The sequence below is a fragment of the Puccinia triticina genome, chromosome 2A (genome assembly GCF_026914185.1).
Source record: "Puccinia triticina chromosome 2A, complete sequence".
NCBI lineage: Eukaryota > Fungi > Basidiomycota > Pucciniomycetes > Pucciniales > Pucciniaceae > Puccinia > Puccinia triticina.
In genome coordinates this window covers 7,683,202-7,807,805 of record NC_070559.1, presented here as the reverse complement: position 1 = coordinate 7,807,805, position 124,604 = coordinate 7,683,202, and the positions used below count along the sequence as shown (strand labels likewise).

The following is a 124,604-nucleotide window of genomic DNA, read 5'->3' as shown; positions in this document are numbered from 1 at the left end:
CCTCCCTTATCCTTTCCTATGCGCGGTTCCTCTCGTAAGACAACGGTGGATTACTGTTCAATTTCTAGCATGTTTTAGGACTTGCAGTTCTCCCTTATTCCGTTACTTGATCAACCAGCGCTTCAAGGTCCCTTGGAACCGTTATCCTCAGCTGGTCCCTATTCCGGTGTCCTAACCGGATCCCTCTTGACAGCGTGTCCGCGCGGTTCTCCGCCGATGTCACCCTCTTTGCGACGAGGTTTATCTGGTTTTCGATCAGCATACCTTGAATTTTCTTCCACTCGTGGTTCACAAAGCGGTCTTTTGATTTCCTTTTGAGGACGACACTCTCTGTTGTCGTGTTATCTGTCCAAACGATGAAAGTTTTCCCTTTCCGCGCGCCTAGCTTCAGTAGCATCAGGAGTCCGAGTCGTACCGCTACTGTCTCCAGTCTTGATATGCGTTTCTCTTCCTCCTCTCCTTCCTCCATATCTCTATCTAATTCCTCCATTGATCTTAGGCGGAATTGCGCCCACCTCCTTCCGATGAGTACTCCGATCCCGTAGCCGGTAGACGCATCTCCTACCCAACCTACTTCCGTTGGGTCTTGCCGCGCAATGAGCCGTGTGGGTTGGAAATTCTTCAATGTCGTGAGCCAAACATGTAAATCTTCCTCTGCGTCTTTGGGGATTGGGCGTTGTTTGTTCCGGTGGACCCAGTCTTTCAACCACCGATATACCCCGCAGAGATAGCATCTTAATTGTGGTAAGATATATGATACATGGTTCAACCTTCCGGCAATGACTTCGACTTCGTTGTATGAAAACTCCGCTCCAATCTCCAGGAAGTATTGCACTTGTCGTATCCGCTTGGCTAGCTTTTCGTCTGGCAATCTTACAGTTTTATTCGTCCCGTTCCAGATGAACCCGATGAACTTCTGTTCTTCAAGGAAGGGGGAATACTTCTCCTTATTGGTTTTCACCCCTAGTTCGTCTGATTGCTTTACCACGTCGGCCATTAGGGTCGGGGAGTCATTCCGCTTGATAAACAGGTTGTCGTCTACCCATCGGAAGATTTTCAACACATCGAATTCGGACATCATTATCTTTTTCCACGCATCAGCCGGACGGCCGAAAGATCCGCAACCTGCGACGCCACCGAAAGTAATGCGCGTATCGAGGAGGATTTTATCGTCAAAGTCCCGTACCATTAGGTATGGCCATTGGTGAGGGGCTGTCGGGATTTGACAATACGCTTTTTCCCAGTCGAACAACGCCAATAGTACCGGTCCTTTCTGTTCCTTAAAAAATTTTGAGACAATGTCGAAGTCATCCCAGGTGGTTTGGAAATCCGCCGCGTCCACGAAGGAATTGACGGATGGTATGTCACTTCTCCCATGTGGGAAAGATAAATCATTTATCGGCCTTAACGAGCCATCTCCGTTGACCACCGCTCCTAGCGGGTTGGTCCGGAAAAATTCGAATTGCTTGGTGACCTGTTCGTAAGTGAAGGGCCCAAACATTCGCCCGGAATCAAGCTCCTTTCTGATGGACTTCTCGATTTTTTCTTTAGCCATCAGAGCCGACGTGTGATTCGGAGGAGTGTAGAAGGGAGAATCGCCTGGTATCCTATGGGGGGGAATCCCTTGGTCAAAACCGCTGCGGAAGCCTTGTATTACATCTTTGTACTCGGTCCGAAGGTCAGCCTTCTGGAGTGCTGCTTCCCACGCTTCGACATTCATCTCGCAGGCTACCGCTGTGGGCCACCGGCAGCTTCCCGCTTCCCTATTACTTTGTTCGTTATCCATCTGCTGATCTGCTACTTCCGCTCTTTGTTTCTGGCTCTCCTCGGCCGCACTATTACCAAAAATTTGTTTGCAAATTACTATGTCAGATGACCTCCTTCCAATTCTCTGGAGTTCCTTTGTTTCTGTCTCACGAATGACACTATTAAGCCTTTGGCTTGATCCTGTGGCATTATGCAAATGGGTTGCCTTGCAAATGACGCACACTAAATAGATGGAAAAAACAATTGAAAAATGAGGCTAACTAGTAGTTCCCGCCTTTACCATGCCCCTCGTTCCTCCCTCTCCCCCCGCTTCCACTTCCTCCGCCTCCCCCGTGTCCGTTTCCTCCTCCTCCACCGCCTGACTCTCCTCGATCACGATACCCTCCGCTCTCCCGTTCGTGATAAGCCGGATTCCACCTGCTTCCCTTGTAGCCTCCACTTTTCCCTTGTTGATCTCTCGAGATGCTAGGGCCTTTGGGCGGATCCGGCCCCGGTTTCGCTCCGGATGTAGATCCCTTAGTAGTAGGTTGATGGGTTAACTGCATGTGCAAGGGTATTTTGCTCGCCTGATCTTCCTTCTTTGCCATTGGTTGACCGGTTGTTGGATCCCACGAGGCGCGACAACATCCGATTGCGTAGGGGTTGTCGGTGTATTCCGTCTCTCCGAATTGGACGGCTTTTGCGTGCATGTTGAGGGCGATCTCTGCCCGGAATATCGATATATTGGCCACCGACATCCTCCCATCTGGCAGTCGCACTCAATGAGTGAGCGCGTTGGTTCTGACGTGTATGTCGTATCTTAATGCCGTCATGAATCCGTGCCGCCCAATTATCCCGTCCGCATTTTTCTTGTGAGCCATGAGCCATACCGCCAATTTTTCGTGGGTCGGGATCTTGCTGATTGCGTTATAGAACCCTTGGTGGTTGACGGACCAATCTTGATAGGTCTGCGTGTATTCGCTCGGGTATGGGTACCCGGTATATCGAAGCTTATCTCCGTTGGACTCTTCTGATTTGCTTCTCTTATCGGCGCAATACAAGATCGCCTTGTCCTGCCATTCTTGGTTGAATATCGTGAGGGGAAGTGGTGCCCTGAACGCCACTAGATTCCGTTCGAAAAAGGGTGTGAACCCGAGGTCGTCGTTCGTTGGGACAGCGGAATCGTTGAATATCACCCCACCGTCCGTTTGTTGGGCATTCGACATCATTTCGTCGTGGTCTCTTATCCTCGCGGGGCTTTGCAGTGGGGGGACGGGGACCTTGAGTCTTGGTATGGAATGGGTTGTTGATGGTGTCGGTTGTTCAACGGGGAGTGTTCCAGCCAGTCTACCTGTGACCACGTTCTTTTGCGAGGCCGCTACTGTGCTGTTTGCTGGGTCGACAACGACTGTCCCTCCTAAGCCAGCGCATATTTGGTAGAACATTAAGGCTTCATCCTTCCTCCCGGCCGCCGCCGCTGTTTTAGCTTGTTTGATGACGTCCAACATTGCCATCCTCAGCACGATCTTTCCCCCGTTTGCCCCCACTTCCACTGCTGCTTCGTCAGCGTCCACCGGGTCATCGACTATACGATCAACAAGAATACATAAAATTTCAGCCCGCTTCCTTGGTTGGCATTCCTTGTTGGCATTCCACGGTTGGCATTCCTGGATGGCATTCCTCGAGGACCTTTCTAGTCGGCCGAGATTGCTTACCTGTTCCTTTTTGATGCCCGGGATGCCCAGTCTCTCCTCCCAATTCCCCTTCCCCTTCTCTCCATCTATCCACTACCCTTTCTACATCATCCTCTGCTTCCGCCGGGCCACGTTGGTCTTCCGGGATCTTGGAGGTAGACCTGGTCGCGACTCTTCTCGCTGGTTCCTTCGGCGCCGTGACTTTCTTCGTCTTTTTCTGTGCCGCGGTTTTCTTGTTCGGTGGGTCGTTCCCCGACTTCTCCGCCGTTAGTGTATCCTCCAACTCTCCGGTTGCGCCTTGCACTTGAGCTGGTTCAGTCTCCCCAGGTGCCGGTGCTTCTGCGTCTTGGTCCGTTCTTCCTCGTGCTGCCATGACCGCTGCTGATGTTTCTGCAATATTAAGTATGGAGTTGAACATCGTGTTAGTGCCCTAGTTCTCTGAGATTGTTAATAAACGGTCTGGGCGAAATTTATCCCTGCGAGAGTCGGCGGATCGAGTGACGGCGTCTAGGCTGAGGGTATCGGTATGGCTTCCGTTTCTAGCCGATACCGGTTGGCCTCTGCCTAACTAGGTTTGCATCTTCCGGCTGCGCACCCGGGCTGCGAGGCGCGCAGGGTTTTGTCCCGGCGCGCCCAAGCGCAGTCCGTCGTCTACTCTACTGCCGTGTCTTGGACTCGGCCCACCTCCTGCTTCACTCCCGGTAAGCTACCAAGAATCGATCTCAGAACTTCAGCGCAATTGTGTCTTCTAAGAACAGTTAGCCTCGGTGTGAGTCCTTTGTATTGGTGTTAGACATTTGGACAGTTGATAGTTTCTCCACCGCCGGGAAAGCCTCGTTTCTGCACTACCAGCGGGTACTGCATGGACAATCTGGCATTCCGCTGCTGCTCTAATGTGTGACTGCTCTGATTTAAGAGTTTACCACCTTTGAGGGCGTTATGCCCTTAGACAGCTGTTACTGCAATGTGAGTTCTTCGACGACTCACTGAGCTCCTCTTTTACCCATTTTGAAAAGGGGCATATAGTTGCAGGTGAACATCAACAACTGCCACAAATACATAATTGGATGAACTCTGGCTCCGTTGTGTGTGGATTCGGGTAACCTCGGTAGAAGCCCTCGACAGGGCTTGTTGCTCGACAGCTGGCGTCTTGACTCTTGAGAGCTTCGTGCTCAGCAATTTGCAGACATTAATTACGGATGATTGCTTGTGCGTGAAACAAAGCGGAAGGAGGGTTGAAATCGTCTTGCGGTGGCTGGGTCTGAAAGGGTCTTTCACGTGCACTCAAATGAGTTTGTTGAAGATCCATGGAGATCCAGCTTATGTAATCGGATCCCTGTATTCCAAATTTCCTTGACCATCGATCTCCACCGACAGCAGTTGCACCACTCTTCAAGCTGTTGACCTTCTCCACCTCCGCCGGAACTGCCCTTCAACGAATTGCCCCAGCCCTCAAGAGGTATCCATCAATAAATCAACCAATTACACCGAAGCCGCTCCGGATAGATGATCGACCATCTGCTCGGTCGACCGTCTCCCTCTTGGAGAAGGACTCAGGTCATTCTGGTCCTGCTCTTCTGGGCATGGAGGCTGCGATCCGGCGATCCTGGAGGTCCGGCTGGAGTAAAAGCGTTGAACAGTAGATTCAGTTAAGCAACCCCTCTTATCTTCCCATTCATTCTCCACCGCTCACTTATTTGTTTGCTTTCCTCCCATCCCTTCACAGAAAGATTCACCCCGTGGCAGATTTCGGTCACCCTGCTTACTTGTCTCTATGGTATACGTCATTGGGACACTCTGGTCGGCCTTGCCGGTGAGCTGAATTGACACGCGGGGCTGAGTGGATCGAATGAACCCATGAATGGATGACTGATGGTGTTGTCAATCTGGTTTTCAGCTCCAGAGCCACTAGCAAGGCTTTATTCTAGAGGTTTTTATCGTGCGACATGGATCAACACGGCACTTGACGCTGGCTTCGCGACCGCTGCGCCGATCCCACTGAAATGGCTTCGAGATCTTCTCAGTGTTCTCTTCAGTGGTTATTATTTGATTTACGCCAACGAAGCTGATGAAAAACTAAGGAGGTACCGTGCCATACCCACTGTAAGTTTTCTTTTATCCCCTATAGATCTTTCATTGAAAAAAAAAGGATTCCATTCACATGGAATTCCTCACTCAAGTGGGACATGATTACATGCAATTTGCCACGACTTCGATCTTAAAACCGCTTCTAGGCCTAGATTGATTGTAATTATTATTTTTATTTCAATTAAGGTCGAAGTTTTGCGCATCACCTGGGAGAAAACTACGAACCCAATCATCGAATTCTTTACTCGCTCACATCGCCCCTCGATACCGATCAAACGCAAATTCATCTTTCCCAGACCCTCAGGTTCCAAGTACTCAAAGCCGATCACTTGCTGGCTGTATTCCTCTCGCTCTGATCTAGAACTTGTCCGAACCAAAAACCTTATTCTAGATGTTCCTGGCGGTGGTTTCATCGCCATGAGGTACGCTACTAATATATACATGAAAAGTCGCCTCGATTTTATGAAAACTTACATTTTCACCCGCTTTCTTCTGTCGATAGCCCTGCGCATCATGAAGAAAGAATCATTCAATGGGCGATCAAGACCGGTGTCCCCATCCTGTCAATTGATTATTGTAAAGCGCCAGAATACCCCTTTCCATACGCAATCCACGAATGTATGGATGTTTACCGCATAATCCAGGAATCAAAGGGAAGGGTCATCGGCATGGGCAGAGATACTGTGGACGTTGTCCTCACAGGAGATTCGGCGTAAGTAACCTTTCAATTAATGTCATGGACTTTTCTTGCCATCGATCGTGTATTCATCATCGAGTATTTGAATCAACACAGGGGCGCCAATTTGTCAGCTGCAATGATCATTTCAATTCTTGAATCAACTCCCGATTCGCCTTTCCACTCACTTCCCCTACCAGTGGGTATTCTTTGGCTGTATGCGGCTTTGGATTTCAACTTCACGTCGTGGATGTCGCCGGAGAACCTGAGAATTCTCAGAAGAGGCAACTCCTCGTCTAACTTACCTGATGGTATTCTAGAAGCAAAGAGCCACCTGAATCACAAAAGTCCACTCAGTGTCGTCGACGACCGAGCTCATCATGACGGGGAACTGACTAGCCGAGGTATGAAAAAGAAGTTTCGCAAAAGTATCGCGAACTTGCCTAGCATGGTGGCTACTTGGAAACGAGCGTTGACGCCTAGGGTCGAGCGAAGCCTTTCGGATGTCGAATTGAAGCTGACCGCAGTCGAGACTTCAAACACATTCGATGAAGATCAGGGTGGGTTGGGCGAGGAATTGACTTGCGTTTCTCCGAGCGGTGACAATGAAAAATCGTTGGGGGAGAGAGTACTTTTTCACGAGGAGGAGTTTTCGAAATTCGGAGCTTCACTGGACACTGAGCAGCATAACCTCGCGCCCCCTGAAAGTGACAACGCAGCCTTACCACTTCCTCAGACTCGGGCTCAGAGAAAGGCATTTGGAACTCATTTGACAATGACCAGTAGAACTGGCTTCTTCAACGATAGAATCATCAGTCCATCAATGGTAATTGCGCTTCAGTTTTGATCGATGAAAGTTCCAAAGTAGGCTTACTGACACTCGCATCTGTCCATTTGGTATATAGATGCGCTGCATGGCAATCTGTTATGTCGGACCTCGTAATGCACCAGATCTTACCAAGGATCACCACATTTCGCCCATCTTCACGCCTTCCTCTATTTTGGCTAGGTTCCCTCCAGTTTATCTTGTGTGCGGTGAAAAAGACCCCTTTGTGGACGACACTGTCATCATAGCTGGGAAAATCAGAGAAGCCAAACAACAGCGCAAAAGAGAGGCTTTAGTGAAGCTCCAGAAGGGGAATGTTGACCCCGACTGCACTCCGCCAAGAAAACTAGATCCGATCTTGGAGGAGGAGGAAGCAGATTGGGTGCAAATGCGGTGCGTACACTATGCGTTTTTAGTCCGCTTGGTTCTCCTCATTCAAGGAATGATTTCTCTGTTGCTAGGATTTTTGAAGGTTGGAGTCATGGATTCGCCCAGATGCTGTCCCTGCTACCTGAAGTCAGCACAGCTTTTGATTTGACTGCAGATTTCATTTTGTCGGCGTTTCAAAAACACGATGCCCGAATGCAAGTGAAGCCCACATCGCTCCAAGTGCCCTCAACAAGCATTGCGGCGCCAATCCCCAAGCCCCATCCGAAGCCCTTATTCGAATCGTACGATGATGAAGCATTGACCTTCACACCACGACTCCGACCACGTGCTGAATCCGGCTCACGGTCGGCCTCTCCCTCGCCGCGTGTGTGGAACACCAAACCAATCAGGTCTTCAAGCGGTCTCGGGAGTGCGCTCTCTACCTCGCCAACCCAGCGGCCAATACTCCCAGCTCTGCGGATCTCACAGGGCCAATCCGGAGCATCCACCGAAATCAATCTGGTGACTCCAACCTCTGGAAAGCCTCCGTCCACACTCGATAGACCCACCCCGAAAGCCTTGGTCGATTTCAACGTCGCTTCGGCAGCCGCTATCGTCACGCCTCCCATTCTGCCCACGGCGCCTGCGGCAATTCTGTTTAGTCGGAAAGAAGGAAACGTACTCGACGATCATCACGATTTGCTCCATCGCAGACGCGAAGAAGCAGGTTTTGGCCTCCCGCCGATGACATCCCCGGAAGACCATTTCAGGCCACTCGAGTTAAGTAGCACTTATGCCCCTGGCGAAGCACGATCCACCGAAGATGAGGCGCAAGGGCAGTATGTTGGAGAGGAAGACTTGCTTGAACGGAGGCGGATGGATGCTGCCTACGGGATCACTCAGAACACCGCTCAATCAAATCCCTCTGGCTCTGTTACAAGCGACAACTAGTTATTCAAGCGATTGATTAGAAGATTCTTATCCATTTTCTAGTCGAAACCACCTCGATCAATTCATCAGCACTTCATTTTTTGTCAATAAGCTTATCTTTTTGACATATGTGTATATGCATATCACTGTACGACTAGTGAAGGTTGGAAATTGCAGTTTTGGGAAATTTATGTACAAATAGTTTCATTCAAGAAGACGTTCCGGTGCGGTAGTTTATTGATGCTTTATTATTTATCTATTGTTTGTGATATGTATGCCTTACTGTACTGGTCAATCAATGTATTTGTATCAGTTTTTTTTTGCCTGCCAAATCATATTGGGCGGCTTCCTGTCGGTTCTGGGGGCCTCCCAGATATTGGAGGACTTCCCGTCAATCTGGGAACTCAGATTTTGCGGGGAAATCTGGGCTCAATTGTCCCAAATCCTAGATCTGCCTAGATTTCCCTGCGAAATCTGGGAAAATCTGGGTTTCCAGATTGGCGGGAAGTCCTCCATTGGAGGACTTCCCGTCGCAATCTGGGAGCAATCTGAGAGCCTCCCAGAGTCTCAAAGCCTAAATTTCCCTGCAAAATTTGGCTCAGATCTGGGTCTGGAAGGGGTTCCCAGATTGACGGGAAGTCCTCCATTATGCATTTAGAATGATCATGTGAGAGCTCTAAGGAATCTGGTGATGGAACTCAAACCTTTGTCATAGATTGCCTTTGGCCAAGCTTCAATGCACAGTCACTGTGCATGATGCACAGCAACTGTGCAAAAAAATGAGGTTGACGTGAGCAGAGCCAGAATGGAAGTTACACAGGAGTATGTTGCACTAGCAAAGGGAATTGGGGAAGTAGAATAAAAATAAGAAAAGAAGCCCACTAAAGACCACAAGTCTGTCTCAAAATCCTGAGGCAAGACTTTAAATCTTGAGGTTGCTGGTTTGATACCAGCTCAGGGGACCAAATATGGACTCCTGTCAGAACTGAGCTGCAACAGTCAGTTGAGGGGATGTTGCTGGTGCTGAGAAAAGAGGCAGATGTGGATCAAAAGATGTGATCCCAGATGGGGGGGGGGGGGGGGGGGGGGGTGATCAAGGGGTTTGGAATACCCTTGGCGGTTTTGGTTAGATAGGAATTCAGAGGGAAGAATTGAAGAGAAATCATCCAAGGAATCACCATATTGGGAGGGAAGTGATCAGAATGGGAGGAACTCAGAAGAATGTGGGGCAGGATCAACACAATCTGGATCAATAAGCTCAAAACGTGATGATATCTTACGACCCTGGAAACCCCCGAAAAATGAGTGGCATGAAAATGTATGATTTTTTGCATTTTTTTGAACAATGGTATGAATTGGCTTTGAAACCCAAAAGGGTACACATGAAACACCACATAAATTTATGAATTTCTAATGAAGTTCAGGTAAGTTGGCTAAAACCTGCAAATTCCCCGCTTAAAATTGCGGTTTTTGGGACCCCTGGGTGGATTAATTAAGCTCAAGAATACACATGAAAATGTATGAATCAGCCAAAAGAACCCATTCCCCAGCCCCCCCCCCCCCCAATGTGTGAATTTAGGCAAAATTCAGGATTTTACATGCCACCCATTTATAGGGGTCTTCCAGGATCCTGATATCTTTATTTTGGATCAGAGATGAATACCATGTGGATCCTTTGTCTAAGTTTTGGCCAAACTTAAAATCAGGGTCTGTGATATGCTGCGCAACAAGCCCTCCTTCCCGCCGCGTGCTTACGACTGAGATGAGAGAGGAGAGACAGAAACAACACTCAAACAACAAACCAACCCACCCCCTGAAAACATGAGAAAAATTGGAAGCAAACAAACAGGACACAACACATGAGGAATGAAGAGAGCAAGAAAATAAATAAAGACAAAATAAAGGGGGTGAATATATAAGATGAAAAATAGGAAAATGACAAGGGATGAAGAAAAAGAAAAAGGAAAGAAAAGAAACTGAGAAATTGGAGAATCTTGAAGATCTTGAGGCTTCCTGAGGTCTTGATGAGCTTGAGTGTGCGCCTGTGTATCTTGATCCTGAGGACACACCAGAACTTCAGAACAGTTATATTTGACTCATTAACACACTGTTGTGGCTGTGCTTCACTCTCTCAATGGACAGTACTGGCAATCAAGAGAGAACATATACTCCCAAGGGCCAGTACTGGCCAAAAATTGATTCAGAACTCTCTCATGGCCATTACTGGCTCATGGGAGAGTGTATGCTTGCTCTCTCCATCACAATGGCCAGTACCAGTGATTGAGATAGGGCATACACACTCTCATTTTGGCCAGTAGCGCCCCTTGGGAGAGTGTATGCACTTTCTCCATTGCTGGTACTGGCCATAAGGCAAGTTAAATCTCCCTAGTCATTGAGAGGGTTTAGGAGTTTTAGCTCTCCAAGTGGCAGCAGGTACACTTCACAATCACCACCGGGACCCGCCTAGACGGGTGAGGGTATGGGCATGGGTGCTGGTTTTGTTGAAAAAGGACCCAGTACCCGTCCGCCGTGGGTGGTCCTGATTGCCACTTGCTCTGGCACGTGGAGAGGTGCTCAGCTAAATTGAACTTGCACAAATATTGAAATGTACGTTTTTAGGTAAAACATACAGTTTCTTCAATTCTGACTTGTTACTGGCAAGGTATTGTTTAAGCTTTACCAGTCAGGGTGAGCAACCCAACTGGTAAAACAGAAGCACCAAGCAGACAGTTCAAAGGTAATACTCTGCATGAAGCATCAGATACTCAGGTTGGTAAAAGTTGACCCAACGCAGTGTACTGATCAATAAAGTTCTGAGTGTTTGTCTCATATCAGCTGACTACCAGAAGCCAGTGGAAAGATAATGTGGTACATATGGGTTCATTACCTTGTCTGAATTCATATGCAAATTGGGCCCCCACAGTTTTTGGCATTTTCTGTATTGGTGTATCATTATGCTACACTTTCTGAAAGTTACTTAACATGCTGGATACCATGAAAACACAAAACCTGGCTTTCAGGGACTTTCAAAAGCTGTAAAATTTTTCCCAGCAAAAAAGGGGTTTATGGCAGTATGCCATGTCATGATATGTTTTTAACTTTGAGAACCCTAACTGTAATGGTGTTACAATACATGTATTTCACCGTTGCCCGGATCAACCAGACAAGAAATCATTTGTGTTGAGTGGGGCTTGGTCATTCATTGGGGGGGGTTCAAAGTTGAATCTCGCGCGTGCAGGAAGCAATTCAGGAGACCAAATTCAGGAAAAAAAAGGGCCTGAATTTTTTCCTGAACTGCGGATTTCCTTCTTGAAGCGGGGCTGCAGGAACCCCTTCCTGAAGCAGGAAACAGTGATTTTCCTGAAACTCCTTCCTCCAACCTCTTCAAGTCACCGATCTTGGACCCAAAACTGAAATAATCTTCCATCCACTCACCTCCACAGATTGGTTATTTTCAACATGCCTCCCAGGAAGAAAAAGAACTCAACCAACCCCTCAGCCAGCCAGACAAAGAAGACCACAGTAACTCCGGCTCCAGCTCCCACTCCGGCTCCACGTTCAGCTCCAACAACCAAGAAAAGGCCTCCCATCAGCTGGGAAAAGGACACCGTGGACGGATTTTCAAGCATTCGAATTCTCCTTGATTGGTTACGTGAAGATGGAAACTATGTTCGTTGGCGAGGCAATAAGAAGAAAGGCTTGAACAAGGAGGCTTTAGCGAGTGAAGTTGTAGCAATCATGAAAGAACGTGGTATCAACGCTGAAACAGAGACAAGACATGTATATGTATCAGACTTGTATTGTCTTGCAATGTCAGCCTATACCATTTATTGGTATTGGCTTGCAGAGACGATACCAGGTATCACATTGATGGCCTTCTGTCCTGCCCAGGCAAGACAAGACCTAATTATTGCCAAAGCTGTATCAGGTATGCCGAGACAATCCGGCATGAATATCAAGATGTCCTAGTGTGTCTCGGGGATCAACTCCGTTAAGTGTCCCTTTGAAGTCGAGTTCATGAGTCAAACAGATCCAACAGGCAGCCACCCAACCAACATCAACCAACTAACTGCTCCCCACCAAAGCCCAACTCACAAAAATCAATTCACTGCAATGGCTCGATCTTCAGGTTCACGTTGTCAAACTCCTACTCAACCACCCTCGCGCCAGTCAACTCGGATCATCACCCCTGTACAAATAAACCCAGATTTTGTTTGAACAAGCCAAGATTCTTGTTGATCAATAGCTCAGACTCAGAGGCGGTCCCATCGGAATACCACTACTATTGACAACCATGATTCAGGTGATGAAGTTGAATCACAGACTCCATCACCTGAATCATGGTTGTCAATAGTAGTGGTATTCCGATGGGATTGGTTGAAAGCAAAATTTAAGTTGAATCACAGACTCAAATTTTGCTTTCAACCAATCCCAGCCTTCAGTTGTCTCAAGCTAGCAAGCGTAAGCAACCTTGCAAACGCCGGTCTCCAACCTCACCACTTCTAAAGAAAAAAAGAAGAATAAAACTGTTGCCCGTGAATCCAAATCTGAACCTGATGCCCTAGATCATAAGCAGGACACTGACGAGGCAAACTCTAAGTTCAAGACAAAGGGTCCGAAGAAACAAAGCTGCTTCAATCACATCACAAAATATTTTGATGAACCGTTCCATGAAGATGAAGAAGACGTTGGAGAAAAACAAATGTTCAAGTGCAAGTGGTGCACAAATGTTTGCAAGAAAAGTGCTGGCACCTTCTGCAATCTCACTAAGCATCGTGATGGGACTCGCGACCGTTCTTCTTGCTCTGGACGATCCAATTCCATCTCTGAAGGCTGCAAGCTTCCACTGACCGCGAGGGATCTCGATAAGCTAGATGTGACTCATCAACAAGGCACTATGACACAATATCTGAAGAATAAGTCTTTTGAGCCAGGTATTTTCAATCAGCTTCTTGTCATGTGGCTTGTCCGGTTCTCATTGCCCTGGAGTCGGATCGAGGACTTTCTGCTATGGGTTGCTTTCAACTATGTTCAACACGGGGTTGACCTCTACTCTCAAACGTGGGCTGCAACCGAAGCTCATTGGCTTTACTTGAATCTACAGAACAAAGTTATGACAACCCTTCAAGTACATATTATCTTTTGTATTTCATGCTTTCTTAATTGCATTGTGACTGATTATGTTGATATTTCCAGAATCTTAGCTCAAAAATAACCTTGATTCACGACATCTGGACCACTAAAGGTAACCGACATGCTTTCATGGGAATCTCCGCCGCTTACATTACAGTTGATTGGACGTTCAAGATCATTCATCTCGGCATGAAATATATTGCATCAAATCATCGGGGGAAGCTTTTGGCACTTCCATTTGCCAACATTTTGTCAAAGTCTAAACTCAAAAATAAGATAAGTTTCACTAACATCTGATTCATTGATCAACAAACAAACTGACATCCTTGATTTCACTTGTGAATACATATTAGCCCAGACAACTGATTCAGGTTCAAATAACTTCACGATGGCAGCCGAAGTTGACCGGCTCATCAACAAGAAGCCTGGGGTCTATCTTAATCTTAAAGAAAACCACATAAGGTGCATCTGTCATAAGATAGCTCTTATTCTCAATGCGGGACTCCAGGCCCTTCGAATCTCAAGCGAAGGATTGCTTGATTCACAAGAAAGCACTCTTGGTTTTGTCCCTGGTCTATCAACAATTGATGAAGAATCCGAAGAGGTCAAACCAAATGATACCTTTGTGACGGAGGATGTAGTGTTGGCAGGGGAAGTTGATGACAATCCCTTGGCAGCCAACTACTCCAACAACAATGAAGAAACCCCTCAACCGCTTGAAAATCCTACCAATATTGATGAAATCTTGACAAAGGTTGATTTTATTGTTCAGCGGATAACTTCATCATCTTCGAAGTGATTTGAGTTCACAACCTGGTGCAAGAAACTTGATTGCAACGGGCCCAGCCTCATTGCTGGATACGGAATCCGCTGGAACATCAAGTTCCAAAGCAGGGATCGTGCATATCAAGCTCGCATAGATAGTCAATAATTTGAATGAGACTTTCAGTGTGAGTCTAAGTGCAAAATTACTTTGGTCGTGTTTGTTGTCCGAGCGCAAGCTGACATTTTGGTATGGTTTGATAGGAGTTTTATTTCCTCACCAAGAAAATGGAAGGTGACTCCTCGTCAGGGTGCTTGATCATCTCTGAATACTATTACATGAAGAATTTCATCAACAAGAAGATTGCAACTGCAAGCAACCCTGAAATCAAGGCAATGCTCAGGAAGATGCTGATAAAAACAGATACCTATCTTGACGAGGCTCTTGAATGTGACGCTATCCTGATTGCAACAGCTCTTAACCCATGCTTCCGACTTTTGATCTTCCAGGCATGGTTTCCCAGCCGCTATGACTACACGAGAGAATTACTCAGAGATCTGTTCAAAAGCAGGAAAGCTGAAATTGACGCAACTGTGACCTCAGAAGAGCTTGCACCACCAAAACAACCCGATAAATCAGACGGAAGTCAACGGGCTATAAATCACGAATTTGACTTCTTTCCAAATGCAGAAGAGGTTCCTTTGTCAGACGAGCTAACTGTATATCTTGGTGGTATGCACCGGCTGCCCCCATCTCAAGCAAACGGGAGTTTGGACTGGTGGAAGGTGAGTAAAAAAACATCACCGGAGCTCATTTAATTCTCTTGCTAATTTTCATCCATCTTGCTTTCCGTTTCAGGAACATTGCCACGAGTTTCCAACCTTGGCGCTCTTAGCTAGGGATTATCTGGCTTGCTGCGCAACCTCTGCAAGTGTTGAGAGGTGCTTCTCGGCAGCAGCAGACACGTGCAGGAGCGACCGAGGAAGTCTCGCAGCAAAGACAATTGAACGCTGTGTCAGCTCTCACCAATGGCTAACTCAAGGAATTAAGCCAGACGGGGCTTTTGAGACTGCTCAGGAGATCATCACTCTGGCCGATCAGCAGAGGGCAAACAAGAAAGCCAAAAAGGCCATGATCAAAACCACGACAAACTGATATCAGTTTTATGGTCTTACATCTCATCTGCCCCTGTCGCTATTTATCTTTTTTTCTCAATTTCCGCGTCAATGTACTGCTTTCATCATATTCACTTCCCTGTTCAGGGAGGTAAGATAAGAAAATGACAGAGGGATCCGAGATTATCGGTTGGCAGATGTTTGGCATTGCAACCAACTATGGCCTCCTCAGGCTTGATCTGGGCAGCCTAAGGCTCCCTACTCACAGCCAACATTTGCCTCCATACAAGGCAGCATCAGTTGAGGTCGCGCTGGGTGCGGGGGCAGGTATGGTGTTTTCTCTTCCCCAGAGGGACCCCATTGACCCCTCTGAGGAAGAAAAGAAGCGTAGCAGTTTGGTGTTGGCATTTAGCATATCAAAGAGGCGGCTGGAGCGGGCGAGCTTCCTGCGCCAGGCCTGCTGTGTATTTGGCTGTTGGATGCTGACGGCGCAGAGCAAGAGGGTGAGGACGGGCAGGGCAAAGAGTGCTGTTGGATTTGTAGAGGTCGTGTTGGGCGTGGTGTTTTCTCTTCCCCAGAGGGACCCCATCACCAGGAAAAAAAAATAGTCACTTGATGACAAGTGACATCATGCCAGCTCCAGCGGGCTACCCACCATCTACCCACCATCTACCCATCATCTACCCACCATCTACCCACCATCTAACCACTTTAAGAATTTCCACAGGAGATCCTCAGTTTTTGCTGGGCACCACTGATCCCCATTTCTGGTCAGCTGATACTCAGCTTTAGCTCCCAGCTTATGCTCAGCTTTGGTGCCCAGCTCATGCTCAGCTTTGTTGCCCAGATCAGAACCAGTCCTGGCCCAGCTTATTTTCAGCTTTATTCCAGTCATTGCTCAGCTTAGACTCAGATTAGAACTATGATTGGCCCAGCCAATGCTCAGCTTTGGACCAGTATTGGCTCAGCTGATTTTCAGCTTTGGATAAATATTGGCCCAGCCAATGCTCAGATTCTGAGTCTGACCACTCCTGTAACAGCTTATGCTCATCTGTGGACCAGCCTTGGCTCAGCTGATGCTCAGCTGTGGACCAACCTTGGCTAAGACAATGCTCGGATGTGGACCAGCCTTGGCTCAGCTGATGCTCAGCTGTGGACCAGCCTTGGCTCAGCAGATGCTCAGCTGTGGACCAGCCTTGGCTCAGCTGATGCTCAGCTGTGGAACAGCCTTTGCTCAGGTGATATTAATCTTTTGAATAGTCTCAAAAAATCTGATACTCAGCTTTGGAACAGCCTTGGCTCAGCCAATGCTCAGCTTTGTACCAGCATTGGCTCAGCCAATGCTCAGCTTTGTACCAGCATTGGCTCAGCCAATGCTCAGCTTTTGAAAATTTTTGGCCCAGCTGGTGTTAATCTTTGGAACAGTATTGTCCTAGCTGATCCTAAGCTCTGCACAAGCCTTTTCCAAGATGATGCTCAGCTTTGGACCATTGTTGGCTAAGCTGATGCTAAGATTTGGAATATTATTGGTCCAGCTGACACTTGGATTTGTTTCAGGCTTGGAATATCCAATGCTCAGCTGTGGCCCAGGCTCAGAAAATGCTCAGCTTTGGCCCAGGCTCAGTCAATGCCTACTGCTCAGCTTATGATGAGCATCAGCTGTTCCTGGGAAAAAATTAGGATCAGCTGACTGTGCCACATTGAGTGCTCTGGTGCAGTCCTGCAAGCTCTACAAGTGCTGGTGGAGCAGACTTGGAGCAGCGCTGGAGTAGCTCTGGAGCAGAAACCAAAGCTGCATCATGTCACTTGCCATCAAGTGACTATTTTTTTTTCCTGGTGCATTGGCCCCTCTGAGGAAGAAAAGAAGTGTAGCGGTTTGGCGTTTGTATCTAGCAGATCGGAGAGGGGGCTGGAACGGGCAAGCTTCATGCGCCAGGTCTGCTGTGCGTTTGGCCGTTGGATGCCAACGGCGCGGAGAAAGAGGGCGAACGGCGCGGAGCAAGAGGGCAAGGACAGGCAGGGAGACAAGTCTGGGTCTCATGTAGATTGGTCAAGAGAGGTACCCGCAGGGATAGGTGGTGCTGGCTGCTGAGGTGTGGTGAGCTGGTGGGGTGACTCGGTGGACAAGTACAGGTCAGTAGGGGGATGGGCGATGGCAATGTTTGGTGGGAGGACTCGGTGGAAGACGGGCCTGACAAAGAGAAGTCTGAGGGGGAGAAGCAGAATTCAGAAGGCGACATTCCAAGGCGTTGTTGACAGGATGAGCATCAACATTACCAGTTTCAAAATGGATGCTACCGCGACTAGAAATTGGATGGACCCCCACCGCGGCCAGATGTGTCCAGTTGGCCGTCAAATCCTGAGCCCGTGGGTTCGCCGCCACCGCCGCCTGAGCCAATCGCTTCACTATTGCCACGTTGCGTCCTTACATCCAGTGTCTCTTGTGAGACAAAAATTCTGTATTGTCTCAGGCATACAAGACAATAAATACGTTTTGGGAGACAGTGTATTGCCCCGGCAAGACAAGACACAAATATACAATGGTATTTTCTTGTCTTGTCTTGTTGCACCGTTGGTGGTATTGATCACCGTAACAACAAAGATATCCAAACAAAGATTCAAGAGCTCCAAGAGAATTACTGTAAGGCTAGCGACTGGCTTAATAACACCGGCTCAGGCGTCTTGGATGAAGACATTGCAAATGGGACCAACAACGTAAGAGGTATGTCCCATTCACATTCCTCACAAGATCTCATGAATGTCAAGATTCAGGCCCGGGCCCGATCAGCTCTGTCACAGGTCCAGCCCAGCCTGACACAGCTGAACCAAACCAAGATCCCGGCGCCTCTATCAGCAGCCACACCAACTCCTCGGAACAAATCATCACACGTAAGTCAGAAGCAACCCCCCTTCCTCAGACTAAACCAGTTTGTGAAACCTCAGAACCGACCCTGATGAACCAGTCCAGGAAAACTAACCCTGAAACCCTCCTTGTTTACCTTGTCATACAGACAACGAGAACATGAGCGAGAAGTTCCAAACCGGTTGAGATCAAACCGCCGCGACCACGTCCCTGTTCACTTGGACTGGGCTGTTGTAACCGCAACTAATCTCTGGTACGTGGAAACAGAGCAAAACCTGTCCTGCTGCATGAAAGCCCTATAAAAGGAGCGCTAACTCTCTCTTTGTTCCGGCTTTCTTTCCTCAGTCGTTCCATTCCATCCATAAGCTCACATTTCCACATATCCCTTTCCCATTGACTCAACCGCTACCCATTGACTCACTCACATCGTCAGCTGCTATAAACCAGCTCTTTTTCACTTGTTATCATTGACAGTTCTGAGACGACCTTGTACCGCAACCTTGTTATTCTCAGACCGCTTTCTCGTGCTTCTTTTCTCTCATCTTGTTCTCATATACTTGTTTCTCCTACCACTGCCCTTAAAGGTACACCTCAACCCTGTTTTTCCTTTCTATCTTTTTCTCCTCTCATGTAGATCGCTATGAGCTGACTCAAAGATGAAATAAACCTTAAAGTCTTGCTATTCTCACAGATTTACAGTCTCGAACTCTCACTTGGACCCACCTCGATTTTCAAGACACAAGGGCAGCGACGATATGGCAACCTCCATCGCATCCAAAGAAGAACTTGCATGCCTTCCCACCCTCGAAGGGGACTCCAAATATCCCCTTTGGGCGCGCCGCATGAAAACCTTCATGAAGAACAAAGAATTATGGAATGCAGTCATCAACGATCCCGGCGCCAATCCCGCCAGAGCGCTCAAGAAGCAATTAAACAATACTGCGAGCGTCATCTCCATGAAAATCTTGGACCGACTCTTTGTCGGCCTAGTCAATGACAACAATGAAGACAGTGGATACTTACTTTGGAAGAAAATCACGGATCGCTTTGCCAGACACACCACCACCTGATTTATCAGATGCACTACTGCATGGCAAAACGTCAAATACGAGGGTAATATGCTCACGTTCCTAGACGACATCGAACGGTGCCTCTTGAACTTCGCTTCAATTGGCCACCCCATGGCTAGTCGCGACATTTGTGGAATTGTAATTGCTAAACTCAGCCTTACCCGTCGCTCCCTTACCGACTCTTTTGTTATGCATCCTGAGCTGAACACTAATCACGAGCTTCTGATGGATCGACTCAAAGACATAGCAGAAGAGGACCAGCCATCTAAACGCAAAGCTCCGGAGGAAAGAACTGCCACAGCCCTCAGCACTTGCACTAGACCCCCGTCAAGATGCAAGCAATCACACAACCCTCTCGCGCATCATCCTGAAGACAAGTGTTGGGCTATTCACCCCGAACTGCGACCCATACGAGACCCTAACGCTAAACCAGCACAACATAACACGGCTGCAACGGCACCACCAGAATCGGGCCAACCATCTTCTAGGTTTGAGCGACCTGCTTTTGCCAATGTCACCACAGCAAGCGTGTTCACCATGATTCCAGCTTTTCTCCCGGCCGTACTTGATTCTGGCGCTTCCCACCACATGTTCAACAGTCTCTCCTTTTTCGGGACTCAACAAGCTGCAACACTCCCATCAGCACTGGAAAGGACTCCATTGACCTTGCAGCTACCGGGACCGGGACCGCTCAAATCTTCGACTCCAACGGTAAAATCCTCCTACTCAAGGACTCCCTTTACGTCCCTGGTTTGACTCGGCCTCTTCTATTGATGGGGTGTTTTCTTCAAGATTCTGCTACCATATCTCGCGAAGAGGACGTATGCACCATCAATCTCAACGGCTCAGGCACGTTCACCTGTCACCTGCGCAACGGTATCCTTGATCAAGTCTTGACTAGCATTGGTCCTATTCCAATCTGCACCACGCTTATCACCTCAACAACGCATTCTGCGCCGACCACCCCCTTCATGACATGGCACTCACGACTGGGTCACGCTGGGATAGCTCGGATAAAAGAGGCCGTCTCGGACTCATCTCTTGTCAACTCGGCTTGCTGCGATCCCTGCATGAAGGGCAAAATCAGTCGAGCTCCTTTCAAAGGACACTTCGACAAAACAACTCACTCCCTCGAAGTCGTTCATGGTGATTTGGTCGGTCCAATCAACCCTTCTACCAATGCTGGTTCCCGGTATTTTCTCACCCTTGTCGACCAACACACCGGTTTCATCTGCGTCACTCTACTCAAAAAGAAATCCGATGCAACCGCCGCCATTCTTGACTTCAAAACATTCTTTGAACATCAGACTGGTAACAACATCAAAAAGTTCATCTCCGACGGAGGTGGCGAATTCTGCAACCGCCTTCTCTCCGATGTCCTCAAACAAAGCGGAATTCAACACAACGTTTTGCCCCCGTACACCCCCCAGCATAACGGCATGGCAGAGCGCGCCAACAAAACCATCATCAACATGGCTCGCTGCATGATGGTGCAGTCTTGTCTTGCAAAGGAATGGTGGGGGGAGGCGGCTCTTACTGCCATGGCAATCACCAACTGCCTCCCTTCCCTTGGGAAGGGGAAAGTCAGCCCAATCAAACTCATGTTTGGCAAACCACCAAACATGTCTGTCTTCCGCCCCTTTGGTTGTAAGACCTGGGTTATCAAGCCCAGCCACTCAAGGACAACAAAATTTGATCCTATCTCGTGGGAAGGAGTTCTGATTGGTTACACAAACGACTACTCTTCTTATCGCTTCGTGCGGCTGGAGGATAAGAAAATCATCGAAACGAGAAACGCATATTTTGATGAATCCGTGTTTCCATCCCTATCGGCTCTCAACCCTAGTCCGCACTTTTCTCCCAACGATCCTCTACCCGACTTCTCCGGCGCCCATCCCCTTCCTTTGTCCTCCATCGACAGTGATGAAGACAATCTAGCTAGTGACTCGACCAACTCGGAGGCCACACCAGACGATGTGTCAGACTCCGACTCAGACCTGCCAAGTCCCATGGAAATTGACGACCCTGTATCTCCTGGTCGGTCCCTAGTCCCTCAACAGCGCCTTGTTCTGCGACTCGGACCTCATCCCACACAGGTCAGCAGCAGCATTGACCCATTCAACATCATCCGACACTCTCGACGAGCAGCCACTTCATACTCCGCTACTACGGTTGAACCTGGCAACCACTTCCAGGCCATGCGTTGCGTTGATCACGAGCAATGGAAATCTGTTGAGGCAAAGGAAATCCGCAACATGCACAAACACCAAGTCTGGACCGAGATCCCGCGACTTCCTTCTCATGCCGCCATACCCTCTACATGGGCATACAAGAAAAAACTCGGCGCCGATAATCAAGTCACCGAATACAAGGCCCGCATATGTGTTCAAGGTTTCCAACAAACCTACGGTCTCAATTTCGAAATGAAGTATGCCCCCACTGGCAAACCGACCTCCCTCCGAGTTCTTCTCTCTCACACCGTCTCCAACAATCTCCTGATCCACCAGCTCGACGTCAAGAGCGCATTCCTTACATGCAACCTTGACGAAACCGTGTACATGCTTCCACCCCCCGGCTACAAATCTGAGGAAAACATTGTACTACTCCTCAAGAAAGCTATCTACGGCCTCAAGCAAGCATCGCTCGCCTGGTACAAGAGATTGAGCACATTCCTCATCAGCATTGGATTTACCATATCCCTTGCAGATCCGTGTGTTTTCTGGAGGATGGATCCCAGTCCGCTCTGGATCTTCTCCCATGTGGACAATCTTATCATCGTTGGTAGCGACCCCAAACACTTCAAAGAACAGATCTCCCAAGAATTTTCCATCAAATACCTGGGAGCAGCCTCCTTTCTCCTCGGAATGAAGCTCGATCGAGTTGAAAACGGCTTTGTTCTCCATCAGGCTCAATACGTCAAACGCAAAATCATTGAGTTTGATGTTGATCGCCTTCCCAACTCCTCATGCCCGCTCAATCCCAAGAGACACCTTTCCAAAGCAACCCCTCAAGACATCGAGCTCCTTGCACCACTCAATGTCAATTACAGAGCCCTGATTGGCTCCCTCAACTATCTCAGTGTTCTCACTCGACCCAATATCGCGTTCGCTGTAAGCAAGCTATCTCAGTTTCTTGAAAATCCGGGACTTTCTCACTACACCGCCGCCATACAGGTGTTCCGGTACCTCAAAGGATCATCAGGACGTGGTCTTGCTTTCCAAATCAAATCGCCAAGCCCCCTCTACGCCTCTGTGGACGCCGACTGGGGTAACTGCCCGGACTCTCGACGTTCCCACACCGGTTTCACTGTATCTTGGAACGGTCACCTTGTCTCCTGGAAATCGACCAAGCAATGTACGGTCTCGCTCTCTTCGACCAAGGCGGAATACAAAGCCTTGACGGACGCCAGCAAGGAGGTTGGTTGGCTTAGCAACCTCATGACAGAGGTACTCCTGATCAGTGATCGTCAAACTTCTATCATTCACGTGGACAATCGGGGCGCTATCGACCTTGCGCTAAGTCAAACCAGCCAGAACAGCTTCCGCACAAAACACATGGATCTCCGACTCCATTTTGTGCGCAAGCTAATCCAAAACCAAACCATCAAACTCAAGTACGTCTCATCCGCCAACAACTCGGCCGACTTCCTGACGAAACCCGTTGGCCGCAGCAAAATCTTTGCTGCTTTGAAGGAACTCATCGGAGTAGCAACGAGCCTCTCTGCTTCCTGCTCTGAAGCACGAAGCACGGCAGCCTGTCAAGATTCAGGCCCGGGCCCGATCAGCTCTGTCACAGGTCCAGTCCAGCCTGACACAGCTGAACCAAACCAAGATCCCGGCGCCTCTATCAGCAGCCACACCAACTCCTCGGAACAAATCATCAACCGTAAGTCAGAAGCAACCCCCCTTCCTCAGACTAAACCAGGTCGTGAAACCTCAGAGCCGACCCTGATGAACCAGTCCAGGAAAACTAACCCTGAAACCCTCCTTGTTTACCTTGTCATACAGACAACGAGAACATGAGCGAGAAGTTCCAAACCGGTCGAGATCAAACCGCCGCGAAGTTCACTTGGACTGGGCTGTTGTAACCGCAACTAAGCTCTGGTACGTGGCAACAGAGCAAAACCTGTCCTGCTGCATGAAAGCCCTATAAAAGGAGCGCTAACTCTCTCTTTGTTCCGGCTTTCTTTCCTCAGTCGTTCCATTCCATCCATAAGCTCACATTTCCACATATCCCTTTCCCATTGACTCAACCGCTACCCATTGACTCACTCACATTGTCAGCTGCTATAAACCAGCTCTTTTTCACTTGTTATCATTGACAGTTCTGCGACGACCTCGTACCGCAACCTTGTTATTCTCAGACCGCTTTCTTGTGCTTCTTTTCTCTCATCTTGTTCTCATATACTTGTTTCTCCTACCACTGCCCTTAAAGGTACACCTCAACCCTGTTTTTCCTTTCTATCTTTTTCTCCTCTCATGTAGATCGCTATGAGCTGACTCAAAGATGAAATAAACCTTAAAGTCTTGCTATTCTCACAATGAAGCATCAGATTGATTATGCTTCATTCAGCTGCAGTACTCAAGATCAGTAAATACTATTAATAATTGGATGAAGTCATGGGAGATCAAACTTGTACTAAGCCCAAGGCATTGGTCAACTCGAAAAAGGGCTTGGTTCCCGACTTGCTTGGATTGGATCAAGACAAAGAGGAGACCAGCCCAATCAAGGTACCGCTTGCCACAAACCAAACGGTTGATGTTGATGAACCATCGTCTCCTGGGCCTGACTCTTCCTTGAAGTGCAAGGCATCATACAAAAACAGGAAAGGTATGCTAGCACATTCTTTGCTGGTTTGGAATTGAACTGATTGAGAACTCTTGGTGACAGCGAGCCTCCCACAAGGACTTGAAAAAGCAATCAGTGAGAGCAATGACTTTCGCGCCAAGTCCCTTCAATTCAAGGAGTGTTGTGAGACAAATCGATTGGCATTGGAATCTTCTCAAGAGAAGAAGTGCATCAAGATCGACAAACACCAATTGCATATTGAAGAATCAGACGCTCAAGTCAGATGAGCCCACGCAGAGGCAGAGCTTGTTTGAGTTCGAATTGCGTGTATGACAGATCTCAAAAAGGCCGGTTTTAGCAACAATCACATCGAGAAGTTCATTGAGAAACAGTTTGGACAAGGATCAAGTAAAAATCCCATCTCAGATGATTCAGACACTAGTGAAAGCAGCAACAACTCAGATTGATCAAAGGGTGTACTAGTGTAGATTTCCCCATTTTAACTACAGCATATCTCTATCACATAAAACGCTTTGAAGGGGAATGAGATGACTAGAGTGTTGCGCGTGAGAACATTGAATGCGCTGCTTTGCCGATGAGGGGGGCGGGCCTTCTGGTTCATCTGATTGATCATTTGAAAAGGTGGTGCAGAGGGTGGGAGGTTAGGATGCGGTCCAGGAGGGATGGGAAGGTTCTCATTGCTTTTGCGCTTGGTGCCAGGCTTGTGAGGGCCTTGGAGGGGAGTCAAGGGGGTAGGAGTTGGTAAGGGGCAAGTGGCAGTTGGGGGACAATGGGTATCTACAGCTGACAAAAGTTGGGAGGCAATTCCAAGGCCTTGCAAAGCAGCTGCCATTTGACTCTGAGTACCTGGGGCACGCTGTGGGGTGAAGGAGATGCGAGAGCCCGGGGTAGAATGTGCGGCGGTCTATGCGACGGTAGATGGCTGATTGGGAGTGGAAGGTGCGGATTTGAAAATGGACGACGAAACCAAACTTGCCTGTCCCAGACGCTTGAAAGCTTCACTTTGTCTAGGAGCAGCAGCTGACAAATGTAGCTGGTTTTTGCCACTAGCAGCTGTTGTCAAGAGTAGAGTGCAGTTTTAGTATTCATTGGACAATGAGCTGGGGCGAAGGTGAATGGACTTGATGACTCACTACGAGAAAATAGTTCTTTCAAGTGGTTATGTGTCATTTTTCCTAAAACGTTTTGCATAAATCTCAGACGTAGAATTAAAAAAGTATGTCAGTTACTGAGTGGTGTGGTCGAGATGAGCGATTTATTGGCGCGCTCTGGAGGGCAGACCGCTGCTGTGCCTTGCCAGCAACCAGAGCAACCATAGAAAGAGATTTAGGGGAAAAAACGTACTTTGTCAAGGGTTGTATTCCAAGGAAAAGGGGCCGGAATAACACCAGCTTGACGGCAAGAACGAATTGATTTTTCAAATTGATGTTGCTAATTTGGCCTGCAGCGTTTTTGGCGGCTTTGCGTGGAGTTGAGATGGTTGTTTGTTCTTTAGACTGGCCGTGTTTTTCATAATCTGCTTGCTTGCTTAGGTTGGTGGTGAGCAGTCGTGGCGCTTGTACTGTTGGATTACACGTAATCCAACAGTACAAGCGCTGCAAGCTTAACAAAGCCTCACTGTGAGAGCCCCGCAGGGTCTCTGTCTCACAGAGAGGCTTACCTGCAAAAACCTGTATCTGGCCTGAGAGCCCCAGGAATATCAGCCTGTATCAGGCTTTTTTTCACTCTTTTCATTTTTAAACATCAACCATTGGCCCGTTGAGGTCGCCCTTCTGGACTTAAGAGGTGCTTGGGAGTGCGCTTCTTCTGATGAAATTTGGGCCTTGTAGCTGCTGATATAATGCCTGATCCTCCCGGTTGAAATTTCCAATCATGGAGGAAAAGTGGCCGTGTAGGGAGTGAGATTTACTGTACAGAACTGTACAACTCTATTAGTCATCTCAAAGGATTCTTGGAAAGTGAGCTCCTTTGAGCCAATCTCCAGCTCATGGGAGGAGGGCAATGGTGGCATGCCTACCACCAATTTGAAGAGGAGATGCAGGTCTTTCACCGATTCAAGAGGCGGGCAACATGCCCTCTGGGAAGTGGGGGATTTGGGGGCACAAAGTTGGCCACCTGCAAAAAACACCAACTGCACGCGGGGCTCTCACGCCAGGAATCGTGGATTGCACGCAAGTCCCTCCCTGACAGGAGGTCGCACTTCGTGCGAGGCGCTTCGCGCCCCTGCCCCCCGGCAGGCGAGGGACTTGTGCTAAGTTTGCAAGCGCTGAGGCGCGCTCGGCCCGCGCGCATGACACCGTTGGTCAGCCAAAATCACATACACGGCACACGCCGGCGGGTACCCAGGGGGAGTGGCAGGTACCCGAGCCTAGCCCCGAGATACACACATCCAAGTAGCAGACTGATGTATCCGTGATAAATTCAAGAACTCTCTTTCTGGCTGTTAGTGCCATTCCCTCCCTTTGTTCTACGGCCGATTGCGCCATTCTCATTTTTTTTCTCTGGGCAATTATGCTCTCTATCTTGGAGCTGGTAGTTGAGCCAGCTGTTTGTAGCAGGATTTATTTCATTCATTAAAATCAAGTACTTGTTTCTTAATTTTTTCACGCTGCTGACGCCCAGCCAGTGTGGATCGCTGTCTTGTGTGCTCACTCTGATCATTGTCGGGGAGAATTTTTCCAGGATTGAGGATGGGATCATTAAAATCGAAGTCATCGCCCTAATTCAGGATGTTATGGAGAACTCCACATGCCTGAACAAGAATCAAAAAAATCAGATATGTGACATACATGAGGTTGCATGTATTATTAAATCATTATTATCACACACCATTATCCATGCATTTGCTCTGACTTGGTCTTTCTTACCACCAATGCGAAGTCGGAGGCCTTTCAAGCTTTGGAATCTTCCTTTGAGAGCCCCTATACACATCTCAATGTGAACCCGGTTCTTTGCAAGCAGATAGTTGAATGAATGTTTGTCTTTGGTGAGCTGCCTGTGTGCTGGTCGTTTGAAAGCTGCAAGAATGGTGGGTGTAGTGACAAACGCTGAGTTGGCGAGGAGATACTCTCCTGGAGAAAAAAATCATCAGGAGTCAAAGTAACACTAGCATTTGCCATAACACGTTGGTTGTGGGAGCAGCCGGGCCATCCAGTGTAGAGGTAGAGGATGTTTTGCCAGTTATCGCAGATGATCAGCGTAGCAATGGCATAGAAACCCTTTCGAGACCAAAAATCTGGGCCGTTGTAGGACTCCAGGGATGGATGGGTAATCAAAGTTCCTTTGAGGGGGAAATAAATTGTATGATAGGTTGAAAGGCTATTACAATCTACAGGTGGTTTGAAAGACCTGCCCCTCTAATAGTACTATGCAAATAACCAAGAGTCTTGTAATCAATATTTAAGAAAATGTGGCAGATTCCAAGATAGCTCTTACTTTTATATGGTAATCTCTATCAGACCTAAATATCTAATTCAATGTGTTTTCAGACTGGTTATAACTAAGGATAACGTGGTTTGTTATGGTAAAGTTCCTCTACTGTTGTTGATGTTATAATTTGTACTACTACTTCTACTTCTACTACTACTACCAATATGCTAATAAGGAGAATAGGTTGTTGGTTGGTTGGTTTGTTGTTGGTTGGTTGGTTGGTTGTTGATTCTACTACTGTACTAACACTCTACTGACTGACTGACTCTACGCTACTCAAGACTACTACTGCCAAACTACCATATGTGACCAGACCTCTATAGGTTGATGATGAAAAAGAGAAATTATGGGGGGGGGGGGAGAAGAGCTCCTTTTATAATGAAGAGTGAGGGATTTTAGCTCCAGGGGAATGTGTTTGAGGGAATTTAGCTGCAGGGGATCTCAGTTGCACAGCATATGTACAACTGTACTGCACAGCCACACAAACAATGAGGGAATTATGCTGCAGTGACACTATTTGTACACCTTATCTGCCTGCGTATATTGCACTGCCTGATGTCATGCGTTGCTATGTACCCAAGCCACCTTCCATATCCTTCAGAATGTGTTGCTATGTAACCAAGCCACCTTCCATGCACTCTGCACCCAACTAGAATACTCATCCTTTCCAGGATTTGAGGGTCAAAGCCTCTTTCTGGTCCTCCTTCCTTCCTCCTCCCTCGTCCTCATATCTATGTCGTGTATTCTTCTGTCCAATCCGCCGTGGCTACCAAAGGGTGTATGTGTGTAAATGTTGTAACTGTTGTGTAAGATTATCTCCTCCTCTTGTAATGGGTTCCACCTGTATGTAACTGTACTATCATGATACCTTTTCATATTTCCTTTTGGCATTGCAACAGGCACAGCACACCACACCGTTCTTGCTGGGACTGTCAAAGATTGGGATCAGGGAGCCATTGATTAAACCAACACAGCCATCAAATCCAACTTCAGCATAGTTCTCTTCAATTGATCTTCGCTCCGCTGCGGTGGGCCATTTGATAATGTCTGATTGCATTCACAAGATTGCCATTATGCATCGATTGGTGTACAATTCAACGGTTCCATTGCCAACTCGGAAAAATTGCGCAAGGAATCCAATTGATGCACCATTCCCCGACAATCCAAACCGCTTCAGTGCAACCATCAGTTGTTCTGAGACTGGCCGTTGGGGATTGTTGGAATTCTTTTGGAAGACAGGACCGGAGGAAATCTGTTCAGTCAGCCTCAAGAAAGCCCCTTGCAACATCCAAAACTCTTGCTTGAATTCCCGATCGCCTAGTCGGTTCATGAGCCAATCGCTGTTGTCCGGAGCAAGAGCAAGTCGTCCACGAGTACCAAAGTACCTCTCAAGATAGACTGCTTGAATATATTGCAACAAGTCATCATTGGCGGCCGCTTGTGTTTCGTCTTTGTCGGAGCTTGACTTTCTGTCCTCCTCATCTGAGCTGCTTTTGTCGTCAAGTCCCAAAGCCCCATCAATTACATCAAGCAAGAGGTTGTTCTCCAAGGCCATTTCAAGGAACTTGATCGTATCTTGCCTTTGCGAAACACGGACCATCTTGATGTAGAGAAATCTGAGAAGTGTATTGTTCAAAGGAAAGATCAGTAAGTAGTAGGGTGGTGGTGAAGAGAATTCAAAAACAGTTCTGGATCATACGTGTGGGTGATCGTGACTTGCTGGGAGAAATCCTGAATTGGTCTCCACCAATTGTCATAAAATTGGGGGTTCAAAGCTGCAGGAAAAATCTCCAACTTTTGGCGGGGGTTAATTTTTCCTGAATTTGGTCTCCTGAATCGCTTCCTGCACGCGCGGGATTCAACTTTGAACCCCCTCAATCTGGTATTCTAAACTTAGTGGTGTGTTTCAGGAATCAAGTCAAGACCCCCTTCACTTGGTGAATGGGGTGTACAGTCATTGAGTGCAGATTCCCTCCACTTGATGACTGTTGGACAACCATTGATTGGAGGGTGTGTCCACTCAATGGATATATCTAAATTACCAGCTACCAAGTGGAGACATCCTGCACTCAATGAATGATTTCTATTTTCCTTGATTGGAGAGATTCTCCACTCAACGACTGGTGTGTGTACTGGCTATTGAGTGGAGGGTTTCCCCACTTGGTGACCGGTTCTATGTACCAGCCATCAAGTGGAGACACCCTCCACTTGATTACAGGTCACTAGGCTGGGCAAATCCTAGCTCAATGACCAGTACGGTGTTTTGTTCATTGAGACTGGCTTTTTCCAGCTTGAAGGACCATACATAATGTACATAGTGCAGGGAAAATCCCAGCTTGATGTATAGCATTTACTGTCCATCCAGCTTCACTTTTCCAAGATGGGTGGGCAGTGTAGACTGCCTACCAAGCTTGGAAAGGCTGAATCAATGACCAGTACGTGTTGGTCATTGTTCCAGGGCTTCTTGCTGGATGACCAGTATGTACTGGTCATTGGATTTGAGCTTGGAGAGGCTGAAGATTGATGACCAGGGCATGCTGGCTGTCAAGCACGGCCTCCCCAACTCAATGGCCAGTTTTTGATGGTCATCTGGTCAGAGAAGCCTGGTACAACAACCAGCACATCCTGGTTATTGATCTGGGCCATTCTGAGCTTGGTGGGCAGTCTATACTGTACACCAAGCTTGGAAATGCCAAGCTCAATGAACAGTATGTAGTTGAATTGTGCCCAGGTTGAAACTCCCTGCACACAAGTCTCTTTTGGTGCTTCTCAGCACATATATGTGCCCCTTGTGCTAGTCCAATCCTAATGATTTTAATTGTTCTGGTTACAGCAGGTCAAAAGTGCATCAGTCTTATCTTACACCTGGTGCTAATAATTACCATGTGATAAGAGCAATCAACCCCATGTTGTTGCACAATGGACATGGACATGACGGGACCTGTGATGAAGGAATGCTACCTAGAGCAAAAAATTGCTGAAAACAGTCAGGGAAGATATGTAAAGATGATCAATCTACAAGACAAAAGGTGTGACCCATGCTGAGATGTGAATGTGCGTGGGCATATCAGAATTGAATTTTTACCTCAGAGCTCTCAGAAAAACTTTTGAATTCTTTCTCCTACCTGTTCCAGGATCAGCCAAATATTGATGCACCTGTTGATATCCGCCAATCTGCCCCCTTGCCCCTGTGAAGCTTAATGATTTTTACCTCTAGCCGCTGCATTTTTCAATCAGGTGGATGTAAAGTGATGGAAAATTGTGCAATGTGTATTCAAATACACAAGATGCATGGTCCCAAATGAACAGCTGATGGCACAGCAAAATTTAGCCTGCATAAGTTGACCATCACTTGGTAAACATGGTGGGTAAAAAGGCATCTTATATTGGTCACATTTCTTATTCCAGGGAGGAAAGACAGGGTACACAGGTTTTCCCAGCTTTGACACTGTTTGATACTCAAAAAATATATACTTGATTTTACATCAATTCCCTCCCAATTTATGATGGGAAGAGGCAAGGCAGAAGTATCCGTTTTGTCTACCAGTTAGCTGAGACTTTGTGGTTGCTATATTCTACAGCCATCTTTGATTATGTTATTTGATGTGGGTTTTAATTGAGACAAATCATCCCTGAAAAGCCTTCCTTGTTGCTTGGTCAAGGATATCTTTGAGAATCAGGATAGTTACATTCTTGGCAAAAAATGTTGTGAATTGAAGTCCACATTCAGAATTTTGTTCAATATGAACCAAACAAAAAATTCCAACAGATTACATGATATTTTCATGTGTTGGAATTGAGTCACAGATCATTCCCCAACCACTTCTCCTACAGTTACCCTTGTGCTGCAAAGAAAGTTAAACAAAGAGTTACAGCTGACATCTCACTCACATCAGACCATTTGTCTGATAAAATTACGGCCTGGCACTCTCCAGAGAGTTCCACACATTCCCCCCTGGTGAAATTGGGTGGATGTGAACAGCAAATCAGCTACAGGGTGAGAAAGGCAAAATAGAGGGTTTTCAGCCCAAATCAAAAAACTTATCACATGGGAATTTTGGCATAAGGCATAGGCCTCCATTGGTGTGGACTGCTCTGCTGCTTGATCCTGCTCCCTGCCTAGGCAGGCCTAGACAAGCGCAAGCTTGTGCCTCTGTTAACTTGGGTTGGGCCAAAATTGCAAATTCCCCCCAAAAGCCAACTCAAACACGGCCTGAACCCAGCTAGAGGGAGGGACTTGCATGGAATACCTGATTACTGGTGTGGGAGCCCCGCGTACAGCTCTTTGTTTTTGCAGGTGGCCAAATTTGTGCCCCCAAAAACCCCATTTCCCAAAATAACTGAGTCCCACCCCAGATACCAAAGAAAGGCCTGCTTCTACTCTTAAATTTGGTGGCAGTCACAAGCTGATAGTACTTGGTTCATGGCTTGGAGAGAAGTTTGAGAAATACCTCTTTCTGAGACACATTCCTGCTGATGTAAGAAAAAACAGCAGTATCCGCCTGAAATTCCAACATCAATTTATGTAATACATGCGCTGGTCTCCTTGTACAGGTAGCCATGTGGATTTAACCAGGGGGGAATTTCACTTCCTGTTGAGTCTGGGAGCCTCCCAGATCTCAAATTACACACCCAAAATCTTTATTTTTTAGTAAAAAGGAGAAATTTTTCCTAAGCCTGGGGTTCATTGCTTTCATGTGTGCTGTTTGTAAAATCTCTGTAGCGCAGCGTAGCTTAGCGACTGTAGTGGCGCGCTAACGCTAACAAAGAATTTGCGCGCTATTGGCGCAGCGTAGCGGCGCTAACACTATTCAAAATTGGCTGGCGCTTTTTGCTGCTACGCTAACACGTAGCACTGAAATAGTGTAGTGTAGTGTAGCGGCCCACCGTTGGTTTAGGTGCCAAACACATAACATATAGGCACCTAAACACATAACCTCCAACACCTTGGACCCGCTGATCCCCACCCATGTGGATGGCCAATTGGAATAGCCTATTCCAATTGTAATCAAAGCTAATTTTGCCCAGGCTAATCTAGCGCCGGATGCAGATGCTCTGAGAACAAACTTAGGGAAGTTTGGGATTCACCAGGTTGTAAATGGGTTGGGCCAAACCGAGACCTGTTGGGTTTTGGGTTGGGTTTGGGCATGCTCTTAAAGAAACTGACATGACCCAAACACAACCCAACTTGTAAGATTGTTGGGTTGGGTTTGGGAAGCCTATTTTCTAATTGAGTCAGCCTGCAACCTGACTACAACACCTCCAACAGTCAAGTTGGCGGTTTTTGGTGCATAATATGTTGGGTCAACCCAAGACCCAAACTGACCCGGCCCAAAATAGTATGACTGTACTTGGTGGTGGTGGTGGGGGGGGGGGCCATCAGAGGGCAGTTGATTGCCAGTAAGGGTGCTAGAGGTTGTGGGTTTGATGCTTGCTCCGTCCAGTCTTGTTTTTTGTGGTCTTGATGGGCAGGAATACATCCTAAGTATGCAGCTGAGGATGGCTTTTTAGCATCCAGCAGTTAAACAGAGCACATTTTTGAAAAGTAGTTTGACTATGCAGATCTTGAGTATGCTTTTTGCCCGGCCACGGGAGGTGCATCCAAATAACATCCCAATATGCATCTAGGGAGCCAACTGATTTTGCTGGTGCAGATACAGGAGCTAGACTAGACTAAAGCCTGTTTAACCCAAGAGATATTCAAAACAATGTGGAGGACCCTGGAAACCCCCAAAGGAGGTGGGTAACCTAACAAAATTTAGGCACCAAATTGGTATGAATGGGCTCTGAAACCCCAAGGGTAGGCTGAGGCACCAAACATGCCATAAATGCATGAATTTCACTGAAATTCAGTTAAATCCACTAAAAGCCCATAGAACCCTGCTTGTCATCAGGGTTTTTTGGTTCCCCAGGGGGATTTTGCCCCAAGCATAGGCACAAAAATGTGTGAATCAGCCAAAAAAATCATTACCCGATGCCCCCTGATGTATGAATTTTGCCAAACTTTTTGAATTTTGGTTACCCACCTCTATAGGGGGTTTCCACAGTCCTGAATCAGAATATGGATTAGCACTAGTCTGGAGTTAGCTGCAGGTTTAACTTAGGCTAATCCCTAGCACCCAATGGGGATGCTCTTAAGCGCCCGCGCTGCCAGCTATTCTACAGAGAGCGTCCTGTGGAGACGCGCGGTCCTTTGGGACCAACCATTGTGGTGAGAAAAAGTGGTCCCTGCATAGAAATGCCGCTCCAAGATGATTCCCGGGTAAATTTGGGTGATCTGGAGAGCTCTTCTCCGCTCCGCAAGTAGGTATGGGGCGCAATAATTGTAAACGCAGGTAAAAGTAACATATAGAATAACCACAAAACACATATAAAGCCACAGTAAAACAGTAAAATAGGCCAAGAAGTACACAAAAGAGAAACTCTGCCCAGGTAAGTAAAATCTCCACAGTAAGGAATCTGTACCAGAGTAATAACAAGAATGAATCAAAAAAAACTGTAAAACATAATAAGATGCTGGGGGGGGGGGGGGGGGGGGGAACTCCCTCCCCCCCTCTGTAGAAAAGGAAAAAAAAAAAAACATCAGAGAAAGAAACCATTCTCCTCCATCCGCCTCTCACACAGGCAATCTGCCAAGCCACACTCCCACAATCACACATGTTTCCTGTCCATTCCGTTCTCACACAGATCTCCTGTCAACTTTGCCGCATTTCATCACCCACTGTTGGAATCCTCTTGCCTTAGCTTCCTCGCCCCTGTCTATTCTACAATACCAGGATCCCACACGCCGCCTCCGCCCCAGCTACACCCGCTGACGTAGCCCGCTTTGGCTGCCATGGCTTCCCCCAGTCACTGCCGCTACTAGCCAGTCCGTGCCGGCCTGCTTAAGTTGAGTCCTGCTCCGCCGCCGCCGCACCATGTACAATAACTCCGCGCTCTGCCTCAAAGACATACTCCTCGCTGTGCCACTCCGCGCCAGCCTTGTGGAATCTGCAGTCCGCAACCTGCGCAAATCCGTGCGGTCAATTTGGGTCCACATCCCGTATTTACCACTACACCGTTCAAGAGGCTTGATCAAGCTAGCTAATCTCCCTGCGGTAGGTGCAATGCAACCCAAACTTAACCAAGTCCTTTGCTGCTGCGGGCGTGTGTCTTGTAAATCAAGCCTCAGACACCCCTTGGCAGGAGGGACTTGCGCCTTATTGCCCCTTTTTGCAGGGGCAAGATTCAAGATTTTAGTGGGAGGAATTTTCAAAAGTGTATAATTCCTTGCTTCCAAAACCTTCTTGAGACTAAATTTTCTGAGGTTGAAGACTGGCTTGTGCCCGCCCAATCTGGATAATTTGAGGCATCTCAAACCATTCCCTCCACTCCAAGAAGACACATCAAAAACACTGAATCTGTGAATTTTACATGGAAAAGGTCTGTGCTCAGCACCTCAGTTCCACAGTTCTGTCCACCATAAAACGTAGAGGGGATCAATGGAGATAGAATAATTCCTACTCTTTTCTCCAGACTCTTCTGCTGACCTTGAGCTAATCACATGGGAGTGGGTGTGATACACTGTCAAAAAAACTCGAGAAAGCGCTGCCAGTTGACATGCAGCATACTCAATTCAATACTCAATTAGAGCCAGGTTCATACAAACTAATCCCAGGCTGGAACACCCTGGAATATTTGGAAGTTGCTCAACTTCTTGTAGGGCACAGTGCACTAGACAAGCTGAGCTTTGAGGCAATTGCTCAGCTGGGATCTGCATGGTGTCTGAGGAAATTGCTCAGCTGGGATCCATTGGGCTTGTCAGGCAGCATCAGCCCCTCCTCCCCGGTCAAGAGGACCAGACAAACAAGCACTTGGAGGACTCCCTCCCGGTTGACATCAGCATACACATGTCAACCGGAAGGAGTCCCTCCCGGTCAAGAATTGCATATGGTGTTGCAAGCCCATCTGGGCACTCACCAAAGTTTGGCCAAAAAAAGGCCAAGCGCGTGTGGCCAACGCTAAAGCCTGCTTGGCCGATCCTCAAGCCCCCCTGGCACACTCCCAACCCCCGCTTGGCATATTGCAAAGTGGGTGGGGTTTGGCACAAAGCCCCGCTGGGCCGATTTCAAGCAAGGGTGCCACGCACGCCAAACGCTGTGCTGGTCATCAAGGAGAGAAGTTTCCCTCCTTGATGGTCGGTCTCCAGACCGGTCATCAAGAAGAGAAGACGCCCTTCTTGATGATCAATAAAAGTATCGCCCACCGTGAAGGGAGTCTTTCCTCCCCGATGACCAGCCTACAGACCAACCATCAAGAAGGCAAAGCTCCCTTGTCAGTGTCCGATGTGCGATGTTGAGAAAGGAGAACGTTTCCCTGTCAGGTTGTGGTTCTGCTACTCTTAGCTTTATCATACCTGCTGGTGTCACTCATTCATGACCTGTCATTTACGGGTCTTCCCCTCAATTAGGGATCTTCATGTGACACCAGTGGATGTTCATTGACCCACCTGCAGCTATTCATATCCAAGTGTCCTTAGTACAGTGGTTAGTACACTTGACATGGATATAAGAGACATGGGTTCAACTCCCATAGGACACATAATATTTTATGGAGTTTCACAGGTTATGAGCCCAGCGCTACCGCGTGATACCTAGGATATTATGGAGTCTTGGTATGATAAACCCCTTTCATAGCACGGGGGGCTGTCAGGTTGTGGTTCTGCTACTCTTAGCTTTATCATACCTGCTGGTGTCACTCATTCATGACCTGTCATTTACGGGTCTTCCCCTCAATTAGGGATCTTCATGTGACACCAGTTGATGTTCATTGACCCACCTGCAGCTATTCATATCCAAGCGTCCTTAGTACAGTGGTTAGTACACTTGACATGGATATAAGAGACATGGGTTCAACTCCCATAGGACACATAATATTTTATGGAGTTTCACATTCCCCTCCTCGAGGGCACGTTGTTCTTTCCTGTTGAGGCAGAGACAAGGGCTGGTGTCTCATGACCGGTGTGTTGCCATCGGCCCAGAGCTTGATCTCGGCCAAGCGGGACTTGGCTGTGTGCCAAGCTCTGGCCCCCGCGCAAGCTGCCTGATCAAGCCCGCTGGGCACATACCCAACCTCCGGAGGCACTCGGCCAAGCGGGAGTTGGGTATGTACCCAGACGCGCTTGCAACACCATACCACAGTTGACCGGGAGCAGTCCCTCCCGGTCAACAGTCACCTCCAACAGGCGACTGGGAGCGGCCCCTCCCGGTCAACATCAACATACACATGTCGACCAGGAGGAGTCCCTCCCGGAAGACATCAACATACACATGTCAACCGGGAGGATTCCCTCGACCGGGAGCGGCCCCTCCCGGTCAACATCAACATACACATGTCGACCGGGAGGATTCCCTCCCGGTCAACATCAGCATACACATCCGGTCGACTGTGGTATGCGATTCTTGACCGGGGGGGACTCCTCCCGGTCGACATGTGTATGGTGATGTCAACCAGGAGGGACTCCTCCCGGTCGACATGTGTATGTTGATGTCAACCGGGAGGGGCCGCTCCCGGTCGCCTGTTGGAGGTGACTGTTGACTGGGAGGGACTGCTCCCAGTTGACTGTGGTATGTGATTCTCGACCGGGAGGGACTCCTCCCGGTCAACATGTGTATGGTGATGTTGACCGGGAGGGGCCGCTCCCACTCGCCTGTTGGAGGTGACTGTTGACCGGGAGGGACTGCTCCCGGTCGACTGTGGTATGTGATTCTCGACCAGGAGGGACTCCTCCCGGTCGACATGTGTATGGTGATGTTGACCGGGAGGGGCCGCTCCCGGTCGCCTGTTGGAGGTGACTGTTGACCGGGAGGGACTGCTCCCGGTTTACTGTGGTATGCAATTCTCGACCGGGAGGGACCGCTCCCGGTCAACTGTTGTGTACAGTGGTCAACAAGGGGGAATAGTTGATCCTTGTCCCAGCTGAGGACTTCTTAGGGGGCGCAGTCATGAGCACTAATGACTGAGCTGCACAGATCTGGTGGGCTTAGCACCAGGCTGTGCTGAGCGAGTCTGGAAGACTCGTGGACTCAACAGGGAAGGAACAGGGAAGAACCCTTGTACAAATCAAAGTAATATCAAAGACATCGCATGTCAACTGACACTGATTTCTTGAGTTTTTTTCACAGTGATAGGTGAGCTATAGAAAAAATCAAGAAAGTACCTCAAAATTCCATTCTTGCTACGCGAGCTTGGGCAGCTAGGGTCTAAGAGCATCTCCAGCAGTCCGGGGGTGGATAGTGCTGACTTAAACAGGCTGTGGCTTGGGATGCACCAATTTTTGCTTACTCAAGCTGGTCCATGTGCTTTTGAAGGTCCAGCCAACCTCATCCTTCACAATACAACCAGCATTCCCTGTTGGGTGGCCTTTGTACAGGTACTTTTTGATGGAAGCATAAAAAATGTATCATTTTTGCCTCCGGCCTGCTACATTCCCATGTCTATAGCAGCCTGTGGAAGCCTGCGGCAGTTGAGAGACTTGGAAATCTCTGAGAGATTTGAAAAAAGTGAATCTCTGCCTGCCAAAAGCAACGTGATCCACCCCCGGACTGCTGGAGATGCTCTAAGTCCCTCCTGACGGAGGCTCCTTCGCGAGTTCAGCCCCGAAGTCTCGAGGGACCTTGTCAAGTTCGAATGCGACCAGTGTTTTTACCAATTGGGTGAGTTAAGGTCTGGGCCCTATGACATGTTTAACTTTAAGCTCATCCTAAATAAAAACTGAAAGAAATTTTACAAAGAAAATTCACGGAATGTAGATAGCCTATAAACTGCCCAAACAGTAATAGTGTAGTTACAGGAAATCATCTATAGCTTTCCATTCAGGCAATTTCTTGGAAAGGATGGCAAGAAAGACATGGAGCCAACCAGTGAACAAGCACGTCCAAAAGATGAGTGGGGTGTTCAAGAATATCTTCTTAGAAGAGTCCTCATGAGATATTCTCTTGAATCGGGAACCGTATGCCAGAGTACATAATGAGCGATCCCGAACAGACCCACGCATAATATGACCTCTCGCAGATAATCTCCTGCCATCATCGAAAGACCATTGACCCGATTCATCGCAACCTCCCCATGGCAAGTGCTGCCCGGCTGTTGTACTAGTTGCGCCAACTGATCTGGTGATTGTCCGGGAGGGGCGACGGCCACGGGCGCCTCATCGTGGGGAATGACGGCTTCGTGCGCGTGGAGGGGTTGGGCATTGGCCGCCGACAGGAGCTCTCCATCTGGAGTTAGTCCACACCCAGTCGGATTGTTCATCACTCCTTCACCAGTGACTTGAGCGATCACCGATTTTCCAGCAGAAACACCACCACTAGGGCCTTCAACGGACATCGAAACGGATACCTTGGGTCCAATACCGACGCAAACCTATATCCCAAAGAGCCGTGTTAGATCTGATGATTGGCTCCAATTATCGAAAAAAAAGACAACCACAACCACACTCAACTATGAAAAGCAGTGGTAACCACAGCATGTTTTTTATATCAACGAGCAGCTGGGGTGATGATTGAGATGATCAGGATGAGGTTTTTGACTATAGAACCATCCAATACAAGGAACCAAAGGAGCTAGTCAACAGACACCAGATTGTCAACAAAAACTGTCGTCTACAACTAAGTTTTTTGGTTAAACGACACACAAGAATCGGAGAAACAGCTCCGGCAAAATGAGTATTACAAGCTGCAGAACTGATCAGGCCCAGAAAGCCCCAGCGTCTTCCCCGTTTCACCCGGGCGTAGTGGGCCAGTCGTACGTGCCCATGGAGCAGCTGGGATGAGGCACACACTCAGTGGTACAACATACAAGTTATTTACTTGACGTAAAAAGTTGCTCATGATGGGCCAGTCGTCTTGGCGCTCGACAGATGCTGTACTTGGGGACGACAGTGCAAGCTCGTCCTGACTGCTTTACAAGGGGGCCTCATTGACAAGCCTCAACGAAGACAAGCTATGAAAGTGCTATGAAAGTAGTACAGTGATCCTGTATAGTATGACACTGACAATTCTTTATCCTATCAGGTGGAGAACGATGTGTCTGGGGATGTGCCTGGGGCCATGCAGGAAAGCCCTGCTCAATTTGCCCACTTCGCCCGAGCTCGGCGACGAGTCGGTTTACATACTACTGCAAATGGTTTCTCCGATGCCTGCCGGTTAGAGTCTGTGGGTCCGACCAGCTCTCGTGCGCCCGGATGAGCCGCTGCGGAAATCGTCGTGGGATGGACTTCCGAGAAGCTCATGATGCCACACATAGTTTCTTGTTAGACTCACTCAAATTCATGTAAAAAATGAACATTCCGTCTCTTTGCTAGCTACGTTTATGTCTCGCTTCTGGCCACAGGGATCAGCTGGCAACGAGCATCATAGCTAGCTACCAGTAAACAAGTAAGATAGACCATCACATAATGATATTTAAAACGCCATATAATGTTATGCCAGAGTAACCAAAAATTGGAAAGAGACGACATTTTTGTGGTTTTGTTTTTTCTGATTTCATCTATCCTGGTATAAAAAAAATCGAGCAGCAAATGATTTCCAGTGAAAAGTATGAAGCTGGGAGTAGTCTTTGCAAGACGAAGAATCACTTCAACCGGGCAGATCTTGCATTTTTAAGACTCCTACAGGGTGTTCAGCATAAGTGGCAACAGACGCGATAACATAAACTGTTGCAGCAAACCAAGCAAGCCAAAAATGAAGGGAGCCGTTCAAGAAAAACTTTTTGGAAGGGTCAAGGAGGTATTCATTTGCTCCACTGCCAAAAAAAGCCAAAGTCAATGTACGACAGGCCTGTAGGGTAAGACAACAAAGTCCGACGTTTTCCAACCACTTGATTGATTTGACCAAATAATCATTCGCATCGGCAATCTCAGTATGTTCCGCCAGGTGATCGATCTGTTGATCAGCTGCGCCGGATTTTTCAGCATTCTCGAGTTCTAAAGCGCGCGCGCTTCTTACAAGCAACGGTGAAACAAATACAATACATGTATCTGTATCTGCCTGTATTTGTATCTGTTTTGCACCCAATACTATTTATTTGTATTGTATTCAAATACCAATACTATACACATGTATTCAAACTTTGGTATCTTGTTGCAAATACAGCCCAATACAAGATACTGTATTTTTACGTTTTTTGATAGTTTTTCTGCATAAAGTCCACATTGGCCAAAAACAAGAAAATCAAGTTTTAATAATTTATTGGTACAATACTATGGTATTGTATCTTCAGGCAGATACAATACATTTGTATTTACAATCTTGTATTTTTCAACAGATACAATGCACAAGTATCTGAAGATACTGTATTGTATAGTATCTGTTTCACCGTTGTTACAAGCCCATCAGGAGTTCCGACAACTTGTGCTTCAACTGGAACAGAATTGGTCGTTGCTCGCCGAGTGCCGGCCACTGGTTCTGCGATGCTGGGGTGTGTGGTCATCGTGGGCTTTGCCGTACTAGCAACGAGTTCTCCATGGGTTGATACACCGTTCTCTTTGGGACTGTCAACCATACCTTTCAATGAAGCTGTGAGCTCCTCGCTGCCGAGTATCGAGTGGATGGGCATAATGACCATGCAAGCCTACCGAAAGAACAAGCCCGAGTTAGATTTGTTGCCCATCTATCTCACCAATTGCAGATGTAAAAATATGCCAAACTCAACTACAAAAAGCAGTGGTAAACACAACATGTTTTTCTATCAAGCCAAGGGGCGATTAATTGGTGATGATTGAGATATGTGAAAGTAGCTGGAAGATTTCTTTTGTACAAGAAAAAAAAAAAAACCGATGATGAATCAAGAGAATCGAGAGGAAGTGATAGGAGCTGGGAATTCACCAAAATCAGGCTGATTACGTTCTGTGTACCAGGCATCCAGTGGAGGTACCCTCAACTCAATTACCAGTGTGTACGCCATGGAGTGGATCAAAGATCAGCCTGATTTGAACATAAGGTCAACATGTTTGAAGCCTGAATCCCACATGCTCAAACAGCTGAAATCAGAAAGTGTTGCCAAAGGAACATACGGTCTGGTACTCTCCAGAGAGTGCCACACTTTCCCCCCTGGTGTTGGCTTCACAGACAATGAAGGCCTGCTTCTTGTTATTGTTTTGGTGTCATGTAGTATTTTTTAAGACTGCTGATGGGAGGCCGCACTTTGTGTGAGGCGCTTTGCGCTGCACCCCCCTGCAGAAGAGGGACTTGTGCTAAGTTTGTGGATTGACAAGTTCTAGCCTGTATACATAATCAAATAAGAATCTGAGTTTGGCTGGGTGGAATATCCAAACCTCTATAATTCCTTGCTTCCTTAACTCTATGTGCAATAAAATTGCTTAGATTGAAGACTAGCTTGTGCCTGGTGAACCTAAGGAATTTGGGTAACTTCTCAACATCCCTTCCAGTCCAAAAAAACCCTTTAAAAACACTCAAAATAAGGATTTTGCACAGAGAGGGTCTGTGCTCCCCAACTCAGCTTCCACAGTTTGCTCTCCACCAGAACATAGAGGGGATCATGGGAGGTAAAAAAAAAATTGTATCCTTTCTGCAGCATGTTCCAATGAGAGAGATAATAAAATTGGAGTGGATGTGGTAGCCGAGCTGTAGAAAAAATAAACAAAATGCCTTGAAAATCCATTCTTGGTGCGCGATTCGCGAGCTCACCCCCGAAGTCTCGAGGGACTTAATTACACACATGACTGCGATCCCTGAAGGTTCCCTGCAGAGCCCGAGTCTCCATAAGATCAGTACACCAGCTGAACACAATATGCCAGGCGGGTGTCTAACTCCGAAAGGGAAAAAAACATATTGGGGCACTCCTTCCCCTCTGCAGGAGAAAGTTGAATGTTTGTTGGCCTGATCACAGGATGAAGAAAGTAGAGAATGATTAAACTATTGAAGCTGTGGCCGTTCCCTCCGCAACATGGAGAGAAAGGATGGGGAAACAGCTGGCAAGATGAAGGAGAAAGTGCGAGATTACTGAACAAAGGGTGGTTGTCTTGAAGAATCAAGTTCCTCCTGTACTGTCGAAGATCACCAATTGCGGGCAATTAGTCCCTTCTGCGGGACTGGGTTTATATTTGCGGATGTGAGGTGAGGCTGGGGGTTGCTCTCCCAGCCACTCCCGCCCACCAACCACACCCGCCCACGACCACGCACGATGGGATGGATGAGCACCCTGGCCAGCGTCGGAATCGGTGAGCACACTCCCCAGCACTCCATACTCCGCCCACCCCTCCTGACCACTTGCCCCTCACTCCAGCATTGGGATCCCCGCTGGTCTATCTCGACCAGTACCGTTGAGTGCCCGCGTCGTTTCTTGTTGGGTGACAGCCAGCTGACCGCCTTGACGGATGATGTTTTCCAGGCGCGATCCAGAAGACGCAGAGCTCCCAAGGCTTCTCGCACCTGATCTGTGTCGTGCTTCTGTTCGTATCCCCAGCTCCAGCCTCCTGCATATCCATAGACGAGCGTGCTGATCTGCCCCTCTCCCACCACACCGGCGCCCAGGATAGCGAACATTACGCGGCTGTTCTACTGGCTCGGCCAGCGCTTCGACACGGCCCTGCTCGTCCAGTCCTTCCTGATGATCGGCGCCCAGTTCGCCCTCCTGCGCCTCTGCCTCAAGCACCCCGCCCGGCCGGCCGACCAGCCCGCCCCGCTCGCCGGGAACCCGTACGACGACCACCCTGCCTTCCAGCCCTCCGCCGGGCCCGAGCCGCTCAGGAGCAGGTCCCCGCCCACGCTGCAAGCCGCTCCCCCACCCTCCGCCGCTGCCCCCTCCCCCGGCGTCAGTCGCTCCGCCGGCCGCTCCTTCGACTATTACGTCGACTTCTTCGCCCTCCTCTTTGCCGTCCAAGCCGCACTCTTCATCCTCTTCCAGCGCTACGACTGGTTCATCCAGGCCATCGGCTTCTTCTCCCTCGGACTCGAAAGCACCGTCTGTATCATGTATCCTCTCTCCCACCTGAAACTCGTCCAGTCCATTGATCCAATCCCATCTCTCTCTCTCTCTCTCTCTCTCCAGCTACCAATCCCTCAACTCATCACCAACTTCCGTCGGAAATCACTGGCCGGGCTCAGCTCGATGGTCCTGTTTGGCTGGCTGTTTGGGGATAGCTTCAAATCGATCTACCTGGTCTTCATCACCCCAGACTCGAACTCGATCCAATTCAAAATATGGTCAGTGGCGATCCCCGGATCCAGGAGCCCATCTTGCGTGTCCTTCTAACACCGATTTCTCTTGGACACAGTGCACTCTTTCAGCTGTCGATCGATATCTTGATCCTCGCACAGGCGCTGATCTATCGGCGCCAGACCAAGCTGGACTCCATCGAGCTCGACGGCTCTCCCGACCATTCGGCTTCGGCGGCGGGCACCCCCGACCCGGCCGGCCATCAGGACGATGATCCCCGCTCTCGGCTGATGATCGTCGAAGACTCGGGCCATGTCGTCTAGGAGCGCTTTCTGTTACACATACTTCTCTTCCCTGTTTCTATAGATAGACAGACCCACCCGGAGGAGATGCGACTTAGAAATTGTATAAATAGCCATCTCTCTCTCTTACATAGCCAGCATCTTGTACTTTCTCTTTGGATTGTTATATCTGTATGAGGATATATGGCATTTGTTTGTTTTTTTCGTGTTCGAATTTATTCGGTGTCCGTTCGTCCGTCGAGGGCCGAGTTTCCGAGCAGCAACCACGACGAGGGAAGATGATGGATGGCGCGAGGCTGTCGGCCCAGTTGGACGAGCTCCTCTCGAGCCAGCCGATGTCAGTCGCCGTTCCCCCTCCGCTGCTGCTCCCACTGACCCTGTCCTCCTCCCCAAGCACCCGGCTCGAGATCTCCCCCTCCGGCCTCCCGCCCGCCGCCGAGAACGCCCACCACCCCTTCCTGCTCTGCGGCGCCGACCAGCTGGCCATCCCCCAGAAACCACTCGCCCTCATCTACGCACACGCCTCCCAGCGCTTCCACCGCCTGTACGATGCCAGCAAGACCGAGGACCCACACACCGCCCGCGACGCCTTCCAGCTCACCCGGCTGCTGCTCATCCAGAACCCAGACCATCTCACCGCGCTCTCCGTCCGCAGGAAGCTGATCATCCCCCAGCATCCCGACCGGCTCCCCAGCGAACTCGAACTCACCAGGCTCCTGCTCTCCATCCCCTCCCACGCCAAGTCCACCGCGCTCTGGTTCCACCGCCGATGGGCCCTCCACCACCTCTTCCCGCCCACGCCCACAACAGGACGACCAGGATCTGAGGCCGCCGACTTGATCTACAGACCTCTGGCTGAGCTGCCGGCCCCGCTCGTCCAAGCCGAGCTCGAATTCAGCCTCACCACCTGCGAGCTCTACCCGCGCAACTACTACGCCTGGTTCCACCGCAAATGGCTCGTCTACCAGCTCGTCCACTCCGCCGATCAATCAGCGACCGCTGCCGACGAGGCACTCGAGGCCGAACGCGCCCGGATCCTGCGCTTCGTCCGCCTCCATCCGCGCGACCACTCCGCCGCCAACTACATCTCCTTCCTGCTCTCCTGCTCGATCGCCCAACCAGGACCCCTGTTCATCCGCTCCTGCCATGCCGCCTTTGCCGCCTATCCCGAGTACGAGTCCTCCTGGGCCCTGCTCAAGGCCCTCGTCCTCTCCAACACCCTCTCCCCCGCCCAGACCCGCGCGCTCATCCAGGCCAGCCCCGCCGCCCAAACCCTCCGCCTCTCTCTCCAAACCCCTGTGCCTGCCTCTCACCACCCAGCAGTAGTCACTCGCGCCCAGTCTGCGGCCACAATCACCCTGGCTGACCTCCATGCCGACGCTCTCCGGCGCTCTCAAGCGCTCTGTCTGCGGACCCTCTACTTCTTGGGCTGCCATGTCGGTCCCCCTTCTTCTTCTCCCTCTGCCACAATCTCGGCTATACCGCTTTACTGATCCGCCGTCACTTGTCTGTTTTCTCAGTTCAAGTGGATCGAGTGGACAGACGAGCTGGCCCAACGCATCCTCAAATCCTCCCTCCATCCTTCTTCTTCCTCCTCGGATTCACTTCTTCCCCATTGTCTTGCTATCTCTTCCTTATCCGCCGCTGATCTCGCCGCGTTGAAGACCCTCATCGACCGCTTCTTTGCTTGACCCCTGTCTCTCTTCTTTGGCCTGCCTCTCCTTGTCATGTTTCTTTTTTCCGGATGTGAGCAGCTTGAGTCAGCAGTGACTGACAGATGTCACAGGCCATGCAGAATCCATATTTTGTCGTGTTTTTGTGTGGCTGGGTGGTGGATTTGTTCAGGGGGGATCGGGGAAATCGAAGTGTACATATTCGGCCCAGTGTTTCAAGTGTGTGTTGTGTGTAGATCCGGGCTAATCAGGGCCGATGCGCATGCTGATGATGTACATAAACAAACTTATCTCAGACTAATTTATTTGGCCGGGAGAGATAGATGGAGGCAGTGAGTGCTGGAGTGTGCTGTTTGAGTGAAGATGGCCATCCAAACAGCAGCCATCCCCGGCCCACGCCCACTGCTGTCCCCACCAGCAACCACCCCGGAGCCAGCTCGCCCAGCCCACCACCAACCACCCCCTAAACCACCACCCCCACCTCAACCACCGACCGGCGTCACCCAGAGCTAACGAGCAACGAGCGCAAGCACGGCGCCGAGATGTCTGCCGACTCCTCCTCGACCCACCGGCCCTCGCCCGCCTCCGCCTCCAGCTCCACTACAATCCTCGGCACGCCGGCGATCACCACTTCAGCGGCCGCGACGGCCAGTCGGGCCAAGCCGGAATCGACAAGCTCACATCTGGTCGAATATTTCATCGCTGGAGGCGCCGCGGGCGCCATGTCAAGGACGGTCGTCTCGCCCCTCGAACGCCTCAAAATCATCTTGTAAGCCCGTCCCTCTGGTCTCTTTTCCTCCACATCCTCGAGTCTCCGCCCGATCGCTTATCCTTTCTCTCTTGCGCGGTGCTTAGTCAGTGTCAAGGGCCCGGATCGGCGAATTACCAGGGAATGTGGCCCTCGCTCGTCAAGATCGGCAAGGAAGAAGGCTGGCGTGGGTATTTCAAAGGCAATGGCATCAACGTCGTTCGGATAGGTCCGTTTTTCGCCTCCTTCCTGTTTCCCCGCCCCGCAGAAACCTGCTGATGCTTGGATCTGTGCCCCCGCTCAATACAGCGCCTTATTCAGCTATCCAATTTTCGTCCTACGAGATTGCCAAGAAACTGTTGTCAAGATTCTCGTCGACGGGCGAGCTGACGACGCCGCTAAGACTGGGAGCGGGCGCGATAGCGGGGATCTGTTCGGTGGTGTCGACGTATCCGTTAGATCTAGTGCGGTCGCGGCTGAGCATCATCTCCGCGAGTATCGGGACGCGGCGGCCGACTCGAGGAGGGGTCGAGGAGCGGGGGATGGGGATGATCGGGATGAGCATGCACGTGTACAAGCACGAGGGCGGGCTGCGGGGCCTGTACCGGGGCCTAGTGCCGACAGTGATCGGCGTGGCGCCCTACGTGGGCTCGAACTTCGCCGCCTACGAGCTCCTCAAAACCTACTTCTGCCCGCCCGTCTCCGGCATCGCCGGCGCCCGCCAACAGCCCAGCGTGCTCCGCAAACTCGCCTGTGGCGCACTCGCCGGCGCCTTCTCCCAGACGATCACCTACCCGCTCGACGTCCTCAGACGCAGGATGCAGGTCACCGGCATGGCGAGCATGGGCTTCCAGTACAACGGCGCCTGGGACGCCACCCTCAAGATCCTCAAGAAAGAGGGCCTCGCCGGCCTCTATAAGGGCCTGTGGCCCAACTTCCTCAAGGTCCGTCTTCCCCTCTTCGTGTGCTCCCTCGATCCTCTCGGCCTCCCAAATCCGCTTATCCTTCCATTCTTCTTTCTTTCGTATACACTGCCCTTTCGCACCCTCGCCGCTCCGCAGGTCGCCCCTAGCATCGGCACTTCGTTTGTCACGTACGAAATCGTCAGAGACTACTTGCTATCTTAGACAAAAATCACATACACACACACACACAACGCACACATATACAGTATACACTTTCTCCTCTTTTTCTTCTCGCTTTTCCAGAACCCTTCTCTGACTCCTTCTCCCTTGGTTGGTTTTGTATAATATCTTCCATATGAAATAACAAGTATAAACAATCGTTCCCGTTTTTTACCATTACCATATTATCATAGAATTCTTTATTTTTATTCTTTTTTGATTCTTATCGTATGTGATCTGAACAAAGGAAAAGCGTCTATCTATCTCACTCTATCTATGTAAAAATCTGTTCGTGTGTGCGAGGTCGCTTCTTCCTCATTGTCCCCTTTTTTGAATATATATTTTGGTCGCTCGATGGCCCCTTAATTGTAGCTAAACTTTCTTTTCCTTTCCGCTTCTTCGATAGAGGGACTTGATCTACATAGTTACTTTTCTTTCTGAAGACAAAAAGTGCGTACACACAGCACCGCCGCCTCCGACTGCACGCTCCGCGCCTAGCATATGCCGCTCCGCCTCCGCCGTTTGAAGGCCCTGCGCCGCCCCAGCTGCCTGCGGAGCCCTCGTGCCCCGCAGCACCGCGCGCCGGAAACTCCGTTGACACTTTGGCACCCCGTGCCCTACGACCTATGTAACCTCCAACCAGCCAGTGTTAGACTGGGCTCGCGCGTGCACGCCAGCCCAGTCGTGGACTGAGAATCCCTGCGAGATGTCGGAAATCCCTCTCGATTGAAACCCGCTTCAATCCCGCGCGAATCTGAGACTCTGAGACCATCCGCACCGGGCGCTAAGTTAGCCCGGATTAGGGCACTTAGTTCGACCCCGCAACCGCATCGGGTTGGATCAACTGGGGATCAACTTGACCCGGAGCTTGGTTTGGAGCTAGTGGGGTATAAATCTAGCCCCCACTAGTCCTCGGACTAACCTCAAAATGAATATTCATCATGCTTTTCAGCATGAACTTTATGTGTTTAGGTGCCAAACACATAACATATAGGCACCTAAACACATAACCTCCGACGGCCTCGGACCCGCTAATCCCCACCCATGCGGATGGCCAATCGGATTATCCTATTCCAATCGTAATCCGAGCTAGTTAGCCCAGGCTAATCTAGCCACGGATGCGGATGCCCTGACTGCCACTCCACACCGCGCTTACACTTCAAAGCTGGCACACTAAGGTTCCAATCCGGACCCCGCAGATCCGGCAAAATCCGGAAACCCCGCAGACCGGATCGGGGTTCGGGATTGAGCTAGAGAAATCCGGCATCCGGCCGGATAGTGAAAAGCACTCCAAAAGCGACATTTATGCGGGTAAACCTCAGAAAACACCCGAAAATAAGGTCTTTTCTCGGGGAATACCCGTGAAACCCGCATGAATCGGGAGCTCTACCGGGGAATCCCCGGCATACCCGATCAAATTGGCACTTTTTTTGGGAAATGCCCCTTGCTTTCAGATCCGGGAAAATCCGGCCGGATTCCGGATAAGACCAGGGTCAGGGTGCGGGATGGCTGATATCCGGCTCCGGGGCACCGGATCGGAACCTTATGGCACACACACTCCAAACCCCATCGCCACCCATTGCCAGCAAGAAAACAACTCATCAAAAACAATCACATAACAACTTGAGGTTAAACTGTCGCGCGCGATTGTTTGAGTTGCTGCTAGCTGGTAAGGTTTTTTTTTGGCGCCCATCGACCAACGTCATCTAGTGCGACTCGTCGCCAATTGATAATCTCTTTGCTCTGACTAGTCTACTCCTTGGGGTCCCATAGATCTTGCTCGGCTACCTCCATCCTCCAAGCCCCTCAGCGCCCTTCTTATTGCAAGTCATTGTGACATGCACTACCTGAATTGACTGCTCGGACCAGTAGTTCTGATGAGTCCTCGGCCTGGTCTGTCCGAACAGTTCTCGGTCATGGCCGTCCAATGAGATGTCAAACAGCCTTGTTCAAGCAGTCACCAGAAGTGCCCATTGGCTCAGACAGGCAAGTCGGACCTCTTGTCGGACGGCCATATCCGAGAACTGCTCGGACCGGCTCGTCCGAGCAGTTGAACTTTGCAATGATGGGTCAAGCTGTAACTCTTCACTCAAAACCACTGCCAGACAGCATTTCGAGGCTGGTGCAACACATCCTGAATGTGTGAAGTATTAGGAGTGGAACAAATGTCTGTTGTAGGCTGAATAGTGCTTTTTTGGTGAATCAACATGTGAAAAACTTATCTTGGTCAGGGTAAGAATCAATGAAGATGTGAATGAGTAGGATAAGTTGATATCATTCCAACTCTTCATTTTACCTGATTTTTTGATACAAAAATTGGAGGGCATCAATTCATACATACTTGAAGAATATCTTGAATTTTGATACTTGGCACATGTATAACTGAGAAGCTGTGGTATTGGCAATGGTGTGGAATGTGTGTGTTGGGAGGACTAGATTCCATTCTAACTCAGGTTGAGGCATTAGTAGGTAAATTATATTTCTGTTCTTCTCTTACCTGATTTTCATCTTAATGTGTGCACTATTTGCAGTGCCCCCATGTTACACAGGAGGGACAGAAGATAGCTGAGTCATTCCCAAATTCATTATTCACTATTTGTATGCCATGAAACTATTTTCAATGCTTTCCAATGAATGAGATATTTTGTGTCACTCTGAGTACCATTGGTTCACAGCCAAATTAAGTGGGTACTCTTTGGAGTGACCCTTTGAAATTGTTACTCAAGAGTTAACCAAAATAGAAATGTCATTCCAAAGAATGATTCAATCTTTCATGACAATAAGAACCATGATTCTGTGTTTTTTCACTATTTGTATGCCATGAAACTATTTTAAATGCTTTCCAATGAATGAGATATTTTGTGTCACTCTGAGTACCATTGGTTCACAGCCAAATTAAGTGGGTACTATTTGGAGTGACCCTTTGAAATTGTTACTCAAGAGTTAACCAAAATAGAAATGTCATTCCAAAGAATGATTCAATCTTTCATGACAATAAGAACCATGATTCTGTGTTTTGAAGGATTTAGCTATGTGATCTGACAATTGATTGGTTCCAGGCCACATGGGATCATATTATTTCAAGTGCTTGCTGCAATGCTGGCCTGCCAACCCACACAGTCAATATCTCACATAATACAAAGGGGGTTACTAAACGTACCCGGTTTTTCCGCGTTTGTACCCGGTTTTTGCGTACCCCCTTTTCCGCGCGCGTACCCGGTTTTTTTCTACTCATTTCTACGCAACGCAAGTAATATCAAAATTTGTCTAAAATGATGAAAAAAATTATCATGCAATCAGAATACCAAAAAAACCAATTTTAATTAATTAATTATTTTTTGCATACCCCCTTTTCTGGGGTATATACTTAGGGAATAACTTTTTCGTTACATGCCCCAGCCGCAAAAAAATTTCAGGGCACTTATCCCACTTTCTTAAATACACAGAATCCTAGAATTATAGATCTAAGTTTTGGGGTGTTTTATTTACATAATTTCAAAAAAAGAGTGCACACAACAATTAAAAACAAGGAAAAGTTGAAATCCCCAAAGACCCAAAGGCCCTATGGATGACCCTCCAGCTGTGCTGCAGCAACAAGCAAAAGTGGGCCGGTTGTTAAAGGTGTCCAGGGAGGGCCTAACCAAGTGGTTAGGGGGCTCCCAGGGAGGGGGTAGGACGAAACCGGATCCCCTGGGGTTCCAACTGATGGAACTGCCCACCTTAAATACGCTGCCCAGAGACCCACCCACCTCACAGCTTGTCCTCAACGACTCGCTGTTACTGCTCGCCAATCAACCGCCACGGTCCACGTTACAGGTTGTTACCACTGCCATGCTTGTCACCGCTTGCCACTTCGACCGCCGCCACATTTCCCACTGCAACAGACCCTGTTCCCCTTCAACTACGATAGGTTTGCCTGCCACTGCGCAGTTGCCACTGACATTTGGATTGATACCACTAACTTTTTTTTTGGCCGTTGGTGACATCCGAATGTACATCATGTCCCTGCGCGGCCTCAGCCCGACCAACATGCAACCTGAACCAACCCTTCGCTACAGGTATGTATTGCCAAGCACAAGCGTGCGAATACCAGCATTTCCCTCTGCTATAGCTACGACTGTCCAATCTGGAAGAACTGTGCCACCCTTCGCTCTGGCTCTATCCCCGCCAATACTACTCCTCCTCCTACTGGCCATGTGAACGGCTCCGGAATCGGCGGGTCCACTGGCTCGATCTCCTCTCAGCTGAGGCCTGACAGTGGGCGACGCACTCTCGCGGAATGTGCACGGTGTAAGCAATTTTTTGCCTCTCTGCCCTGTTAAATTATGTTCCGGGGCTACAAAGTGTGTCTTAACCCATTGTGATCAATGTTTTTTGTGTGTGTTTGTGCGCAGGATTTTTTTCTGCCATCCGAGTTGTATGTGATCCAGTAGTTGCACAACCCGCTGACAATCCATTGTGCCAGGAGCTTCGAGATCATGAACATCAACACCCTCAATACTGCTATTTTCCCCAACTTCAACCAGATCAATCAGCAGGACGCGCTCTAGCGCCGCTGCGACAAGTCGCCGCCCTTGGGCATGTCAAGTTTCTTCTCTACTAGAATGGCCAGTCCCTCTCTTATCCCCTACCCCTCTCAAAAGGTTTGCAATACTGACAGATGTGAGGGAGTGTATAGAGTTTAATTTTTTTATGGACAAGCATGGGGACCCTCTGGTCGACCGATACGAGGCAATGATGGTGTGGGACGGGTGGCCAACAACAATAGCCTACAGCTCTCCTTACATGATTTGTTTCTCACCAACGCTGCTGGAGTCATGTAACAAGCTGAGCTTGCAAAGGGTGCAGATCGTCCGGGGGTAGGCAATCATCTGCACGTACGACAGCGGCGCGCTTGGCATAGACGACTCTTGTGCACCAAATACTATCACTATCAATCGCAGGAGCTCCGGGTCAACCATGGCGCCAAGTGAGAGGCCAACAACGACGATGGTGAACGCAGAGTCCATGTGATGATGAAGGATAGTGACCTCTTCTATTGTGTCTTTGAAATGGACCCGCTCATACTCCACTAAACTCCCCACACTCCCTCTCCCCCGTTCTCCCAATCTCCTTTGTTAACTCCTTTCTCTCCTCAGGGCATCTCACTCTCTCTGTGTCTTTGTTTTTCTTTGGGGGGGGGGGGGGCAAAATATCTTGCTCAATAAAATTTGGCTATCACAATATTAAAATATTTTGCACAGTACACTTTGGCTATCAGAATATTTGGCCAAGCATATGGTGGGATTGGTGGTATTTTCACAAATGTTTTGCATTTTTTAGAAAAAATTCTAGAACCCACTTCAAGTGAGTGGTTTCTGAGATATTTTCAAAATATTTGGCTGGATATCTTGGAAAACATTTCAGAAACCAATTGCAACAATTTCTGATATACTCAAAATATCTGAAACAAAGATGCTGTGACTTTTTCCTGGTGATGTATGTTCTGAATGATATAGAAAACTTGTTGAACCTGCATTCAAACCACCTGCAAGAGAGTTGACCATTGATTTTTATTCCATATGTTTTAAAAAGCAGTGAACATGGCTTTGTCTGATTGTTCTTAGTTTTTACCATCACCAAATCATCACCAAAGTTGTCCCAACCAGTGTTGCAGAAACTGGCACAATTGATGCATGCTCTGTAATACTCAGCCTGGTGTGCAGTGTTGCCTGGTGAATGCTTTAGCAAACATTTTGCAGAGCCAACTGTGGCCAAGACTTTTGGTTTACAAGGTGTAGTGTGAAGTGAGTGGGTGGGGAATAGGGCTAAGCATGAAAATTGGGAGGGGGGGAGCTGATATTTCACCTTCAGGGAATGAGAAGTACTTTTGGGGTAGGGATGGTGGCCAGCAGGCATTGGGTGGGGGGGGGGGGGGGGGGGGGGGGGGGAGGACGAGGAGGAGGTGCTACATGAGTACCAATGGGAAACCTTGGGCTTGCCAAATCATGAGAGATGGGCTGGGATTGGCTGGAGGTTTTCATGATGTAGGCTGCAGAATGATGGGTTGGAAAGGGTGTGAAGGGGACTCAACAAAAGGAGATGGGAATGTGAGGGGGGGGGGTCTTACACCCTGCAGCGGCGTAGCCGCTTTGGCCTCTAGTGATTGTTAATATTCTACATTCCCTGAAATTTTTAGGATTTTCAGGAAGTGCGCGGTGGGCTTAGTAGGAAAATTCCCGCTAACTGAATAACTTGTTTGTTACATTTCCAAACAAGCTAAAAATTTCAGGAGTATTTAAAATCTGTATATTCTCCGTGTCCTGAAATTCTTAGCAATGGGGTGGCATAAAAAATTGAGATATAAGGGGTGTGCGGCAGTCTTAAGGGGAAAAATCCGGCTAATTGAATAGCTTTTTTGTTACATATCACAGCAGTCTAAAAACTTGAGTGAAATTTCAAATATGAATATCCTCTGTGACCTGAAATTTTTAGCAATTTTGTGGCATCATAACATGAGATGTAAGGGATGCGCGGTAGTCATAATACCTATATTGTGCACTCCATATAACTCATGTTCTGATGCCACAACATTGCTAAAAATTCAAGGTCACAGAGAATATGCATATTTGAATATTCACTCAAGTTTTTAGACTGCTGTGATATGTAACAAGAAAACTATTCAATTAGCCGGATTTTTCCCCTTAAGACTGCCGCACACCCCTTATATCTCATATTTTTATGCCACCCCATTGCTAAAAATTTCAGGACACAGAGATTATACAGATGATAAATATTCCTTAAATTTTTAGCTTGTTTGGAAATGTAACAAAAAAGTTATTCAGTTAGCGGGAATTTTCCTACTAAGCCCACTGCGCACTCCCTGAAAATCCTTAAAATTTCAGGGAATGTAGAATATCCATAATTACAAGTGCCCTGAAATTTTCTTGCGGCTGGGGCATGTGACAAAAAAGTTATCCCCATAGTATTTACCCCAGAAAAGCGGGTACGCAAAAAACCGGGTACAAATTAATTAATCATTTGAAAATTGAGTTTTTTTGAAATTCTGATTGCATGATAATTATGTTCATCATTTTAGATGAATTTTGATATTACTTGCGTTGCGTAGAAATGAGTAGAAAAAAACCGGGTACGCGCGCGGAAAAGGGGGTACGCAAAAACCGGGTACAAACGCGGAAATACCCAGGTACGTTTAGTAACCCCCAATACAAATGCAGCAATGGGAAATGATTTATTTATTCGGACTTACTTCGCGCACTGCGAAAAGCTCTTCGCGCACTGTGCAGTGCGCGAAGTTTGCAAACACTTCGCGCACTGCGCATGAAGGGCGCAACTTTTTCAAATTATTTTTTGACCAATCAATAGACAAGCTTATTATTGTCCTCTGTGAATTTATTTGGAGTTTTTTGAAGCTTCCTTGTATGCTTAAAAATACCACCAATAAAAAAAACAAGTACAGCCATTTGGGGACCTGGAATTCATATTCCCACAGGCCAAAAAATCCAATTAATTTATTGAATCATATTAAACATGTATTTAAAAGTTTTAGAACTTTTTGGCCACTTTGTACAAGGACAAGGCTTTCAAAAACCAGTAACTGTTTCTCAAGATATGCCAAAATGCGCCAGTAAGTGGTGAACTTTCCTAATTTTTGAAAGCCTTATTCTTGCACAAAGTGGCCAAAAAATTCTAAAAAGCTTGAATTCATATGTATCATTATTCACTAAATTATTTGGATTTTTTGACTGGTGGGAATATGAATTCCAGGTCCCCAAATGGCTGTACTTGTTTTTTTTATTGGTGGTATTTTTAAGCATACAAGGAAGCTTCAAAAAACTCCAAATAAATTCACAGAGGACAATAATAAGCTTGTCTATTGATTGGTCAAAAAATAATTTGAAAAAGTTGCGCCCTTCACGCGCAGTGCGCGAAGTGTTTGCAAACTTCGCGCACTGCACAGTGCGCGAAGAGCTTTTCGCAGTGCGCGAAGTAAGTCCGTATTTATTTATGAATAAATCTCTTCTTCAATTTCCAATTGTGTTTTAAAACCACCAAATGACACAAGATTTATAATAGAATCTGTTATTCCTGCTTATATGAGACTAACTCACTTTTTTCAACTCATGCCAAGGCCACAATATTCAATTAGGGTGTTCAAAGTTGACTTGCATAAAATCATGAAATTCTGAGGTGAAAAGAAATATGTACACCCAAACACTCAAATTGGAGCAACATTTCTAAAATGGTACATATAAAATCATCATTTAAAAGTTTTATGATTTTATGATTTTACTAGAGGCCAAGGCGGCTGCGCCGCTGTAAAATTGAGTTCCCCAACCATCCCCCAACTCAAAAACTCTCACACCCGGCAAACCACTTGTGACCCCTTTGAAAATCACCCATCCCCACGCGGATGGGCCTTGTTACCACTAAGAAAGTTGTGGTTCTGTTTGAGGGCCAAGGTCCAACCCCCCTTAATATGTACGCCAGAGCATGCGCGTCGCGGAAGACAGGAAAGCTCCGAGCCCCCCTTGATTTCAACATCAAAAGTGCTAAGCCCCCCGCAACCATCAACTTACCAGCCTTAACTTCCCCAGCGTGACATTCGCGTGAGTGCTTTCAACGCAAGCTACCATACAACTGAGTGTGAACTGAGTGTGATTGACTCCAATTATAAAGAATCAAATAGATTTGCAGAATTCAGCTCATGTTAAAACAGAGTTTGAGATTCCTCAAACTAATATCAAAACAATCCATCGCCGCCCGGAGCAAGAGTACTGGTAAGACTCATAAGGAATCCTCTGCTCCAGTCGAGTTTCCACCTACCACAAGACCTGATTTAACCTAAATCGTTGCGTTAGCAGGTATTTCAACTTAAGGCTAAACATTTTCCTCACCTTCACAATCATCTCGCCGGTAACTGGGCTTATTCCGTCCAATTCACCAATAAAAGACGTCCGGCAACCGTTTTGGAAAATATCCCTCGAAGATATGTGACAAACCGATTCGTCGACTAAGTAACGGCCGAGAAAGGTTTTTATTTCGCCGACCTAATTTAACGCGTTAGTCTAACCGTTGATGTTTGTAGCCAGCAGAAACCCTTACTGTATTCTCATGCGCCAATGTGATCTCAGTCGTAACACCACACCCCAAAAACCTTGACCTATACGTCTTGACATCACATATGACCCCAACCGCGTCAATTGTGACAGCCGGATGAATACTATTCATATCTTCCATTTGGTTTGCCGCGAGTTCTGCTCGATTGTAACAAAACACAGGGATCCGGCTATCGTTGTAGGTTACGTATCCCGATGCTCGGTAAGTTGATCCGAAATTAAGGGTGTCACTTGCGGAATCAACCGGGGAGAGATCAACGCTATACGCGTGCGCCAACAGTGTTGATTCGCCTGAGACAATACGAGTACAGCGTGCAATGTTACGTCCGTCCTCCTTCCCAGGGGAGACAGGCTCGTCAAACTAATCATTATTAGACAATTGTTGTATGGTGACAAAGGCTAAACTGAGTTGGACTCACACTTGCAATCGAGAAAAAATCGCCTTCAAACTTGACACGATCAGGAGCCGTGAATTCGTCGTAAGTAACAGCAATGTCAAGTCTTTGAGACATTGAAGATGAGATTAGGTATGCCAAGAAGTAGTTATCAGGCGGCGCGGTGATGATTGTTAAACACGACAAAAATGGCTCAAAGCGAGGAGTTACGTTTGGTTGAACAAACGATGAACTTTCAAAAAATCAAATCTCATGTTAACCCTCTTAATTAATGGGGCATCTGCATTATTTAATTAAACATATATGTATCTGTTCGCATTGCCAAAGACAGGGGGCTCGCCGACCTAGGCACAATTTTCCTCAAACGCTTAAACCCACGAGCGTCACATGCACAGGAAGCTAAGTCGCTTCTCAGGTCAAGCATTGACAACAACAGTGTTCCGAAACACTTGAGCAAACCTATTGTCACAAGTATCATTGATCACAAATGATAAACTCAAGCTTAGCGAGGCCACAGTGAGTTACAAAACTGCTTTTCCGCCGCCGGGGTCACCGTCGACGAGAACCTACGCACTTTCCCGCTATTCCTCAACGCCCACAGATCTGCCCAGCTATAAATGACCAAAAATCACGAGCAATTCATCATCAATAAACTGCCCATTGACCATCGTCCACATTTATTACATATCAGGCCTTTTACTAAGCTTTATTATGATTTATAAAATCGTGTTAATAACAGACGTGGCCCGCATCTTATCATTGCGCGAGCATCACTATTAGTGAATGGTGCTCAGAGCTACGCTATTTGTTGAGTCTGGGAAAGGAGGTATTGTTAATCACACTTAAGATAAAGCAAGTCAATTTTAACTTGTCTTGAGTTAAATGGGAATACAAATTGGTTGGAAGCAAGAATGAAAAAATGGTCGTCATAAATATGACTGCGTAAAAAAGGTAATCCTCAAACACTTGAGTCAACGTTACTGCTCAAAGAGGCAAGACGGACGAGGTCAGCCCCGAAAACTGGACTCCTGAAAGCGAAGATGAGAATATTGTTAGCATAGGCACTAAAGTCATGAAGACAAAGTCGCTCCCACCTTTTACGTTTAGTTGTAAAAATCTTCTTGTGAACAACATTTATCAGACCGAGCCGGCCCTCTGGCTTAACAACAAGCAGATTCTGAACATCAGATACACGTGAAAGTGCCACGTAGAGCTGGCCGTGAGAGAAGATGTCTGATTCGAGATATACCCCGACTCGGTTAAGGGTTTGGCCTTGCGATTTATTGACCGACATTGCATAGGCAGGTGCAACTGGGAATTGGTAACGAAAAAATGATAAACCTGACCGCGTGTTTGCCTTATTTTGAAGTTTGACTCGAGGGAGCGTTATCTCGTTTCCTCGGAGGGGCCCAGACATCAGTTTCCCAACAATGAAGGAAAGGCCGACATCAATAACCCGTATCCGCGACCCATTACACACACCCTTCTCGATGGCCATATTTCTTATGACCACAAGTGGCATCCCGACCTTGACGGTTATCTCGTGTTCTGGAAAACCTGAAAATGAAAGCTTGTTCAAGCATTCCTCCGGTAAACTTGCCACACCATCAGGGTCTGGAGTATCAATCGATTTTAATATAATGCTCTTCCCTGGCAGTTTGTCGAGTATTTCCTGGTTAAGCTTGTTGACATCCTTATTGAGTGGAGCGAGGATACACCTCTCATTTAGGTAGTTGTTTGCGTCGGCATCTGGGCGAACTACATCAAGTCCTTCGTAAACAAAGCTAATGAGAGCCTCTCGCATTTCCGCACGTGAGGCAAGGCCCATCACTTTTATACCGTCAACTTTTACGACAGAGTAGTCTTTCTTTTGACGTTTTCCTTCGCCGAGAGCAAGCAGGAACTTCGCGAAGTTGATATTTTTGATGATATTTGGACCTTCGAGAGCCTTAGCCAGTCGCATGTTTTCATCCAAACAAAAAGGCTTAACTGAATCCCAAATTTGAGACGACTTGATGGTTGAGCTGTAGGCAGGGGGGTATTCGTTGTATCTAACGACAGGCAAAATTTGCCGGAAATCGCCAGAGAAGACGACGACTTTTCCTCCAAAATCATCAGTAGAGTTACACAATCCCTTGAGAGTTCTGTTGACGGCATCAATTGAATTTTTGTGAATCGTCACAATTTCATCCCATATGATCAATCTTGTAGCTCTTAATTGAATGCCTAAAAGGGTATCGTGATCAATTGGACATTCAACATCCTCGCCTGCGTCTATAGGTATTTTGAAGGCCAAGTGCGCTGTTTGCCCGTGGCGTAAGAGGAGGGCTGCAACGCCTGACGACGCAATGACCGTCATCGGAACATTTGTGATACTTGCTAAGTCGATGATGGAATTTAGCAAAAACATCTTCCCAGTCCCGCCGGGACCATCGAGATAAAACAATTTGCCACCAGATTTTCGTAATGCATTCTTCAATTTATTGTAAAACGCCCGTTGGCGAAGGTTAAATATCTTGACATTTGACGACAGCCGTTGATTTGTTGTTGAAGGATCTTCGGATTCTTCATCATCATCTTTCATAAATGCCAACATTTTTGACTGACGCTTCGTCGGAATGAGACCACATGAGTTGAGTGACCCCCCCATCCCTTCTAAAATCCCTTGCAAGCGAAAGAGAGCCATTGCCTTCCGTTCGTCCTCATTTAAACGTTGGCTCCACCGCTTGCGCATGTCAACACGGCTTGCGTCATCCGTAAACGCCATATAATGATTATTGAAGAGGACCAACGGCTCCAAGGGCGGCGAATGGATACAAATCATCGCGAACATCAACGCTAGCTGAAAACCTGGCCGGATAAGCGAAGCCTCCGCCAATGCCTCATTGTATAAAAAGTCATTGACTAAAAGTCCAAGCGCGTTGCAAGCGTCCTGATAATTCGCGTAGACGTCCCCGTCGACAGTCTTCAAGTCACAAAAGGATTGAATGTTCTTCCTATGGAGCAGCAGGACTCGCAGGTAAAACTTTTCCCCGGCTAAGTACGAAACGGAGAAGATACGCCCAACGCATTCGTCCTTTGTCTTGCGAGCAACCCAGACCTTCTTTGCCTTATTCCACCAGAAATAGGTCGGAATTTCTTCATAGTAGAGATCCCTTGCCCGGCGCCCATCGGCTCCCACTGCATCGTCAATGTTAAGCTGCATGAAACCTGTTAGACTCGTCATGCTTGCCTTTCCATTGTTGATTTGCCCTTCCAAATCTTCTTGTGCTTCAAAATACACGACTTGCTCGTCCTTATCATGGACTGCCAATCTTGTAACCGGCGGTGTGGTGAGCCTAATCAAAACCTTATTACATCACTCAGACACTCACCAGGAAGGAATCACCGCCAAACGCCCACAGACACTTCATAATAGCCTAGAACCATCTCTACAAGGCGCCTCAACTTCTCAGTATTCACTTTCATGGATGGCCCTCCACAATGGGTAATAAAATATGTACAAAATCAGGTCAAAGTGGGAGAAAGTCCACCATCAAACAGAGCCAGACTATTAGGAAGGACCCTGAGTGTTCACTAGAATTAACTCCTCTATATTCCAGCAAGGCGTAACTCTTTCTCAGATGCATGGCGGCTGATGCGCCATGGTTATTGTTTTCCTCTTATGTCATCCCAAGCCATGTAGTAGATGCCTTGTTGGTTTGTTGCCTTGTCACCTTGTTGGAGGCTTTTTGTACCCTGTTCCCATCTCTCTCTTCGTCTCAGAACCACCTGTTGTCCCCTCACTATAAATGTAGAGCCTTTTGGCCCATTCTGTTTGTCCCCCATCAGATTGTCACTTTGCATCCCTGGTCACAGAATAAGAATTACATAGCCTATTTTACCACATATTTTACAGTATATTTTCCCCCTTGATTTCGTCTAGAAAGCACTATTCTCAATACTTCATCAGCCACACTTTTCTTTAAGAGTCCATACTCTTATTCTTGTCCCATATTACTCTCCCAACCTGAGAGGCAGCTTTTCACGCACTCATCCCTCTCTAAGCTCTATTCCCCCAAAGAGTAGTTCCACAGCGGCCATCTGTCAGACAACGGAAATTTCAATAGCCTCCAAGTGGCTTTTTCCCAAGATTGGACTTGTCAGTCTCATAAATATTGATTTCAAAATGACAAAAGAAGTACCTTCTACCGGGCTTATGTACCGTCCCTCAACAAAAGTCTTCACTTCGTCGTTCTCATTTGAGTCAACGCCTAAAGAGAGTCTATCGTGACCCTTTGTTATATATTTATATAAATATTTGATAGCTGTTGTGTTAATTGGAACTTCCACGTTTATATGACATTGGAACATCATTGTTAGATAGGGATTATATGGGACCACTGAACCGTTATCAAATGTTGATGTGTGTTTCTTGACTTTCTTCCCATCATCTCGCCTCCTATAAACCGGATAGGCGCCATCAACGTTTATCGTCCGGTCTGAGAAAGGTTTTGGAAAACCTAATTTACAGGTCTTGCCGTTCCAGCATGTGTAAGGGTTTCTCCCTTACTGAAACAGAAGTCAAGCTAGATGCATATATGCATATGCATATACATTGTAGGATTCTCTATATAAGCTTGTAGTACTTGACTGCTCTCATCCTCTCTTCTTCCCCAAGCTGGTCTTCACCTCGAGGTTCCCCTTTCCATCCCTTCTCACAACTGAAATATCATTCTTTTATATAGACTCCTGGCCTTTGGCCCTCCGTCCCACCGACCCTTCCAGTGAGGGTTCACAGAACCCTTACACTTTTTTTTTCTATATAAAGATCATTTTTTCACTTGTTCCAAGCCCGCAACGCCATTGGAAGCTCCGAATTGTCTTTGAAATATCATTGTGGTCTTTGGAAAGTCTTCATTGTCAACCGCCTCATCCTCGTTGGACTCGGAAGCTCTTCATCATCGGGACAACCTCATCCTCGCTGGACTCGGAGGCATTCATTTCGGAATAGCCTCATCCTCGTAGGACTCGGAGGCTCCTCATTTTCGGAACAGCTTCATCCTTGTGGACTCGGAGACGCTTCATCAATTGAACGGACACATCCTTGACCAACAACTTGAACTCAATCTCGCCAGTCATTGATCTCTTGGCCCTTTGCCTGGATTCCTTCCACACCCTCGGCCCCTTGGACTCTTTCTCGATCTCTTGGGCACCCAGCCTCTACACCATCACCTTGCAACCTTGAATTCGCTCTCGCCCCTCGCCCTTGCCCTTGCCCTCGCCCTCAACTCCACCGAGACCTCAGACTTGCCGGACATGCCGCTAAGGACCACAAACGCTTGCCGGCCCCTCCGATCCAAAAGGTCCGACAACCAATCAGTCGCCAGCCTCATCTCCCCTGTCGAACTCGCTGTCTCCTCCACCCCGCGCCCAACCTCGCTCGTCTCCCGCTCCTCATCCCGCACTACTGCAACCACCACCACCTCGCCCTTCCTCATCCGCCACCACCGCTCCAGCTCCGCCCAGCCCAGCCTCGCCCTCACCCTCGAGCTGCTTCTTCCCTCGCCCCTTCGCCGCCGAACTTTTTTCTTGCCTCGCGCCTGCTCCTCTGCCCGTCCGCGCCAGTTCGCCATTGCCAATGGCTCCTCCAAAGACCTCGCCCCTCTCGCCGCAACCCCGGATGAACGACAGCAAGGATCTATTGATCGCCCCGCCAGCCCACCTCCCTGCTCCCTCTTTGCCTGCCCCTGCTCGCTTCTCTCCTCGATCCCAAAGCCCCTCATCGTCGCCTCCAGCCCATCGTCATCGCTTCTATCCTCCCATCGCTGCCGTCTCTAGCCCCTCACATTACTCGACTTCAGCCCCTCATCCTTGCGCGTAGTCTCTCGACGTCATCATACTCGTCCTCAGCCCTCGTCATCGTCTTTGGCCTCCCTTTTAATCGCCTCTAGCCCCTGGTCATCCCTTGCATCCCCTTCGTCGTCGCCTCTTGCCCCTCATCTTCCCTTCTGGTCCCTTGTTATTGCACCTAGCCCTCTCTACCTAAAGATCATTGCCCCTACAGTTTAACAACACTCCATCCTGCCCAGCCTCTATCAATTAAATAACTCTCAAAAGCTTTGGAATCAACATCCTCCACCCACCATCCTGCAAGCGAATCTCAACATGGATGTCCCTTCGACTCGACAAACAATTCTCGGTTCTTCGGTATTGACCCTCGAACAAATCCTTTGCGAACGGACGATCCTTCAGGTTGAGAGCACGATGGACTCGGGGTGGAATTGAGGAAATCAGATCACTCTTAAGAGGAAGTTTTATTGATTTATAGCTGGTGTAACTGGGTTGTTTTTTTTCCTTCTTTTCCTTTTCCCCCTTTTTTTTATAGGAGGGGAGACTGTAAGGGTTTCTCCCTTACTGAAACAGAAGTCAAGCTAGATGCATATATGCATATGCATATACATTGTAGGATTCTCTATATAAGCTTGTAGTACTTGACTGCTCTCATCCTCTCTTCTTCCCCAAGCTGGTCTTCACCTCGAGGTTCCCCTTTCCATCCCTTCTCACGACTCATTAGTGAAATATCATTCTTTTATATAGACTCCTGGCCTTTGGCCCTCCGTCCCACCGACCCTTCCAGTGAGGGTTCACAGAACCCTTACAGCATGGGCGTCTTTCACACGGGCCATGGAGCATGAATTTGCTGACAAGAGCGTGTAGTACAGGCGAAGTTTCCGGGTCAGGCAATTCAGAAGTAATCATTTTGTCAATATCTTCTGGGGTGACAGGCCGATCCTTTTCGTCGACGGTGAGCATCAAGTGAAGGTGTGGTAGGCCACGCTTTTGAAACTCAACTGTGTAAACGTACGCGATAACGCGCCCAAATCGCTCCAATTTTACCAACTGTGAGATCAATTCTTTCATCTTCAAATAGAATACTTGTGCGACTACTGTTGGATGGTCAAATGATTGCTCTCCAACCGGGGTTTCATTTATGATGTCGGTCCAGTTTGGGTTTGCAGTCATAGTGATGAAATAGGAAGGCGGGCCGTAGCGTCTTACGATTGCCATTGCATCGTGGTAAAGCTGTTGCATACACCGCAGACTTCCAATAAACGTAGACGGGAGAATCACGCGACGGCCAGTTGGCGTGCCTTCGTTTTCTAACAACTTTATTAACCGATTGTACTGGTTCACCTTCAGCTTTGCTTGGTTTGCTGTAACAAATTTAAGTCTTTGCCGCTCTACACAAATATACATATCGACAAGGATTTCTTGAAGGAGCGCGCGGCCGGCTAAAATGGGACAGAATTTTTTTCGACGCCGAAATAGCATATAGGCAAACCATTCCAAGGAACCGACCTTCCGGCGCATTACTAAAAGGAATGATGACAAAATGTTAACGCGGGCAGAAATTAAATTTAATATAAGATTCACCTCTTTCTGTGCTGGCCTCAAACAGGTCGTCCCATTGTTGCTCGCCGTATGGGAAGAATAATGGATATCGTAATGCCATATAAGACGAATGCATGTCTGATATAAAATCGAGTCCTTCATCACAGCGATGAAGCATTATCTGTCGCTCGCCAATTATATCACCGCTGCCTTTAATTACCACGGCGACCTCATTGACAGTTGGACAATTGTATCGCTTAGGATCTCCACCAGCTGTCGGCACACCAATGAGTTTGAGTGTTCTTGACGTGGTCCTTTTCAGGACATCAAACGCTGAACGGAAAACCTTAGCGTAGGGGTTAATTGCTGCTAACAAGTTCATAAGCTCGAGGACAATTTCCGATTGAATTAACCCTCCGCGACCTGCCGCCCCACCTTTGCCTCGAGCTTGGTCAACCCTATATTGCGCCTCTCCTAGGCCTTTGTCGCCTACAACATAGATTTGAGAAAAGCCTGGCTTGTCGCCTGTCGGGAGCACGCTTGAGATACAATGAGTGAGGCCCCCAGAGACCTTGAAAACATTGATACCCATCTGTCCTGCAACCGTGTGATCGATCTTTGCTCCCAACGAAGTGAAGGATAGCGCGTTATTGTACATTCGCGTTGATTGTTGGAAATTCAAAGAGCCTACATAACTCATGTCACTTAAGTTTAAAAGCGCTTGAGTTTAGCTTGAGAGAATAACTCACGGTCATCAGTCCCAGTAAACAACTTCCTCAAGACCTTCGGATACCTGGGTGCCGTGGCGGCCATGAACGGCAAAGTTACTTTATTTTTTTGGCAACACATTGTATAGAGCTTTGTCGACTTGTTTCTATCGACAAGGGTCGACTTGTCTTTCCAGTGGAGTGCACCACATCCATTGCATAAGAAATTGCACCGTCCCAAAGAATTCGGCATAACATAATCAATAATCAATGGTAATCTTGCCTCATAATCCGGTTGAGTGCTTGTTGTTACTTTTGCCACCGAAGGAATAAACATTAAGGCGTGCGTCCTAAAGTCTGGTGATTGATACTCCCTCCGGTCCTGCCTAGGTGTAATCTGATTTCCTCATAAGTATTCTACCTGTCATGAACTTGGAACCAAATGTGATCTACATGGAAACTTACCCAGGATGGAGCCTATGAGGATTCACTTGCAGAAAAAGTTTCGAGCGTATTCTTGATGGTTGGCTAAAGTTCTGCTTCAAAAACTACGGCGCTGAAGACTATCGGTTTTTCTAATCTCAAAAGGCAAAGATCCCGTGCACGCAAATCTATATTTTGCAAAACGTGAACACCTTGTCTTATGTAATCAATAAATCAACACATCTTAACAATTTAATGTTAATTGTTACGTCTCTTCATCCCAAAGTGCCTGATTAAGCTCAGGCCATATAGTCAAGTTTTCACGCCTGATGAACAGTCATAACTGGTTTACCTCATGCTTCAAATGAGGTTAACAAAGGGATTGTGGCTAGCATGATTTGTGAAAAATTTCGTTGTCCGCGCATGCCATTTATCTTCCGCTTACATAACGTAATCTGCTAACTAAATTAGTACTTCTACCATAAGTATTGAAAAAGTGCGTGTTAATTTTGAAGTAAAGTTAAGTTTAAGAATAAATTGGCGGTCCCAGATTAGAACTGCTCGGCGAAAGTCATTCTTAAAGCAAGGGAATAATCTCGCGAATTTCATCATTCAAAGAGACTGGGTTGTTGCTATAAGTAGAGCCCAATGTCACCTGTTGAACGTTAAAAGTAAGTCATGATAACGTCAATAGAGTTAAATAAAACCTTTACATTAACCTTAAGCCGCCTGGATGATGAGCCTCATTCTTTGGTGATGCTGTGTGGTGCGGGCTTCTTCAACCCTAATTTTTGTAGTCCATGCCGAGCTAGGAAATGATGTAAGCCCCGGGAAAACTGAGGGCCAGGCAAGGCCAATGGGAACATAACCACGCCGACGTGGTAAAAAAGGCGATGCCTGGCTGTTAACTTGTAACATGATACCGTTTGGTTTTTTTACGTTCGGTGAAGGAAAGAAAACAAACCTCCAGGCAAATAACCGAGGCGCTTGCCGGCACAATAATATGCTCATCAGGCGCGGTTTGAGCAACAAGAATTATCGAGACTGTCGTCAAGTGGCTTGTTTAGTCCCAATGCGAAAAGACTCATTTCAGGCCGGTAAGATGTTGCGGCAGTGACAACAAGTGAGACGTCCTAAGGCTATTTATTATGATATCCCTCTTTGTCCAACTTAAATCTCCAGGAAACTGAAAATCTCATATTTTTCATCACCATTACGCTAAAGCCGGAATATGTCAGCCTTACTCGTCGACCCACAATCAGACTCACTTATAGGAGAGGCTACTATGAAGTTTTTTGGCAAGTTTATACCAGTCCGTAGAGTAAGTCATTTGCTTCTATCAGGTGCTACGTTTGTTGATTTCTCCATTAAAATAGGTAGCTCAGTCTTTGAGACTACCGGACGGGACCCATCCTCAAGCAACAGAGACGTATGCTCAGTCTTCAGGTGTATGGACGCGTGGCCGGAAAATATTTGGTATCAGATTAGTTACCTCAAACAACTCCAATACCCCGCTTGAGCAAGGCAAGCCGTACTTTATTGAGGGTCAAATCACAGGCTCGACATTTTTGAAAGTCCCGAAGTTTACATGGGTAGCAGGCGATGAAAGAGTATCAAACATAGGGCTACACTATTCTGAATGGGAGCGCGTGAGAGTATCCGGGTTGGGTGTAATAGTAAATTTATCTTCCCACGAAATAACATCAACGACTAAGGAAAGTTTTACCAAAATCACCGTTGAACACGTAAGTTTAAAACACCTCATTCAACGCTATTCCTACAACTGACAATAAGCGTTTGAAAAAGGTCATGCCAGGAGGGACGTTCCGGGTTAGATGTCTGTTTGGCCCAAGCTTCTGTGTTATCCCTGACGATATAACCCTATTTATTGGGAGTAGAATTTACTACAAAGTTTTACTTGATGGGACGGGCCGAACCTCAAAAAGAATGATAATTGAGGTTAGTTGTCTCCTCTTGTAAATGTTTTCACCAAAAGGCTAATCATTGTTTCATGTTTGACCAGGTCGCCGAGGCAACTGTCTCTTTTGCCAGCATCTTAGTAACTGATTCAGAATCGTCTTCAAGCGAATTGAACAACGACTTTTAATGCCTTAATACTTCATTGCTTTCTTTCATATGATGATCATTTCCTATTGGCTGTTTTGCGCAATTGAATATTTCACGGATTGTACCATCTGACACAACCAGGATTTTTTTTAAACTCCATTCATGATTCACTTATTTGAATACATGTTGACGATTAGACCCTGTAATCTTAAAATAAGTGTTTGTTCAAATGAATACAATTGGACACAACTCGCATGACCATTTTCAAGCTAACTGAAAGAGTGTTACGTGACGGAACTGTTAACACTACCTTATCTCAACTCATCAACAAGCCTCCGCTTCTCATCCTTAACACCTCATAAACACAAAGCAAGGTGTTCTGGTAAATGTAACGCTTGCGAGAATCAGACAGCAGTGCTTAGGCTTCGTGTGAGTGAATGCAAGAACTAAATTTCAACAAAAAGACAAAAAAAGGGAAAAAAGGGGATAGTAATGATGACTAATTAGTAGAAGTGTGGGTGTAAGAGGTAACAAATTTTTAATTTTTATCTGAATCTTTCCTATGATAGATGCGGTGAGTGCTTGAGAATGACAAAGCGGTTAATTGGAGTTGTAGACAAAGGTAGGTGTTGACAATTTATCATCATGTAGACAATAACAAAAGTTGATGAACTGGTTTGTAATGGCGAAGCACGAACCAAACCTAGAATTTTTTCATCCTCTTCGCAGCTTCTTTGAGGATTTGCTTGCGGGGACGTCCTCGCTTAACCTTGGGGGCTTCTTCGACCACTGGCTCTGGTTCGTCTTCCTCGTCTTGTTCTTCATCTGAGTATTCATCATCTTCGTTATCAGACACTTCGACCTCTTTTGCCTTACCCTTTGAAGAAGACGCGCAAGACAGGATTGTGTTTGAGTCGTTTTTCTTGCTGAAGTTGACCTTAGCCTCTGCTTCGTGTAGGGCTTTCGCCGAGGGTGAGGCGGATGGTGTGTGAGCTGACGCTTTTGGAATGTTAGACTGTTTGTTGGGGCTAGGTGTGAATTTTGTGCTAATTAAATCTGTTAATATAGCGCGCTCGTCGGCGATAGACAGGGCTGAATTGATAAGTTTGCTCACAATTTCACACCAGATGCCGACGAAGGTTTACTTGAGTGATTGGTGTTAACTCGCCCGATCTGATGACCATTCGTGACACTAACTGACGAAACCTGGACATCACGGTGTCAGAACTATTGTATATGCAGCGGGGATTGCAATAATTCTCTTACCAGCACGACCGCCATATGCGTATCCATATCAAAATCAACTAATCGGCCAGTAATACTGACCTCGCGTCCCACTTGATAAAGTGAGTGGGTTTTGATTAAGTTCTTCGTGCCAGGGATTGAAACGTTTGTGTGCTCGCTCCTAATATAAAAAAAAAAGAAATTAGCCTAACGAATTGGGTGAATGGTGCATGCTATAAACACACCTCTCCATCCCAATCGCAATGTGAAACAACCACCTCTAGACGTGAACCAACGTCAGGATTATCAGAGACAACCTCTTGTCTATTGGATACAAGGCCAAGGCCAGTAACGACGGCTTTGTTTGTAAAGTCAGGCGATTCAGTCCCTGCGTCGCCAGTTCGAATTAAAGACTCTTGATTGTACACTATGATCGGAGTGGTCCCATTGTTTGTCGCAATAAGCTTTCCACTTAGGAAATAAACAGAATTCGGCTCGAGGATATTGTTGAGAGCGGTGTTAGTAACCAATTGAACCTCAAAATTTTCCCGCTTTTTGTCAAGACTTCCTCCGCACTTTACATAACTTGCGGTCTTGACATAACCGTACTGGTTGGCGCGGGTTGATTCACAGGTGGACTATAACATAAATGGAGCAAAGACATTAAGATACTCTACAGATATAAGTCTTATTGACTTACCTCGGCAAGTGGCTTGAAGTGTCCAGAGAACGCAGCAGGATGATTTGGGGTTCGAGTGATAGACATTCCGCTGTGTGATGAAAGTTGACGGGAAGTTAAAGTGTGGAACGAAATTGAGTTTAGATTGAGCTAGTCAGAGGTATTGAAAAAAGTAAGGTTTAGTTTGGAGTAGATTGTTGACTTAATGGTAAGATGAAGCTAGCTATTGGTGTAGGTGGACTGACGAGCAAAAGGAAAGACCGCAAAAGGGTATGTTTAAATACCCATGTGTCAAGAGTTATATCGATAGGTAGGTCGTGAATTGGGCTGGAAGAGGCGGAAGACGATACCTGAAATGAGAATAAAATTGAGTTGGTTGTCAGGGTTGTCAACACAAAAAAAAAGACTTTAGCCCATATAAGTAGGGAGCACGCAGCTCTGTCAGGGTTTGAGAATCGGAAGTTGTCAGAGATTGGTAAAGTGCTTACTGTGTAACAATACAAAGCGCGGTAAGCTGGCGGAATGTTTTTTTGAGGTATCAGTGGTTGCAAAACCTGTGAGCGCCTGGCAAGGCTGAATTGAGTAAGAGACCCTGAGGGCGGTGAATACTCAGGCGTATGGAGGCCTGCTTCATTGACGGTTGTAGGCCAGGCGCGTTGGCATAGCTTCTCATTGGGGTCGGGGCGGATATTTGTAAGGGGTTAGTTGACGAATTGAGATAAGTCAGGGGTGAGGGTCTGGTGAGCGGAATTGTATTTTCGGAGTAAGAAACCCTGAAGGCGGTGAATACTCAGGTGTATGGAGGTCTGCTTGATTGACGATTGTAGGCCAGCCGCGTTGGCATAGCTTCTCATCGGGGTCGGAACGGATATTTTGAAGGTGTTAGTTGACAGATTGAGATAAGTCGGGGGTGAGGGTCCAGTGAGCAAGAATGTATTTTTGAATGCGTGTTGCGGGTTAGGGTTGCGGAAAGTGTATGGCAAGGATCGTGCGGACTGGGCAACAATCTGCTGGACGGTCTAATTTGGGCGAGGCCGCAGAAGCTGTATGTAAATATTCCTGTATTGTATTGTGTGAAGGGGCGGAAACAGATTGACAAGTCTGTCACAAGTACACGTGTCAATATCGTTCGTGTTGGAGTGAAGTTACATATATATGAAGGCGCAATAAGGAACAATGTTTCCCCCAGGCAATTTCGAAGCTGCACTTCCAGCCAAGACTTGTCCTCACACCCTCCGCTGTTGCATGTGCACGGTTTGAGTGGTTAAATAATTAGCCCCCCATGGGTCTGATGCCTTCGCATTGGGCTGGGGGCTAATCTTCCCAGCTTTTTTGACCTGCGCGGGGACGCAGGCTGGAAGCTGAGCCCGAGGCGCAGCTTTGCTGTAGTTTGGGGGCTAAAGGGATGGGGGAATGGTGCTGCAAAAACCAATTGTTTTTTTTTTGGCAATTTGAAAAGAGATCAGGGTAAACCCTTGAATTCTTTTTTTGGCAAAATTGTAGATCAATTGTGTTTTTTTGGCAATTTGGAAAGAGATGAGGGTAAACCCTTGAATTTTTTTTGGCAAAACTGTGAATTTAATAAACTTGGATGTAATGAATATTTTATGATTTCAACTTTGAACACCTTGAATGACACATGCCCCATGCCACAAAGCTGCAAAACCCAGAGTTTTCTTATTATTTCACAATTTTTATTTTTCCCAGATGAAACTTAGTTAAGAGGAGAATAGAAATAGAATCTGCTTGTCCTACTAATTCCAAAACCACAGCTCCCAATTTACACATGCACTAAGGATGCAAAATTAAAAGCTTCATCCAAGCATGGATGACTTCATGAAGTCCAATTTTTGAGTCAAAATTTCAATTAAGGAAAGAGTTAAGGAATTTGGTTGTACCACCAACACACACATCCACACAGCAAGCAACTGCTTGAACTCAACTAAGTACCTGTCCTGCCAGCAGTTGGCTGGAATAGACTTACAATGCAAGTACATTATAAAAGGGTGAGCTGTGAGCTCAAAACCAACCATCTTCCTGGTTATGTTTGAGATAGCCTCACACCAAAATCTTCCTTCAGCTGTAAACCTTGTTTGCACCTACACGTCTCATGGTGCTCACAGGCTTTGAAAAGCTTGGCAACTGCTTGGACTGGCCAGAAGACTGCTCATACTGGGGAGTCAACTGTATGGACCAACCAGCAGACTGCTCGGTCATGGCAGGCAGCTGCTCACCCCGGCCAGCAGCTGCAAGGACCAGGCAAGAAACTGCTTGAACCGGCCAGAAACTGAACAGATAGGGCAGGCAACCCCTGGGATCGGCCAGAAGACTGCTCGGACGGGGAAGACAACTGCTCTGCCCGACTTCTGGTACCTGGCAGGCAATTGCTTGGGACACCAGACTTCTCGGAACAGCCAGCAAGGAGTCTGCTCCCAACTTCTCAGTCTCAGACCAGTGATTTAATCACTTGGGATAATGATGGGTCAAGGCTTGGAGGGTGGAGGTAGCCGAGCAAGATCTATGGGACCCCAAGGAGTAGGCTAGTCAGAGCGAAGAGACTTTTAATTGGCAACGAGTCGCATTAGATGACGTTGGTCGATGGGTGCCAAAAAAAAAACCTTACCAGCTAGCAGCAACTCAAACAATCGCGCGCGACAGTTTAACCTCAAGTTGTTATGTGATTGTTTTTGATGAGTTGTTTTCTTGCTGGCGATGGGTGGCGATGGGATTTGGAGTGTGTGTGCCAGCTTTGAAGTGTAGGCGCGGTGTGGAGTGGCAGTCAGAGTCTCAGATTCGCGCGGGATTGAAGCGGGTTTCAATCGAGAGGGATTTCCGACATCTCGCAGGGATTCTCAGTCCACAACTGGGCTTGCGTGCACGCACGAGCCCAGTCTAACACTGGCTGGTTGGAGGTTACATAGGTCTGCCCTACCACCACCCCGGGCAAATCAGGGTCATGAGAGCTGTACAGGTTGCATGGTCCTGTATGCATGTCAGGTCATGCAGGTCCTGTCACATATACATGACAAGCTGCCCGGATCATGACATGCAGCTCACATCTCCAACATGTCACATGCACAGTTACTGTGCAGAGGCTTTCACAGAACTGTCAGCTACAGGTCACATACATGAAAGCCAGTCCTGCAAATGATGCATGACACAGGGTGCGGGAATTTTTTATGTGACATGCAGGACTGTGCAACCTGTATGCTTGTCATGACCCCGGTTTGCCCGGGGTGACAGCGGTGACATGTGGCCGGGTTGAGACACACCAGCCATCCGGAGGAATTAATCCTCTTGATGACTGGTCTCTTCCAGTCATTGAGAGGACATATCCCTCTCAATGACCCCCCCAAACCTGCTTGACTGTTTTTTTGAAAGTTTGTGCTCAAGAAAAGCCGTGAACATCAACTTGCAAAAGTACATCCAGACCATGGCCAGCTTTGAATCCCCCTATTATTTGTGCAATATAACACCTGCAGTTATGATGCATCCAAACGGCACGTGATATTTGTATGCATATAAGCACTCTAGCTTCCAAAACTCCTTGCAGAGCAATAACTCTTTGTGCATTGAATAGCATGAAATTACTATTTTATTGGTTGTGCTTAGGGAGAAGGAAGAATAGAAAGGAGTAATGAACAGCGTTTTAGTTTTCTGAAAATCTTTTAAAGATTTGTTTCACTAGATAAAAGTTTCACATCAAACAAATGGAACTGTGGAAGGGGTGACCGCTGCTGTTTGAGGTAATCAAATTCACACAACAATGTTTCTAGTAGCTTGACTTCATGATCAAATAAGAAGTAGTAGGTGTGTAGGGGGGTTGATTTAAGTGCACCCATAAGTTGAAGGACATTCTCTTGCATTTCCACAATATTTGTGTACAGCAAATGAAAGAGTACAGCTATTGATGCTACTCTAGTTTGAACAGATACATCTCTTGTTGGTTTACTGGGGAAAATTTCTTGGATAGTTGAGTACAGTTGTTTGACAATCAATTCAGATTTGCCTCTGCTTATTGCCAATCGTAGAGGTTTCAACCGCGGTTCATCACATAACTGCTTCTCAAAAACATCCCAGTTGCCTGAACATGTAGATTATAAAACTTGATCAGAATCACAAGAAATTTCACTGCGTTTTCTGAGATGCACACTACTTGGGACGACTTACAAAAATTGGGACCGAGACCAAGCTCAGGGTGAAAGAGCTCTGAAAGTTGAAGTTTGTTGGTGTTGATTTTTTTCAACATCATATTTTAGTAAGAAAATGCCATGATCAAGAAGGAAAACAACCACATTATTAAAAACATACCACGTGTCCATTGGTCAGATGATGAAGTTGGCAGAAGGGACAACTCTGACTTGAGGTTGTTCACCTCCATGATGCACTGACTATAACGCTTGTTGTTGAGAGTGAGACCCTGCAGAAGGAAAGTGTACACAGCATAGAGAATCAAATGTGGAATTGTTTGGCTTCCATAATCCTTCATTTTCTCAGCAAGTAGTTGGAACCATTCCTCTAGATTTTGTAAAGACATGTATTTGCGGCCCAGAAGATAGATTGACAGTTGATACACAAGTTCAGTCTTGGTGAGCACTTGGTCATTGATCACAACGCTAGTCCGGGTGGGTAGATGGTCAAATTTAGTTTTGAAATAGGCAATTGCTCGATTATGCATAACCTTATGAGCTTGGATTTGAGGAATGCAAGTTGCAGAAGGTCAGGACTCAGAGGGCCACAAGAGATAAAGTTGATGGAGAAAGTGGTTGAGAGGAGGATCCAGTCAAGATTCAAACCCCTAATTGAGCGAGGTGAGGACATACCTGTTGGTGGTTTGTAGGGGCCAATAGTTCTGCCAGCTGATGACCTGGCCTGCGCGTCTCAATAGTGCCGGCTCATATCTTCCATGAAGTCACTCTTGGCTGTGTATGGAAGCCAAAATTTTGATGTCTTAACATTGAAGGAAGCGGTGGTGTCAATTATGAGCTGGCTAAATGAGACAAAACCAAGTAAACAGGGAGAAAGCCACATGTTGATGGGTCGAAGGGTTGGCTAACGTTTGGCTCTGAGGAAGGATAGGATGGCCGGGTCTCATGGGATCTATTTATGTTGTACCATGGTGTTCTCAGAAAGTGACTTGGTAGTCGGCCAAAATGCAAAACATGTTGCTTCTTTGCCTGGATCATGTATTATCATGGATGGTGGGCTACACCAAGGCTGCGTTTTCCAAACCATTTGAAACATTTCCAATGCAATTGGAACAAGGGCAAGTCCCGTGGGGAAACCAATCTGGTTTGAGCAAACATCTGCCTCAAAGTTGGGCGGGCTTATCTCGAGTCTGGCCCGACCCGCTGCTTATGTATCAGGTTAGGCATGGCAATCGGGCGGGTTTGGGCAGCCCGCGGGCCGCCCAAGGCGGGCCGCAGGATAATTGGGCGGGTCGGGCCGGGTCAATTTCTCTCAAAATGCCGCCCGCCCCGAACTCGTTTAGATTGCGGGCGGGTCACGGGCAGCCCGCGGGCCTTCAATGCCGGGCAGCCCGCGGGCCTTCAATGCCGGGCAGCCCGCGGGCCTCAGCCAAAGATTGAGTAGATTAGATATGAATTTCTTTTCGAGAAGGCGTCAGGGGGGGGGGGGGTTAACGCGCCAAAATGTGCCTTATACCTTAAATAAAATTTAGAATCAACTTGGAATTAAATAATGGAAAAATTCATAAATCTTGATTGCACGCATCCAGTCTTGAGTGCAAATTAATGCCTCGACTGATTCCTCGCTGAGGCGCATCCGAGAGTCCGAATGTGCCATCTCGTCAAGCCGCTTAACGTTGAGGTCGAGGTCCACGGTGGATCAGGTCGCCGTCGCCAATGGTACAGCTAAGAGACTTGATTCTTGACTCTTAACCCCGGCCAACCCCCTACCCGGGGGTTGCGGGAGCGGGCGGGTCGGGTAGCCCGCTGGGCTACCCGCGCCCGACCCGTTTAGGCCGCGGGTCAGGCGGGTCGGGCCGACATTAGATGTTTCTTGAAAAAGCTGACCCGAACCCGACCCAAACCCGCCCGGGTTCGGGCGGCCCGTCGGCCGACCCGCCCAATTGCCATGCCTATATCAGGTAGCTGAAAGTCGAGTGACCTCATCCAAACATTCGAGCTCGATCACCACCACACAATGGCCGACCTCACCGACTTCGAAAATCCGCTGGTGGTTGATAACGGTAAGCAAGAAGAAAACCATTTGATCGCTTGACTGGATACCATTGATTATTTTATTGGTTTGCTGGGGTCGATTTACCCGCCGCTCCTTCTCTTGCTAATTATCAAAAATAGGGACCGGGTTCGTAAAATGTGGTTTTGCTGGTTCCAGTAAGGAATTTCTTTTTCTCTGGCAATATGGAAGATTGAATTATGTAGACCGACGACCATTCTTGAAAATTTGGTTGATATCCTCTAGATTTTCCGGCGCACACATTTCCATCATTAGTAGGAAGACCGATTCTACGAGCAGAAGAGCGATCGACCGGACTTGGCCAAACGGCGGTGACGCTGAACGAGATTATGATCGGAGACCAAGCCTCAGAACACCGAAACTATCTCCAAATCACTCAGCCTATGGACCATGGAATCGTCAAAAACTGGGACGATATGATCCTTCTATGGGATTACACTTTCAACCAAAAACTTAAAGTCAACACCCAGGGTAGGAAAGTCCTCCTCACCGAACCCCCAATGAATCCAGTCAAAAATCGCCAGAAAATGTGCGAGGTCATGTTTGAAAACTATCAATTCGGTGGAGTTTATGTTGCCATACAGGCCGTCTTGACTTTGTATGCTCAAGGTCAATAATACTTTTCTTTCGCCTATTCTTTCGTGTTTGATTGGTGAAGTTACTCACGAGAATCTTAATCTGCGCTAAATTTTCGCAATCGATCAGGGCTACAATCTGGGGTGGTGGTCGATTCAGGGGACGGGGTAACTCACATTGTTCCGGTCTACGAAGGATTCTCGCTCCCTCACCTGACACGAAGATTGGACGTAGCCGGACGTGATGTCACCAAGTAATGTTTCTTCCTTTTTTGAGCACTTCGAATAGCTTGTAACTAAAAAGAATGGGCTCTTCGACTCGTTATTTTCAATAGGTACTTGATCAAATTACTCCTTATGAGAGGTTATGCCTTCAATCGAACAGCAGACTTTGAAACTGTCAGACAAATCAAAGAAAAACTATGTTATGTTTCGTGGGTTCTGTCACTTTGTTAACCTCTCTCCGCAATCAGCATCTAACATCTACCACTCCTACCTCACCTCCTCAATCAATCAATAATAGTTATGATTTGGACCTCGATAACAAGTTATCAGAGGAAACAACTACGCTCGTCGAGAATTACACAGTCAGTTTTCGAGTACTTTCCGTCAAAAAGCTGAACTTGTGATGGATTGTTGTTGATGTTATTATTTTGATCCCTGCGACACATCTTAGCTCCCGGATGGCAGAGTGATCAAAGTCGGACAAGAACGGTTTGGTGCACCGGAATGCATGTTTCAGCCACATCTGGTTGACGTTGAATCACCTGGAGTAGCTGGTACGTAAGCATCCATGAGTATCTGGGCTTTGATCAAGCGTTGATGATCGCGAAAACCAATGATTCTGTTATACAAAAAGAGCTGTTGTTCAACACGATCCAGACGGCGGCAGTCGATGTCCGAAGCGAATTGTACAAGCATATTGTGCTCTCTGGAGGCTCAAGCATGTACCCGGGTCTTCCCAGTCGACTCGAAAAGGAAATGAAACAGCTGTACTTGACAAGGGTGTTACAAAACGATCCTGAACGACTAAGTGTTCGTTTTCCTTGAATCTTGATCCTTCTAATTTACCACTCAATGTGGATTCTTACTCGTTTAAACGTTTCTAGAAATTCAAGATTCGCATCGAAGATCCCCCTCGACGTAAGCATATGGTCTTCATGGGCGGCGCCGTCTTGGCTGATATAATGAAAAATCGAGATTCCTTCTGGTGAGTGGCATACCAGCAAGAACACACCCCATCCGGGAAAACAACGCAGTGATTCCATGTCTAGACCGAAATCTTATGAACTGACGACACCTCTGCAATTCCAAAATTTGCGTCCTCTTAAGGGTAACTGCGGAGGAGTGGCAAGAACAAGGTACAAGAGCCTTGGACAAACTCTCTCGAAATGAATGAGTCGTTCAGCGTCTCCTTCCAGTTTGATCCTGGTGTTGATCCCAGTCTCTTGGTAAATCTACCCGACACCTGGTTTGGACAGTCAATCTCCCTGTGTACCTGTTTAAAAGCCCAAAATTATTTATGTTGTTTACCATCATATCATGTCTCTTCCTTTTAGTCTCCCTCTCTTTCATAACAAATCTTCACTCGGGTTAAATTCAATTTTTCCGCGTTTGTTTGCTCTCAAGAAGGAAACTCACTACACTCACAAAATTCCAAATAGTATCACAAATAACAAGGACGAGTAAAGCATTATTGATCTGAAAACCACGATAAGTACAGGAAAACACCAGTAGAAATTCAGGGATAAATTTGCCATGCGTAAAATTTAAAACTGGGCGCAAATTATAAATAGTACACGAATGCTTGATCCAAAAGGAGAAAATACGCTCGAAGGGTAGTATTCCTGCTAACCGATGGCGAGCTCAATGCAGCTCGTAGTCTCCTTCGAGGTTGCAAGGAATTACCAAGGGTAACAGTTTATCCAAAAGAACAATAGACAGATAGGAGACGTGATGGCGAATATGCAGTGCGCAACCCCCAGAATACGTTGACCAATAATTCTCCTCTTCAGGGAACCTTGCAAAAAGTCCGAGTTTTTTTTACCACTTTTTTCCTGTTTTGATTGGTAGGCGTGGGAAAGCCATTGTTGGTTCTACCTGGTGGATTTTATTTGCTGCATTGTTGGGAATACGTTACATCTATGACCATCTTACCGCACATGGCACATAATCCCTATGATTAATTTGGCAAGAGAAAACCAAAATAAATCATCAGCATATTGTATTTGGCTTCAAGCTCAAGGTAAGGCTGGGGGGGAGAAAAGAACTGACTTTTTTATCTACCAAGATAATCATTTTTTTTTTGTGGAGTGAAAAGGGGTGAATGAAGATCAGTAAGCAGAAGCGAGTGACAACACAGAACCACCAAACCAGAATAGAGAAATGGAAGGAAAAGTGGATAGGTTTACATGCACAGGGTTGACAATATTTGGCACTTGGTCGAGCGACATTAGCTTTACAGGTTAGACATCGACCGATTAGTGAATGAGGAGGTTGGTTGGGCTTCGAAGAAGAGGAAGATGACGAAGCATAAGGCGTATAACGATTCTTGGAGCTCTAACCAATAAATACATTTATCATTATCATTTTTTTTCCAAAAAAAAGACCGTTAAAATTCGAATTTGAGTTGGTGCGTATTGAAGAGGACAGAGAGACTCAACTAGGAGTTTATTTTCACCAATCTTTCGTTTGGTGATTGGCACGTTGCTGGAGCCAGCGATGCCTCTAACTTCTGGTGTCGCCAAGGAATCTAAACATGATTAACCAAATGGGAAATGATATGTGATCAGTATGGGTCGTCGAAATCGGAGTTCCTAAGACGCCTACTCTTTGCTAACTTCTTTTCGCACTTTCATTGGTTGCACAATTTGTCGGTCGGGCGCAAGTGGGTGGTTGATGTAAAGCATATTGGATCTTGTCAGTGATTGATGACCATCATGAGGTTTGTATAAAAAAGGACCAGGCACTTACTTTTTCACATACCATACCTACCTTACAAGTCCTGGTCCTTGGCGAGAGAAAGCGGGATGTTTCTTGGGTTGGTAGTAGTGCTGAAGTTCCTGTTGAATATGTTGTTCTGGTATGTTGCTGTAAATTTGGGAGATGAAAACATAACATCATATGTGATCACCCCTGGGCCCCGGGCTCGGTCCGGGGTCTGAGAATGCTTAGGACGAGCCCCGGACCCGGGAATGGATGACTTCAGATTTGCGGGCCTCCCAGAAGTGATCTAGAGCCCAAAAAGGGAGATTTCCCTGCAAAAATCTAGACTTTTCATGTCCAAACCAAGATCTGTGGGGGTCCCAGATTGCACAGGAAGTCCCCCGATCATCCCGGAGGAATAAGCATCATATCATCATACATCATCTTACTCTATATAAGGAGGCTTTTGTGAGAGAAAATAAGCCGGCCAAGGCTCTATGAAGATGTGAGCATGCAAGCAGTTTTCATACCAAGAACATGTCAGACTTGATGGAAAAGATGTGATCAGGATGATGAGAGCCTGGATAGTAGACTAGATCCAAGGCCCATTTGTTGGAGTTGTACTTGATTCTGATAAATGTGATGAAGTCAAGTGAAATATGTGTGAAACCTGATGAATTTTTGCTGGAACAATTCTAACATTTCACAAAAAACATAACACTTTATAGCATGCATTGATTATGAGACAACAAACTGTGAGTAGCTGAAATAAAGCATGGAAATATTGGAGGCAATATTGGCATTATGTAGTAAGAAAAAGGGGAAACTTCCAACAAAGGCAGTTTGTCAATCTTCAACTTTATTCCTGGGGATGGGAAATTTGTTATGGTCTGTTCTGGGGAGATGAAGATGGAGTAGAGATGGGCGCACAGAACCCATTGCGGGTATCTGCTATCCGCTGGCGGATACCTGCTGGAGGCCCCCAGGTACCCGCCAGCGGATGTGGATGCAGATGTCTGAGATTCCAGCAGAATCCAGCGGGTATCCGCTTTCCCTAGGGTATGGGAGCTGCGGTGGTCGGCAGCCATAAAGCCTTTCTATGTTGCTGTTGATCGGGGGGAGTCCCTCCCGGTTGACAGCAACATACAATAGCCGACCAGGATGAGTCCTTCCCAGTTGACAGGCATATGTATCAAGCAGTCGACTGGGAGAAATCCGTCCCGGTTGACAACTAGACATACCAGTCAACCGGGAGGGACGACTATACACACCAGTCAACCGGGAGGAATCCCTCCCGGTCAACAACTATACACACCAGTCAACCGCGAGGAATCCCTCCCAGTTGACAACTAGACATACCAGTTGACCGGGAGGAATCCCTCCCGGTCGATGACTATACACACCAGTCAACCGGAGGAATCCCTCCCAGTCAACAGTCATATCAAGCAGTCAAACGGGAGGAGTCCCTCCCCATATTGAGCAGTTGACCGGGAGAGTCCCTCCTGGTCAACAGCCATATCAAGCAGTCGACGGGGAGGTGTCCCTTCTGGACGACAGCATTATGCAGCAGTCAACCAAGAGAAGTCCCTCCCGGTCAACGGCCATATGGAGCAGTCGGCCAGGAGAAGTGCCTCCCGGTTGACTGACATATGCAGCAGTCAACCGGTAAGCACGTTTTGAGGGGCAGGTATCCGCCCAGGCGCGTGGGTACCCGCTGTTGGATGCAGATGCCAGGAAATGGCTAAAATCAGCCACGGGTATCCAAACATGCGCGGTGTGGAACTCCGACCGGTGCTGGGCCGTCGGCAGTTACTGGAAGGGATGTTGCGCCGTGGCGCTGCCTTCACGGTGGTCCGAGTGATGTGAGAGTCTGAGGAATCGGGGATAGTGGAAGTGAAAGGGGATTTTGGTTTGAGACGACGGGGGGGTAGATTCCCGTCGGCGGTGGTTTGTTTTGTTGAAGATCTGAGGGAGGAAGCCGGCGAACTGGGCCGGGGAAAGGGATCTGAATGGAGAAGACTCTGGAGAAGGGATCGGCGTCGGGGCTGAGAGGGTGAACTCAGAAGCTCCCACGAGTATATCGGTGAACAAGGATCAATAAACTTTAGATTCGAGTTGATGAGATGATCTGACAAGGAAAATTTTGGTTCAGACGAAATCCCATGCCCCTCCAAAGCCTGAGTTCGAATTGAACTCAAACCTTGGAGTTGGTGACATGCTACGGACAGGTCATCATACACCACGCGCACACGCGCGCAACAAAACAACAAGAGAAAAGAGAAAAGAAACAGAAAAGACACAACACCAAAGGAAGAGAACCAACCCTCCGCACAACAACACCTCTCCAACGCGCGCCTTTTAGAAACAGAAGAGCATGAGACAGAGAAAAAAGAAAGGAAAACACAAAACAAACACAAAAGAAAACCAAGGCCTAATCCTGAAACGCCTTGAGGGTTCCACCGCGCGCGACGCGCGCTGATTGATCTTGACGCCCATGAATTGATTTCTTGACGGCTGAAAACTTGAGGGATCCGCTAGATATTCCGGGCGCCGGCGGCGCCACGAGTATGGTCACCACATCACACCACCACTTGGAGTCTGTCCCTAGACTCCTTGAAGAAGCTTCCTCGCAGTCGTGGGAGAAGTCTAAAACGCAGTGGGAAGAAAAAGAAAGAAGGGGATCCCGAGGGCTGCTCACAGAGTGGCTGAAGTAGGGCTTATGACAACGGCGGTAGAAAATACCCTGAGGTGCATACACATGGGAGGACTTACTTTTGGTCAGAAGTGCCTCCACGAGAATAAAACCTTTTTACCTGATCCGCGGCGAACCGGCGCTTCAATTCAGTGCCGTCGAGCTCCGCCAGCACGTAAGAACCTCCCTCAACCTGCTTCACGACGCGGTAGGGACCGTTCCACCGATGAGCAGAAAGATTACCCCACTGCGTCTCTAGAGACCGGTTGAACGCAAGGACCTGGTCGCCTGGTTTAAGAGGTTCTCGGATCTTCGACGCGTTCTTCTCCTCCCAGTAGCGCAGGGAATCTCCACGCGCATCCATCATTTTCCGATAAGCAATCCCACGCGCCTCTTCACTACGCTCGAGCTGCCTTGATCGCGCCACTAAGAGACTGGCCGTGTCTGTCACAGCGTCCCAATCGACGCCTAGAAAAGACTCGATCTCCAAATCTAAAGGCAGGACCGCACGCTGACCGAAAACAAGTTCGTACGGAGAATAGCCCGTGGTTCTTTTGGTAGAGATGCGGTCGGCAAAAAGGACGAGGGGAAGGAACTTGCGACAATTCTTGCCGCTCTCTCCCGCCAACTTGACAAGTGCTGACTTGAGGGGTCCGTGTCCACGCTCTACCATACCCTGTCCCTCAGGGTAATAGGGGGTAGAAACCCTGTGTTGACCAGGAAGAGTGCGCAGCATCTCAGCCAACGCGCCACCGAATTCAGAACCACCGTCCGTGGAGTAAGACCGTGCTAGACCATAGCGCATGGTCCAATTTTCTTGAAGGAAGGCAGCTACTGCCTCCGAGGTCAGATTATTGAGAATTTTTGCCTCCACCCACCCTGAAAAGTCGTCGCGAGCTACAATGAGGTACTTCGCGCCGCTAGCCTTCAGGTGTACGGCGTCCATGGAAACACGTCCAAAAACCGTCGATTCTCCGGTTGGGTACCGCAGCTCTTGAGGGCGCCTGAGGTCTTTCTTCTGGCAAGCCTCGCAGCTCCGACACCAGCGCACCACAGCTTGCTTGAGGGCCGGCCACCAGAAGCGCTCAGAAACGCGTCGATAGGTCTCCGCGGTGCCACGATGGCCCAAGTTCTCGTGAAGCTTACATAGGATCGAGTCTTGTTTTGATGGGATGGTTACGACGATGCGCGGCAACGGGCTGCCACGCTTCATGAGCCGGCCCGCTTGCAAAAAGAAGTCCGCAGATCTGCGCTTCAAAGCGCGAAACTCCACCGCATCCGAACCTTCTGGCCGAGACAAAGTCGCAAGAAAAATCTCCATACGACGCCAAAAACCCTCCTGATACCCAGAATAGCCTGTTTCCGGGTAAACAGCGAAGGAGTGAAACGGACGAATCACCGGAGAATCCTCATCGAACTCAGAGGAAGGGGGATCGCTGTCGTCATCGCCTTGAGGGCGCCGTGAGAGACCGTCCGGCATGGTGAAGGATTTTCCAGGGCGGTGTATGATGTCGAAGGAGAAGAGTTGGATGAAAGCCACCCAGCGCGTCATTGGCGCGTTGGGGAGACTTGGCGCGTTAATCATTTGGATAAGAGCCTGCGCATCGACTTGAAGCTCGAAGTGCTGCCCCCATAAGATGGTCTGGAGCTTCTTGAGGATCCGAGCAACGCCGCATAACTCCAATTTGGACTGAGAATACCGCGACTCTACGTCGGAAAACAGCAGAGACTCGTAAAGAGCAGGGCGATCCAGGCCGTTTGCATCTTCTTGGGTGAGAACCGCGCCCGCGGCATGAAAGCTAGAGTCGACGGCGAGCTTGATTTTGCCGGCGTCGGGTCCGTATTCGATTTTAACTAGAACAATGTCCCTTCCCACGATAGCCTTGAGCTCCTCAAACGCCTCCTCGCAGTCCTCCGTCCAAACAAAATCCGCGTCCTTGCGCGTCAGACGGCGAAGTGGCAGACAAATCTGGGACAGGCAGGGAATGAAAATTCTAACGTACACCACCACACCCAAAAAGCCCCGCACTTCAGTCGCATTCACTGGGGTCGGCCAAGAGAGAATCTTATTGATTTTGGTCGTAGCCATACGTCGACCCTCCTTACAAACCACATGGCCTACAATTTCCAAGGCCGGGACGCACGCCGCTAGCTTGGATGCGGAAACCGTAAGGCCCGACTCTTCAATCCGAAACAGGATGCGCTCAAGAATTTCCGCGTACTCCCAAATGAATCGTCGGATCCCAGGGTGCCACGCCAACACTTCGTTGTCGTAATCAGAAACCGGGCCCTTGATACCTCCGTCGTCGATGAAGATCCCCGCGTGATCCGGGATCTCGTCCTGGAGAATCCAAACCATCTGCGCTTGGTAGACAGCGACAGAGTTCGTCGCTCCCTGAGGAAGTCTAGTGAGCTGAAATCGCCCCAGAGGCGTATCAAACGTAGTGAGAGGCCGCGAGATTGGGTGAAGGGCGCGCTCGTCGTAGCCGCCCATAATGTCGCCGAGGCCGTAACAAGCGCGGCCCGAAAAGGACTCCACGAACTCTTCCGTAGCTGGGGGCACTCCAGCGTCTCGAATAGTGACTTTGTTGAGGGGTTGAAGATCGTGTACGATGCGCAGCTTCCCATTGCTTTTGAGCACGCAGAACACCGGGCTAGTGTAGCTAGAAGTTGACTGCTCGTACAGCCCATTGCGCTCACGTTCCCGGACAATCTTAATGAACTCTTCCATCTTGGCAGCAGGGATAGGAATCTTCCTTTTCTGCCAAGGCTCGTGCTCGACCACCGGAATGATGTAAGGGAGGCCGTAAGATTCTTTCAAAAGTCCTCGCTGGGATTCGTTGAAAGCGATAGCCGCACCGCGCTCTGACAGCACATTCTTAATCAAGTCTAGCTCCGCCGGCCATAACCATCCGAGTGGACCGAAGTTGACGATCTGAAGACTCTCTTCTGTGACCCGACCACGCGGAACAAAAGCACGTGCGAGAGATCTGGGAAGACCGCGATACGGATCGCGCGACAAAGGCGGTCGTTGCAGGGGAGGGTTGAGACTCTGAGGCATTGGCTGGTTCACCGGCTTGACTTTTCGGGATACCGGCTTGTACTTTGCCGCAAATGACAGGAAAGACCCCTCCTTCCAGGAATCCACGAGCGCCAGCTGTGCGCGATGACTGAGTCCGTGCCCGAGCAGTTGCCAGGTGCGATGCTCTGCGCCGTTTTCGAAAGGAGCCTTTTCTGAAAACGAGAAACCAGAAGAGCTTTTGTGGCTCACGAGTGTGGCGCGTGGTAGGGTTTCGACAGGGCTAGAAGCATCACGCCTCGGAGGTGCACATTGGGAGGAACTTACTTCTAATCCCAATGACCCCCACGGCATACCAAACTCCACCACTCCATCCTTGCAATCCAATCTCAAAGATAATAGTTTATCCTCGTTCCGGAGAAGGCTTCCGATGACCATCGCGCCGCCTAAAGATGCCAGAAAACCGAAATTTGGGGTGCGGCTCACAGCGGTGGCATGTAATGCTTGCGACGACATAGGAGCATCAAGCCCGGAGGTGCATAATCGGGAGGAACTTACTTTGACCTCTCCCAGCCTCCGCGGAAACCCAAAATCTTCGCCAGACGCACCGTTACTCGCCAATGAGGAAAATAGTTTCACCTCATTACGGAGGGCCTTTAGTTTATCCTCGTCGCGGAGGCTCGGAAGTTTAGCCTCATTGCGGAGGGTCTCGAAAGACGGAACTAGATTAACCTCGTTACGGAGGACCTCGATGGGTAGGACGAGTTTATTCTCTTCGCGGAGACGTAGGTGGAACGCTAGTTTATTCTCATTGCGGAGACGTGATTGAACCGCCGTGTGATTGTGAAGAGAAAAGCTAGCTTCGGAATCCTGAAACGTCTTGACGCTATTTGTACGAAGATCCTGAGACGAAACCGGAAGCGCTCGTTGATGCGGCACTTGAGGATAAGACCGCGTTTGATGGGGTGAGGGGCCATCTGGAACAGAAAGGCAGAACGGGGGTTTTTCGAGGCTCACGACAGTGGCGCGCGGTAGAGTTTTTGACAACAAGGTGGCATCTAGCCCGGAGGTGCATAATCGGGAGGAACTTACTTCTACTCCTCCCGGCCTCCGTGTAACACCATTATCCTCCTTGCATGCTGATATCCGCGAACCGTCGCCCAAAGAACGGGCCGGAGGATAGAGACTTAGGGAAGAAGCCAAAAGAGAGCTTGAGGAATCAGAAAATCTTGACGAGAAACCGGGAAAACTTGATGAGACTGATTCGGAGATAGGAAAACTGTTTTTAGGGTTTTTAAGGATTTTGAGATGTTTTTCAGTTTTATTGTTTTGACGAATACCAGAAGAAAAGGAAGAATAGCGCCCATGAGACTCTTGATTAAAAGTTGACTCCGCGGCGAGACTGCGAGACTCTAAATTAAGTCTGCCGCTCCTCGAGCCAACCTGCTCTACAAAAAATGACGACCTTCCACAGGGTCTTCGCAAGCTTTCCCTTTACGCGTCAGTATCGCCTTACGACCGCCACCCGGAAAATCGCGCTCCCAGCGCCCAGAATCCACAGAGCAAAGGGTCAACTCGATTCTTCGACCATTGGCGTCCGGTAGGAGTATCTTCTCGCCCGTCTGGCCAGAAAAGTCAAGTGTGACATCAAAATCCATGAGAAAGGGCCTTCCCAAAATGATGGGGCCATCCACGCGCGTGATCCAAAAGTGGCAGGTGCCCACTATCGACTTCCCGATCTTAACAGGGACGTCTTCGGCGACGCCAACCAACTCGCAAGCCTGATTGCCGATCCCGTACACCGCGGAACTGAAGTTGACGCGGGGGCTTAGATTGAGCTTCGATGCCTTCGCATCCGAGATCAAATTCAGCTGAGATCCTGAATCTACTAAGGGGGCCGCATTGCCTTCGTCCTCTCCAAGCAAGCAAGGTAAATACCCCAATGGACAGGAATACAGCCGGTTTTCTTCCTCTGGAGGCGGGGACTCTTCCATAAGCGTCCCAGAATGGACCTTCAGATCCTCCGAGTTGACTTCCACGCGGCGCTTTGAGACCCAACGCTTCATCCCGTCAGCAATAGCCGGCGCGACAGCGCATAGCTCTGCAACCGTGACCGTCAACGAAAGATCAGAAATCTTCTGAAGCATGCCTTCCACCGCCCTAGGGTGGTCCTTGGCGATTCCTCGTTCGAATCTCACTCTTGAAGGGCCCCCGTCCGACTTAGTAACTGGTGGCGAGGGGGCGGGTCCCGCCTGAGCTGGCTGTGAAGGCTGGCTCGTAGGCGAGCGTTCGAAAAGCTCGGGCTCCTCGTCCATATCCTCGGCTTCTGATCCAGAGTTGGGAGAGGGCGCCTTCCTCGGGGTCTTCCTAGCGGCAGAAGGTGGAACTACTGGGGCCTTGTAAAGTTTAGGCGCCTCGTGCTTCTTGCGCGCCGGGTCGGCTTGATAGGCTCCCGAAAAAGCTTGAGAGGACACAGCGGGGGGATACCAAGGATCCAAGGAGCCGCACGTTGCTCGGTACTCCATAGTCGCAGAACTGGCTTGAGGTTGATAGGATGCCACTACGTGGCGAATCGGGCGTGAGGCATCGAAAGGGATTAAAGCGCCATTCGGGAGGAAGAAGTTGGTACCCTTTTGCTCTACCAGCTTCTCCTCCTTATCCTTCTTGAGCTCGAAACAACGCGCCGTCCCATGGCCTTCACGGTGGCAATAATAGCATACGAGGGGTCCGCGCGATCCTGATGGCGCGGCAGCGGTGGGAGAGGAAACTGCAAACTCCTTCTTCAGCCGCTGCTCAAAAGACTGGAGCATGCGGGATAGGTCGTCCACTGTGGCCGGCGCCTGCGACTGAACCGGAGCATCCTTAGGTCGCCGGTCGGCCTCCATCTTTTTCATGATCTCGTTGGACTCTTTGAATTCAGATTTCGACGAAAGAGGTTCTTGAGGCTTAATCCGCTCTGAGGTAAACGCTACCTCCTCCTCCATCTCAGACGTAGCGGCCGCACGAAGTTCTTTAAGGGCCGGGAGGAGGTATCGTCCATCAAGAGTCTTCAGCATCTTCTTCTCTTTGATGAGATATGACTTGATCCGTTGCTGGAATCCGTGCGAGAACGCGAAGAAGAAGTAATCCACTGATAGGTCTTCGGACGAGAGGTGCCTGTAGCGTATCAGATACGATAAAATGACGTCGAACGTCGACTTGAAGAGCCGATAGCCTTCCAGCGTTGAGATCCCACCCTTGGCGATCCACGAATCCTTGAGGGCTTGCAGGTCAGCGACTGTGTATCGGACTATGTCGACCTGTCCCCACCGTTCGATCATCTGCTCCTTCAACGCGGGCCACGACTTGCTTGTGTAACCGCCCATATCCCACACGGCATCCTTGAGGTCTTCGCTGCCGAGAAACGAAGTAACTTGAAGAACCTTGTCCTCCTGAGAGGCGCCATCCAAGTCAGCGGCTAGCTCGTACTCGCGAAGGAAAGCCTCAATCCTCGTGCCGTTAAACTTCAGGGATCGGTCTTGAGGCTTAATCTTCACTCTTCGGTTAACAGGCTGTCCGGCTGTTGGGTCGGCCATCTTGCTGCGCAGTGAGAGGTAGAAAGAGGATCTGAAAGAAAAGACGATCGGGTCCGGGGTGGCTCACAGCACGTGGCAATTGTAATGCTTCGACGACGAGTAGTAGAAACCCTTGGAGGTGCAACTATGGGAGGAACTTACTTGTAGTTCTCCCTGCCTCCGCGAAAAAAGAAAGTGATCGGAAAACTCCTGCGCCTAGACCCGGAACGAGGAAACAAGAATCAAGGAAAAAAAAAAAAAAAAAAGGGTGCTCAGTTGGAAGAGCAAGATTCGTGACCACCAAGCGTCTCGAAATCCCGTAGAGACGAGACTGTAAATCTTGAGGTCGCTGGTTCGATCCCGGCTCGGGGGACCAAATGTGGAACTCCGACCGGTGCTGGGCCGTCGGCAGTTACTGGAAGGGATGTTGCGCCGTGGCGCTGCCTTCACGGTGGTCCGAGTGATGTGAGAGTCTGAGGAATCGGGGATAGTGGAAGTGAAAGGGGATTTTGGTTTGAGACGACGGGGGGGTAGATTCCCGTCGGCGGTGGTTTGTTTTGTTGAAGATCTGAGGGAGGAAGCCGGCGAACTGGGCCGGGGAAAGGGATCTGAATGGAGAAGACTCTGGAGAAGGGATCGGCGTCGGGGCTGAGAGGGTGAACTCAGAAGCTCCCACGAGTATATCGGTGAACAAGGATCAATAAACTTTAGATTCGAGTTGATGAGATGATCTGACAAGGAAAATTTTGGTTCAGACGAAATCCCATGCCCCTCCAAAGCCTGAGTTCGAATTGAACTCAAACCTTGGAGTTGGTGACATGCTACGGACAGGTCATCATACACCACGCGCACACGCGCGCAACAAAACAACAAGAGAAAAGAGAAAAGAAACAGAAAAGACACAACACCAAAGGAAGAGAACCAACCCTCCGCACAACAACACCTCTCCAACGCGCGCCTTTTAGAAACAGAAGAGCATGAGACAGAGAAAAAAGAAAGGAAAACACAAAACAAACACAAAAGAAAACCAAGGCCTAATCCTGAAACGCCTTGAGGGTTCCACCGCGCGCGACGCGCGCTGATTGATCTTGACGCCCATGAATTGATTTCTTGACGGCTGAAAACTTGAGGGATCCGCTAGATATTCCGGGCGCCGGCGGCGCCACGAGTATGGTCACCACAGCGGGTACCCGGATGCGAAGCGCCCATCTCTAAGATGGAGTCTGGGATCTGGGGTTCTGGGGGTTCTGGATCCAAGATGGTAGATTGCAGGATGAGGAAGAGGCTTGGATCTCCATCCTCTGGAACTTTGAGTATGATCTGTGACATGTACGTGTAGTCTATGTACATGTGAGTCTGCGCTGCGGAGCCTGCGCTACAGCTCATAACAAAATTGGTTAATTGAAGTTTCATAAACTTATCATCACCAAAACAAGATTTAGGGCCTTGTTTGGACACATCATAAAAGTAGGTGTTATATTGCACAACTAATTGAATAAAAAACAAACTATTCAAAAGTTGGTACCTAAATGTTTTTTCAGTCAAGGTGAACAACTGATCTCCTCAATTTTTCCATCAGATTCAACATTTTTGGCTATCTTCAGTGCCGTAATAGCAATATTACACTCTTGACAATATAAAGTGTAATATTGCTTTTATGAAGCTGAAGATGGTCAAATTATTTTAATATGATAAAAATATTGAGGGGATCAGGTCCTTTCCTAGTGAAAGAGAAATTATGTATCACATTTCTTACAGTTTGCTTCTCATTTAGGGCCTGTACCATGGGCCTCAATTTTGAAAAATTTCAACTTTTTTTGCCCTGTACACAAAAATTGAAAAATAGCGGAGGGTTCAAATGTTGAAATTCTCCACATTTGGACTCAAGCCTACATTTTGGCCAGGCTCAGTTTTTGTCCCAACCAATTTTGAGGCAAATAAATTTGGAAAATTTCAATCTTCAGGCCCTACGGTACAGGCCCTTAATGACAAGGCAATAGCCCCCAAATTTGGGGCTCCAGGGGGTGTGAAATAATAAATCTGTTGAGTCTGCTCAAACGGACTCAGGGACAGGCCATGCATAGGTTGAAGGGTTGAAGGTTGTTCATGACCATGTGGAGTAAGATGCGGTTAATACAAAAGCAGAGCATCAACACTTGCATACCGCCACCGGTGTTACTTGCATGACAGATGTACTGGTTTGTTTGGCCCCCAGAGGCCATTTCTTTAGTTATATGTAGATTTGTGCAATATAACACCTACAGTGGAGGACTTCCCGTTGGTTTTAGAAGACCGGCAAAATGTGATTTTCCATTTCTATTTTCTATTCTCAAGCAGTCTGCTGAAAAATAGAATAGAAATAGAAAAAACTGAAAAGCCAGCTTTCTAAATCGGCAGGAAGTCCTCCAGTGGAGGACTTCCCTTTGGTTTAGAACACCAGCTAAGTGCTATTTTCTAATTCTAATTCCTATTTTCCAAGGGGAGCAAAAGCAGTTGCTATGCAAAGGAATAGAAAATGGCCTGCTTTCTAAAACCGGAAGTCCTCCAGTTATGATGCATACAAACAGGGTTTAATTATGGTGTTCAAAGTTGGTTTGCATAATTTTATGCATGCATAAATCATAAAATCATGAAAATATTTTGGTGAAGAAATTTTGTATTACATAATCAGACAGTCATATCCCCTGCAAAAAAGATTTTATGATTTTATGATTTATGCATGCACAAAATTATGCAAACCAACTTTGAACACCATAAATAATACATTCTTGGTGGACAAGAGCAAAATGGGTATGTAGATATTCTGGATGATCAAAGAAGGGCATACATCGCAGGCAGGGCCAAAGGGAAGTGACCTCGGTGGGGTTCGAACCCACGGCATACTGCGATCGAGTAGTCTGCACTTGTCACTTGTAAAGCAGGCATTCTACCACTGAATTACGAGGCCATGACGTAACGTGGATCTATAACATTATCAAAACGTTCCAGCTTCCCTGCTTTTGATTTGTGTATCTCTGGCGACAGAGCGTCCATCGTCATCAACACAACCTGAACCAAGCCCCAACCCATCAAAGCAATCAATAACGACCTCTTGCCGCCGACCCAGCGTGGGAACACGACCCAATCAGCCAATCAATCCACATTAACATCAAATCAAGCCTCGTCCCACATCTCCAAGTTCAAGGTGACCGACTCGGCTGGCTTAACTGTTCAAGGCAGCATATCCAACATTCAAACAAGAATTAGCTATTATCGAATATGATCGCTTCGTTCTTCTCGAGAAGACCCGACCGTCGATCTTCCGCTATCTCTTCGAGTCGCACGCCTCGGCTCCTTCTCAGCTGCAAATGCGTGCTCGTTGTGGTGGTCCTCCTGGGCGTATTGACGAAACCAAGCACGTCTCAATTCGGGAACATCTTCGAAGTCCGTATTCTCACCTTTTCACCGTGTCTGGATTTTCTGAGCCTTGTGGTTGACGAAGTCGTTTGTGTTTTTGTAGCAATTCTTCCAGCAAGAAGACGCCGACGATCGCCATTCGGGCCATCCCGGACATTCGGGCCAAGGCTCGCCCGACAAGTTCAAGATCATCCGCGATCAGAGTCGCTGTTCAGACTACTTATGTCCCTCGTTCGTCCATCCTCTTTTTTCCATGTTCTCCCATCACCCTTCTCGGACACAGTAATTAAAGCGTTTGCCCCCAACTTATTTTACTGTTCTTTCCCCTTTTTGATAGAACTTTCGACTGTGTGTCTTCGCCAAGCGATTGTCCTTGTCCGTTCGTCGAAGATATCAAATGCCCCATCTCTCTTCCTACTCCCACCGCCAAAAAATTTCAAGACTCTTTTGTTTGTATCAGAGCTCCTGGCTGTTCGAGTGTCCAAAAAGCACTCATGTTTGGATCCTAAATCACTCTTTCCTACAATAGACCCGTGTATATTTCTTTACTAGGATGGTTCACACTTGGAATTTTGCAACGATACTTAAAATTGAAACCAGCAGATCACTTGAGTGACAACGAGGTCAAGCCAAGTTAGCTGGAGAGTTAGCAGATTTCCAAAATCAACAAGCAGTTGACCTTCAATTTAGTAGTGTTTTTTTCCCGCAAATTTGAGCTCGCCAGTGGCACCCAACATCAAGCTAAAGGCAAAGCTCACATGATGATGTTGCTGACCCATATGTTGGAATTGAATCACTGTGCTTTTGATTTGAATAGACTGGCGGGCTCACTGCTGAATCTGCAGACGGTCCAAGTCAATCTCATCTTGGGCCCAAGTAATCACCTAACTTATCAAAGTCCCTCCCTATGCGGGAGGTCGGAGTTCGGAGTTCGGGTGGTGGTTCGGGTGGTAGCTCATTTGGGTGGAGCTTAAGTTTGGCTGGTGGCGAAGCCACCCCTCCCGCAGCGGTCGGCGCGAGCTTAACTAAGCCACTCGTGGTGAGCGGGTCTGGGCGGCAGCCCAGTCTCACCAGAGAGGCTTATGGATTAGCGCACCAAGTTCGCGTAAGCCAGACGTTATATTGAAGCCATTTTTCAGACTTCCTCCCCTGGCTTGTACACCACTCATCGTCATTATTTCTTGTTTTGTTTTTCTGAAAGGCCACCATCCTCTTGATTTTTCATATTTTTTTTATTGTTGGATTTCCACCCCATCATTTTTGAAACTTGAAAACAAGATAATTTGAATTTCCATCCCATTTAATTAAGCGCAAAATGAAATAATGAAGAACATCACATTATATCGTAATTAAGGATACTTAATGAAAAAGTAATGACTTATCAAACAGTATGAGTAATGAAATAGCTAAGCAATAAATAACAACAGTACAGAGGTGGACAAGTCCACCAAGTCGGTAAATAAGTGATCGGAAGAACAAAGTTGCCAAGTCAAACACTTGTAACTAGCCACAAGATCACGATGGAGGACATACAAACAAACGATCTACCCTCGCCACCTTCCGGAGAGAACAATCACCCAGAGACGCTCCAACCGTTGCAGCCGAATGTCATTACGGAAGACCCCTTGCCCTTCGAAGAGGGATTGGAAGACCAAACACGAGAGTCGTCATCGGGAGGATCTGGACGGGTACTCAAGACAAAACGGGGCCAGGTTACCTCGGGGTCAGGCCGAGTGAGTTCATGACCTCGCAAATGTAGGTTATCTTTGATGCCTCGGATTTTAGGTCGGCAGGTCGGTCCGGAGGCGGCAGCATTCTGATTTTCCGGAGCCGGAAGGGTGGTGAACTTGTCCGATGGCCTAGAGGGAGTAATATGATTGATTATTTTGTTCGAGCGATCGGATGGAGGCAAAGGGGGCAAGTTGTATGCGGATTTGCCGAAGTTACCGAGTGATGTGAGCTACTCGGTAGCTTCATGACCGATGTCCCCCTTAAGCATAAATATCCTTCTAGTGCGAGTGCGCACGGTCCTTGTGATGTGAGCCTCGAGAAGCAAAGTTCAAAATCACAAACTTCAATAATTTTTTTCCCCTCGATGCATGCAAATGTTGTAGTAAAAAAAATAGTAAAAAAACAAGGATATACAGAAGTATTATGTACTCCAACGTAGAAAGAAACTAGAGAGTAGTCAAGGCGTAGTGACGCAAACAAGACCGCTCCCAGCCAAACCTTGGATCTGGCTCACGCCAGAAAGGTGTTTTAGTATGCAAGTCCCTCCCTCCGGTCGGGGTCGCTTCGCGACCAGCCAAATGCTGCTCGCCCGTGCACGGAGTGGGACTTGTGTTAAGTTTGCGGTCGGCGGCACTTCGTTCACCACTCAGCCCCGCATAGGGGGGACTTTGTTAAGTTAGAGTAATCACTGGTCTCCGGAACTGCCGCATCAAACTTCAAAGCCGTACCCTTTGCACCATGAAGCGCCTCCTCCTCCGACACATCTGTGTGGGAGTCTACAATTGTGCGTAAAGAGCCATCAGATCCAGCAACTGGCAGGCCCTTTGCTGTATAGGGGGTTTCACAATTGAAATTTTCAAAACTTTGGAGGTAAATTCAAGGCCTTTACTTTAGGTCCAAATTTTTAAAATTCTGGCAAGCTGTACATGAGTGCGTGTTGCTGATTAATCAGTTAAGGTGTTCAAAGTTGAAATCATAAAATTTTCATTACATAAAATCATAAAACTTTCAAATGATGATTTTATATGTACCATTTTAGAAATGTTGCTCTAATTTGAGTGTTTGGGTGTACATATTTCTTCACCTCAGAATTTTATGATTTTATGGTGTTATGATTTTATGCAAGTCAACTTTGAACACCCTAAGTACAACTTGTCAAATTTGAACAAAAAAAATGTCCATGAACATCTTAAAATAGGTTCTACATACAGGTTTACAAATTTCAATTGTGGGTGTTTCACAATTGAAATTTACACAACTTTGGGGGTATATTAAGGCCTAAATTAACAAGTCCCTGATCTATGAGGGGGGACCTCCCAAGGAAGGACAAAGATTGTGAACAATTATGGTGTTCAAAGTTGGAATTTATGCATGCATAAACACATAAATCATAATTTCATAAGAATTGGCTGGGAAAGCCAAAGATTACATAAGCAGATTGGTGACTTCCACTGCAAACAAAGTTTCATGAAACTTATGATTTACACATTTATTGGGGTTTACCCGTGCGCAGCAGAGGTGGTCAAGTTCCATGATCATTGTCACTGGAACCCTAGGACAAAGAGGGTATGCAATGCAAAGCCCGCACGCACTGCGGACTTCACAAGAATGTCACAACCCATGTCCTGGCTCCACCCTCCACCCTATACATAGTCATCCCTCTCCTTACCTAACTCAGCAGAGAACTTGCTACTCTCTCTGCCAACGTTAGGTAAGTATTTCTCATCATTCCCTTTCTCCAATACTGTGATTGTAGATAGACTAACAAGAGAACTTGCTACTCTCTCTGCCAACTTTAGAAATACAAACCAACCGTTGGAGCTAGAACTTTAGGCTCCGAGCCCGCTCCCCGTGCCCGTCAAGACATCTTAGTGAAGGACTCATCCGAGTCCTTACACGCAAGGCACCTCAAGGCCAGACTGTTTGCTAAAGCAGATTGAGATATGTGCCCACACAAATGAAGAAAAACAGGTTTTACTACTGAGACAAGAACCAGAACTAAAATAGAACAAAGTTAGTTAATGTAGATAACAAACGAGAGAGGTTTTGAGGAATAGGGATTGTGAAGCATACCACAATTAGAAGAAGAACACTAGATCAAAGAGGGACAAGGAGCAGACACTGAAACAAAACGAGAAGGTCAATGTGGGGATCTTGAGGTTAGATTTGAGTTTGATGAATGATGATTAGTCAGTGATTTGAATAGGCTGAAACGCTGGGCTGCGCTACAAAAAAGCGGTCTTTTAGCGCAGCGCAGTGGGGAACCGCTGCGCAGTCAGCCCAAAGCGCTTTCACCCTTGATTTGATTGCTTTTCTCACCAAATTGTAAAAATCCAATTGATTTATTCAAGAGACAAAGAGGGCGCAACAAGAATGACAGAGGACAAGCTTGAGGTGAGTTCAAGATGGTTTTGTTGGCGGTTAGAGTTGATTAAGAGGGAGATGAGGGATAGGAGAAAAAGAAGAAGGGATGGAAGGAACTGGATTCAAAGAGAGAACCAGGGGACTGAATATTGAAGGAGTAGCAAAGGCCAAGCAGAGAGGGAAATGGGAACAGTGAGTCGGAAGTTTGACTGAGGGGGATTGAGGACTCTGCTGAGGATTGGTGGAGAGTGATAGGAAGGCCGGTTTTTATATTCAAGGAAGGGAACAGCCGACTTGTGGTTTTGAGATACATGGCATTGAGTGTTTCAGGAATTCAGGGATGGTGTTCAGGATTGAGATGGGAAAAACCGGTGCAAGACTCAAAAGTGGTTGTGGAACCCTTTTGCTGAATGGAGAAGGGGATTATGGAGGTGCAAACTCTGCCCTTCTGTTATCAGTCAACAAGACCCACCAAGCTCAGCTTGGCAAGTTTTATTAAGTGATAGGTCTGGTCTTTTCCAGATGAAATCTGTTTGACTGGCAATGTGTAAGTGTTTTAATTACTTTGTTATAAGGGTTGAATTCCTTTATTATAAGAGTTGTTATAAGGGTTTTAGGATTTGAGTGGGGATGAGTGTTGGGTGACTTGTGAGTTCTGGGTGAGGAACTGGGGAGCAGGCCACTGGGGGTGGAGAGAGCTCCTTTTATAGAAAAAAGTGGAGCCCCAAAGGGGCTTGTGGGTTAGGGTTTCAGCTAATCTAGACAACAGGGTGAGGGATTTTAGCTGGTGGGAGTAGATACAAACAACAGTGGGCAGCTACGCTACGCCAAAAAATGAGCTAATAGCGGATTACGCGGCCCTTTCCACAGCATTGAACCAGTTAAACTGGTGAGAATATTCTAGCAGCCTCCCTGATCAAAATGGTCCAGAAGGACCATTGCATCAGGGAGTCAAGACATCCTGGTTACCAGATGCAGAGTCAAAATTCCATTTTGAGGACAGTTCAGCTAACATGGTCTGTTTTGCAGCATTCAACTGCTTGCCTTGTGTGGATTGAACTATAAGCCTCCCTGAGGGATCAGTCAATTAGGATTGCACAATTCGGGGAGTTTGGAAAATCCTGTTGCCAGCTGCGCCGCTGTAATTGGCAGTTAGCTGATTTCTAGCGCAGCAAAGTGGCCCACCGTTGATACAAATGATGTCATAACCCCTCAGGGGTGCATACATGATGTCAGAATATACAACAGAACATTCTAAAGCATGCATAAGGTGACAGTAGACTGCATGAGCTGTCATACAGGGGTAATTAGTGTATACACAAAGTCTGAGGCTGCAGAAACAGTGTAAATGATGCCATACTATGTATATAAAGGAGTGTATTTAGCTAATATGTAATGAGTGTAGCCTGACAGGGAGATGTATGTTTGTATCATGTGATATGTATAAGTGTACTACTGTGAAACTTGGGTTGAGGCAGGTGACAGCTGGGTTACTGGGGCTGGCTGTGTGATTGGTGTCCATGAGGTGTAACTTCCACACTAGAGGGGGCCCAGGGGTGCTTCCAGTGGTGACTAGGGGTGAGATTGGCCGTAGAATCCATTTCTGGTGTCCATTTGGTGGTATCTTGAGGACTAGTATGAGTAATTATGTGGCATAGAAAAAACTTTTTATTTTTCCGCTTTTCTGTCTACCTAGGGATGTAAATGGGTCGGGTTGACCCGCCAAGACCCAAGACCCGATGGGTTTTGGGTCGGGTTTGGGCAGCCTTCAGGCCTCTGTTAGAAAATCCGACCCGACCCATTGAGACCCAATTAGATTGTTGGGTCGGGTTTGGGCAGGGTTTTTTCCATTCGGGTTGGCCCATGAACCCGATTGCAACCCGACTAACCACGCTTTGGGTGGACCGTGGGACTAAAGATCAGTCCCACAACCAAGTACCTTCTCCACCACCAATGGCGCGCTTGAAAAGAAAAAGAATTGTTCAATCATCGGCATCCTCCAAAGCTGCGGATATCAAAGTGGCTGAATCTGCCCCCAACAGTCAGAAAGAAGTAGCTACTCCATCAGCACCCCAGAAAGCCCCAACGGAAAATCAAGTTCTCGATCTCACTACCGATTCCAATCAAGCCAAGAAGAAGCGCAAGGCCACCAGCAATATCTGGGCCCATTTCAAGAAGAAGGGGCAGGGTTTGTTGAATTTTTCTCTGTTTTTTTTTTGCCTAGAAAGTGAAACATATTACTAATATCATTAAATTTTTATGTGCCCCAGCCAATGACGTGAAGGCGATCTGTGTTTATTGTAAAGCTCAGTTGGATGGGAAGAGCTCGAACGGAACCAAACACCTCTGGCGCCACCTAGAACGATGTAGCTCCTATGCGACATCGAGCACGCAATCTTTGCTGAAACTTGCGGACGAACGGGTGGGAGAGTACTATGTGACTATCAAACCAGGTTGAAGCCAGAAACTCTCGAGGCCCTTATTTGTGGGCAAGATTGGATCCGCTGCAAGGAGGGTCTATACCCTGAACCTGAGACTGAGGCGGAGGAAATTGATTAATAACTTAATATTTCATTGATTTCATCTCTTTAAATCCTACAGAATGAATCCCAGCTACTATACACAAAAATTATTTTATTGTTTTTCTATCACTATGAAAATTTATGCCCTAAGTCTCATTTCTGAGATTGGTTCAGCTGAAAAGGTCGGGTCGGCCCGAGACCCAACCCGGACCCAACCCGGACCCGACTCCTCATTAATGGGTTCGGGTTCGGGCAGTACATTTGCAGTTTTGTCCCGACCCAACCCGACCCGGTGCTCACGTCGGGTCGGGTTTGGGCACCATTTTCCGACCCGAACCCGACCCGTTTACATCCCTATCCACTGCCGCCTCCGTGGCGCACAGCGTGTGGGTGAAGGGACGGGACGCGGCTACGCCGTAGGCCATGCGTGTCTCACGTCGTGCCGCCGGCGTGGCCGCTCTCACCGCGCAGGTTCCTGCGCCTGACACAGTCGGATACAGACAGAAAACGGGGCTCAACCTGTGTCTCGGGAGCCCCAGTTTGTCGGCCTGCTGGGCCGACTGTGTGTGGGACGAAAAGAGAGGAGGAGTTCCGAGGTGTCTTGGAGAGCTGGTGCTCTCTGCCAAACCTGGAAACTCCTCCGAGCAGGACAGAGAACCTTGTGTTCGGGGAGTGGGGTTCGAGGCGCCAAGCCCACTCCCGTGCACGTTTTGCTGGGTGGGTGGGTGGAGCAAAAAAGGGAAACAGGAACAAGGTCCTGTGCGGCAGCCGGTGAACGAAGAGTGGGAGCTAGGAGAAACAATCTCTAGCTTCTGCTCTGTTCAACGACTCGGACTCCTTATAGGAGGCCGCTGTTCAGCCGCCGAACCTAGGTGGTTCTAGGGACCGCCTTTGGCCGGAGTTTGGCCCTGAGAAACTCCTCCGAGTGGAGCTGCTAGTCTCACGCTATAGTCGTGACCAAATAGTAGCTCCTGTAGACCGCTTTCGGTCTAGCCCGTAGAGTCTCCCACTGACGTGTGAGACTCCCGGGCTGACGCTGGCTAGACCTCCGGCTACGTGGACACCGGGGGTCTCGGAGCTGCGCTCTGCCGTCCACCTCCCATGTCTACCACACCGGCAGTCTCACTTGGTGACCACCTTAAAAAGCAATTGACCCAAAAGAACCAACCGGATGGTGAATCAACTGCCCAGAAATTAGCCCAACAAATCACCTTGGAGATGTGGAAAGAGGTCCAGTTGATTAAAAATGGACATCCACAGATCATTGCAAAGTTGGTAGGAGAAGGCATGCAAAGGAGTCGGAAAGTGGTTGATCCTCATCTGCTTTGAAAAGCTTTGGAGGGTTTATTGCTTGGAACTGTCTCTACCAATCCTGACAAAAAGAAATAATAATTCACACCACAAACACTTTCTATGCCCAGTCAACTTCAACAGTGCTAATAGTAGATATAAGGAGAGTAGAGATGGCACTTGGGTACCCGTTTGCGGGTACCCGGCACCCGCCAGCAGGTACCCGGAACACCCGCTCAGCACCCGCCGGCGGGTGCCGGGTGCGGGTGCGGGTGTTCAGTTTTTGGGCAGGAAAAAAACGGGTACCCATCCGGGTACCCGCCCATCTTGGTGGGCCAGATGGATCGGAGGGATCTCTCCTCAACCGGAGCGATCCCTCCGCCCAGAGGTGTGTACACCTCCTCAACCGGAGGGACTCCTCCGGTTGAGCAGTCCCTCCGGTTTCTTCGACTGGAGGGATCCCTCCGGTCAAGGAGGTACTATAGCCCCGGGACTCCGGGAGGAATCCCCGGGTCAGCGAGTATATTGATGACTGGAAGGGAATCCTCCCGGTCATCGATATAATCGATGGCTGGGAGGACTTCCTCCCGGTCATCGATATAATCGATGGCTGGGAGGACTTCCTCCCGGTCATCAATATACTCGCTGCAATGATCGGGAGGAAGTTCTCCCTCCCGGTCATCATTAATATAATTGATGGCTGGGAGGACTCCCTCCCAGTCATCGATATAATCGATGGCTCGATGGCTGGGAGGACTCCCTCCCAGTCATCGATATAATCAATGGCTCGATGGCTGGGAGGACTCTCTCCCAGTCATCAATATAATCGATGGCTCGATGGCTGGGAGGACTCCCTCCCGGCCATCGCGATGAGCTTGCTGACTGTGGTAATCCCTCCCGGTCAGCAAGTGTATTTATTGCTGACCGGGAGGGATTTCTCACCGGCAGTGAGTATATCAGAGCGGGTACCCGCCCCTGCACCCGGCACCCGCCAGCAGGTACCCGGTATACCCGCCGAGCACACGCCGGCGGGTGCCGGGTGCGGGTGCGGGTGTTGAGATTTTGAAAAATTTCAGGCGGGTACCCGCACCCGCGGTGGGTACCCGGGTGCGAGAGGCCATCTCTAAAGGAGAGAAACAGGAAAAGCCTGCAGGGCAGCTGAGGACACTTAGGCCCCGTTTGGAGCCAATATAATTGCGCAATATAATCTGGAATTTTGTGACATCTGATCAAGTTTTGGCGGACCTGATCAGATGTCACATGGGATGTCAGGCAACAAAACTCATATATTGCCCGGATTATATCGGCTCCAAACAGAGCCTTAGTGATATACCACTCAAAGTTTAAATTTATATTTTTTTTGCAATATGCAATTGTGTATCTTATAATATTAAATAACAGCTCTTTTCAAATTGATAAAGTCAACACCACTTAATTGATGATTATCACAAAAAGAATGGTTGGAAGGGGAGAATTCTAGAATCATAAAATCATGAAACTTGAGTGATAATTTTTTATGTACCATTCTAGAACTTTCCTCTGTTTTGAGTTTTAGGTTGGAACCTATTTTTTCAGCTTAAATATGATTTTACACCCTTAGGAAACTGGTGTTAAATTTACTAATGTAAACAGGGATAATAGTGAACTGTGTAATTAATTTGTAGAGGCCTAACCCTGAATTTGCAGAGGCGAAGCCGCCTTGGCCTCTAGTGGTACATAGAACAAAGCCAATAATGTATTAGGGTTAAAGATAAGGTAATCCAAGACAACAGCAAGGCTTGACAAATTTGCCAAAGAATTATCATCTGATTAGCCCTGATATGCATAAAAGCCTCAATCCCCTGTTGTTTGCCATCAGTGGAGCTTGTGGCACTGGCAGTGGTACAGACATCAGAAACTGAAGGAGGCAGTTTGCCTCCCCCCCCCCAGAATGGCTTTCTGCAATTTGGACATCCTTTGTTGTTCTTGCCTTTCAGTTTGAATCTGTCCCAATGTCATTTCAGATTCCTGCGCAATTATCCATGTGGAAGGTAGAGTGTAGTACACCACTTGCACTGGTAGCTCAGAGTCAACAGGATTCTCTGAGTTTTTGGTCTTGCTCCATACTGGTTCTTGATAGTAATCAAGAATGTAATTGTATAAGTATTCTTTCTCAGCCTTTTTGTTCCTTGATTTGATCTCAATGGATACTTCATTGTCCTGGTTGTAGTTGTGACCTGCTTCAGTTTGATTTGTCTAGAAAAGAGAAAAAAGAAAGGAAAGCCAGTAAGAGTAAGCATCACGAGATTTTTTAAATTGATAAACCTGATGATAATTTGAAGCCTTTTTAGTTTTATTTCTTGACTTCTTAGTCTTCCCGGTCCTGTTTGGTTTGGGATCCTTCCCAGTTTGTTTAGGATCCAACACAGGTGAATTTTCTTTTGCATCTTTTTTTCCTTCTTATTTCCTTGGAATGACAAAACATAAGAATCTGATTGAGAGGGAGATTATAAACCTCCCTTTGAAGCAGCTGGCTGGGTCAGTTTTTCACCGGATTCAGTAGGCACAACATCTCCTGGAACAGCGGCTTTGAATCTATGATTGGTCAGTTAATTTGACAGTCTGTTCATTGCTGTCCCTGTTGAGGTCTGACTGAGTTAATTCAGCTTACATTGAAATCTAAGATGAATTTTGACTTGGGAAAAACCCTAGCTTAGCTAATTCCCTCCTTGGGAGAGTGAAGCAACCTATAAAGGAGGGACTTACAGGCTATGTTGATCCCGTGGCCTGAGAGAATTTAGGATTTTGGTGGGTACTTTTTCACTCTTTCCCTCAGTTGTTCATCCTTGAATGTTTTTTCCTCTAGTTTTTGTTTCTGGGACAACCCAAGCTGTCCTCATCTATTTACTATCCTCATTTACCCCCAAATATTCTCCTTGATCTGCATTATCCTTTGTAATATCATGAGTTTTGGATTGTGTACAGTGCAAGATGTGTAAAACAGGATGAAGCACACCCAATGGTGTCATAAAAAAGGAAGCTGAGTGCCACTCAAGATAACAAAGGAAGGTGAGTGCCACCCAAGATAACAAAGTAAGTTGAGTGCCACCCAAGGCCCCAAAATAATTAAAAAATATGTAGGTAGATTCTCCATTATCTTGTGCATCTTTTTTCTCCCTATTACCTAATCACCAAATTAGGAATGGTTGCAGGGTTTACTTTGCTAAGTCCCTCCTTCAGAAGGTCCCTGCAGGATTGCTTCCCCCCTCAACATAGAGAGGTACTTAGTTACGTTAGGGAAAGAGGTACTTGGTTACGTTAGGGAAAACCTCAACAGGTGTGTATTTGAACTGACCTTGGAAAACACTATGGTTTTTTAATTCAATTACACAGGAACCAGGCTCTTCAACATCTGATTAATATGCCTTGGCCCTTCCAGCTCAATCCTCATTATGAGGACAGGGACATGAAGCTACAATGGTCAGGTATCTGGACCCTTCAGGGATGCATCAAAGTTTGGCTAGTTTTTTCTATGTAAAGGGTGAAAGTAAAAAAGGGCATAAAAAGCCACAAAATCCACAACCTCTCAGGCAAGAAACATGACATAAGTAATAAGCCTCTCCTACAGAGAGTCTCTCTGGGATGCAGGGGTGCCCCCCCCCCCCCCTCTGTTTGAGAGGCTTAGTTAGGCTAGAGAAAAGCTTCCAATTTGTGTGGCTGAAATGATTTCTGCATTCCAGCCACAGGCCTGTACGGCTTTAATGTACAGGTAGTCAAAATCTGGTCAGACAGAAAAGCCACAAAATCCACAACCTCTCAGGCAAGAAACATGACATAAGTCATAAGACTCTCCTACAGAGAGTCCCTCTGGGATGCAGGGGTGCCCCCCCTCTGTTTGAGAGGCTTAGTTAGGCTAGAGAAAAGCTTCCACTTTGTGTGGCTGAAATGATTTCTGCATTTCAGCCACAGGCCTGTACGGCTTTAATGTACAGGTAGTCAAAATCTGGTCAGACAGCTGGGTTGGCTTGAAACAATTTCCGGTCTGGCCACAGGGCATCACAGTGATGTGCAGTGAATGGTTGTGTAGGGGTAAAATTGCTCCAGGAATCCAATGGTGCAACCCTTGAGGCCCCAAACTTAAAGTTAAAAACAAAGAAAGTATTGCATTTTCCAAGAAGATTGGACTCTTTCAATTTTTTTCAGTCTTGGTAGATCCTTGCATATCTCATATTATTCTTATATATGTTGAGATACTAGAGTATATCTATACTTATTTTATGCTTCTGTCCTCCTCACCAACAAATCAGCCGCTATAGTACTTATAGTCTGGTTGTATTTACCTCTCTTTGATTTAAGCACTGAATTACCATTATTCATTCCTGATCAATGTGCCCGGACCATGTACCTGCCCATCTCACTTGCATCTCTGACTTAGTCTTTGTGTCACCTCTTGTCACCCTCAAAAATATACACACCGGCGCAAATTAGGAAAAGCTGAGCAGACCAAATTGTAGTGATGGTGATGTAGCATAAGGTACATTTGGAGAAGAAAACCTCCCAGCCAACAAACTTTCTGCTCACACTTAAAATTTATGATAATACAGAAGTCCCTCCATATGAGAGGGGCAGCTTTGCCGCTGTGGTAGACGGAAAGGTTCCACTACATCAAAAATAAAAAAAATTCTTTGTTTTCTTTTCTTTACACAATATTCATGAGGAATCACGGACTATGGCGCAAGGACAGGACTCTACAGGACTAGATGCTACACTTGCAGGCTACATATACATCAAAGGCTACATATATATCTAACCTCCTATTATAACCTCACGTTTACATACACAACCCAGCTTCAGGACAGCTACACATACTCATTTAAACTGCATAGTATGTACTAGAGATGGCCCCTGTGAAACCGGGTACCTGTTTGGATGCGGGTACCCGCCAGCTTTTTTGCCAAAAGTTTGACACCTGCACCCGCGCCCGCACTGCCTGGGGCAGTCAGAGAGGGTACCGGTGTAAGACTCAAGAGTGGTTGTGAAACCCTTTTGCTGAATGGAGAAGGGGATGATGGAGGTGCAAAACTCTGCCCTTCTATACTATCAGATAACAAGACCCACCAAGCTAAGCTTGGCAAGTTTTAATCAAGTGATAGGTCTGGTCTAGTTCCAGATGAAGTTGTTTGATGACAGGTATGTGAGAGTTGAGAGGGTTTATGATGATGGAAAGGGTGAAAGTTGACTCAATGTTTCCGGTGGGGGTTGAACACAGGTCTTTGAGAGGGTGGTATAGAAAGTTGAGAAGAGTGTCTGGACTGAGAAGGGTATATGTCTTAGTCAGGAGTTGAACCAGGAACCGGGTAACTTGTGACAGGTGCGTGATATGCAACCAGTGATATGAGAGTATTAGAATATGAGAGTGAGCTCAGTGGTTATTGCAGATAAGAGGGATGATATGGTATGTTATAAAAGTGTAAGGGTGATGATAATGGCTAATGGGTGATATCTGTATAACTGGTGGGTACTGAACTGAGGGAAAAACAACTGGGGGAGAGAAAGCTCCTTATATAGACAAATGTGAGGGATTTTAGCTACAAGGGGGACCCTGGACGAGGGATTTTAGCTGGTGGGCTGCGCACAAGTGGTGTCAGAAGATACTCAATACAGGCAAAAAGTGGGGTGAGAAATGAAAGATGATGTCATACTAATGCAAGGACCGCATAAACAAAGCGGGGAAATGTCAAATACAGGGGTACCTCATGCAAGGGGTGCATGAGTGGTGTCAGAGTAATGCAAGGAGTGCAGAAATGGGGTCGGAAGACTGCATGCAGCTGCAAAGGGTGCATAAATGAGGCAGGGACATGTCAAATACAGAAGAAATGGGGTTGGTCCCCTGCATATGCAGCAGAGATAAGAGGGATAGAAAAGAGTATGTGTTTGGCTGGGGCTGAGTATGTGTATACCTGGGAAAGGTGACTTGAGGGGTGTGACAGGTTGATGACTGGGGCTGGCCGTGTCCATGAGGGTCCAAGAGGGTGTAACTTCCAATCCAGTGGGGTTCCAGTGACACTTCCAGTGGTGACTAGGGGTAAAATTGGCCGTAGAATCCATTTCTGAGGTCCATTTGGTGTTATATTGAGGCCTAGGGTGAGTTATGTGTATGAGAAAAAACTTTTGATTTTTCACTTTTCCATCTACCACACCGGCGGGTACCTGCCCCTCAAAATTGACCAGAAGGAATCCTTCTGCTTGAAGAGGTTTTGTAACCTCTTCAACTGGAAGGCCTTCGAAGAGGTTACAAAAACTCCTTGACTGGAAGGAATCCTTCCGGTCAAAGGGGTTACAGAACCTCTTTGACTGGAAGGAATCCTTCCGGTCAAAGGGGTTACAGAACCTCTTTGACTGGAAGGCCTTTCCAGTCAAACCAGTCAAAGAGGTTACAATCTTTGACCAGAAGAAAGACTGGAAAGTAGAGATCGCCTGTGGGTACCCGTTTGGCGGTACCCGCCACCCGTGGGCGGGTACCCGCCAGGGCCAGCGGGTACCGTGTGCGGGTCCGTGTCTTACAATTTTGGGGAAAATGCCGCGGGTACCCGTGTCCACGGCGGGTACCCGTCCAGGTACCCGCCACAAAAGTTCGTCCCCCCAATTGCTCCCGGAGGGCCCCGCCACCGGCTCAAGTCCTCCAACTGGGCCCGATATTTGGTCGCTGTGGGCCCGCTGTGTACTGGCGGCGGTTCCAATTCACGCGGGGTAGTCCCGCTGTGTATACAAACACCTGCCCGCCGAGCCTGCTCGTCAAGAGCCCCTCGGCGGGTAGGTGCAAGTATACCTGCTCGCCGAGAGCCCCTCGGCGGGTAGGTGCAAGTACACCTGCTCGCCGAGAGCCCCTCGGCGGGTAGGTGCAAGTATACCTGCTCGCCGAGAGCCCCTCGGCGGGCAGGTGTATGTATACCTGCTCGCCGAGAGCCCCTCGGCGGGCAGGTGTATGTATACCTGCTCGCCGAGAGCCCCTCGGCGGGCAGGTGTATGTATACCTGCTCGCCGAGAGCCCCTCGGCGGGCAGGTGTATGTATACCTGCTCGCCGAGAGCCCCTCGGCGGGCAGGTGTATGTATACCTGCTCGCCGAGAGCCCCTCGGCGGGCAGGTGTATGTATACCTGCTCGCCGAGAGCCCCTCGGCGGGCAGGTGTATGTATACCTGCTCGCCGAGAGCCCCTCGGCAGGCAGGTGTATGTATACCTGCTCGCCGAGAGCCCCTCGGCGGGCAGGTGTATGTATACCTGCTCGCCGAGAGGCTCTCGGCGAGGTGGGATCTGTATGCCTGCTCGCCGAGAGGCTCTAGGCGAGGTGGGATCTGTATGCCTGCTCGCCGAGGATTTCTCTTGGCGAGCAGGTATACATGCACCTGCCCGCCGAGGGGCTCTCGGTGAGCAGGCTCAGCAAGCAGGTGTTTGTATATTTACTCGAAAAACAACCTGATTCAACCCGGTTTGCTCAGGAAATGGAAGGATGGTATCCAGGAGGAAAAAAAACAAGGCTCAAAGACAAGAGGTAAAAAAAGTGTTGTAACTAGAGCTTGGTTTGTTTTCAAAAAAATTATATAACGGCGAGGAATTTCATCAAAGTGCCTGAATAATCATAAAAATAGTGGCGGGTACCCGTGATACCCGCCGCGGGTACCGCCGGTACCCGCACAACAGGTGCCGGGTGTCTGATTTTGCCCAAAATTACCGCGGGTACCCGGGTCTAATGGGCGATCTCTACTGGAAAGGCCTTCCAGTCAAAGAGGTTCTGTAACCCCTTCAACCAGAAGGAATCCTTCCAGTCAAAGAGGTTTTTTAACCTCTTTGACGGGAAGGAATCCTTTGGATCAAAGAGGTTTTGTAACCTCTTTGACTGGAAGGAATCCTTCCGGTCGAAGGGGTTACAGAACCTCTTCAACCAGAAGGAAGGCCTTCCCAGTCCTTCTGGTTGTTGTGGCAGCCGCCACCTGCCCAAACAAGAGCGGGTACCCGCTTGATTTCTCCCAGAAATCCAGCATCCGCACCCAAACACGCACACGCTGGCGGGTACCCGCCAACCATGGGTGGGTACCCGTCAGTGGATAGCAGGTACCCACGATGGGTTTGTTGGGGCCATCTCTAGTATGTACATACACTCTAAATTAGTGGATTTTCACAACTGACAGCTGCAGGTGACATCATAGAAGTACTGTATTAAATCCCTCATGTTCTGACCAATCATAGTCACTCATTCAGAGGTTTGTACCTTCTACACGTCATGTACATTTCCAACCAACCAAATTCACTCATTCAGTTTCCCTGCAGCTAAAATCCCTCATCCAAGGCTTCCTTCTAGCTAAATTCCCTCACATTTGTCTATATAAGGAGCTCTCTCCCCCCTCAGTTCAGTACCCACCTATCACATACCCCATAACATTACATACCATCCAAACCCTTTACACATTATAACAACCCTTACGAACTCAATAACAACTGAACTCACTCTCATATTCTCATATCTCTCACCTCAGTTCATTACTCACCAATCACAGTCCACCAGGAAAAAAAAATAGTCACTTGATGGCAAGTGACATGATGCAGCTTTGGTTTCTGCTCCAGAGCTACTCCAGCGCTGCTCCAAGTCTGCTCCACCAGCACTTGTAGAGCTTGCAGGACTGCACCAGAGCGCTCAATGTGGCACAGTCAGCTGATCGTAATTTTTTCCCAGGAACAGCTGATGCTCATCATAAGCTGAGCAGTAGGCATTGAATGAGCCTGGGCCAAAGCTGAGCATTGGCTGAGCCTGGGCCACAGCTGAGCATTGGATATTCCAAGCCTGATACAAATTCAAGTGTCAGCTGGACCAAGAATATTCCAAATCTGAGCATCAGCTTAGCCAAAAATGGTCCAAAGCTGAGCATCATCTTGGAAAAGGCTTGTGCAGAGCTTAGGATCAGCTGGGACAATACTGTTCCAAAGATTAACACCAGCTGGGCCAAAACTTTTCAAAAGCTGAGCATCAGCTGAGCCAATGCTGGTACAAAGCTGAGCATTGGCTGAGCCAAGGCTGTTCTAAAGCTGAGTATCAGATGTTTTGAGACTATTCAAAAGATTAATATCACCTGAGCCAAGGCTGTTCCACAGCTGAGCATCAGCTGAGCCAAGGCTGGTCCACAGCTGAGCATCAGCTGAGCCAAGGCTGGTCCACAGCTGAGCATCAGCTGAGCCAAGGCTGGTCCACAGCTGAGCATCAGCTGAGCCAAGGCTGGTCCACAGCTGAGCATCAGCTGAGCCAAGGCTGGTCCACAGCTGAGCATCAGCTGAGCCAAGGCTGGTCCACAGCTGAGCATCAGCTGAGACAAGGCTGGTCCACAGCTGAGCATTGTCTTAGCCAAGGTTGGTCCACAGCTGAGCATCAGCTGAGCCAAGGCTGGTCCACAGATGAGCATAAGCTGTTACAGGAGTGGTCAGACTCAGAATCTGAGCATTGGCTGGGCCAAGATTTATCCAAAGCTGAAAATCAGCTGAGCCAATACTGGTCCAAAGCTGAGCATTGGCTGGGCCAATGATAGTCCTAGTATGAGTCTAAGATGAGCCATGAGTGGAATAAAGCTGAAACGCAGCTGGGCCAGGACTGGTTCTGATCTGGGCAACAAAGCTGAGCATGAGCTGGGAAACAAAGCTGAGCATAAGCTTGGAGCTAAAGCCGAGTATCAGCTGACCAGAAATGGGGATCAGTGGTGCCCAGTGAAAACTGAGGATCTCCTGTGGAAATTCTGAAAGTGGTTAGATGGTGGGTAGATGGTGGGTGGATGATGGGTAGATGGTGGGTGGATGATGGGTAGATGGTGGGTAGATGGTGGGTAGCCCGCTGGAGCTGGCATGATGTCACTTGTCATCAAGTGACTATTTTTTTTTCCTGGTGGTCACCCCAACATTTACATTTACAATCTTACATACACTTAACAACCAACATACATAACAACCCTTACAGTAACAATAACAACAATTTATTCAGTGTCATCAACAAGCTCATCTTGAACCAACCAACCCTATCACTTCATTGAAACTAAGCTTACCTTGGTGGGTCTTGTTATCTGATAGTATAGAAGGGCATAGTTTGCACCTCCATCATCCCCTTCTCCATTCAGCAAAAGGTTCTCAGGAACACTTTTGAGTCTTACACCGCCAGCCACAGCAAGCCTCTGGCCACTAGGTGGTACTTGTGTTAAAGTTAGCACTATGAAAAACTCAAGAAACTGCTGCCAGTTGACATCCAGAATACTCAAGTTAATCCTTAATTAGAAAAAGGATCATACCAATGAATCCCAAAATATTTTGACCCTGGAATCTTTGCACATTGCCTAATTTTTTCAATCTGATTCTGAGGTACAAAAAACTCAGTACAGGTTTCAAAAAACTGAGTTGAGGCCTGTGAAGATTCCCTTTCATGTCCAAAATATACTCCTTTCATGTGCACATATCCCTCTCATGTGTAAATACACCTTTCGTCATGGCCCGACATGGGTACATAATCCTTTCATGTTTACATTCCCCTTTGATGTGGAAATATCCCTTTCATGTGTGAATACCCCTTTCATGTGCACATACCCCTCTCATACATGAATACACCTTTCATCATGTGGACATATCCCTTTGATGTGTAAATAAACCTTTTCACATTCCCCTTTCATGTGTACATATCCCTTCCATGTGCACATACCCTTTTGATGATATTCCTTTCATGTGAACACGCATGTGTGCATGTACTGCATCTGTAGAGGATGAAATGAAACTGTAAACACCTTGGTAAGGGCCAAATTAAGGCTGTAACCCGGGTTTTGGGTTGGGGCATGAGGCTCGGCCCACACCCTGAACCCCAAATGTCCCAAGGAATGCCCCGATCCCCAAAGCATACCTGTGAGATCCGTGCCCCACACAGATATCACAACCCAACCACAAGTCAACTTGGACCCGTGCCTCTTAGTCTGCGGCTCCCCACCACCCGCCTAGCTCAGTAGATAACCACATACTGAATTCTCCTGCTGAGCTAGGTAAGCTCTTGTTCCTCTTCCCTCTCCTTCTTCCTCTTCAACACCAATTGTGAATAGAGGGAACCACATACTGAATTCTCCTGCTGAGCTAGAAATCCAAGCATTGGTTCTAGAAACTCCCAGGTTCTCTCCAAGACAAAAATGGTCTTGTACGGACTAAACGGACTACACTGATATTCCTGAGGGATTCAGTGAAGGGCTAGACAAAGCCCTTAAAATACCAACCATTTTTTATAAGCAGGGATGTCCGATGGGCCCCAGGCCCGGCTGGCATTCAGAAGGATTAGCCACTCGGTCAGCAACGTTGGACGGTCTATGATGCCGCCCAAGCGCAAGGAACCTGATTGTTCCCCACCTCCTGATCCAAGCTTCAAAGTTGGCTTCTTCCCAACCATAATGCCGGCGCAAAGTGATCAAAATTTATGATGATGAAGAACACATCATCAATGTCTGCAATAGCAATTGCAAAGCTCCCACCGGTACTCAGATGTTGAAAAGTTGAGTCTGGAACCACTCAATTGGGTCATCTGTAAGTTGTTGATCAGAAAACCGGTGTACACAAAAAAAACTTACTGCAAGTTGGTGTTGATGGTGAAACACTTCCTTTCTATTCCTGCAACAAGCACCTACTCTTCTCAATTGTGTGTTTTCAAAAGACCAGCGCATTGTTTCTTGGCAGCAATTTGCCTTGGAACCAAGCAGCATCAAGAATTCATCAAGGACTGGTATAAGGCCTTCAATGGGCCTTTCTATTTATCTAGGATCTAAATTTCTCATTTTTTAATCCACTTTTTCACTTGTATAACCCAAAAGAACCTATATTTAGATACTTGATGGCCAATCCTGTGCATACCAGACTACAAGCAGCCCAATAAAAAGTCAAAAACCCCAAGTGAGTGCCTTTCTGCACACTCCCCCCCCATGTTTGTCATGCCCCAGGGTTTGGGGCATTGCTAGAGGCCATCCCGAACCCTGGACCCTGTGGCATGGTTTTGGGGCATGGGTTTGGGTTACAGCCTTAGGCCAAAGTATGAACCTGGATGAACTTGGGTATAGGTCAAAGTATGAACCTGGTTCTTGCATGTCAAATGACAGCAGTTTCTCAAGTTTTTTTCATAGTGTCAGGGCAATCTGGATTCTGATTCCTGTAGTGCAAGCACCAGAAATTGTTTGGTTTAACTTTAAGCTAAATGACCTGAGAACTGTTGGATGAGGATTCAACACAGGTTACCCCGGCCCTGGGCACTCTCAAGCTTGGGCCTAGTGCTGAAGGTGTTGGGAGGGACTTGTTAAGTTTGGGGAACACTCTAACTTAACATAAGTCCCCCCTGGTGGGAGGCTTGCTGTGGCTGGCCACAAAGCTGTGCACAAATTTCAAAATTTGGCTGAGAAAGAAATACTGAATGGCTTGGGTAAAAATATTTAGCCTCACCTAGCCTCCCCCTCTGCTCCTGTGGACCTGCCCCAGAGCCAAATTCCCCTTCTGGACCCCAGCTTTCATTTGGTGCTGGTCTCATCTCCTCAATCCCAACTGTTCTCATGTACTAATCTTTCAAAAATTAAAATAAAAAGACTGAAGAAAGGTAAAAAAGGATCCATAACCATCATGCCTTGTGGATATTGGATTCAAAAAACTGCAGATATCTGCAGATCCTACACCTATAGCCACTCAATTTTTACATTTTGTTGCAGATAAGATATTCAATCTTGCATATTATCAGAAAATCCATAAATGGATCTTCAGAGCAATGTAATATCATTCAGGATTCCTTTGACCTTCAAAACAGATCCCTTCAATTGGCTTAATTTAGGCCTCAAGAAATAGGTAAGACTAAGGGTGCACATCAGTACTTTTGAGAGAACTATCACTACAAGAAAAACTTGCGCAACTGACAGCAGTTGACATGTGAGATACTTCTGTGTAGCCTTTGTTCTAGTTCCACCCAAGCACTCAACAGTCTTTTATTGCACTGTCACTGTACATTGAAGCTTGTTCAACACAAGCCTTGACAAAGGCTTGATTAGCACCACAACCTTCCCCAGCGCTCTTGCATGTCAATTGCTTGCAGTTGCACACGACTTTTTCTTGCAGTGATTGAGGCTTCTACGAGTGTTTCAAGAAACCCGTTTTTTAGTCTCTAAAAGGGCTTTGAGGGTTGTGAAAGGGGTGTGATGATGGTCTGCCCGCAAGCAATCTGTAATTCCTGTGACATATTGGCCAAATTTACAAGTGATTTCAACCTGATTAATGTTTTTTTTTAAAAGTTGAAAATTTCAGAATGTGTAGGAAATCAATATAAGGATTCTCAAGGTGCCATTGGCCTATAAATTTCTGGAGAGCTTGGGGGTCATCTGATGGATTTTATGGTCTTTCCAGCCATTTGGTTTGTACTGCTCATGCGAGAACCTCGACATTGCGTGCAAGTCCCTCCCCGGAAGGGTGCTCGGACCCCGCGAGTTCGCACGCAAGGCCGGCCGCTGCCCCATCTACGATTCATCGGTTGTAATTGGATTATGAAGCTACTGCTCTTGGAGATCCGTCATTTTTAACCGCTTTCCTCCAGGACTTGAGCATGGGGGCTACCAGCCAAGTGGCAGGAGGAACCACACAACCCCTCAAGAAGTGCAGAGTAGTAACGCATTGCGCTGGCTCCCTCATTTAGAGGGTCCCTGGGGCAAAGCGCCTCCCCTCTAGTGACAGCCGGACTTCATCAAGTCACATAGACCCAGTGGTGAGCAGTCATCATTCAATGCAAGTACTGACCAGTACCAGCAACATCGTAACCTCTATCAGGAATAGGCTCTATAATCCTCCTCCATCTTATCATGCGCTTTTTTTGGACTCTTACGGCCTCTTTCTTATTGCGAAAGAGGGATGGAATAGAGTCTTATTCTACCTTGGGAGTTGGGGATGTATCTATCGTACGTAAATGGAGGATGGATGCACCATATTGACCGTGATTCCAACGTTATAAGCGTCAATGTAGCCAGGATTTCAGACTTTCATACTACTAATGGCTTTAGTGATTCCGGCCGCGCTGCCGCCGTTGACATCCCACACGACGAGCTTACCGTCGACGCCGGAGGTACTGAGGTGGGTGACTGCGCCAGGTTGGCCGGCAAAGTTACGGATGCTAGTGATCGTGTTTGAATGGACGGTGTCGACGCCGGCGCGGTTCCCGGATGTGGCAGCACCTTCGACGGAAGACATGACGCCGCGAGAGTCGGCGGAGCGGAAGAGGTTGAAGGCCTCGTTGTTGAGCCTTCCGATCCCGGGGCCGGCCATGGACTTGGCCTGGGCGCCGGCGGCGGCGCTTTTGCCCTCGTCGAGGGTCTTGACAAGCTGCCAGCCGGCCTGAAGGTTTCCCTGGAATAGCATCGGTTGGCAGTCGTGGCCGGCGGCCACGAGGCTGGTCTCGGAGCAGAAGCTGAGTGAGATAAAGGGCAGGCTGGGGAGTTTGATGACATGGATCGCATGGGGCGCGGCGTCGGGTCCGCTGGGATAGACGAGGGTGATGGCGGAGTCGTGGGAGACGAAGGCGAGGGCGTCCCCACTGGGGGAGAAGCAGACGTCGTGGACCCACCCCCCGGAGGGCGCGGAGAAGTCGGCACAGATCGTATTGAACGGGATCCGCTCGCCCCAGACGGTGGGTGCGGGCTTGGAGTCGACGCCCTTGATGTAGGCGCTGAGGACCCGGCAGGTAGCGTCGGCCGAGCCGGCGGCAAGCAGGACCGAGTTGGGGTGCCAGGCCAGACTGAGCACGGTCGAGCGGAGTGGCTTCTTGAGATGCTTGGCTACCCACCAGTTCGACTCGTCGTCGTACTGGCACACCGCAATCGCACGAGCCCCCGAGCCCACCGCAAACTTGGCCTCGTCTGGCGACCAGCGGACAAAGGTGGCCGAGCGGTTCAGCCGTAATAGGACCAAGGTCGGCTGCCAGGTTGCCGGCTTGCTCGGGTCTAATGGGTCTGGGCCGTACTGCCATACATAGGCGTTCCTGTCCTGGGATGCAGTGACGATCTGGTTGGTTCGAGGGGCCCAATCGATGGAAGTGACCAGTTTATCGTGCTGTTGTGTCGCTCCCGATATGGATCGTCAATCCTCTTGTTTTAAAATCTATACGAAAACTAACTGACGTCTGAGAGAGTGTGGGTTGCGGTCCATGAGGAAGCAGCGCCAGGCCGGGCAGCCGTTTTCTGGTAGATCTTGACTTGGTTTGAGTTTTCGGACACGGCCAGATCTGTGTAGAAATATGGTGTACATAAGCTGAGAGGATGATGCAGATGGGATGGAGGGACTGACGGCTCCTGTCAGCGTTGAATGCGTGTGCGGTGATGGGCTCGGTGGCCAGCTGGTTGATCTCGACGGCCATGGCTGTTTCTGGGGGGAGGACTCTAGCAGTCGACTACCCTCGATGGTGGTTGCTTGGGTTTTTGGGTTTTTGGGTGGGGCTGTGCTGGATGGGATGATGTATGCGGACTGTGGTCTGGAGTGTCCGCACTGGGCCTTAGTGTCAACACAGGCAGTGATCGGAGCTTGCAGCCAACAAAACCCCGCCACGAACCACGACGATGACCACCATCAAGAGAACCCACTCATCAACATCCGAGCAGGAACAGGACGAACAGGAACAAGAAAACGAAGAAAAACAACAAGATCAAGATCAAGATCAGGATGACGAAGTACATGACGATGAATTCCCATTCTCAGACGACCCCTCCAACCCAGCCTCAACACTCCACAGCCAAGCCCACCCTTCCCACAACCCATTCTTCTTCGGCCAGCCAGACGACAAGCTAGAGCCGTACCAGATGAAGTCAACCATCCCTCTCTCGCCCCCTCATTAGAAATACTCTGACTGAAAAAACAACTGCCCCATCAGACACGACGACTCCGTCAAGTGGGTCTATCGCCCCTCCACCCTCACTGCCGCCGCCATCGGAACCTCCGTCCTCGCCATTCTAGCCTACAACTCCCACATCTTCCCCAGTTCATTTCGATCTCATCTGTATGTTCGTCTCCTCTCAGCCGGCCTCCCCCAGCAACCTTCTTCTGATCTTCAAAAAAATAAAACTCATCTTTTTGAAGCGGCGTGATCTCTGGCGTCACCGTCTTCCTGGTCTTCTGTATGCTCAACTTTCGGGACGGCCCTTTCCGGAGACCCCATCCAGCGTTCTGGTAAGCCTATCCGAAAAGAGTATATACGAAAGAGAAAGACAAGACCAACACGGATGTCTCTCTTTGTGTGTGTGTGTGTGTGTGTATAAAAAAACAGGCGGATAGTTCTGGGACTCAACCTGCTCTACTTCATGCTGCTTTCGTTCCTCTACTGGACCGACAAATCCACAGCCCGGGAGCTCATCCGATACTTCGATCCATCCCTGGGCGTCCCCCTGCCGGAGAAAAGTTACGCCGAGAACTGCGAGTTTACGCCCCAGAACGTCTGGCAAGGCGTCGACATCTTCTGTCTTGCACATAGTCTCGGCTGGTTTGCCAAGGCCGTCGTGCTCAGAGACCATTGGTAACACTTCACTCCACCCCTATTCCTCTCTCTACCACCCCCTTACATCATTTCTTCTGACCCTGGCTCTGCACTCTGGGGGCCCCCTTGTAGGTTTTGTTGGATCTTGAGCGTCGGCTTCGAGGTCATGGAATACTCGCTCCAGCACCATCTACCGAACTTTGCCGAATGTTGGTGGGACCATTGGATCCTCGACGTATGTAAGTATTCCCGATCCCCCCGGGGCATCCATCGAAGATTGCCCCCAACCTGCTCACATCAATTCCCCTTTATAAACAAGTGATTTGCAATTGGGGCGGATTGTGGCTTGGGATGAAGACGTGCGAGTGGCTGCGGGTCAGGCCCTTCTCCTGGCGCGGACTCCGGCCGGTGGCAGTAGAAAAGAACCCGTCCGCGTCGCGTCGACGAGCCGCGAAGTATGCCGCTCAACAGTTTACGCCGCATGATTGGACCGAATTCCGGTGGGAAGGCACCAAGCGCTTCCGCAAGTCTGTCGTCTCTCTCCCCCCTCCCATTTTGCACCCACCGTCTTGTGTTGCCCGAAACTGATTTGGCGGGGAGAGCTTGCACAGTTACATCTCCACCGTCGCCCTGCTCACCGTCTTTCTTCTCTCCGAACTCAACGTGTTTTATGTGAGTCGTCTGTCTTTGTCGGCTTGATCATTGGTGGCCTCCTGATTGATTAAAAAGGACGGGTCGCGCTGAGCATAGTTGAAGTCGCTGCTGTGGCTGGCCCCCGAACATCCGATCGTCATCCTGCGGCTGGCGGCCATGTTCCTGTGGGCCTTGCCGGCCGTCCGAGAGTACTACGACGTTGAGTCTTTTCTCCCTTGTCTGAATTTTTCTTCGGTCATGGCGTGTTTGACGGTGAGGAAACGTTTGTTGCGGGGCTGTAGTATGCCACTTATACCAAACGCGTTAAACGCATGGGCTCGCATGCTTGGCTTTCGATGGCTACCGTAATTGTAAGTGTTTTCGTTTTGTGTTCTTATCCCTTCTTCTTGCATGAGTAGAATTCCCTTTCCACAAGAAGAAAATAATGGAATCTATTCCAGTGAATCTGATGAGGCTCACCATATTGGTTTTTGCTTTGATGGATGGGATACATAGTTGGAACTACTGATTGTGATAAAATGGTCCAAGGGCGAATTTGAAGAATCGGTTATGCCAGTTAAAGTCAAGATCTTCTGGAGCTTGATCCTGATCCTATTGGTCCTCTATCCGGCCATTAAATTCGGCCTGCCTACACTCAAACATAATCACCTCAAACATCCTTCCTCTTCTAAAAAAGCTAGTCGCTCGCGGTAGGGTATTGTTGTTCTTCTTGTTAATCTGTTGATTATTTTCCTGAAATCAAATCAAAAGTGAAAAATCGAATGTCCATCCTACACATTTTTACGTACATACATACTCCATGTTATCTGACCTTGATGCTTTTAATATAAACTGTGTTTTTTTATTGTCTACATTGAGTGTTTTTTGCAGTCCTTGAATGGATTGCAGTCTATGTATCAGTCTTTGTGTCTTGTGGCAGAAGAAAGGTGGATTTGTGGGTGGTGTGGTGGTTTATATAGGCAAGCATCATAGAATGTCCGCTCACTGCAGCACAGGTAGAAATGCAGTGGGGCGGCTGAGCAAATGCTCAGTCTATATATCCAAACGAACAATAAGCAGGCATGCGGATGCATTCCATATGTAGACTGAGGAAAAACCTTGAATGCACCACTTACAAAAGCATGCGGAAAGTCAGCAAACGGGGCAAGCTGCAGGACCAGGGACTCAACACAGGTGCAAGGGAACCCGGGGTCAAGCCACATTCTGGGTGTGTGGACTTAGCAGATTGTTGGAATTTGACGGTTTTTGAGGTACAGTATATGGTATATGGTGTGCGCGTGTGCGCAGTGAGTCTTTGTGTCCGGCTGATCAACCTCCAACAATGATGTCAAGAGGCTCCAGTGTCAATACTTCAAATCTGAAGCCCTGTTGACCGTCTCTTCCAAAGATAAGTTTACCACTTTGGATCTTTCTTCCTCATCTCAACCATCAAGTTACGACTTGCGGTTTCTTAAAAGTCATGAATGTTTAACTGTGGTCTTCTTGTTGAGGTCACTTATCTCAACAATGGGCCTATACTATACTCTACCATAACCGGGCCTTTCTGTTATATTATAGGTCTGGTTGTACCAACCTATACTAATAACTGTACTAGTAGTATTGGCTCTTGTTCCAAGTGGCCCGTATAGTATTCTGTGTTTCTTTTTCTGAAACAAAAAATACAGGTATAGTAACTTTTTTTGCCCCTGGTTACCGTGATAATGCACTTAACCAGGTGTAAACATAAGGCAATGAAATGTGGGCTCCTGATGATTGTACAGGCAAACCATTCCACTTAGGTGCCAATTATAAACACTTATTGAAATTTTATTGAAAAAAAATCAAAATTCATTCAAAACTTTTTCTATCTAACTTTTTCTTATGTACTTTTTCAAAAATAGCCCAAATGACCTCAAGGAGGTCATTTGGGACCAAAATTTTTCAAAAATTTGTTATCCAAACCAATTACAGGTGTACAGTGCGTGTATTGGACACTGTACTGCACTAGTCCAACGGTACAACTCAGTTTGTACTTCAATAAGCAATACACAGCCGCATGCAGATTTTTTGGCGACACCAACCGGCAACCATCCCCCCATATCCCCCCATACAACAAGACCCAATCCAATCAGCTCACCAGAAACCCGGCAGGTACTAGCTCGCAAGGAAGATCCCTACGGCTGCGAAGAGCCTTGGCCCCTTGACGATCATCCGCCCCTCAATCTCACAAACCACGGACCGCAAGAAGGTGCGCTGTGGAACTCCGTCCGTGCCAGGCGGCGGCAGTTGTTGGAGGGGAAAGATTGGTAGATGCCCTCCGGGGATGGTCGCAGAGGAAAGGGGGGTTCTTTTAGCGATGAGGTCAGGGGGGGTGTTTGATTTACGACGGCGTCGAGCGCGCGTCGGCGGGGTTGTATTTATTGAAGAGGAAGGGGAAAGGAGCTGAGAAAGGTGAGGAAGATTCGCGAAGAGAAGATCGTCGAAGGGCGCCGGAAGGCGGGGTCAGAGTGAGGGGGATTGACAGAAAACGCCATGTGCGTGATAAGATGATATCCCAGATCGTTGGGACGGATAAAGCTCAGGAAATTGCTCAAGACCACAATGAGTAACAATGATCAATAGACTTTTTGATGGAAAAAAAACTGGTTCAGAGTGTCTCCCATGCCGTCCCATCATCTAAGTTCAGACAGAACTTAGACTCCGGGCACAGCACGCAGCGGGACCTTCATCATGCACCAACGCACACGACAACACAAAAGAAAGAAGGGACAACCAAAGAAAAGAAAAAAAAGAAAAGAAACCAAAACAAAACCCAAAACAAAACCAAACTCAAACAAAACCAACCCACCACCTAGCCTAACCATCCAACGCGCGCAGGGAAGAAAAAAAAAAAAAAAGAAGACAAGAAGAAAGAAAGGAGAAAGAAGAAGGAGAAATAATAGGAAAACAGCACTACATGGGAAGAAAGAGTTTCAGCGCACTTGAGAGTTGATCCTCCAGGCGCCGCGCCATTTTGAGAACTGACTACGCCTGTACCAAATTGAACACCACATCTCCTCCCCAAATGCAGTCTGTCCCTAGACTGCTGCGCGCCTGTCGCCGAAAATTGAACTGAAATCTGCGTCTAAGAGGTCCAGAAAGCGAGGAAAAAGAGACCAAGGGCCGCCGCAGTGCTCACAAGCGTGGCATAAAGTAGGGTTTTGACAAACAAGAGCATCTAGCCCGGAGGTGCACAACTGGAGAGAACTTACTTTTGTTCTCCAGTGCCTCCACGTGGAAAGTAGCGCTTCACCTGATCCGCCAAAAATCTCTGTTTGAGCTCGGTTCCATCCAACTCTGCCAGGACATAAGATCCGCCCTGGACCTGTTTCACTACGCGATAGGGACCGTTCCACCTATGCGCGAAAAGTTGGCCCCACTGGACCTCAAGAGACCGATTGTACGCCAGCACTAGCTCGCCCGTCTTGAGAGGTTCCCGCTGATGGCCCGCGCGCTTTTTCTCCCAGTACCAAACTGACTCGCCCCTCGATTCCATCATCTTCTGGTACGCCTTGCCACGCGTTTCCTCGCTGCGCTCCAACTGAAGGGAACGCGCCACCAACAAATCAGTAGTATTCGTCACAGATTCCCAATCAACGCCTAGGAAGGATTCCATCTCCAGATCTAAAGGAAGAATGGCCCTCTGGCCGAAAACCAGCTCGTATGGGGAATAGCCAGTGGTCCGTTTAGTCAAGATTCTATCCGCAAAGAGCACCAAGGGCAGAAATTTCCGGCAGTTCTTGCCGCTCTTGCCAGCCAGTTTTACCAGGGCGGCTTTGAGTGGCCCATGCCCTCGCTCAACCATGCCCTGACTTTCGGGGTAGTAAGGAGTAGAAACATGATGGTGTCCAGGCAATGCCCGCAACATATTGGCCAACGCGCTGCCGTCAGCCGAGCATGATTGTGCTAGACCGTAGCGCATTGTCCAATGTTCTTGCAGGAACGTAGCCACGGCCTCTGAGGTCAAGTTATTGAGAATTTTGGCTTCCACCCAGCCAGAGAAATTGTCCTGTGCGACAATGAGATATTTAGCGCCGCTAGCTTTCAAATGAACCGCGTTATGGACTCCTGTCGGGTCTGAGCCGTGGCAGTCTGTTGAGGGGATGGAGCTTGAGTGCTGCCCTCGTCGGTGGTCCTGCGAAAGATATTGGGAATAGTCGAACAGAAGTGATAGCGGTGGGGGGGGGGGGGGATTTTTAGAGGACGAGGGGAATGGAATACCCCTCGGCGGTTTGGTTGGATGGAAAAGCTCAGTGAAGAAAGAATTCGGAGGGAAGCCGGTGCGGTTGTCGGGAAAAAAAATCGGATAGTGATCAAAGAAAAGGGGGGGAGGAACTCCAAAGACACTCGTGCTCAAAAACTCAGAAAGATGCGGGGATGGATCGACACAATCCGGATCAATAAGCTCACAACTCAAAAAAACTGATGATATTCCTCGTGGTTCGGAGGTGGATACCATGCGGATCCTTCCTCCAAGTTTGGCTGAACTGGGATTCAGGCCCGCAACATGCTGCGCGACGAGCCCTCGTGCCCGCCGCGCCCATACAACTAAGATTAGAGGAGGAAAAGGAAAAGAACAACCAAAAAGAAACAACCCCCACACCTAAACCAAAAAAAAGGACAAACAAACAAAGCAACATCTGAAAAGAAACAAAGAACCAACCCTCCTCCAACTCATCCTCTCCAACGCGCGCAAAGAAGAAACAGAAGAAAGAAGAGAGGTACAGAAACAGAAAGAAACAAGTAAGAAAGGAAAAAAAAAAAAAAAAGGAAAGGTAAAGAAAGAGACAGGACAGAAAGTTGGAGAGACATAGGGAAGGGGACAGATAGACCATGAAGAAAAGAAAATCCTGATACGTCTTGAGGATGCAGCGCCGCCGCGCGGTTGAGCCTTGAGATCTTGCCCGTGCATTTTTGTCTCGAGTGCGCCCCAGAACTCCACATCTTCCCCCAGTTTGCAGTATGTCCCTAGACTGCGCGCCGCTCTTGACTACGTGTTCTGTTCCTCCAAATCCTCGCGCGAGTAATATTCCTTGACTTGATCGGCCGCGAAGCGCCTCTTGAGCTTGGTGCCGTCCAACTCAGCCAAAATGTAAGAGCCTCCCTCGACTTGACGAACGACGCGGTAAGGCCCATTCCACCAATGAGCGAATAACTGACCCCACTGCGTTTCTAGCGACTGGTTATACGCCATGACCATTTTCCCCGGCGCGAGGGCTCCGCGAAGCCGGCTGGAACGCTTGTCGGTCCAATATTGGACTGACTTGCGGCGGGCCTCCATCATTTTACGATGAGCTATGCCCCGCGTCTCTTCGCTTCTCTCCAACTGAATCGACCTAGCCGCCAGAAGATCCAAGGTTGTTCGTACCAATTCCCAGTCCACGCCGAGATAGGATTCCATTTCAAGGTCAATGGGCAATACTGCCCGTTGTCCGAAAAGCAACTCGTATGGTGAGTACCCTGTGGTGCGCTTGGTCGAGATTCAATCCGCAAACAGCACCAGCGGAAGAAACTTGCGGCAGTGCTTGCCGCTTTCGCCCGCTAACTTGACTAAAGCAGACTTCAACGGTGCGTGTCCCTGCTCGACCATGCCCTGCCCCTCCGGGTAGTAGGGTGTTGATACTCGGTGCTGTCCTGGTAAAGCGCGCAGCATGTCGGCCAACGCGCCACCAAACTCTGAGCCGCCATCAGTGGAATAGGATTGAGCCGGCCCGTAACGCATTGTCCAATGTTCTTGGAGGAAAGAGGCCACCGCCTCTGAAGTGAGATTATTTAAGATCTTAGCCTCCACCCAGCCAGAGAAATCATCCCGTGCAACTATGAGGTACTTAGCTTCTCCGGCCTTCAAGTGAACAGCATCCATCGCCACTCGCCCAAAAACAGTCGATTCTCCCGTTGGATAACGCTGCTCCAGTGGTCTTCGAAGACTGCGCCTCTGACAGGCGTCACAGCTCTGGCACCAGCGCGCCACAGATTGCTTCAATGAGGGCCACCAAAAGCGCTCGTAAACCCTTCGATAAGTCTCTGTCACTCCGCGGTGGCCCAAATCCTCATGCAGCTGACGAAGGACTCCCTCTTGCTTCGACGGGATCGTGATGACTATTCGCGGCAGGGGACTTCCTCTCTTCATGAGTCTACCATTCTGAACAAAGAAATCCGACGACTTCCTCTTCAAGGCACGGAACTCTTCTACGCTCATTCCCTCGGGTTTAATCAAGTTAGCTAGAAATTGCTCCATTTGGCGCCAATAACCTTCCTGGTATCCCGTATACTCGTCCATCTGAGCCGGAAACGAGCACACAGGTCGGATCAACGGAGCTTCCTCGTCAAAATCGGAGGGGGGATCGGATTCCTCGTCGCCTTGTGGGCGCCGCGACAAGCCGTCCGGCATAGTGAACGATTTGCCGGGACAATGGACGACGTCAAAGGAGAACAGCTGGATGAAAGATACCCAACGCGTCATCGGCGCATTAGGCAAACTCGGAGCGTTGATCATCTGGATCAGAGACTGCGCATCCACCTGCAGCTCAAAATGCTGCCCCCACAATACCGTTTGGAGCTTCTTCAGTATCCGGGCAACGCCACACAGCTTGAGCTTTGCCTGCGAATATCGTGACTCCACGTCTGAGAAGAGCAGAGACTCGTAAAGGGCCGGGCGATCCAGGCCATTCGAGTCTTCCTGGGTAAGCACCGCGCCCGCGGCATGAAAGCTAGAGTCCACCGCAAGCTTGAGTTTCCCCGCATCTGGCCCGTAGTCAATCTTAACCAAGACTATGTCTTTTCCAACAATGTTCTTGAGTTCCTGAAAGGCCTGCTCACACTCTTTGGTCCAATGCCACTCTGCATCCTTGCGCGTCAGCCGGCGGAGGGGAAGGCAAATCTGAGACAATGACGGAATAAAAATTCGGACGTAGACGACGACACCCAGGAAACCTCGCACTTCAGTTGCGCTGGCGGGAGTTGGCCACGACACGATCTTGTTGACTTTCCTGGCCGCCATTTTCCAGCCCTCCTTACAGACCACGTGGCCCACAATCTCTAAGGCGGGGACGCAGGCCGCAAGCTTCAATGCAGAAACTGTAAGACCAGATTCCTCAATCTGAAAGAGGATGCGTTCCAGGACCTCGGCGTACTCCCAAATGAAGCGTCGAATTCCACGATGCCAGGACAAAAGCTTGCCGCCGTAGTCAGACTTTGGGCCTTTGATGCCCCCATCGTCAATGAAGATGCCGGCGTGCTCAGGGATCTCGTCTTGTGGTATCCAAACCATTTGCGCTTGGTAGACTGCTACTGAGTTTGTGGCTCCTTGAGGGAGTCGGGTCAACTGGAAGCGACCTAGAGGCGTGTCGAAAGTAGTTAACGGCCGAGAAATAGGATGTAAAGCGCGCTCATCGTAGCCGCCCATAATATCCCCAAGGCCGTAACACGCGCGGCCCAAGAAAGACTCAACAAATTCCTCCGTAGCCGGAGGAACCCCGGCGTCCCAAATCGTCACCTTATTCAGAGGTTGCAGATCATGCACTACCCTGAGTTTGCCGTTTCCCTTTAGAACGCAGAAGACAGGGCTAGAGTAGCTTGACGTCGACTGCTTGTATAGACCGTTTCGAACCCTTTCCCGGA

General features: G+C 48.0%; 12 protein-coding genes across 12 annotated transcripts; 9 read left to right on the top strand and 3 right to left on the bottom strand.

The window, feature by feature from the left end:
- Positions 1-4,946: 4,946 nt before the first annotated feature.
- On the top strand, positions 4,947-8,350 carry PtA15_2A830 (uncharacterized protein; the record flags this gene model as incomplete). The annotated part of the gene is made up of 8 exons (XM_053166891.1): positions 4,947-5,088; positions 5,167-5,253; positions 5,338-5,543; positions 5,715-5,950; positions 6,031-6,240; positions 6,322-7,030; positions 7,110-7,423; positions 7,492-8,350. The coding sequence occupies 8 exons, from the start codon at positions 4,947-4,949 to the stop codon at positions 8,348-8,350; spliced, it is 2,763 nt and encodes a 920-aa protein (XP_053018068.1).
- Positions 8,351-26,814: 18,464 nt separating this feature from the next.
- Positions 26,815-29,111, bottom strand: PtA15_2A829 (uncharacterized protein; the record flags this gene model as incomplete). The annotated part of the gene is made up of 2 exons (XM_053166889.1): positions 26,815-26,834; positions 28,889-29,111. 2 exons carry the CDS (start codon positions 29,109-29,111, stop codon positions 26,815-26,817), a joined length of 243 nt encoding a protein of 80 aa, XP_053018067.1.
- A 9,335-nt stretch (positions 29,112-38,446) lies between these two features.
- Positions 38,447-39,020, bottom strand: PtA15_2A828 (uncharacterized protein; the record flags this gene model as incomplete). Its single annotated transcript, XM_053166888.1, has 2 exons — positions 38,447-38,914; positions 38,994-39,020. 2 exons carry the CDS (start codon positions 39,018-39,020, stop codon positions 38,447-38,449), a joined length of 495 nt encoding a protein of 164 aa, XP_053018066.1.
- A 3,674-nt stretch (positions 39,021-42,694) lies between these two features.
- Positions 42,695-43,992, top strand: PtA15_2A827 (uncharacterized protein; the record flags this gene model as incomplete). Its single annotated transcript, XM_053166887.1, has 6 exons — positions 42,695-42,731; positions 42,797-42,832; positions 42,902-42,962; positions 43,045-43,474; positions 43,562-43,716; positions 43,788-43,992. 6 exons carry the CDS (start codon positions 42,695-42,697, stop codon positions 43,990-43,992), a joined length of 924 nt encoding a protein of 307 aa, XP_053018065.1.
- Positions 43,993-44,249: 257 nt separating this feature from the next.
- PtA15_2A826 (uncharacterized protein) lies at positions 44,250-45,662 on the top strand (the record flags this gene model as incomplete). Its single annotated transcript, XM_053166886.1, has 2 exons — positions 44,250-45,407; positions 45,492-45,662. 2 exons carry the CDS (start codon positions 44,250-44,252, stop codon positions 45,660-45,662), a joined length of 1,329 nt encoding a protein of 442 aa, XP_053018064.1.
- An 874-nt stretch (positions 45,663-46,536) lies between these two features.
- Positions 46,537-47,519, top strand: PtA15_2A825 (uncharacterized protein; the record flags this gene model as incomplete). Its single annotated transcript, XM_053166885.1, has 2 exons — positions 46,537-46,621; positions 46,702-47,519. 2 exons carry the CDS (start codon positions 46,537-46,539, stop codon positions 47,517-47,519), a joined length of 903 nt encoding a protein of 300 aa, XP_053018063.1.
- Positions 47,520-51,515: 3,996 nt separating this feature from the next.
- Positions 51,516-52,066, top strand: PtA15_2A824 (uncharacterized protein; the record flags this gene model as incomplete). Its single annotated transcript, XM_053166884.1, has 3 exons — positions 51,516-51,574; positions 51,628-51,735; positions 51,982-52,066. 3 exons carry the CDS (start codon positions 51,516-51,518, stop codon positions 52,064-52,066), a joined length of 252 nt encoding a protein of 83 aa, XP_053018062.1.
- A 14,699-nt stretch (positions 52,067-66,765) lies between these two features.
- On the top strand, positions 66,766-67,641 carry PtA15_2A823 (uncharacterized protein; the record flags this gene model as incomplete). The annotated part of the gene is made up of 3 exons (XM_053166883.1): positions 66,766-66,855; positions 66,911-67,183; positions 67,558-67,641. 3 exons carry the CDS (start codon positions 66,766-66,768, stop codon positions 67,639-67,641), a joined length of 447 nt encoding a protein of 148 aa, XP_053018061.1.
- Positions 67,642-75,669: 8,028 nt separating this feature from the next.
- Positions 75,670-77,700, top strand: PtA15_2A822 (uncharacterized protein; the record flags this gene model as incomplete). The annotated part of the gene is made up of 10 exons (XM_053166882.1): positions 75,670-75,715; positions 75,828-75,863; positions 75,952-76,335; positions 76,432-76,555; positions 76,637-76,735; positions 76,825-76,888; positions 76,978-77,080; positions 77,161-77,336; positions 77,411-77,511; positions 77,634-77,700. The coding sequence occupies 10 exons, from the start codon at positions 75,670-75,672 to the stop codon at positions 77,698-77,700; spliced, it is 1,200 nt and encodes a 399-aa protein (XP_053018060.1).
- A 14,049-nt stretch (positions 77,701-91,749) lies between these two features.
- Positions 91,750-92,396, top strand: PtA15_2A821 (uncharacterized protein; the record flags this gene model as incomplete). The annotated part of the gene is made up of 3 exons (XM_053166881.1): positions 91,750-91,914; positions 91,991-92,118; positions 92,225-92,396. The coding sequence occupies 3 exons, from the start codon at positions 91,750-91,752 to the stop codon at positions 92,394-92,396; spliced, it is 465 nt and encodes a 154-aa protein (XP_053018059.1).
- Positions 92,397-113,824: 21,428 nt separating this feature from the next.
- PtA15_2A820 (uncharacterized protein) lies at positions 113,825-115,202 on the bottom strand (the record flags this gene model as incomplete). Its single annotated transcript, XM_053166880.1, has 3 exons — positions 113,825-114,898; positions 114,967-115,070; positions 115,133-115,202. The coding sequence occupies 3 exons, from the start codon at positions 115,200-115,202 to the stop codon at positions 113,825-113,827; spliced, it is 1,248 nt and encodes a 415-aa protein (XP_053018058.1).
- A 96-nt stretch (positions 115,203-115,298) lies between these two features.
- On the top strand, positions 115,299-117,659 carry PtA15_2A819 (uncharacterized protein; the record flags this gene model as incomplete). The annotated part of the gene is made up of 11 exons (XM_053166878.1): positions 115,299-115,323; positions 115,541-115,646; positions 115,713-115,838; positions 115,919-116,008; positions 116,106-116,351; positions 116,445-116,551; positions 116,632-116,839; positions 116,924-116,984; positions 117,063-117,164; positions 117,248-117,316; positions 117,462-117,659. 11 exons carry the CDS (start codon positions 115,299-115,301, stop codon positions 117,657-117,659), a joined length of 1,338 nt encoding a protein of 445 aa, XP_053018057.1.
- Between the last annotated feature and the right edge of the window lie 6,945 nt (positions 117,660-124,604).